This window comes from Hyla sarda, chromosome 1, assembly GCF_029499605.1.
Source record: "Hyla sarda isolate aHylSar1 chromosome 1, aHylSar1.hap1, whole genome shotgun sequence".
Lineage (NCBI taxonomy): Eukaryota > Metazoa > Chordata > Amphibia > Anura > Hylidae > Hyla > Hyla sarda.
Window position 1 is genome coordinate 235,957,645 of NC_079189.1, and position 144,179 is coordinate 236,101,823.

A 144,179-nucleotide genomic window follows, 5' to 3' on the forward strand; every position below is an offset into this window, starting at 1 on the left:
ACAAGCAGTGGCTTTATCAAGGGCTAAAGGGTCAATGGCCAAAGGGGGATCCCGAAGGGGCAGTACCTCCGCCTTAGGAGGAACTATTCTAGTCTGCAGGTCTTTTAACAATAAGCAATTGATCTGAGGAAAAGAGTCCACTTCACCAAGGAGGAAAACGGCACTAGTCCTCTACCCTTTTCAAACCATATAAACTTCTACCTTCAGAGTATTGTCTATAGGTGCATCTATTGCACCTGTGGTAGAAAGGTAACTCGGTAGGATCTGTGATGTCTGGGGGTGTTCACGTATGTATTACAATATTAACATCTGCAGCAAATTAAAAAAATTAAAGTAACGGAGCACTCACACTTCGACTTCTATCCGGAAGCTGTAGGCTGAAGATTATCATTCAGTCCCGATATTCCATGGCGGGGAGGCGAAGGTGTAACGAGGGGAGCCTTAGACGCCGGCCATGGACCGTATCACGCCCACTGACGCTTCGTCAGGCCGTTGGCCTTTCTTGATGTAAAAATCTATAAGAAGTGAGACTTGCAGACTACCATTTACAGAAAACAAACAGCCACCAACAACCTTCTGGGGTGGAGGAGCTGCCACCTGGGCCCCCTTAAAAGGGGGATCCCGAAGGGGCAGTACCTCCGCCTTAGGAGGAACTGTTATAGTCTGCAGGTCTTTTAACAAGAAGCAAATGATCCGAGGAAAAGATTCAGAAATAGGGGGTATCCTGACTATGTCCTAGGGCGTGCATATAAACATGCCCTATTGACTCTCCGGGAACAGCTTCTGAGACCAAGTGTGAGAGAGACTTTTAATAATTAACCACGTATCATTGGGACATATGATAATGCAGCAGAAGAGATCAGAAAGTCCCTAGATAAATACTGGGATGTACAAAAACTGGATAAAGATCTCAGTGATGCAGTAGGGGACAGACCACAAGTCACATATCGTAAGGGGCGGAGCATAAGGGATATCTTGGTGAGGAGTCATCTGGCACCAGATAGGAGATCAGCAACAACCTTGCTTGATAACTACATCCATCCATCTGACTGTTTTAAGTGCGGCCATTGTAAGTCCGGTGAGTTTGTGGTAAAAAACAAAGTGGTGACAAAAGATCTAGAACACTGTGATTCTAAAATTAAACAGTTCATTAATTGCAGTACCAGAGCGGTGATATATGTAGCCCGATGCCCTTGCCCTCGCCTAAATGTTGGAAAAACTGTGCGAGAATTGCGGAAACGCATTCTCGAGCATATCGGGGACATTCGGAATAAAAAGGATACACCTATTGCTATACATATGATGGAAAGTCATAGAGGAGAGGTATACAACATCAGATTTAGAGGTAATGAGAAGGTACAGCGATTACCGAAAGGAGGTGATCTGGATAGAGTGGTACTCAAGAGGGAGTGCAAATGGATACATAGGTTTTGAACCTATGCCCCCTATGGACTGACCGAGCAATATTTCTCGTGCTTTCTATAGGTTATATAGGGTCATCCCGGTGGAACAAGAATTGGAGGTAACACACTCATAGCCATAAAGCTGAAATTTTTCAAGACAAATAAGTATTTCTAACAGAAAAGGATTGCAGTAACACATGTTTTGCTATACACATGTTTATTCCCTTTGTGTGTATTGGAACTAAACCAAAAAAGGGAGGGGAAAAAAATCTAATTGGACATAATGTCAACCCAAACTCCAAAAATGGGCTGGACAAAATGATTGGCACCCTTTCAAAATTGTGGAAAAATAAGATTGTTTAAAGCATGTGATGCTCCTTTAAACTCATCTGGGGTAAGTAACAGGTGTGGGCAATCACACCTGAAAGCAGATAAAAAGGAGAGAAGTTCACTTAGTCTTTGCATTGTGTGTCTGTGTGTGCTACACTAAGCATGGACAACAGAAAGAGGAGAAGAGAACTGTCTGAGGACTTGAGAACAAAAATTGTGGAAAAATATCAACAATCTCAAGGTTACAATTCCATCTCCAGAGATCTAGATTTGCCTTTGTCCACAGTGCACAACATTATCAAGACGTTTGCAACCCATGGCTCTGTAGCTAATCTCCCTGGGCATGGAAGGAAGAGAAAAATTGTTGAAAGGTGTCATCGCAGGATAGTCCAGATGGTGGATAAGCAGCCCCAAACAAGTTCCAAAGATATTCAAGCTGTCCTGCAGGCTCAAGGAGCACCAGTGTCAGTGCGAACTATCCATCAACATTTAAATGAAATGAAACGTTATGGCAGGAGACCCAGGAGGACCCCACTACTGAGACAGAGACATAAAAAAGCAAGACTACATTTTGCCAAAATGAACTTGAGTAAGCCAAAATCCTTCTGGGAAAACGTCTTGTTGACAGATGAGACCAAGATAGAGCTTTTTGATAAAGCACATCATTCTACTGTTTACCGAAAATGGAATGAGGCTTACAAAGAAAAGAACACAGTACCTACAGTGAAATATGGTGGAGGTTCAATGATGTTTTAGGGTTGTTTTGCTGCCTCTGGCACTGGATGCCTTGAATGTGTGCAAGGCATCATGAAATCTGAGGATTACCAACGGATTTTGGGTTGCACTGTACAGCCCAGTGTCAGAAAGCTGGGTTTGCGTCAGAGATCTTGGGTCTTCCAGCAGGACAATGACCCCAAACGACAATGACCCCAAACATACATCAAAAAGCACTCAGAAATGGATGGCAACAAAGCGCTTTAGAGTTCTGAAGTGGCCAGCATTGAGTCCAGATCTAAATCCCATTGAACACCTGTGGAGAGATCTTAAAATGGCTGTTGGGAAAAGGCGCCCTTCCAATAAGAGAGACCTAAAGCAGTTTGCAAAGGAAGAGTGGTCCAACATTCCGGCTGAGAGGTGTGAGAAGCTTTTTGATGGTTATAAGATGCGATTGATTTCTGTTCTTTTTTCCAAAGGGTGTGCAACCAAATATTAAGTTAAGGGTGCCAATAATTTTGTCCAGCCCATTTTTGGAGTTTGGTGTGACATTATGTCCAATTAGATTTTTTTTCCTCCCTTTTTTGGTTTAGTTCCAATACACACAAAGGGAATAAACATGGGTATAGCAAAACATGTGTTACAGCAATCCTTTTCTCTGAGAAATACTTCATTTTCTTGAACGATTTCCGGGGTGCCAACATTTACGGCCATGACTGTAGGTAGTCAGGGGAGACCCTAGAGGGTCTTTGAGCTAGACCTCCAATAGCTAATCAATAGGAGTGGATACGGTATATAGGAGGTTCCAGAGTGGGGCCACCCGTGTGCCACTGTGGTTGCTACCTATGCATCTTATTCCATTAGTTATAATGGACTATGGCACATTGACCCCCTATAGTCTAAGTATCTCCTTGAAATTTCCTAGTACCTTTTATTCATTCCCCGTTATATCATATTTGGCCTCTTCCGAATCCGCTGTTATTACATGTTTCTAACTTTTTATGGCCATGTGCATTGTTTAGTTTCACACTTTATAATTACTATCATAGACCAGCACTTTGAGCAATAGGACCATTGTTTTCACAAACCTGACACTATTCACAGAACGTAATGAGTTAACATATCCGGCGAGTACATGTTACTATGCACCGCCCGTGGACGTGTCACCCAGGGAAGCAGGGTGGGCATGTCGGATATGACATAGCGCTTCTGGGTGGATATTACGTCAGATGCCGGCTTCTCCGGCAGCGCGCTGGGCTGGAAGTCAGCCGGTCCCTTCACCACTACAAGAGTGTGCGCCACCGGTTACTCTAGTTAGGAGTCACAGAACTGTAAGTACGCTCCAGAAGGAGTAGTTTCTTTTCCCTGCAGGTACATCTTACTCCATGAATGCTGCGTAGGGCTATTATTTTTATCTCGCAGGGTTACCAGCTGGAGGGCTTGAGTGAGTGAGCAGAGATGTGTTAATACATGGATACAAATTATCCAGATTGGGCATAATTTTGACGCTATATGCTTCTTTTTACAGGACGGATCCTCGCTGGGAGTTGATGTGGTGGCCCACGGTGTATGGCAGGATCGCGGGGTGTAGCGGTGTAGGTGGAGGGGCAAGATGGCATTAACCCCTGTCGAAAGTGTTGTTAACCCCTAATGTTCGTGACGCCAGAGTGGTTTTGGGGTACCAGAACCACATGAACAGTATCTCTGCTATTCCAATGGCTAGGTAGTGAGGAGAGTCAACAACCAGTTATGGTTTAATGGAGGCTTTACTGAGTTTAGATAGATGGTATTATCTTCACAGCTAGGCCAGATTCCCAGATAAGTGACCAGGAACACAGAAGGACATCGCAGCTTGCTGGGACCAATTGGCCTTGTAATAGACTTTAGACTTTAGGCTGGACTCCACTATGGGTAGTGACAGCAGACATAGACTTTTGACTTTTTGGAATGACTGTAGCTTTGCGGCCTTCAAGGTTCTGGACACTAGCACTGAGATCTCTGGTGTTTGCTGGTCTCAGTAAAGAAGAGTCTGAGAGAATTGTAATGGCCGCCCCTTTATATAGAGGGGGGGGGGGGGGGCTGAGCCAAAGCCCATTGGTCAAGCTGCGGGTCATAGGTTAAGCAGGTGCCCTCTGGGTAACATATGACAACATAGACATGTGATATTTCACAGGTCCTTTAGACAACTGCTAGAGTCCTCCAAAGGTCATTTATACTAATTATACATTAGGACACTGACTATCCATAAAATAAAATAGCTAACAGTACAGTAACAGCAGTGTAGACACTGCAGGAGAGCCCCCAGGTCTCAACCTTACAGGGCCTAAGGGTAGTACAGAGCCATGTTCTGTATTGGGACATTACATTGACTTTAAAGGGGTTCTCCCTTGTTTATACTGTTTTTTGTTATTATGTTTGTGTGTTATGTGTGTATAAGTATGTGTTTTTTTATGTGTGTTGTGATTATGTATATATGTATTTTCTTACCTTTTGTGAAGATCCGGAAGCTGGCCCCTTTTTCTTCCAGCGGCTTGCTGTGTACCTCGGCCTCCGCCATGTTGTGTTCGGTAAGTGGGATGTCGGGGGTGTGTTCGTGCTTCTGTCCTTCCTATCTTCTGACGTCCGAGGCGAATCTTTTCTTCCTGTTTATTCCGTGGCTCAGCGACGAATCTGCGGCCTCTTCCGGCGCATGCGCAGGTAGTTTTTTTTTGTTTTATTTTTTTACCAATAAAGTTTTTTTTGTCCAATTGACAAACTGTCTGCGCTTGCGCGAAGCTACGCTATTAGCGTAGACCTAACGTACGCTACGCTGTTACCGTAGCACTTGCGTACTCGCGCATGCGCAGACAGTTTGTCAATTGGACAAAAAAAACTTTATTGGTAAAAAAAAAAACTACCTGCGCATGCGCCGGAAGAGTCCGCAGATTCGTCGCTGAGCCACGGAAGAAACAGGAAGAAAAGATTCGCCTCGGACTTCAGAAGATAGAAGCAAGGACAGAAGCAAGAACACACACCCCAACATCCCACTTACCGAACACAACATGGCGGAGGCCGAGGTGCACAGCAAGCCGCTGGAAGAAAAAGGGGCCAGCTTCCGGATCTTCACAAAAGGTAAGAAAATACATATATACATAATCACAACACACATAAAAAAACACATACTTATACACACATAACACACAAACATAATAACAATAAACAGTATAAACAAGGGAGAACCCCTTTAAGAAATATACCCATATGGTTTATTTTTTCTTTACTTTGTCTATACCATAATTAAGAGCTAACTGGACATTAACGCATACCCTGTGATTCATAATATATGTCTGGTTTATATTCGTTTTAGGGGTTTAACTAGCAGACCCTGATAGCGCATTTGATACTCCTCATGCTTAAAAAACTCCCCTGATGATGTTGCAAAAAAAGGCGATATAGACACGTTGGGAGAAACAGTCAGCAGAATTGGATGACTGAGGGAGTGTTTTTGGAGATTTTCTTTATGAGACACTCTATGCTATCCTAGATGTTATTTTGTTGTAATACTAGCACTCCGGAGCAACATTATTATTTATTTCTTAACAGCTCTTATAAGTGGTACCATATACACAGCACTTGAAACACTGAGTTTGCTTTATATTTTAATATAACCAATAAAAAAGGTAAATTTTTGGCACCTCTTTACACTGGTATTGATCAGCTACATTTACTATTTAAGCAAAGAGGATTTGTTATCTCGGTCGTGTACAGGACCTTACTATTTGTGCAAATTGGTCAATACGACAGGGCTCCAAAGTGAGAGAGCGCCATGCGCATTTGAGGCTTAAATTGGGGATTTGCATCCGCCACCAAAATTCCCTACGGCAGTGTTGACCAAACAGGGTGTCTCCAGCTGTTGTAAAACTTTCAACATACCTTTAAAGGGGTACTCCGGTGGGCAACGTGTTTTTCAGTTTTTGACTTACCCTATTTGTTTTGTTTCATTTCTATTCTTGTTGTTTAGCCTACTCTATTTCCGTTCTTTGTTGTCTTTTCATCCCCCACTTTGTTTTCCTATCTTTGCTTCTATTTCCTGTTTCTTGCTGTGCTGAAAACTACAAATCCCAGCATGCCACATGCCTTGCTGGTTTAGATAGGCTCCTTTTTTTTTGTTTGTTTGTTCCGCCCTTTACCCATCCTACTATTTTCCCGGGTCTGCCCCCTTATACACAGCACACTAATATAATCAGTTTTCTTAGCGGCGTGTCTGAGGGTGTGGTTAGGGGGCGTGCCGTATGCGTAAATGTCCGATCTTGGAAAATATAATGTTTATTATCCCACGCGGTGAATGGAGTAAACTTAAAAAATTTCCAAAAGCCGAAATTTATGATTTATGATCACATCACATCAATCATTGCTCTTCCCAATTGATATTCTCAAAATTTAAAATGATCCCCTACCCACATGATAGGGGATAGCTAGGTCATCCGTGAGTTCTGCCTGCTGGGACACCCACTAATCACCAGAATGTCCCTGATAATGCATTTTCTTAGGGGTGTGTCTGAGGGCGTGGTTAGGGGGCGTAGCTGAGCTATGGGCTCTAGCCCTGGGTCTTCAAGACACCTAGCAATGCCCCTGCATTTCTCCATATTAAATGAAATTTGTTATTTATCTGCCCAAGCCTATAGCTTTTCTATGGTTTCTAGCATTGCAGAAATGAAGAACAATGCCAGACTGAACAGAAGTGGTGGGGTCATGTTCATCTGAAATTGTGACACATGGTTTTATAGGTGCATACCCTGCATTCATACCTGACCTGTGAATAAAGTAGTTATTTTAATGCTACATGCAGTAATTTTACACTTTCATTGCATGGGGTGGCATCACTGGACTAGTTACTTTTCTGGGGCATTATCCACAATCCCTGGGCTTTCTAGATACACTAAAGAAAATGACAAAAATACTGGATTCAGGTGTTTTAAACAGGAGTATAAAATCCTGCACCTACCAACACAGTCTGCCTCTACAAAATTTATGATAGAATGGCTTGTTTTTAAAGAGCTTAGTGTCCATCCCAGACATAGCAGAAGGCAACTATTATTTATTTTCCTTGTGGTGTTTAGTCATAGTACTCTATATACATATTTGGTTACTCTATAGGCCACATATGGTCCTAGTCTTTGTTTCACATGTTCCCAGCATCTGGATTACACAACCTCAGGCTTACCTGAGGCCTTACTAGCAATTGGTGGCACGGAAGGTTTGATAGTTTATTGTAGTTAGGGTGGTTTCCTTTGTCAGCCCCCATTGGACCAACTAGCTGCAATATCGGTTGCAATAAAGGCAATGTTGACTACTGATTTCTGTTACTGATTTATCCAAAAAATCAGGTACACAACCATTTATATATTTCATGCCTTGTATGATCTCCATTTTGTATTCACTTTTGGAAACTGTAATTCATATGTAGTGGAGATGTGCTCTATTTCTAATTTTTAGTGTAGGACCCGGCCATTTTCTGCACATCTGACCACTGTCACTTTAACCTCATAAGGACCCATGACGTACGCGTACATCATGAGTCCGCTCCCGATCTATAATAGCGGGGACATGCTGCATTATCTGCATAATGATAGCTTTTCCGAATGGCCTCGAACCGCTTCCGTGTCATGACCATACTGCAAAGCGGGGTCTTGTATAGGATGTCCCCACTCCAGTACTGTCTGACACTGGGCTTTTTGGCCAGGCCCATATGCAGCAAGAGGCCCCAAAACGTCCTCATTTCTGCTGCATCAATGGCTTACCGTTCATTGGACCTTGCCAAAAAAGAATCTGGGTGGTGGGCGAAAAACTGCTGGGTTTACAGATTCGTCTGCTCCACCATCAGATTGACCAAGCTGTCACTAAAAAAATTACTAAAATAGTCAATTTCAGTGAATCCAGCCGTGTCAATCCAGATTGCTAAGACAACAAGCCTCTGGGGGTCTCCAGACAGGTTCACCGGAAGGGGGCTTCGGTAAACTTGTCTGGGGGGTCAGACTCCTAGTACGAGCGGCATGGCCACTAGTACTAGTGCCAGCCACTGGGCCACTATCATGGGGGGTGCGTGGCCTCGCCTGGCTGCATCTCCGCCGTTGTACAGGGGACTCATTATCACTACTAGATGATGAGGAGGACGAGGAAGAACACAGGAATGTAGGGTCTTCCTTGTCCTCACTGACAGATTCGGAGTCGGAGGCAAGTAAAGCCTATGCCTCCGCTACCGAAAATGCCCGGCGAGCCATCGCTTTTTTTCTATGGTGGTGGAGGCGCTGGCGGGGGGGTGGGTGTGTGTGTGTGCGTGTGTGGGGGGAGTATGTAATGTGTGTGCTTGGTGTTAACTTTAGTGTGTGCTTGGTGTTAAAATCAGCGCCTGGGTCACGTTGAAAAAACTGCGGCAGACCCTTGAGGACCTATTAGGGGGTCAGGGGGGGGGGGATTTCTTTTTTTCACTCTTACCTTTCCCTTTTCTGTATTCTTTCCCTTACTAATGAAGGATTCTTCTTCTGTGAGGGGGCTCCGATCACAGCAGACAGAGGGTCCCTGGCTCCTTCTTGCAGCTCTGCCCGCTGACTGAACTCAGTAAGTCGGCAGAGTGGCAAGAAGAGGTCATTAACCCCTCCCCTGCCGGCTGCTATTGGCCAGACGATCGTCCGGCCAATAGCAACCATCCTGAGGGGGAGGTGACAAAATCGCCACCTCCCCATAGATACAGGAGGTGATCCTAGACCCCCGATCACCATCTATCTACAGGAGTATGATAAGCTAAAATGGCTTACCTGCCTTCTGCTGCCAATCGCTGGCTTAGCAATTTTTTAAAATTATTATTCTGGTACTTTCCTAGTGTTACACCTTGCATCTCCAATGCTCCCATAGAAGCTGACCCCAGCATGCTTTCCTCTCAGACAGCCGGGCCCATTCAGGAGATCACGGGGAAGTCCCAGTAGTGGGACCCCTCACGATCTGACACTGTGGATAGGGGATAAGTTACTTTTTGCTGCAGTACCCCATTAAAGAAGAAGTCCCATACCTATAAGTATAGAAAAAACGAATCCCCTATCCACAGGATAGGGGATAAGTTTTAGATCGCGGGGGGTCCGTTCGCTGTGGCCCCCATGTTCTGTTGCCGAAGCTAGCCGAACAGCTCTTCCATAGGGATACATGGAGTGGACGTGGCGGCTCCCTTTTAGGACAGGGGTCGCTACGCTCTGGGGGACAGCCGGGCTCCGTACAGGAGATCGCGGGCGGCAACAGCAGTCGGACCCCCCCATCTAAAACTTATTCCCTATCCTGTGCATAAGGGATAATTTTTTCTGTACTTCAAGGCAGCTTTCACTAATTTAAAGTGGCTGTGGCGGCGGCAGCAGCCTGTTCAAGATCTTCGGCATGGGCCGCATGCACTTTAAATCAGTGAGCAGTAGTGAATGATGTGGCACAGGCAGTGATCAAAGGGGGGTAATAAAGGGGGAATGAAATGACACAGGGGGATCAAGGTGGGGGAATGATGTGGCACATGGGGGGTGTCCTGTAGGGAGATATGAAGTAGCATTGGAGGGATCAAGAAGTAGCACTATAGGGGATGAAATGGTACAGGGGGTATCACATTGTATGTCGCAACTTAATATGTGCAACTGGCAGTACGTTGAGGGGTGTCACACCAAATTATGCATGTCTAAAAAGGGTTTGGAAAGCTCTGGCTTAGCTCTTAACTCATTGGCCGACAAGAACATCCATTGCTTGGTTGAACTTCTCCAGACTGTAACAGTAACAGCCCACTGCCACTTTAAATTAACAGAGGCTGCCGGAAAAAGAGGGCCCTATAACGGAGATACAGAGGCAGCCTACACATAAATATGGGGGCACAGAGGGGGCACTATGACTGTAGGGCAGTGGGGAGATTTATCAAGACCTGTGCAGAGAAAAATTTGCCCAGTTTCCCATACAACCAATCAGATCCCTTCTTTCATTTCTAACTGCCTCTGCAAAATAGAAGAAGCGATCTGATTGGTTGCTATGGGAAACTGGGCAAATTTTCCCGGGCATTGTGCAGGAGAAAGGAGCCTAGAAATGTTTGTCTGGTAGGTTCTGTGGAGATAAGTCATGGCCAGAAGAAGTCATATTGATGGTCTTGGCTGGAGAGAGAAGAAAAGGAAAAATAAAACGACTCAGATCAGAGAAGCCCCTGTAGTTTTTAAATGGTAAAAACATCTTTAGCGCTTTCCCCTTACTTGGCATATTCGTTATTGTTAAAAAATGTACACAATGCAGGAGTTTGTGATGCCAATTAGGAAACCTGTTAAAAATTTGACTGTCCCTTTAAACACCCCCCCCCAGCACTGCCTCAGCTTAGAGCAGATATTTGCCTTACCTAATATATCAATGCTACTGATGTAAAGCTCCTTATTGGTGCTTATGCATCAGCTGACAGCCAATAAGAATATCCCCCTACGTGCGGAGCAAACATTCATGCAGTGAGTGGTCCCAGTCCCACCCATATCTTTTGGAGACCTAGCAACCCCCCTGAGCTGCAGTACTACATACAACCTGTGGACAAGAGTGGTGCTTTTCATGTATAGCACAAAAGCCATACATGAACTTTATCACTTCTCAATGGAAGATATCAATAGAAAAGCATTTTATAGGCATCATGCACACCCTGCCAAGTTTGTGGACGAGTAGAAGCTGCCGAGTCACATGGTATGGACAGCAAAAGAAAAGCTAACATTTACTGAGGGGTCTGACTCGTCTCAGACAGATAGCAACCAATCACAACCCCACTTCTATTATACAGAGCAACTTAAAACAAAAGTTGAGCTGTGATTGGTTGCTATCTGTCCAAGGCATAAATCACTGTCTCAAATTGTTAAATCCGGCCCATAGTTCTGTGTGCCCTGATAGATGGAGCACCTGGTAGTAGTAACATTTAGAAGGGGTACTCCGTTAAAATTTTTTTATCCCCTATCCTTAGATCGCAGGGGTCCCCCACGATCTCTGGGCAGGCAGCGTCCGGAACATGGAAGCTTGCAGCTTCCACATTGGTGATGTCATGCCCCTTCCATTCAGGTCTATGGGAGATTGCTTGACAGCTAGTACATAGCCGTCACGCCTCTTCCCATAGACATGAATGGAGGGGGGAGTGGGGCTGGCTTCTCGTCATCGAGCAGAGCAGAGTTCGCTCCGTGCACCAAACAGTGGTGCCGCAGCGGAGATCGCAGGGGTCCCTCGCAATCTAACATCTTAGCCCCAATCCTTTGCATAGGGGATAAGATGTTTTCACTAGAGTACCCCTTTACTTCTGCCTCTAGACATACTCAGTGGAGCACCAACTATTGATCTATATATCCGTTTAAAACTGTTAGAAAATCCATTAGGAGTTCTTAACCACTCCGTATTTAGGAGATCTGACCCCATTGTTCACCCTCAAGATCAATAGAGATGGTGTAGGGGCAGCGTTTCCCCAAACCGGGTGCCTCCAGCTGTTGCAAAACTACAACTCCTGGAATGCCCAGACAGTCGAAGCATTCTGCAAGTTGTAGTTTTGCAACAGGCACCCTGGTTGGGAAACAGTGGCGTAGGGTAAATGACCACAGACAAATGCCCATAGGGTAGAGACGCCACTTTTAACAGTACCACCCTAATATGGCGCTATTTCTTTATCACGTATGAGATGTCAAAGACATAATGCAGTAACTAAAATCCTATTCAGCCCCCCCAATCCTCAGTCGTCTATAGCCTCTGGATCTGTCACCAGCCAAAGGCAGTTGCGCTCGTGGGTTACTCGGGTATATAATGGGTACCAGGCTAACATGGAATGAGTAACACTACAGGTTTATTGCACAAATTTTTTTATTCCATTCAAACATTGAACAAGAGGGAAGACAAGTTAACACAATATTCCCTTCCATTTTTTGGCATGTCTTGGCCGACACAGGTTTGGTTTTTTAACCCCTTCTTCACAGTGCATGTTAGTCTCTACCAGCAGAGAGACGTTTCTCCTTCAAGCCATTGTCAGGGCATCCAGGCTTTCAGATAAGTCATTAGTTCTGTTTCTCTTGCTCGATGGCTGTAGAAGAAAGATACTGACATTAATATCAGATCTGTGCCCACAGATATAGTACCCAAGACCTGGGAAGCAGGGCGTGTCTCCTAGAGCAGTGGTCTCCAACCTGCACACCTCCAGATGTTGCAAAACTACAACTCCCAGCATGCCCGGACAGCCGTTGGCTGTCCGGGCATGCTGGGAGTTGTAGTTTTGAAAAAGGTCCGCAGGTTGGAGACCACTGTCCTAGAGGTACCCAGCTCACAGGAGATGCCAGTCACTAACGGTTACTGGGCATCAGTCTAGCAGGGATCATGGGGCAGAGATTTCCCCCCCCCCCCCCCTCCATTCATCCTCACGGAGCTGATAACAGGGAACAATAGACCCCATCCCCCTCCAGATGGTGACTTACTCTCTTTTGTAGGCAGGGTGTTCTTCTCGTGCGTCTCCGTCTTCTTCAGTTTGGACTTGTCGAACCTGCCGATTTCCGCCAGATCTGGCTTGTCTGCCATGATGTGTTCTGCAAGAGACCAATACAGAGTGAAGACAAAGATCTGCTGCCCCCGCAATCGGAAAGGATCTGCCGCCCCCCGCAATCGGAAAGGATCTGCCGCCCCCCCCCCCCCCCCCAGCAATAGGAAAATAGGAAAGGATCTGCCGCCCCCCCCCCCCCCCGCAATCGGAAAGGAGCTGCCGCCCCCCGCAATCGGAAAGGAGCTGCCGCCCCCCGCAATCGGAAAGGAGCTGCCGCCCCCCGCAATCGGAAAGGAGCTGCCGCCCCCCGCAATCGGAAAGGATCTGCCGCCCCCCGCAATCGGAAAGGATCTGCCGCCCCCCGCAATCGGAAAGGATCTGCCGCCCCCCGCAATCGGAAAGGATCTGCCGCCCCCCGCAATCGGAAAGGATCTGCCGCCCCCCGCAATCGGAAAGGATCTGCCGCCCCCCGCAATATGAAAGAATCTGCCGCCCCCCGCAATAGGAAAGAATCTGCCGCCCCCCGCAATAGGAAATAATCTGCCGCCCCCCGCAATAGGAAATAATCTGCCGCCCCCCGCAATAGGAAATAATCTGCCGCCCCCCGCAATAGGAAAGGATCTGCTGCCCCCCGCAATAGGAAAGGATCTGCTGCCCCCGCCGTGCACTGCAGATAGCGGATCAATGGCAGGCAGCTGTAAAGCATCCCGTCATGCTCACCTATAGCACTGTCCACAAATCCTACTAACTGGTACCAGCAAGAGGAACAATGGGCACCAGGTCCCGGCCCCCAATTTATATACACGACCCTGCCCATAGATCACGTCATTGCCTCCTATCATTGGCCGAGACTGAGAGAAGTTGTCGGCAGAGCCGATCACGTGATCCAGCCCGGTCCCACGCCCAAGGATGGATCGGAACCGGGCTCACGTGTGCAGCAGAACAATGAATGGGCGGCAGACAGGTGCTGTTATCTGTCACAGACTGGCATCATACACCAGGGTATCACTTTACCCGGCAGAGGATGCTACAGCCGGGGAAGGGCATGGAAAGATGTCATTGTTCCATGGGATCAAGCTATCCAATCTGCAGAGGGTGTTCAGACATAGGGACTGGGTGCTCTCAGAGGGTGTTCAGATATAGGGACTGGGTACTCTCAGAGGGTGTTCAGACATAGGGACTGGGTGCTCTCAGAGGGTGTTCAGACATAGGGACTGGGTGCTCTCAGAGGGTGTTCAGACATAGGGACTGGGTGCTCTCAGAGGGTGTTCAGACAGGTACTGGGTGCTCTCAGAGGGTGTTCAGACATAGGGACTGGGTGCTCTCAGAGGGTGTTCAGACATAGGGACTGGGTGCTCTCAGAGGGTGTTCAGACATAGGGACTGGGTGCTCTCAGAGGGTGTTCAGACATAGGGACTGGGTGCTCTCAGAGGGTGTTCAGACATAGGGACTGGGTGCTCTCAGAGGGTGTTTAGACATAGGGACTGGGTGCTCTCAGAGGGTGTTTAGACATAGGGACTGGGTGCTCTCAGAGGGTGTTCAGACATAGGGACTGGGTGCTCTCAGAGGGTGTTCAGACATAGGGACTGGGTGCTCTCAGAGGGTGTTCAGACATAGGGACTGGGTGCTCTCAGAGGGTGTTCAGACATAGGGACTGGGTGCTCTCAGAGGGTGTTCAGACATAGGGACTGGGTGCTCTCAGAGGGTGTTCAGACATAGGGACTGGGTGCTCTCAGAGGGTGTTCAGACATAGGGACTGGGTGCTCTCAGAGGGTGTTCAGACATAGGGACTGGGTGCTCTCAGAGGGTGTTCAGACATAGGGACTGGGTGCTCTCAGAGGGTGTTCAGACATAGGGACTGGGTGCTCTCAGAGGGTGTTCAGACATAGGGACTGGGTGCTCTCAGAGGGTGTTCAGACATAGGGACTGGGTGCTCTCAGAGGGTGTTCAGACATAGGGACTGGGTGCTCTCAGAGGGTGTTCAGACATAGGGACTGGGTGCTCTCAGAGGGTGTTCAGACATAGGGACTGGGTGCTCTCAGAGGGTGTTCAGACATAGGGACTGGGTGCTCTCAGAGGGTGTTCAGACATAGGGACTGGGTGCTCTCAGAGGGTGTTCAGACATAGGGACTGGGTGCTCTCAGAGGGTGTTCAGACATAGGGACTGGGTGCTCTCAGAGGGTGTTCAGACATAGGGACTGGGTGCTCTCAGAGGGTGTTCAGACATAGGGACTGGGTGCTCTCAGAGGGTGTTCAGACATAGGGACTGGGTGCTCTCAGAGGGTGTTCAGACATAGGGACTGGGTGCTCTCAGAGGGTGTTCAGACATAGGGACTGGGTGCTCTCAGAGGGTGTTCAGACATAGGGACTGGGTGCTCTCAGAGGGTGTTCAGACATAGGGACTGGGTGCTCTCAGAGGGTGTTCAGACATAGGGACTGGGTGCTCTCAGAGGGTGTTCAGACATAGGGACTGGGTGCTCTCAGAGGGTGTTCAGACATAGGGACTGGGTGCTCTCAGAGGGTGTTCAGACATAGGGACTGGGTGCTCTCAGAGGGTGTTCAGACATAGGGACTGGGTGCTCTCAGAGGGTGTTCAGACATAGGGACTGGGTGCTCTCAGAGGGTGTTCAGACATAGGGACTGGGTGCTCTCAGAGGGTGTTCAGACATAGGGACTGGGTGCTCTCAGAGGGTGTTCAGACATAGGGACTGGGTGCTCTCAGAGGGTGTTCAGACATAGGGACTGGGTGCTCTCAGAGGGTGTTCAGACATAGGGACTGGGTGCTCTCAGAGGGTGTTCAGACATAGGGACTGGGTGCTCTCAGAGGGTGTTCAGACATAGGGACTGGGTGCTCTCAGAGGGTGTTCAGACATAGGGACTGGGTGCTCTCAGAGGGTGTTCAGACATAGGGACTGGGTGCTCTCAGAGGGTGTTCAGACATAGGGACTGGGTGCTCTCAGAGGGTGTTCAGACATAGGGACTGGGTGCTCTCAGAGGGTGTTCAGACATAGGGACTGGGTGCTCTCAGAGGGTGTTCAGACATAGGGACTGGGTGCTATCAGAGGGTGTTCAGACATAGGGACTGGGTGCTCTCAGAGGGTGTTCAGACATAGGGACTGGGTGCTCTCAGAGGGTGTTCAGACATAGGGACTGGGTGCTCTCAGAGGGTGTTCAGACATAGGGACTGGGTGCTCTCAGAAGGTGTTCAGACATAGGGACTGGGTGCTCTCAGAGGGTGTTCAGACATAGGGACTGGGTGCTTTCAGAGGGTATTCAGACATAGGGACTGGGTGCTCTCAGATGGGGTTCAGATATAGGGACTGGGTTCTCTGATGGGGTTTCAATATAGGGACTAAGTTCTCTCTGATGGGGTTCAGACATAGGGTCTGGGTTCCATGTCATGATGTTCAGATATAGGGACTGGGTGCTCTCAGAGGGTGTTCAGACATAGGGACTGGGTGCTCTCAGAGGGTGTTCAGACATAGGGACTGGGTTCTCTCAGAAGGTGTTCAGACATAGGGACTGGGTGCTCTCAGAGGGTGTTCAGACATAGGGACTGGGTGCTTTCAGAGGGTATTCAGACATAGGGACTGGGTGCTCTCAGATGGGGTTCAGATATAGGGACTGGGTTCTCTGATGGGGTTTCAATATAGGGACTAAGTTCTCTCTGATGGGGTTCAGACATAGGGTCTGGGTTCCATGTCATGATGTTCAGATATAGGGACTGGGTGCTCTCAGAGGGTGTTCAGACATAGGGACTGGGTGCTCTCAGAGGGTGTTCAGACATAGGGAATGGGTGCTCTCAGAGCGTGTTCAGACATAGGGACTGGGTGCTCTCTGGTTTTCAGACATAGGGACTGGGTGCTCTATGATGGTGTTCAGACATAGGGACTGGGTGCTCTCCAAATGATGTTTAAACACAGGAACTGGTTGCTCTCTGATGGTGTTCAGACATAGGGACTGGGTTCTCTATGATGGTGTTCAGATATACAGTAGGGATCAAAAGTTTGGGCACCCCAGGTAAAAATTTGGATTAATTTGCAAAAAGAAGCTAAGGAAAGATGGAAAAATCTCCAAAAGGCATCAAATTACAGATTAGACATTCTTATGTCAACAAAAGTTAGATTTTATTTCCATCGTTTACACTTTCAAAATAACAGAAAACAAAAAAATGGCGTCTGCAAAAGTTTGGGCACCCTGCAGAATTTATAGCATGCACTGCCCCCTTTGCAAAGCTGAGACCTGCCAGTGTCATGGATTGTTCTCAATCAACATCTGGGAAGACCAGGGGATGTCAATCTCAAAGGTTTTAAATGCCCAGACTCATCTGACCTTGCCCCAACAATCAGCACCATGGGTTCTTCTAAGCAGTTTTCTAGAATTCTGAAACTGAAAATAGTTGACGCTCACAAATCTGGAGAAGGCTATAAGAAGATAGCAAAACATTTTCAGATGTCAACATCCTCTGTTCGGAATGTAGTTAAGAAATGGCAGTCATCAGGAACAGTGGAAGTTAAAGCAAGACCAATAAAAATATCTGGAAGACCAAGAAAAATATCAGACAGAACAGCTCGCAGGATTGTGAGAAAAACTATTCAAAACCCACGTTTAACTCCACAATCCCTCCAGAAAGATCTGGCAGACACTGGAGTTGTGGTACACTATTCCACTATAACGAGATACTTGTACAAATATGGACTTCATGGAAGAGTAATCAGAAGAAAACCTCTTCTACGTCCTCGCCACAAAAATCAGTGTTTGAACTTTGCAAATGAACATATAGACAAGCCTTATGCATTTTGGAAACAAGTTCTGTGGACCGATGAGGTTAAAATTGAACTTTTTGGCCGGAATAAGCAAAGGTAAATTTGGAGAAGAAGGGGAACAGAATTTAATAAAAAGAACCTCTGTCCAACTGTTAAGCATGGGGTGGATCAATCATGCTTTGGGGTTGTATTGCAGCCAGTGGCACAGGGAACATCTCATGAGTAGAAGGAAAAATGTATTCAATAAAATTTCAGCAAATTTTGGATGCTAACCTGATGCCATCTGTGAAAAAGCTGAAGTTAAAGAGAGGATGGCTTCTACAAATGGATAATGATCCTAAACACACCTCGAAATCCACGGGGGATTACATCAAGAGGCGTAAACTGAAGGTTTTGCCATGGCCTTCACAATCTCCTGACCTCAACATAATTGAAAATCTATGGATAGACCTTAAAAGGGCAGTGCGTGACAGACAGCCCAGAAATCTCAACGAACTGGAAGACTTTTGTAAGGAACAATGGGCAAAGATACCTCAAACAAGAATTGAAAGACTCTTGGCTCTTGACAAAAAGCTTTTACAAGCTGTGATACTTGCCAAACGGGTCAGTACAAGATATTAACTCTGCAGGGTGCCCAAACTTTTGCAGACACCATTTTTTTGTTTTCTGTTATTTTGAAAGTGTAAATGATGGAAATAAAATCTAACTTTTGTTGACATATTATAAGAATGTCTAATCTGTAATTTGATGCATTTGGGAGATTTTTCCATCTTTCCTTGGATTCTTTATGCACATTAATAAATAGAAAAATTCCTGGGGTGCCCAAACTTTTGAACCCCACTGTATATAGTGGTCTCTAAACTTTAGCCCTCCAGATGTTGCAAAACTACAATTCCCAGCATTCCCAGACAGCTGTTTGCTGTGTGGGCATGCTTGGATTTGTAGTTTTGCAACAGCTGGAGGGCTACAGTTTGGAGATCACTGTGCAATGGTCTCTAAACTGTGGCTCTCTAGCTGTTTCAAAACTGCAAATCCCAGCATGCCCAAACAGCTGCCTCGGAATGCTGTGAGTTGTAGTTGCGTACCTCCAGCTGTTGCATAACTACATCTCCCAGCATGCCCTTCGGTGATCACTACATGCTGGGAGTTGTAGTTTTGCAACAGCTGGAGGCACACTGGTTGGAAAATACTGAGTTAGGTAACAGAACCTAACTGAAGGTTTTCCAACCAGTGTGCCTTTCAGCTGTTGCAAAAGTACAACTCCCAGCATGCACGGTCTGTCAGTGCATGCTGGGATTTGTAGTTTTGCAACATCTGGAGGGCCACAGTTTGGAGATCACTGTGCAGAGATTTCTAAACCGTGGCCTTTCAGATCTTGCAAAACTACAACTCCCAGCATGCCCAAACAGCTGTCTCAGCATGCTGGGAGTTGTAGTTGCGTACCTCCAGCTGTTGCATAACTACATCTCCCAGCATGCCCTTCGGCGATCAGTACATGCTGGGAGTTGTAGTTTTGCAACAGCTGGAGGCACACTGGTTGGAAAATACTGAGTTAGGTAACAGAACCTAACTGAACGTTTTCCAACCAGTGTGCCTCCAGCTGTTGCAAAAGTAAAACTCCCAGCAAGCACGGTCTGTCAGTGCATGCTGGGAGTTGTAGTTTTAAAACATACAGAGCCCTGACGTATTTCAAGGAAACAGTTTAGGGCCACATATGGGGTATTTCCGTACTCGGGAGAAATTGCACTACAAATCTTGGGGGGCTTTTTCTCCTTTTACCCCTTACAAAAAGGAAAAGTTGGGGTCAACACCAGCCTGGTGTTGCCCCATACTTTTTATTTTCACAAGAGGTAAAGGGAAAAAAGCCCCCCAAAATTTGTAACGCAATTTCTCTTGAGTACGGAAATACCCCATATGTGGGAGCAAAATGCTCTGCGGGCGCACAACAAGGCTCAGGAGTGAGAGCGCACTATGTACAGTTGAGGCCACCATGGACACTATGTAAAGTTGGACGGGAAAATTAAGAAAATATTTTTTTTCCACTAAAATGCTGGTGTTACCCTAAATTTTTCATTTTCACAAGGGAAAATAGGAAAAAAGCCCCCCAAAATTTGTAACCCCACTTCTTCTGACTAAGAACATACTCCATATGTGGGTGTAAAGTGCTCTGCAGGTGCACTACAATGCTCAGAAGAGAAGGAGGGCCATTGGGCTTTTGGAGAGAAAATTTGTTAGGAATTGAAGGCCACGTGTGTTACAAAGCCCCCATAGTGCCAGAACAATGGACCCCCCCCATGTGACCCCATTTTGGAAACTACACACCTCACGGAATGTTATCAGGGGTACAGTGAGCAGTTATGCCCTTCAAGTGTCTGACAGATTTTTGGAACAGTGGTACATGAAAATGAAAAATGTAATTTTTCATTTGCACAGCCCACTGTTCCAAAGATCTGTGAAACGCCAGTGGGGTGTAAATGCTCACTGCACCCCTTATTAAATTCTGTCAAGTGTGTAGTTTCCAAAATGGGGTCACATGTGGGGGGGGGGGGTTTCACTGTTCTGGCACCAAGGGGGGGGGGCTTTGTAAACGCACATATCCCCCGACTTCCATTCCAAACAAATTCTGTCTCCAAAAGCCCAACGGCAGTCCTTCTCTTGCGCATTGTAGTGTGCCAGCAGATCCCTTGACGTCCACACATGGGGTATTTCCATACTCAGAAGAGATGGGGTTACAAATTTTGGGGGGCATTTTCTCCTATTAACATTTGTAAAAATGTAACATTTGGGAAAAAAGCATAATTTTAGTGAAATTTTATTTTTTTTTAACAAAAAGTAATCAAACACCTGTGGAGTGTTAAGGCTCGCTGTACCCCTTGTTACGTTCCTTGAGGGGTGTTGTTTCCAAAATAGTAGGCCATGTGATTATTTTTTTGCTGTTCTGGCAAAATAGGGGCTTCCTAAATTCGACATGCCCCCCAAAAACCAGTTCAGCAAAATTTGCTTTCCAAAAGCCAAATGTGACTCCTTCTCTTCTGAGCATTGTAGTTAGCCCGCAGAGCATTTTACGTCCTAACATGGGGTATTTCCATACTCAGAAGAGATGGGGTTACACATTTTGGGGGGCATTTTCTCCCATTACCCTTTGTAAAAATTGTAAATTTGGGGGGGAAAAAACTGCACTTTAGTGAAAATGTTTTTTTTTCATTGACACATCCGACTTTAACGAAAAGTCGTCAAACACCTGTGGGGTTTTAAGGCTCACTGGATCCCTTGTTACATGCCTTGAGGGGTGTAGTTTCCAAAATAGTATGCCATGTGTTTTTTTTTTTTTTTGCTGTTCTGGCACCATAGGGGCTTCCTAAACGTGACATGCCCCTCAAAAACCATTTCAGAAAAGCTCACTCTCCAAAATCCCATTGTTGCTCCTTCCCTTCTGAGTCCTCCGAGCACATACCTCATACACATATGAGGTATTTCCTTACTCGAGAGAAATTGGGTTACAAATTTTTGAGGGCTTTTTCTCCTATTACCCCTTTTAAAAATTCAAAAACTGGGTTTACAAGAACATGCGAGTGTAAAAATGAAGATTTCGAATTTTCTCCTTCACTTTGCTGCTATTCCTGTGAAACACCTAAAATGTTAACAAACTTTTCTGAATGTCATTTTGAATACTTTGAGGGGTCCAGTTTTTATAATGGGGTCATATATGGGGTATTTCTAATATGAAGGCCCTTCAAATCGACTTCAAAACTGAACTGGTCCCTGAAAAATGCATTTTTTTTTTATTTTGTGAAAAATTAGAAAATTGCTGCTATACTTTGAAGCCCTATGATGTCTTCCAAACGTAAAATTTTTTTTACTTTATGATGCAAACATAAAGTAGACATATTGTATATGTGAATCAATATTTAATTTATTTGGAATGTCTATTTCCCTTATAAGCAGAGAGCTTCAAAATTAGAAAAATGCTAACTTTTCATTTTTTTCATCACATTTTGGAATTTTTCACCAAGAAATGATGCAAGTATCAACAAAAATTTACCACTAACATAATGTAGAATATGTCACAAAAAACAATCTCGGAATCAGAATGAAAGGTAAAAGCATCCCAGAGTTATTAATGCTTAAAGTGACAGTGATCAGAATTGTAAAAAATGCTCCCGTCCTTAGGGTTATAATGGGCTCCGTCCCTAAGGGGTTAAGGACTCTATCAACAGGATCTGTTCCACTGGACTGGCGCATATCAAATATTCAGAAATGGGTCAGAAAGTGAGTGTTCTAACAGATGCTATACTGGAATACTTAAATAGAAATGAATGTGTACTTTTGTATTAGCATGAGGGATGGGTCCTGTCAAATTAACCTGATCAGCGTTTACTGAAAGGTGAGCTCGGAACCTGACAAGAAGGAGTTGTTGGATGCCATATATCTTGATGTGTCCTAATAATTTAATACATTTGTACATAATAAAATTGTGTTGTACCTGTGTGCAAGCAACCAGCTCAGTGATAGAGAACAGAGGGTGGTTACAAATGGTACATACTCGGATTGGGTGACTGTTACTAGTGGGGTACCACAGGGGTCAGTTTTGAGCCATATTCTCTTTAATATATTTATTAATGACCTTGTAGAACAGTTTTTCTCAAGCGTGGTCCTCAAGACCCCCCTTCCCACTCAACAGGTCATATTATCAGGATTTCCTTGGTCTTTCACAGGTGATATAACATTGTTGATCCCTGATTCACTGACCATATTTATATCACATGTGAAAGGAAATCCAGAAAACATGACCTGTTGATGGGTCTTGAGGACCGCGCTTGAGAAACACTGTTATACAGGGATTATATAGTAAAGTATAATTGCCAAAAAAATTGAAATATATTATATCAGAATATCAGTGTGTGCAGTACATCTTGTGCCCCTGCACTAAGCTTAAATACAAGCTCATGAAACACTGGTCTTAATAAATTTGCTACATAATGGCCCTGATTTACTAAGTGTTGTGTAGTTTTCTTTGTGGGTTTTAATTCCCTACAATTTTTTTTCCATGGTATTTACTAGAGATGAGCGAATCATAGCTGATTAACCCAAATTCGTTATGAATTTCATGAAAAATGTGATTTGCAACAAATGCGAATATCGCCGCGAATCGCTTCATTAAACTCCATTTACTGTGGTCCATGCTCCAGGGCATCTAAAATGGTGGATCCACATGTCAGTACATGGGGCAAGGAACGCTTGGAATGCGGGAAGTGAAGTAGGCGGGATGACCCTAAATCACATGCAGGATGCAGCCGATCAGCAGCCAGTCACCCCTGTGATGTCACAGCCCTATATATTCGGCAGCCATTTTGCATCTCATCATTTCATTCATTACACTGCATAGAGATAGTACAGACATCGCTGTGTGTGAATGTTGCACAGAAAAGTTTTTTGCAGCAGCGTTTCACCTCATAGTCACCTCAGCCTTCCTGTAGGACAAGGAGCACAGCGTTTTTGCACAGATATGAATTCTTACTGCAGCGATTAACCCCCTCAGTCACTGTGAACAGCATTGTATTAAAAAGGGGCAGAGAGCTGTGTGTTGCCTCAGCTGCAGAAACATTTTCAGAGGAGGGAGAAATAATTTTTTAGGGAAAATCTGTGTCGTTGTTCCACAACAACTGGTCTGCTGGTTATACTAGTCTGTAGATGGTATAATCAGTCCATTCCTAATAGTATTTGAGAGAGAGTCTTTTTGCAATTTTTTGGTTTAGTACACAGTGACTGTGTGCTGCAGCATTGTTGTATACTGCTGGTGGTGTGGGCAATTTTTTTTAAACGTACTGTAGTGCATTTTTCTGCCCTCATAAATGCATACCACATACCTACATCAAAGTAGAGTACTATTTTGTACCTGTGGAACTCTCAAGGGCCTAGATACTGTGAAAGGACAGCCAATAGTGCACACCTGCTGCTGTTCTAGACAAATACTGTTTTAAGTGTAGTGAAGCGTATTGTACTCCCCTCATATACGCATGTCAGGCAGAGTAGTGCCAGGATGTGCACAGAGGAGTGGCAGAGGCCTAAATTCATCAGGCGGAGGTCGCAGCAGAGTAAGGGTGTGTGCCAACCGGAGTCGCAGCGAGAGGTCTTAGCTGCCGGTGTCAGCTAGCAGACCAGCGACCCAGCAGCCGTGATTGATCAGTTACATAGTTAGTACGGTCGAAAAAAGACATATGTCCATCAAGTTCAACCAGGGAATTGAAGGGTAGGGGTGTGGCGCGATATTGGGGAAGGGATGGGATTTTATATTTCTTCATAAGCATTAATGTTATTTTGTTCCAGGAATGTATCTAATCCTGTTTTAAAGCTGTAAATTTTTCCTGCTGTGACCAGTTCCTGAGGTGCACTGTTCCATAAGTTCACAGTTCTCATGGTAAAGAAGGCGTGTCACCCCTTGAGACTAAACTTTTTCTTCTCCAGACGGAGGGAGTGCCCCCTCATCCTTTGGGGGGGTTTAACCTGGAACCGTTTTTCTCCATATTTTTTGTATGGGCCATTAATATACTTGCCATTTGTATGGGCCATTAATAATATGGGTTTATCATATCCCCCCTTAAACGCCTCTTCTCAAGACTAAACAATTGTAACTCCTTTAATCGCTCCTCATAGCTAAGATGTTCCATGCCCCATATTAGTTTAGTCGCGCGTCTCTGCACCCTTTCCAGCTCCACAGTGTCCCTTTTATGGACAGGTGACCAAAACTGAACAGCATATTCCAGGTGAGGCTGTACCAATGCTTTATAAAGGGGGAGTATTATGTCCCTGTCCCTTGAGTCCATGCCTCTTTTGATACATGACAATATCCTGCTAGCTTTGGAAGCAGCAGCCTGACATTGCATGCTATTCTCTAGTCTGTGATCTACAAGTACACCCAGATCCTTCTCTACCAGTGACTCTGCCAGTTTAATCCCCCCCTAAGACATACGATGCATGCAGGTTATTAGTACCCAGATGCATAACTTTACATTTATCCACATTGAACCTCATTTGCCAAGTGGATGCCCAGACACTTAATCCATCCAAGTCATCTTGTAACCTATACACCTCCTCTATAGACTGTACCGTGCTACAAAGCTTGGTGTCATCTGCAAAGATAGAAACAGAGCTGTTAATGCCATCCTCTATATCATTGATAAATAAATTAAACAACAGCGGTCCCAGTACAGAACCTTGGGGTACACCACTAATAACCGGGGACCAATCAGAGTACGAATCACTCGGTCATTCACTTCATCCCAAGTGACATCCAACAGGCTCTGTTATTGTGCTGCTCTATGGTCTCCCTCATGCTACCACCTCCAAGCTCTGTCATTGTGCCGCCATATGGTCTCATGCTGATGCTGCCACCTCCTGGCTCTCTCATTCTGCTACTCGATGGTCTCCTCATGCTAATGCTACCACCTCCACGCTCTGTCATTGTGCCACCATATGGTCTCCTCATGCTGATGCTGCCACCTCCTGGCTCTCTCATTCTGCTGCTCGATGGTCTCCTCATGCTAATGCTACCATTTCCACGCTCTGTCATTGTGCCACCATATGGTCTCCTCATGCTCATGCTGCCACCTCCAGGCTCTCTAATTGTGCTGCTTTATGGTCTCCTCATGCTGATGCTACAACCTCCAGGCTCTCTCATTGTGCTGCCATGGATACTGCAAAACATAATTGCAGTGCTGGTCCCCAGTTTCAGAAATTCCTCTGCATTAGGGTCACTTTCAGGACTCCTGATCCTGCTGCTTCCACCTCCAGGCTGTCTCATTCAGCCACTATATGATCTCCTCATGACTCAGCCACCTCCAGGCTGTGCCATTCAGACACTATGTGGTATCCTCATGCTTCAGCCACCTCCAGGCTGTGCCATTTAGCCACTATATGGTATCCTCATGCCTCAGCCACCTCCAGGCTGTGCCATTCTGACACTATATGGCCTACACATGCAGCCACAAACTCCAGGCAGTCATTCAGCCACTATATGGTCTCCTAATACTGATGCCACCTCCAGGCTCTGTCATTGTGCTGCCATGTGACTCTTTGTTAGATTTGGTCCTTTGTACCCACACGCCATGGCCCAGGACACTAAAACTTGTGAGTTAAAATTTCAATTTATAAATCCTAAATTTCAATTTAAAAATCCTAAATTTAAAAATCTTAAATTTCAATGGTCTCCTCACGCATCTGCCAACTCCAGGCTGTACCATTCAGACACTATATGGTCTCCTCATGCTTCAACCAACTCCAGGCTGTGCCATTCAAACACTTTATGGTCTCCTCATGCTTCAGCCAACTCCAGGCAGTCATTCAGCCACAATATGGTGTCCTCATACTGATGCCACCTCCAGGCTCTGTCATTGTGCTGCTATGTGACTCCTTGTTAAATTTGGTCCTTTGTACCCACACACCGGGGCCCGGGACACTAAAACTTGGGAGTTAAAATTTTAAAATCCTCAATTTAAATTAAAAAATTCTAAAATTTCAATGGTCTCCTAATGCTTCTGCCAAATTCAGGTTGTGCCATTAAGCCACAATAATGGTCTCCTCATGCTTCAGCCACCTCCAGGCTGTGCAATTCAGCCACTATATGGTCTCCTCATGATTCAGCCACCTCCAGGCTGTGTCATTCAGCCAATATATGGTTTACTGATGCTGCTGGGCCTGGGCTTGGGCCTAAAACTTTTTTATGGTAGCACTAGCTACCATAAATCTTCAATTTAAATGTCAAAATTCATCTTTTAATCTTAGGGATTGTGAAGCCCTAGTGTCTACTATTGCTGCTGCCAGCTCCAGGCTGTGTCATTTAGCCACTATATGGTGTCCTCATGCTGCCAAAACCTCCACGCTGTGTCATTCAGCTTCTATATGGTCTCCTCATGCTTCAGCCACATCCAAGCTGTGTCATTCAGCCACTGTATGGTCTCCCCATGCTGCCAACTCCTCTATGCTGTGACATTCAGCCACTATATGGTCTCTTCATGCTGCCAACACCTCCACTCTGTCTCATTCAGCCACTATCTGGTCTCCCCATGATGCCAACACCTCCTCGCTGTGTCATTCAGCCACTGTGCGTTCTCCTCATGCTGCCAACACATCCACGCTGTCATTTAGCCACTATATGGTCTCCTCATACTGATGCCATCTCCAGGCTCGGTCATTGTGTCGCAGTGATTCTAATAGCGATGCCTGTAATTTGCATGTCATACTGAATAACAGTATTATTTCACTACCCCAGCTCACTCGATATGCATGTTAAAACAAAACAAAGTGTTTTACACCCTTATTGAGGCTCTCTGAAGACCAGAAATAGCCATTTTTTATAAACTCATCCCGAAACTAATTTTTGGGGAAAATTCGGCAAATTGGTCGAATCTAATTTTTCAATTCAAATTTTTTTCGCTCATCTTTAGTATTTACTAAGGTTTCCCTACATTTTGCACTTTTCCCTACATTTTGCTTTTGTTACACTACATTTTCTGTGGAAACCTTTAGTAAACATGTTGAGGTTTTTGTGAAAATATTAGGGAGACGCCCCTTTTTGGTGACCACACCCACTTTTCCCGATGTCCACGCTTGTTTTCTGGGTTTTCTCAGTCAAATGGAGAGTTAGGCATTTTTTTTCAATTCAGGCACAAAATCGGGCACAAATTCTGGTGCAGAATCTGGCGCACAAGCCCGACAAAACATGGGTTTACAATAGTAAATCAGGGCCAATATGTGTAATTTACAGACATGGACAAACTTGTTCATACTCTCATGTTACAGACAGAAAAACCCACAATGCTCCCTGAAATAACATGAAACTGACAAAAGTAATAATGAATAAAAATTTACTAAAAATGTGATACATACTTTATACTATTCTTTTTTCTTTTCCCACATCCTATAAGGGTCTATTCACACGGAAGAATTTCTGCTTGTGGAATTCCACCTCAAATCAAAGCCAATAGATTTCTATCGGGTTTTGCACTCCCATTCACACGTCTGAATTTCCGCTTGCGGAATTCTGCAAGTGGAAATTCAGAAGTGTGAATGGGATTGCAGAATCCCATAGAAGTCTATGTGCTTTGATTTGAGGCGGAATTCCGCAAGCAGAAATTCTGACGTGTGAATAGACCCTTACAGGATGTAGGAAAAGAAAAAAGAATAGTATAAAGTATGTATCACATTTTTAGTCCATAAGTCTGTTTTTTCTCTTTACTACGGGAGATTTGTTTCTATGCACTTTCTTTTTACTGCTGTGTGCAGCCATCTCAGATTCATCTGTTTAACACGGTTTCCAGCCTCTGCATTGCCTACTTTATCTTCGGTTCTCAGTTGTACCATTCTTTACTATGTGTTGTGCTGCATTTCCTCATCCTTCACCTCATGGGGAGGACAGTTACTGCGGTGTTGACCAGTTTTTGCTATCTGTTGTCTGGCTACTACTACACAGCCACCGATGACTATGACATCAAGTGGACCATGCCGCACTGCGTCCTTACACTCAAGCTGATTGGACTCTCCTTTTATTACTTTGATGGAGGGAAAGCCAAGACATCACTGATCCCGGAGCAGCAGCGCTACGCAGTGATGGGAGTGCCCTTCTTGCTGGAGGTTTGTGGCTTTTCCTACTACTATGGTGGGTTTTTAGTTGGACCCCAGTTTTCCATGCGCAAGTACCTCCAAATTGTGACGGTTGAGCTGACCAATGTGGAGGGAGAAAGGTCTAACAGCGTCCAGCCAGTGATGAAGTGGCTCGGCCTCTTCTTCCTGACCACATACACGTGTTCGGCCCCTATCTGCATGACAGCTACTTCCTTACGGAAGAATATGCAAACCAATCATTCTGGTACCGCTGTGTGTACATGACTATTTGGAGCAAAATTATGTTATTTAAGGAGGTCACCTGCTGGCTGGTTATGGAAGGCATCTGCATTCTTTCCAGCCTTGGTTATGATGACAAGGATGAAAAAGGTCAAGCGCGGTGGGATGCCTGTGCCAATATGAAAGTGTGGCTATTTGAGACCACTCCTCTATTCACAGGAACCATTGCCAGCTTCAATACCAATGACTGGGTGGCGAGATACGTTTTTAAGTGTCTCCATTTCTTTGGCAACAAGGCCGTGTCTCTGGGAGCCACCCTCTAAAAATTTTTTATAAAAAGCAATCAGAAAGTCCCATCAAAACAAAAATGGTACCAATAAAAACTAAAGATCACAGCACAAAAGATGAGCCCTCACACATCGCCATATCCAGAACAGTAAAAAGGTTATAGGGATCAGAAGAGGAAATGTTTAAACATGTACATTTTTGTACAAAAAGTTATACATTTTTAAAAGAAGTAAAACAAAACCTACCGTATATGCTGGCGTATAAGACGACCCCCAACTTTTACAGTTAAAATATAGAGTTTGGGATATACTCGCCGTATAAGACTACCCCTTCTACCACGATGTACAGTACCTTGTAGTTCCCCCCACATCAGGTAGGCAGTATAGTTCCCCCACATTAGGTAGGCAGCATGTTCCCCCACATTAGGTTGCAGTTCCCCCATATTAGTAGGCAGCTCCCCCACATTAGGTCAGCAGTTCCCCCACAATAGTAGGCAGCTCTGCCCACATTAGGTCAGCAGTTCCCCCCACATTAGGTCAGCAGTTCCCCCCCACATTAGGTCAGCAGTTCCCCCACAATAGTAGGCAGCTCCCCCCACATTAGGTCAGCAGTTCCCCCACATTAGGTCAACAGTTCCCCCACAATAGTAGGCAGCTTCCCCCACATTAGGTCGGGAGTTACCCCACATTAGGTCGGGAGTTACCCCACTTTAGTAGGCAGCTCCCCCACATTAGCAGACAGCCCCCCCCCCCCCCTCACAGACAAACAGCCTCCAGCCATATACAATGTATGGCTGGAGGCTGTATGTCTGTACTGCCCCCACAGTGTTCTGATTACCGCTCCTCCGGCCCGGGGTCACCATCTACTGCTATGGACCATAGCAGCAGTCCCGGGCCTGTAGGAGCGGTGACCGGATCACTTAAGAAGATGACGCGCCGCCGGTCACTCACCAGGCCCCGGCCGGCATGCGTCCTCCTGCGATGGTCCTGCGGTCCTCCTGCATCTCTATGGTCACAGGAGGACGTCACTGACGTCCCATGCGTACAACCACAGAGGCAGAGAAGCGGAGGAGGACCGCAGGAGGACGCGTGCCGGTCGGGGAATGGTGAGTGACCGGCAGACATCCCTATGTCCCGAAAAGATCTTTCGGGACACAGGCATGTCCGGCATAGGAAAAGCTATGATTATCTGCTCCCGTGATACTAAAAACCAGGGTGCCTCCAGCTGTTGTGTAACTACAACTACCAGCATGCCCGGACCGGCAAATGCTGTCCGGGCATGCTGGGAGTTGTAGTTTCACAACAGCTGGAGACACCCTGGTTTTTAGTATCAGTAATTCGTTTTTATCTGCTCTGGCCGGCCCCCGCACACTGGAGCCGGCCCAGGCAGATAGTCATAAGTTTTCCTATCCCGGACCCCAATACCCGGCGTATAAGACGACCCCCGACTTTTCCGGAAAAAAGTTGGGGTTAAAAAGTCGTCTTATACGCCGAAATATACGGTATATAATTTGGATGTAATTGTATGGACCTACAGAATAAAGATAATGTGTCATTTTAATCGAAAAGTGCACTGTATAGAATTGGAAGGAAGACCCCAAGCGTTACAAAATGGCTTTTTTGTTTTGTTTTTCCCACAAATAATTTTTTTTTTTTTATTTTGCTCTAGATTTTGTGGTGAAATGATTGATGTCAATACAAAGTAAAATTGGTGGCACAAAAAACAAGCCCTTATATGGGTCTGTTGGTGGAAAACTGAAAGCGTTATGATTTTTAGAAGGTGAGGTGGAAAAAACAAAACTGTAGCCAAACTTCCTGGATGTGGTCCCAAGAGGAAAATGGAAGATAAATCAAAGAGACAAATAACACAAATGGTAACCAAAGGGCCCAGGGAAACTTCTAAAGATAATGGCCCTGATTTCCTCTTGTAAACCCGACATGCTTCATTATTTTGTATTTCACAATGATTCTGTTGAACCATAATTCACAAGCAATGTCTGATTTCCATCAGTTAATTTTCAGTAAATATTTATTCATTATTACTTTTGTCAGCTTTAGGGTATGTTCACACTACGTAATTCCCGCGGAATCAGGGCTGTGGAGTCGGTAGATAAATACTCCGACTCCGCAATTTTTTGTACTTCCGACTCCCCGACTCCTCTGTATTAATATGTGAATGTATTAAAGTTTAAGCTAACAATCGGAGTTTACAAGTTTTTATAGCCTTAGCTGAATGACAGAAGTTTTTCCAATGGTTAACAGCTTCATTGACCCTCCATTCCCTTCACTTATACAAGTGTCTCTAGTCCTGCAAAAAACATATTCACTTAATCCCTTATCAGTGAGAGGCTAGGTTACCCATGAGTTCCCTGTAACAGCAGAACACAACACTATGGAAAGTATAAGTATTGCCGCTCCTAATTGTGCGTTGCGTGCCATATAGTGAAGCACATAAAAAGCATGCTTCTTTACGGTAACTTAACGTGTTCGTTTTGCGGTTAAGTGAGGCACTGCATGCATTGGTCATTAATTATAACTTTTTGTGAATTGGGACATTTAAACTTGCTTTTTTTTCATTCCAATCTAAATTTTGTAGGAGTCGAAGTCGGAGTTGGTGCATTGTTTGCCGACTCCGGCTCCAGGTACCCAAAATTTCATCCGACTCCTTGACTCCGACTCCACAGCACTACGCGGAATTCCGCAAACGGAATTACATGCTATGAACATAAACATCAGTGTGAATGGGTTTCTGCGAGACCTGTTTAAACTGGGGAATTTCCGCCATGGACAATTCCGCCGCTGAAATTGTTCCGCACAAAGAAAGAACATGTTCATTCTTTGCACCGAAGTCTGCGAACACTGAATAGCCGCCAATTGTGACGGCTCAGTGCCACGCGGTCCTACCACCGATGTATTGCGGCGGCCAGAATGTAATCTCCGTTTGCGGAATTCTGCGAGCGGAGGTTCCATTTATAATCCGTAGTGTGAACATACCCTTAAGTTATTTCAGGGAGCATTGTGTGTTTTTCTGTAGTCAATGGAAGGGTAACAACAATTTTGTTTGGGAGTTGTAATGAGAATATTGTATTATGATTTTTGTTTTTTATGTAGTGTATGTATGTTTTTGCCACATTCACTTGATAAATGGGGATGTATTTCAGGTTACAGATGACCTGCAGTTACCTCCAGTAACAAAAGGTCTTTTTGCTCCCTTATGCTCATAGCCAGTGTTCAACTGGCTATAATACATCATTACTATCGTAATCTGACTGAATCTGATGGTTGAGATTCTGTTGCTATGCCACTGCTCATGAATGTTTTATAGAAAATCCTATGTGGGCAAGATATAATGCACATACAAAACAGTAAAATAATGGGAACAGTGTTATGGTGCTCTATGTGTTAGAGACATTGGCCCTGATTTAATAAGAATGGAGTGTAGTTTTCTTTCCCATGGTATTTACTAATGTTTCCCTATATTTAGCTTTTTTTTTTTTTTACACATGCTCTGATCTGTAGGGTTTTCTTCAGCTCAAATCCACCACATTTTTCTGTGGAAACCTTAGTGAATATGTTGGGTTTTTGTGAAAATGTCGAGGACAGGCCCCTTTTGGTAGCCATTCCCCTTTCCCAACAGGCATGCCCCTTTTTCAAGGTTTCTCAGTAAAATGGAGAGTTGGTAATTTTTTTAAATTCTGCAGCAAATTCTGGCGCACACAGAATTTCTGGTGCACAACCCGACAAAACATGTCGGGTTTACAATAGTAAATCAGGGCCATTATTTGTGCACAATAAAATAATTCCTAATTATATCAGTTTTATAGCTTTGTATATACAGTGAAACCTCTCTAAAGACCACTCCCTTATCCAGACCAGATTTCCTGTAACAGATTTTCAGTTCCACCATATAATATTCATATCAGAGATCTTATACTACTATTCAGTGCAGTTTTGGTGGTCAGCTAAAATGGTTTTGTTGTATTTGTTGATGCTATGGATTTATCTTTTTCTTTAACATTTATTTTTAAACCGAGTTTTGCATGGTAAGCTTCTACTACTGTAGTGAAAGAAGAGCTGAAAAAATGGTTACCTTCAGAAAACGTAGAAGATGTTTTTACCCACTAAATGGAAGTAGGAAGGACAAAATTATCAAAATAATTATTCTCTAACTTGTTTTGCTTTAACCCCTTGGGGACGGAGCCCATTATGACCCTAAGGACGGGAGCATTTTTTGCAAATCTGACCACTGTCACTATAAGCATTAATAACTCTGGGATGCTCTTACTTATAAATTTGATTCCGAGATTGTTTTTTCGTGACATATTCTACTTTATGGTAGTGGTAAATTTTCGTTGATACTTGCATAATTTCTTGGTGAAAAATTCAAAAATTTGATGAAAAATTAGAAAATTTTGCATTTTTCTAACTTTGAAGCTCTCTGCTTGTAAGGAAAATAGACATTACAAATAAATTATATATTGATTCACATATACAATATGTCTACTTTATGTTTCCATCATAAAGTTGCAATGTTTTTACTTTTGGAAGACATCAGAGGGCTTCAAAGTTCAGCAGCAATTTTCCAATTTTTCACAAAATTTTCTAAATCAGAATTTTTCAGGGACCAGTTCAGTTTTGAAGTGGATTTGAAGGGTCTTCAAATTAGAAATACCCCACAAATGACCCCATTATAAAAACTGCACCCCTCAAAGTATCCAAAATGACATTCAGTAAGTGTGTTAACCCTTTAGGTGTTTCACAGGAATAGCAGCAAAGTGAAGGAGAAAATTCTAAATCGTCATTTTTTTCACTCGCATGTTCTTGTAGAAACAGTTTACAAGTGGTAATAGGAGAAAAAGCCCCCCAAAATGTGTAACCCAATTTCTCTCGATTAAGGAAATACCTCATATGTGTATGTCAAGTGTTCTGCGTCAAGAGGACTCCGAAGGGAAGGAGCAACAATGGGATTTTGGAGAGTGAATTTTGCAGAAATGGTTTTTGGGGGGTAAGTCGCATTTAGGAAGCCCCTATGGTGCCAGAACAGCAGAAAAAACCCCACATGGCATACCATTTTGGAAACTACACCCCTCAAGGCACGTAACAAGGGGTCCATTGAGCCTTAACACCTCACAGGTGTTTGACGACTTTTCGTTAAAATTGGATGTGTAAATGAAAAAAAATTTTATTTCATTAAAATGCAGTTTTTTCCCCAAATTTATCATTTTTACTAAAGGTAATGGGAGAAAATTTCCCCAAAAATTTGTAACCCCATCTCTTCTGAGTATGGAAATACCCCATGTTAGGACGTAAAATGCTCTGCTGGCGCACTACAATGCTCAGAAGGGAAGGAGCGCCATTGAGCTTTTGGAAAGCGAATTCGTTTGGAATGGTAGTCAGGGGCCATGTGCGTTTACAAAGCTCCCCATGGTGCCAGAACAGTGGACCCCCCCCACATGTGACCCCATTTTGGAAACTACACCCCTCACAGAATTTAATAAGGGGTGCAATGAGTATTTACACCCCACTGGCTTTGGGGGGGTTTTGTAAACACACGTGGCCTTCAATTCCGGACAAATTTTCTCTTCAAAAGCCCAATGGCGCTCCTTCTCTTCTGAGCATTGTAGTTCGCCCGCAGAGCACTTTACATCCACATATGGGGTATGTTCTTACTCAGAAGAAATTGGGTTACAAATTTTGGGGGGGCTTTTTTTTTCCTATTTTCCCTTGTGAAAATGAAAAATTTAGGCTAACACCAGCATTTAAGTGAAAACATTTATTTTTTCATTTTCCCATCCAACTTTAATGAAAATTTTTCAAACACCTGTGGGGTGTTAAAGCTCACTGTACCCATTGTTACATTCCGTGAGGGGTGTAGTTTCCAAAATGGGGTCACGTGGGTATTTTTATTTTTTTTGCATTTATGTCAGAACCACTGTAAAATCAGCCACCCCTGTGCAAATCACCAATTTAGGCCTCAAATGTACATAGTTTGCTCTCACTCCTCGTTGTGCGCCCGCAGAGCATTTTACGCCCACATATGGGGTATTTCCGTACTCAGGAGAAATTGCGTTACAAATTTTGGGGGTCTTTTTTTCCTTTTACCGCTTGTGAAAATAAAAAGTATGGGGCTACACCAGCATGTTAGTGTAAAAAAATAAATTTGTTTACCCTAACAGGCTGGTGTAGCCCCCAACTTTTCCTATTCATAAGGGGTGAAAGGAGAAAAATCCCCCCAAAATTTGTAGTGCAATTTCTCCCAAAATACCAGAAATACCCCATATGTGACCCTAAACTGTTTTCTTGAAATACGACAGGGCTCCGAAGTGAGAGAGCGCCATGCGCATTTGAGGACTAAATTAGGGATTACATAGGGGTGGACATAGGGGTATTCTACGCTAGTGATTCCCAAACAGGGTGCCTCCAGCTGTTGCTAAACTCCCAGCATTCCTGGACAGTCAGTGGCTGTCCAGAAATGCTGGGAGTTGTTGTTTTGCAACAGCTGGAGGATCCATTTTGGAAACACTGCCTGTCAGGCCCAAGGCCTGATTATGGAAACATACATGTGTTTTATAATTGTATCTGTGTATAAACTAAGACCTGGGGGTGAGGGTCATTCAGACTATGTGTGTTTGTGTATTGCAGTCAATTGGGGCCTGTCTGATGTCTGTGTCCTCTTTTCTCTTTTGAAGTCAAAGACCCCTTTGAATCAGCAAGATGTAAGGGGTCTCTGGTCCCATATATGAGATAAGAGATGCCCCCGCCTGGTGGGATCGTAGGAGAGAGGGGGGGGGGGGGGGGGGAGGATGAAGGTTTTCCCCTCCAGAAAGGCATTATAAGAACTGAGATACTGGTCAGGGATAGGCTGACAAGACCATCCTAAGAACAGCTGGAACCTCACTCTCATGGACGGCTATACCATCATGCTGTAAGGATACTTCATCTTTTGTTTTCTGAACTTGCCTTGCTAAACTCTTTCATATTTTTTTGCAACTGTATGTCATTTGTTTATTTTTATGCATAGCACTGTGATACCTTTTATCAGATTAAATGTTTAATTAATTAGCTCTGGTCTTTGATCTCTAAATATAGGAGCTCACCTTTCTGAAGGAAGCTCTGGTGAAACACATTTATCCAAGGGTTAATTTGGTGACTTGCTGGGACTAGTAGTGGATACCCAGAGGTCTGGCGGCTTTAACCCTTGCACCATCACACTCTCTCTAGCGTCTTAGCTGGACCGACAGGGTGTGATCGTGACACTGCCGTACGATATGTTTTTCATTCTTATTGGGGGACGACGACGACAGTGTAAGGGGGTGATTATGTTGTGTTTTACCCTTTATTATGTGTTAGTGTTGTGTAGTGTAGTGTTTTTAGGGTGCATTCGCACTGGTGGAGGTTTACAGTGAGTTTCCCGCTAGGAGTTTGTGCCGCAGCTCAAACTTCAAGCAGGAAACTTACTGTAAACCCACCAGTGTGAATGTACCCTGTATATTCACATGGGGGGGGCAAACCTCCAGCTGTTTCAAAACTACAACTCCCAGTATGTACTGAGACCATGCATGCTGGGAGTTGTACTTTTGCAACAGCTGGAGGCACTCTGGTTGGAAAACCTTCAGTTAGGTTCTGTTACCTAACTCAGTATTTTCCAACCAGTGTGCCTTCAGCTGTTGCAAAACAAAAACTCCAAGCATGTACTGATCTCCGAAGTGCATGCTGGGAGATGTAGTTAAGGAACAGCTGGAGGTACGCAACTACAACTCCCAGCATGCCGAGACAGCGTTTGCTGTTTGGGAATGCTAGGATTTGCAGATTTACAACATCTGGAGGGCTACAGTTTAGAGACTACTGCACAGTGATCTTCAAACTGTGGCCCTCCAGATGTTGCAAAACTACAAATCTCAGCATGCCCAGACAGAAAACTGCTGTGTTGGTATGCTAGGAGTTGTAGTTTTGCAAGGTCTAGAGGGCCACAGTTTAGAGATCACTGCACAGTGATCTCCAAACTGTAGCCCTCCAGCTGATGCAAAACTGCAAATCCCAGCATGCCCACACAGCAAATAGTTGTCTGGGCATGCTGGGATTTGTAGTTTTGCAACATCTGGAGGGCTACAGTTTAGAAACCACTGTATAGTCAACTCACCGGCTTCCGTAACATCCAGGGAGCCACCTGCACGACATTGCTGCCTGCCGATCCCCGTCGCCCGCTCCCGTTGGATGGGTAAGTGGATCTTCGGTGCCGGCCCTCTGTCGGTTTCCCCGTTCTGCCCCGCCTATTGTGGGTGGGCAGAACGGGGCAACCGAAAGTTAACCCCTCCGTACCCGATCTGCTATTGGTTGTCGCTTCTTGTCGACCATTAGCAGGGATGGGAGGGGTGGCACCCCTGCCACCTCTCTCCTATTCTTTCAGGGGGATCATGGGTGTCTTGGACAACCCCAATACCCTTATTTTCCGGGTCACCATAGACCCGTATCCAACACTAATGGTCCCATTGGGTTATGGGTTCAATAGTAAATTTTCCAATCCCCTTCTGGGAGGAGATCCTCCCTTCCGGGGAGCAATACCCTGTCTGTAACCCAATTAAAATATAACTTTTATTCCTATTACTTAAAAGGTCTAACTGTGATTGTGAAACTTATATATATTTAAAATTATCAGGAGAGACAGTGTGTCTTCTTGTATATGCCCACTTGGTGGTGCTATAGTACTGGTGTAGGAGTTATCTTGTTTCTCACTGTGTGTGGTGAGTGTATCACTCTGCTATCACACAGTAACTCCGCACCCTTAATACGCACTGTCCTCCTGTCTAAAATCTTGATAAATTGCTCTAACGTTTCGTTAGAAAACTAACTTCTTCAGAGAGCTGCCTAATATGGCGTTCAGCGTGCGGCACTGCCTTTTATAACCCTGTATCGGCGCATCACTTCCGATGCGCCGATACAGGGTTGGGGTCCAATCAGGACATGGTTGGCAATCCGTATGTTCCGGCCGCCATTCTCGCCTTAAAATCTTAACCTTAAAATCAACAACAAAAAATAATAAAATAAAAGGATAAAAAATAGACTTATAAAATATCAAGATCCAATAAACTCTAAAAAACGAAAATTAAGAATGATTAGATATGTTTAATCTAACAGAATCATAGTAATTAAGGAGCAAATGAGACATAATGGAAAAACATAAAATCGATAAAATCACTACAAAAATACAGAAGATCTATAAAAATAAAACTACTATAAGGAATGAATAAATGATGTATAATAAAATCTACAACGAGAATGAAAGTAATAAAAGAAAAAAGCCTCAAAAATTTAGATCACCTAGCATACGTATACAGAAAAAGAATAAGCATACAAGAAACAGTCAAGGAAGGCTTAAGCTTATGAAGGATATGAAGAATAGAATACTCCCTACGAGAAATGGGATCGATCAGGGACATATGCGCGCATAGAGAATAGAGATAGGGCTTGCGTGTCAGGAGACGGAGCTTGCGTTCCACTGAGAACGGGACAGAAAGTACTGCGCACGCGCGAGAGGATGCGCGTGCGCAATAGCGACAAGAAGATGCCCGGGATCATAAGATGACGGGGCATGCGCGAGAATGGCGGCCGGAACATACGGATTGCCAACCATGTCCTGATTGGACCCCAACCCTTCATTCGGCGCATCGGAAGTGATGCGCCGATACAGGGTTATAAAAGGCAGTGCCGCACGCTGAACGCCATATTAGGCAGCTCTCTGAAGAAGTTAGTTTTCTAACGAAACGTTAGAGCAATTTATCAAGATTTTAGACAGGAGGACAGTGCGTATTAAGGGTGCGGAGTTACTGTGTGATAGCAGAGTGATACACTCACCACACACAGTGAGAAACAAGATAACTCCTACACCAGTACTATAGCACCACCAAGTGGGCATATACAAGAAGACACACTGTCTCTCCTGATAATTTTAAATATATATAAGTTTCACAATCACAGTTAGACCTTTTAAGTAATAGGAATAAAAGTTATATTTTAATTGGGTTACAGACAGGGTATTGCTCCCCGGAAGGGAGGATCTCCTCCCAGAAGGGGATTGGAAAATTTACCATAGACCCGTATGACTCGAAATCACGCAAGTCGCAGGTGTGAATTCACCTGCGATTTGCGGCGATCGCTGACATATGGGGGGGGGGGGGGGTCTGATGACCCCCCTGGGTATTTGCAAGGGGTGCCTGCTGAATGATTTCAGAAGGCATCCCGGTCCGATCCCTGCTAGACGGGGACCGGAATTCCCCATGAGGTCCGCGTACGTCATAGGTCCTTAAGTACCAGGGTACCATGATGTACACATATGTCAAGGGTCCTTAAGGAGTTAAAGGGTTACTCCCATGGATTGATTTTGATTTTTTTTAAATCAACTGGTGCGAGAAAGTTAAACAGATTTGTAAATTACTACTATTAAAAAATCTTAATCCTTCCAGTACTTTTTAGGGGCTATATACTACAGAGGAAATGCTTTACTTTTTAGATTTCTCTGATATCATGACCACAGTGCTCTCTGCTGACCTCTGCTGTCCATTTTAGGAACTGTCCAGAGCAGCATATGTTGGCTAAAATGGACAGCAGAGGTCAGCAGAGAGCACTGTGGTCATGACATCAGAGAAATCTAAAAAGTAAAGCATTTCCTCTGTAGTATATAGCCCCTAAAAATTACTGGAAAGATTAAGATTTTTTAATAGAAGTAATTTACAAATCTGTTTAACTTTCTGGAACCAGTTGATTTAAAAAAAAAAAAAAAGTTTTCCATGGGAGTACCCCTTTAAATGGATATTCTGTCCCTAGACATCTTATCCCCTATCCAGAGGATAGGAGATAAGGTGTCTGATCGTGGGGGAGTCCGGTATTTATCTTCAGGATGCTGGCTGTGCTAGGCATTGGGTAACTGTGGTAGTCAAGCTCCCTTTATTAAAGGGGTTATCTACCATAAGGTGATTTTAGTACATACCTGGCAGACAGTAATGGACATGCTTAGGAAGGATCTGCGTTTGTCTTGGGGCTAAATGGCTATGTCATGAGATTACCATTACACTGTGGCTAGCTTTTTGTGAACTTGTATTTCCTGTTTGACTTTTTTCTTTTTTTTTACTACAAATCCCACAATTCGATTTTCTTCCCTCCCACACATCAGCCACCCCACACATTGAAACAAAAGACCTGTGGTTTTCAATCAGGGTGCCTACAGCTGTTGCATTAGTTGCAGATTGGTATCTCTCCCACCAAGCGATCCCTCCACCCATTGAAGCAGACAGGCTCCCTGTCATCAGCTGACTAGTGAGTCGAGTCTCGGCCGCATTGCAAGCTGGGGAAAATCCGAGACAACAGTCATTTTGTATGCTGTTAAAAATAAATAGTGGGTGAAAATCACAGAAGAATTGTGAGAAAACCATCACACACAGGTACAGACACTATATTATAAACTACACTAACTTTACAGCCCCTGTAGAATAGTCAAATAAAAAAAATTCCTGGAATACCCATTTAATGTCAATGGGATGGGGCGAGATGGCTGTGATCGCTCATAATCAAGCACGCCGGACCCCCGAAATCAGACATCTCATCCCCTATACTTTGGATAAGAGATAAGATGTCTAGTATACCTTTAAGCCACAAGGACAAGACCTTGCAGACTGGAGCTATCACTAGCATCTTGCAGACTAATTTATAAAGTAGTATAAACTATTCTCATGAGGACTGAGCAGAACAAATGTATTACTAGCCAGACTAAGTGCGGAAAATGACGAGAGCGAATTAGAACATTATCATGTGGTCTGATGAAAACAAAGGCTTCCACCTGAGAAAGTGTTGAAATTTCCACTTACTGCAGAAGCACTTTACATTGATGTGGTTACTAAGTTGTCCAAGTTCTGAACTTTGTATGGACACAAGTAAATAATATAGTATGAATTATACATAGCAAACCAAGTTTTAGACCTCATTCACTTAGAACTTGTTTTGTTACGCTTTTCATGTTTTCTTTTTTCATCCGTATGGAAAACTGTAATCTGCTTGTTACGCCGAGCGCTCCGGGTCCCTGCTCCTCCCCGGAGCGCTCACGGCGTCTCTCTCCCTGCAGCGCCCCGGTCAGTCCCGCTGACCGGGAGCGCTGCACTGACATGGCCGTCGGGGATGCGATTCGCACAGCGGGACGCGCCCGCTCGCGAATCGCATCCCAAGTCACTTACCCGTCCCGGTCCCCTGCTGTCATGTGCTGGCGCGCGCGGCTCCGCTCTCTAGGGCGCGCGCGCGCCAGCTCTCTAAGACTTAAAGGGCCAGTGCACCAATGATTGGTGCCTGGCCCAATTAGCTTAATTGGCTTCCACCTACTCCCTGGCTATATCACATCACTTCCCCTGCACTCCCTTGCCGGATCTTGTAGCCTTGTGCCAGTGAAAGCGTTTAGTGTTGTCCAAAGCCTGTGTTACCTGAACTCCTGCTATCCATCTTGACTACGAACCTTGCCGCCTGCCCCGACCTTCTGCTACGTCTGACCTTGCCTCTGCCTAGTCCTTCTGTCCCACGCCTTCTCAGCAGTCAGCGAGGTTGAGCCGTTGCTAGTGGATACGACCTGGTTGCTACTGCCGCAGCAAGACCATCCCGCTTTGCGGCGGGCTCTGGTGAACACCAGTAGCCTCTTAGAACCGGTCCACCAGCACGGTCCACGCCAATCCCTCGCTGACACAGTGGATCCACAACCTGTGAGCCGAATCGTGACAGTAGATCCGGCCATGGATCCCGCTGAGGTGCCGCTGCCAAGTCTCGCTGACCTTCCCACGGTGGTCGCTCAGCAATCGCAGCAGATTGCCCAACAAGGACAGCAGCTGTCGCAGTTGACCGCCATGTTACAGCAACTTCTGCCTCTGCTACAGCAGCAACCATCTCCTCCGCCAGCTCCTGCACCTCCTCCACAGCGAGTGGCCGCTCCTAGCCTCCGCTTGTCCCTGCCGGACAAATTTGATGGGGACTCTAGACTCTGCCGTGGATTTTTGTCTCAATGTTCCCTGCATATGGAGATGTTGTCGGACTTGTTTCCTACAGAACGGTCTAAGGTGGCGTTCGTAGTGAGCCTTCTTTCAGGAAAGGCCTTGTCTTGGGCAACACCGCTCTGAGACCGCAATGATCCTGCCACAGCCACAGTCCAGTCCTTCTTCGCTGAAGTCCGTAGTGTCTTCGAGGAACCAGGCCGAGCTTCTTCTGCCGAGACTGCCCTGCTGAACCTGGTCCAGGGAAATTCTTCAGTGGGCGAGTACGCCATCCAATTTCGTACTCTTGCTTCCGAATTATCATGGAATAACGAGGCTCTCTGCGCGACCTTTAAAAAAGGCCTATCCAGTAGCATCAAGGATGTGCTGGCCGCACGAGAGATTCCTGCCAACCTGCAAGAACTTATCCATTTGGCCACACGCATTGACATGCGTTTTTCTGAGAGACATCAGGAGCTCCGCCAGGAAAAAGACCTAGATCTCTGGGCACCTCTCCCACAGTATCCTTTGCAATCTACGCCTGGGCCTCCCGCCGAGGAGGCCATGCAAGTGGATCGGTCTCGCCTGACCCAGGAAGAGAGGAATCGCCGTAGGGAAGAAAATCTTTGTCTGTACTGTGCCAGTACCGAGCATTTCTTGGTGGATTGCCCTATTCGTCCTCCACGTCTAGGAAACGCACGCACGCACCCAGCTCACGTGGGTGTGGCGTCTCTTGGTTCAAAATCTGCTTCTCCACGTCTCACGGTGCCCGTGCGGATCTCTCCTTCTGCCAACTCCTCCCTCTCAGCCGTGGCCTGCTTGGACTCTGGTGCCTCTGGGAATTTTATTTTGGAGTCTTTGGTGAATAAATTCTGCATCCCGGTGACCCGTCTCGTCAAGCCGCTCTACATTTCTGCGGTCAACGGAGTCAGATTGGATTGCACTGTGCGTTACCGCACAAAACCCCTCTTAATGTGTATTGGACCCCATCACGAAATGATTGAATTCTTCGTCCTTCCCAACTGTACTTCTGAGGTCCTCCTCGGTCTGCCATGGCTCCAGCTTCATTCTCCCACCCTTGACTGGACCACCGGAGAGATCAAGAACTGGGACTCTGCTTGCCATAAGAAATGCCTCTCCCCCCCTCCCAGTCCCGTCAGGCAAGCCTCAGTGCCTCCTCATGGCCCCCGTCCTGGTGACACACTGCCCCGTGCCAAGCTTCACCCTCTGCCCTCCCTCCCCATTCCCACTCCTGCTGTACTGCCTGCCTTTGAGGAAACCCTCCATTCACTCCCAGTGTCCTCGTCCCAGGTAAAGCAGTTGTCGGACAAAAAAAGGGGGAGACCTAAGGGGGGGGTACTGTTACGCCGAGCGCTCCGGGTCCCTGCTCCTCCCCGGAGCGCTCACGGCGTCTCTCTCCCTGCAGCGCCCTGGTCAGTCCCGCTGACCGGGAGCGCTGCACTGACATGGCCGTCGGGGATGCGATTCGCACAGCGGGACGCGCCCGCTCGCGAATCGCATCCCAAGTCACTTACCCGTCCCGGTCCCCTGCTGTCATGTGCTGGCGCGCGCGGCTCCGCTCTCTAGGGCGCGCGCGCGCCAGCTCTCTGAGACTTAAAGGGCCAGTGCACCAATGATTGGTGCCTGGCCCAATTAGCTTAATTGGCTTCCACCTGCTCCCTGGCTATATCACATCACTTCCCCTGCACTCCCTTGCCGGATCTTGTTGCCTTGTGCCAGTGAAAGCGTTTAGTGTTGTCCAAAGCCTGTGTTACCTGAACTCCTGCTATCCATCTTGACTACGAACCTTGCCGCCTGCCCCGACCTTCTGCTACGTCTGACCTTGCCTCTGCCTAGTCCTTCTGTCCCACGCCTTCTCAGCAGTCAGCGAGGCTGAGCCGTTGCTAGTGGATACGACCTGGTTGCTACTGCCGCAGCAAGACCATCCCGCTTTGCGGCGGGCTCTGGTGAACACCAGTAGCCTCTTAGAACCGGTCCACCAGCACGGTCCACGCCAATCCCTCGCTGACACAGAGGATCCACAACCTGTGAGCCGAACCGTGACACTGCTGCACATTTCTATGTAGAGGAAGAACGTAAAAATATGTATACCATGTGGTATGCTTTTTTCATCATTGAAGTCAATGCCCGATGTGTGCTACTGTATTCCTTGACAGTGGCAGATATTAGAGACTTCTGCTAGAGGTATACATTGTGGACTATTCCCAAAATATACCTCTAACCAAAGCAAAAAAACAAGATGTGAACAAAGCTGTGTCACATATGGGTAGGGATAAGTGCTCTCTAGATCTTACCTAGAACCCCTGCCCATTGCTTAGTCGTACTAAGTGACGATTCCACAACCTGGAGATAAACCCTACTCTAAATAAGTGCAGGGTCGTAACAAGTCAAAATAACAAACTACAGAAAACACAGTAAGGTCAGGGAAACAGTAAGGATACGGAAGATAAATACGCACTAATACAATACTCCAGGGAGACAAACAAACAAAAAGGATTGTCATCCAGCCGAGTCAGGTAGCTAGCTTCTGGGACTAAGTCCTTTCACAGGCTAAGTGTATTAGCAAATTGCAGGCTAAAAGGATGTCACGATACTCCGGCATCAGACTCGGAGCCTCCAGTGCTGGCGTGCAGCTCACACAGGTGGTTGCTGAATGAGAGATTGTGGCGGCTGGACCCCCCGCGATCAGACATCTTATGCCCTCTCCTTTGGATGGGGTATAAGATGTCTTAGGGCTGGAGTACCCCTTTAAATAGGCAGCTGATCAGGTGGGGTTACCCAAGGCACCTAATTGGCCTAAGAGACAGAACCAAAAATAGGCCTGGACGTAACCATAGCAACATAAACTTAGTACACAACCAGGAAAATTTAAAGAGACGCACCTCTTAATTTAAGTTTGCCTTTCCTTCGGGACTACACATGGGTGCCACATGTGGCATCAATACTTTCATTTCCCTGTAACAGGTAATGTCTATGCATTACATAGCATATCAACCTGATATATAGAAACAAGCCCTGCAGGAAATAGGGCCTCCCGACCAAGCCAGATTCCCAACCCCAGATCTCTGCAGCATATCACAAGGTGCACTGCTCCTTGCCAGGCATAGTCATCTTTTTGTCTGGAATACAGCTACATTCTTACACTATGTAAATGTAACCGTACAATACAATAATAATCAACAAGTCTACTTCAAGGAAATGCAAGATCCAGGCATCTCATTCCTAAATATCTTTCCACCAAGACTAAAGCAGGCACAGTGCATTGCCCATGTTAAGAAGTACTACCTTAATGGAGTACTCCCATCTTATAATACTATGACATCTAACTAACACTACTGTAACATTATGGTCAATGGGAGTTGATATTGAGCCTGTGCGGCAGCTCCCATTACGTCTATTTGGCAGAATAGTACTGCATGAAAAACAACCAAAACCACAGCAGATCTTCACGGCGCTGGTGGTCAGGGCTGCATTTACAGCTCATGCTGTGCTGTTCATTATGTCTGAATATACCGTCATTAATGGCACATTTATACTCACCAATTATAGCCATCATTTTCTCATTTCTGACCAACTGTGAGGATAATTAGCCAGTGTTACCAAAGGACAACAACAATAAAACTATTATCAATAAACATCAATTGCAATGTTGTAATATTAATTGTTACCAGTGGCATGATTGAGAAATGCCATTTCTAGCCAGGATCTGGTGTTTAGTGGTGTGAACTGTGTTCCTTAACCCCTTATAGAGTACTTGTCATCAAACCATATTTTCTAAACTAACTCAGATTATATTCCTTAACTTCTCCTAACACCCCTTCTGTCCTTAAAATTTTTTCCGAGCTTTAAAAAGCTCTGTATCATACCTTTCCCGTTGCTCACATTGTGTGAGCTCCTGGCAGGAGAAAGTGGGTGTTCCCCAGCAGGCACGACATCTCTGAAGCCTGCGAGTTTGGTCACCTGCCAGGCCTCACCCCCCTTTTCCCATTTAACCTCTTAAGGACCCAGGACGTACTAGAACGTCCTGGCACCCTGGGCTTTAAGGACCCAGGACGTACTAGTACGTCCTGGTGTTTCTCCGGTCTCTGCCGCGCCCCGGGCAGAGATCGGAAGCGTATGCCTGCTGAAATGCTTCAGCAGGCATCCAGGGAAAACGCCGAGGGGGGCCATGTAGGCCCCCCATGTCGGCGATCGCTGCAAATCGCAAGGGAAATCGCCGGCGGCGATCTGCGGCGATACCGGACTGATCGGGTCTCTAGGACCCGACCGCCCGGTAATTTTGCATGATCCCGGCTGTCACAGACAGCCAGGACCATGCTAAAGTATAGGAGTGAGGTGGCAAGCCGGCCACCTCCTCCTATACCCTGCGATCCGTCGGTTAGTTAACCGACCAATCGCAAGGGGGGGGGGGGCGGTTACTTCCTCCCGCCCTGCCCGGCCCCTGGATGAGCACGGGAGGAAGACCGGAGATCGCCACGGGGGAGTGCTGGGGACCGGCCCCGGTACTTACCTCATCCCTAAAGGCCCGGATCCCGGCGATGAAGATGACAGCGGCGGCGACAGGTGAGTGGAACTTCAGCCGCGGTCGGGCCCTTTACAGCAATGCACGTCGCCGTAAAGCGACATGCATTGCTGTAATGGAACCCTGTAAACTACAACTCCCAGCATGCCCAGACAGCCCTTGGCGTCTGGGCATGCTGGGAGTTGCAGTTTTGCAACATCTGGAGGTCCACAGTTTGGAGACCACTGTGCCCTTCCAGATGTTGCAAAACTACACATCCTCAGCATGCCCTTACTGTCCAGGCATGCTGGGAGTTGTAGTTCTGTAACATCTGGCCCTTCAAATGTTGCAGAACTACAACTCCCAGCATGCCTGGACAGTTTTGGCATACTGGGAGTTGTAGTTTTGCAACATCTGGAGGGCTACAGCTTGGACACCACTACACAGTGGTCCCCAAACTGTTCTCCTCCAGCTGTTGTGTAACCACTACTCCCAATATGCCCTTCGACGGCCTGGGCATGCTGGGAGTTGTGGTTTTGCAACAACTGGAGGCACACTGGTTGGGAAACATTGTCTGTTTCCTAACTCAGTGTTTCCCAACCCGTGTGCCTCCAGCTGTTGCAAAACTATAACTACCAGCATGCACTGATAGACCGTGCATGCTGGGAGTTGTAGTTTTGCAACAGCTGGAGGTTCCCCCCCCCCCCCCTGTGAATGTACAGGGTACATTCACATGGGCAGGGGGCTTACAGTGAGTATCCGGCTGCAAGCTCAAACTCGCAGCGGGAAACTCGCTGTAATCCCCCGCCCGTGTGACTGTACCCTAAAAACACTACACTACCACAAAATAAAATAAGTAAAAAACACTACATATACACATACCCCTACACAGCCCCCCTCCCCAATAAAAATGAAAAACGTCTGGTACGCCACTGTTTCCAAAATGGAGCCTCCAGCTGTTGCAAAACAACAACTCCCAGTATTGCCGGACAGCCGTTAACTGTCCAAGCATGCTGGGAATTTTGCAAGCATGTTTGGGAATCGCTGGCGTAGAATACCCCTATGTCCACCCCTTTGTAAATCTCTAATTCAGGCCTCAAATGCACATGGCGCTCTCACTTCGGAGCCCTGTCGTATTTCAAGGCAACAGTTTAGGGCCACATATGGGGTATCGCCGTACTCGGGAGAAATTGCCTAACAAATTTTGGGGGACTTTTTCTCCTTTCACCCCTTATGAAAAGGGGAAGTTGGGGTCTACACCAGCATGTTAGTGTAAAAAAAAAAAAAATTTACACTAACATGCTGGTGTTGCCCTATACTTTTCATTTTGACAAGAGGTAAAAGGGAAAAAAGCTCCCCAAAATTTGTATTGCAGTTTCTCCCGATTACGGAGATACCCCATATGTGGGCGCAAAGTGCTCTGGGGGCGCACAACAAGGCCCAGAAGGGAGAGTGCACCATGTACATTTGAGGCGATTTACACAGGGGTGGCTGATTGTTACAGCGGTTTTGACAAACGCAAAAAAAAACAAAACCCCACATGTGACCCCATTTTGGAAACTACACCCCTCAAATGAGGAATGCAGTGAGAATTTACACCCCACTGGTGTCTGACAGATCTTTGGAACAGTGGGCTGTGCAAATAAAAAATTTTGTACAGCCCACTGTTCCAAAGATCTGACAAACACCAGTGGGGGTAAATGCTCACTGTACCACTTGTTACGTTCCTCAAGGGGTCTAGTTTCCAAAATGGTATGCCATGGGGGGTTATTTTGCTGTCCTGGCACCATAGGGCCTTCTTAAATGCGACATTCCACCCGAGCAAAATTTGCTCTCAAAAAGCCAAATATGACTCCTTCTCTTCTGAGCATTGTAGTTCGCCCGTAGTGCACTTCAGGTCAACTTATGGGGTACCTCCATACTCAGAAGAGATGGGGTTACAAATTTTGGGGGTATTTTCTGCTATTAACCCTTGCATAACTGTGAAATTTGGGGGGGAAACACATTTTAGTGAATTTTTTTTTTTTTATGTATGTAAAAGTCGTGAAACCCCTGTGGGGTATTAAGGCTCACTTAATTCCTTGTTACATTCCTCAAGGGGTCTAGTTTCCAAAATGGTATGCCATGTGTTTTTTTTTTTTTGCTGTCCTGGCACCATAGGGGCTTCCTAAATGCGACATGCCCCCGAGCAAAATTTGCTCTCAAAAAGCCAAATATGACTCCTTCTCTTCTAAGCATTAAGGTTCGCCCGTAGTGCACTTCAGGTCAACTTATGGGGTACCTCCATACTCAGAAGAGATGGGGTTACAAATTTTGGGGGGTATTTTCTGCTATTAACCCTTGCAAAAATGTGAAATTTGGGGGGAAACACACATTTTAGTGAATTTTTTTTTTTTTACATATGCAAAAGTCGTGAAACACCTGTGGGGTATTAAGGCTCACTTAATTCCTTGTTACGTTCCTCAAGGGGTCTAGTTTTCAAAATGGTATGCCATGTGTTTTTTTTTTTTTTGCTGTTCTGGCACCATAGGGGCTTCCTAAATGCAACATGCCCCCTTCGCTTCTGAGCCCTCTACTGCGCCCGCCGAACACTTTACATAGACATATGAGGTACTCGAGAGAAATTGGGCTACAAATACAAGTATAAATTTTCTCCTTTTACCCCTTGTAAAAATAAAAAAAATTGGGTCTACAAGAACATGCGAGTGTAAAAAATGAAGATTGTGAATTTTCTCCTTCACTTTGCTGCTATTCCTGTGAAACACCTAAAGGGTTAAAATGCTGACTGAATGTCATTTTGAATACTTTGGGGGGTGCAGTTTTTATAAAGGGGTCTTTTGTGGGGTATTTCTAATATAAAGACCCTTCAAATCCACTTCAAAATACAGTTGCTGTATGATACACAGGAATTTCTTTTCTTTTTGAATTTCCTTCCTGCCTGACCACAGTGCTCTCCGCTGACACACCCCTGTCCATTTTAGGAACTGTCCATAGTAGGACCAAATCCCCATAGAAAACTTATCCTGCTCTGGACAGTTCCTAAAATGGACAGAGGTGTCAGCAGAGAGCACTGTGGTCAGACAGAAAGAAAAGAACTTCCTGTGGATCATAACAGCAGCTGATAAGTACAGGAAGGATTAAGATTTTTTTAATGGAAGTAATTTACAAATCTGATTAACTTTCTGGCACCATTTGATTTAAAAAAAGAATGTTTTCCAGTGGAGTACCCCTTTAATAGTATGATGGTAATATGTATGGTGCTAATATTTTTCCTCGTATACTTGCATTATTGGTCAGCATACAGGATTTGGTCAGTAACATTATGATGGTAATATGTTAGTAAGGTGATTAGTAAGGTAAGTACAGTGATCCCTCAACTTACAATGGCCTCAACATACAATAGTTTCAACATTTTCGTCTTTTCTGGACCATTGTAACTTGAAACCAGACTCAACATACAATGCTACAGACAGTCCAGATCTGCAAAATGTGTCAATGGCTGGAAGAACCGACCAATCAGAATGGACATTTACACCTGTAGTACTGAAGTGCATGCACTGACCGTCTGGTAGCGCCTCCCTACAATACAGGGAAGTACAAGTTCTGTATTACTGTTTATCTGTGCCAGAGTTAGCTGCTCATTTGAACACAGGTAAAGGCGGCTACATGTTGCATGTACTGTATGGGACCCTGAAGAAGCTCCTGACCTCTATATAGACCAGTCTTTCCCAACCAGGGTGCCTCCAGCTGTTGCAAAACTACAACTCACAGCATGTCTGGACAGCCTTTGGCTGTCCAGGCATGCTGGGAGTTGTAGTTTTGCAACAGCTGGAGGCACCCTGGATGGGAAACACTGACATAGACAGTGATTTACAGCTTCCAGCAGATCTTTCTTTTATATGTAAGCATTTGCTTTATCTGTATTAGTTATCTACTTATTTCTATTTAATCCTCACTTTTTCCTATTTTTGGATGACATTTTGGGGCTTCAGAACCATTTACCAGGTTTCCATAGAGTTATGATCTCAACATACAATGGTTTGACCATACAATGGTCGTCCTGGAACCAATTAATATTGTAACTTGAGGGACCACTGTATTGGTATATGCCTCCTTGTATACTGGTATTATTGGTCTCAGTATACAGGATTTGGTAACAGTATGATGGTAATATACTGGTGTTATTTGATAACTAAATAAAGTATATGTTGTATATGTTGTTATCGTGGTATATGGTGTCAAAATTGTGTATAAATATATATATATATATATATATAAAATGCATGTATAAACACACCTATACACACACAAAAATAGTATTTAATGTTATACTCTATTAGTGCTGTGGCGGGATTTTATGCAAGTGGTTTGGGACTTTTTTGGGGCGCAAAATAGTATCCCCAGGCTGTTAAGGTCTGATACAATTAGTTCTGGTTGTTTGTGTACATATATATGTGAATACACCCCACTGAGTGAAAACTGAGGCTCTGTATCTTCACAGAACTAATAAATAACCAGAAATTTCTTAAAATGATGAAAAAGGGAATAACCAAGCAGGATCTCAGATATAAAAGGAATGACCAAGCAGGATCTCAGATATAAAGGGAATGACCAAGCAGGATCTCAAGATAGAAAGGGAATAACCAAGCAGGATTTCAGATATAAAGGGAATGACCAAGCAGGATCTCAGATAGAAAGGGAATAACCAAGCAGGATCTCAGATAGAAAGGGAATAACCAAGCAGGATCTCAGATAGAAAGGGAATAACCAAGCAGGATCTCAGATAGAAAGGGAATGACCAAGCAGGATCTCAGATATAAAGGGAATGACCAAGTAGGATCTCAGATATAAAAGGAATAACCAAGCAGGATCTCAGATATAAAGGGAATGACCAAGCAGGATCTCAGATATAAAGGGAATAACCATGCAGGATCTCAGATATAAAGGGAATAACCAAGCAGGATCTCAGATAGAAAGGGAATGACCAAGCAGGATCTCAGATAGAAAGGGAATAACCAAGCAGGATCTCAGATAGAAAGGGAATAACCAAGCAGGATCTCAGATAGAAAGGGAATAACCAAGCAGGATCTCAGATAGAAAGGGAATGACCAAGCAGGATCTCAGATATAAAGGGAATGACCAAGTAGGATCTCAGATATAAAAGGAATAACCAAGCAGGATCTCAGATATAAAGGGAATGACCAAGCAGGATCTCAGATATAAAGGGAATAACCATGCAGGATCTCAGATATAAAGGGAATAACCAAGCAGGATCTCAGATAGAAAGGGAATGACCAAGCAGGATCTCAGATATAAAGGGAATAACCATGCAGGATCTCAGATATAAAGGGAATAACCAAGCAGGATCTCAGATAGAAAGTGAATGACCAAGCAGGATCTCAGATATAAAGGGAATAACCAAGCAGGATCTCAGATATAAAGGGAATGACCAAGCAGGATCTCAGATATAAAGGGAATGACCAAGTAGGATCTCAGATATAAAAAGGAATAACCAAGCAGGATCTCAGATATAAAGGGAATGACCGAGCAGGATTTCAGATATAAAGGGAATGACCGAGCAGGATCTCAGATAGAAAGGGAATAACCAAGCAGGATCTCAGATAGAAAGGGAATAACCAAGCAGGATCTCAGATATAAAGGGAATGACCAAGCAGGATCTCAGATATAAAGGGAATGACCAAGCAGGATCTCAGATAGAAAGGGAATGACCAAGCAGGATCTCAGATAGAAAGGGAATGACCAAGCAGGATCTCAGATAGAAAGGGAATGACCAAGCAGGATCTCAGATAGAAAGGGAATAACCAAGCAGGATCTCAGATAGAAAGGGAATGACCAAGCAGGATTTCAGATATAAAGGGAATGACCAAGTAGGATCTCAGATATAAAAGGAATAACCAAGCAGGATCTCAGATATAAAAGGAATAACCAGGCAGGATCTCAGATATAAAGGGAATGACCAAGCAGGATCTCAGATATAAAGGGAATAACCATGCAGGATCTCAGATATAAAGGGAATGACCAAGCAGGATCTCAGATAGAAAGGGAATAACCAAGCAGGATCTCAGATATAAAGGGAATAACCAAGCAGGATCTCAGATATAAAGGGAATAACCAAGCAGGATCTCAGATATAAAGGGAATGACCAAGCAGGATCTCAGATATAAAGGGAATGACCGAGCAGGATCTCAGATAGAAAGGGAATAACCAAGCAGGATCTCAGATATAAAGGGAATGACCGAGCAGGATCTCAGATAGAAAGGGAATGACCGAGCAGGATCTCAGATATAAAGGGAATGACCAAGCAGGATCTCAGATATAAAGGGAATGAGTGAGCAGGATCTCAGATATAAAGGGAATGACCGAGCAGGATCTCAGATATAAAGGGAATGACCAAGCAGGATCTCAGATATAAAGGGAATGAGCGAGCAGGATCTCAGATATAAAGGGAATGACCAAGCAGGATCTCAGATATAAAGGTAATGACCAAGCAGGATCTCAGATATAAAGGGAATGTGGTCGCTTACCAGCTCTTCCAGTTTTTAGTACCAGTTTTGACCCCTCCCATCATCTGCCCTACATATTTACCTCATCTATCACTGTATAAAGAGAATGAAATCACATCAGCTGACTTTATAAAGCTTCATCCAGAACAGAACTTTAAATAAAAATTCTAGCCTTCAGAAGTCACAGGTCTGAACAGTGTCACATCGACTACAAGTGATCTGCTATGAGGTCTTCGAGAAAATGGCTGCGGCTCCAGGCCACACAGGAGAGTGTAGGTTTCCCCCTGGTGACCAGTATGTAACAGCGCACCCGGAAGACAGGACAGGGGCAGCTCCCGGGCCAGGCTCAGAGCGCAGCTTCCTCTTCCAGAGCAGCCTTTCCTTTGGCTGGCGGCAGAAGATGCAGGCACCGGGGGAAGAGGATGGAGAGCTGGCCGGGCAGATGGTGGGAGAACCGGAAGAGCTGGACTACAAGGACATGGACGGAGCGGGTGACTGTGACATGGATTATGAGCGGGGGTTTGCCCGCTACATCCCCTACAGGTAGCCGTCCGCTCGCCTGGAGAGGGCATGCACTTGTGTTCTCCGTGCAGCTGCTTTCCATTGCCCCTCGTGATAATGATACGGACGCGCACATGTTTTTGGGCTACCATTTCAGCCAGTGTAGGTGCACTATCCTGCCACTGGGGGGCACCAGTAACTTTTCTTACTCTCTGCTCTATCCACAGGGAACGGAAAGAATGGGCAGATGTGACACCAGTTCCCCAGGATGATGGACCCAACCCCGTGGTGCAGATCGTCTATAGTGACAAGTGTAAGGTGGCGCTGGTAGGGGTGGGATTAGGAAGACGTGTTAGGCTGGGTTCACACCACGTTTTTGCAATACAGTTCCTGTATCAGGTTTTTGATGGATGGGGGGGGGGGGGGGGAGGAACGGATTCCTCAAAACGTGTGTACAAATTTTTAACTGTATACGGTTGAAAACTGTATATGGCTTGAAAAATATTTGGTTGCATCTGTTTTTTTACGAAAAAAACTGTATACGTTTTGAACTTATCATTCCATTATGAATAAAGTTGCACTTGCTTGATTGAAATTCCAGGAAAAAAAACTGTGGAAAGTCAAAAACCATATGGTGAAAACCTGATGGAACTATACTCCCATGTTTAAAAAATAAATGTACAATATATGATACAGTTTTTCACCCGGGCCAAAAACCGTGGTAGGCTATGGTTTTCTGTCCGGAAAAAAAAAAGTAAAAAACCGTATGGTTTGAAAAAACGGAGACAACCGTATACAATATGGTGCATACAGTTTTGAATGGGAAGTCTATGGGCACGGTTTTCTTTGCAGTTGCATACGTGTTTTTTTTTTTTTTTTTTATGAATCCATCTGCCGAAACTGTATAGTAAAATCGTGGTGTGAAATAGTCGCACTCACCATAAATGTAGAGCTTCAGGCTTTATTCAAAGTAGCGCTGAGACAAACAGGTACAAGTCCGACATCGGGAGGAGCGGGGAGGGTGCCCGATGTCGGACTTGTACCTGTTTGTCTCAGCGCTACTTTGAATAAAGCCTGAAGATCTACATTTATGGTGAGTGCGACTCTATTCCTTTCTTCACTATTGACTTGTAAACATACCATTAGGGGTACCTTCACGTGTACATTGGCGCTGCAGAATACGCATCAGATATGATACATTCTCATGTATTAGCATTATCCAGCAAAAATAAATGTGCCCATGATGTGTATTAAATAACTAAAGCCTCAATTTACCTCTCTCAGGTTACCTCTGAAGAAGACTTCAGCGGCAACCTGTGAAGATCTGGTGCACTAATGAATAAACATATTTGGTGTCGCCGCATGCGTAAATCTCCAAACTAGAGATGAGCGAAGTTACAGTAATTTGATTCTGCACGAACCTTGCGGCTCGGTGGTTGCTGACTTTAGCCTGCATAAATGAGTTCAGCACCTGAAAGCTGAACCAATTTATGCTGGCTAAAGTCACCAACCGCTGAGCCGCGAAGTTTGTGATGAATCAAATCACTGTAACTTCGCTCATCTCTACTCTGCAGTGATCGTTGTTACTGTGATGCTTTGTCTGTGGGGTGGCTCGGAGCCAGGGGCTTGGTCGGGCAGCAGTGGGGTTGCCTGGCCACTGGGTCATTCCCCTTGTGGGCATGGTTTCTCGGGGGCGGTGGTCGCCACCCGGCACTATGCCAGTGTCAGGTTAGGGACCCACTCTGAATAGGTGGCCTTGACGTGGCGAGTGGGCTTGTACTTTTTGATCAAAATGTATACCAACAACCTGTTAGTTATTGAATTTATGCTGAGAAGCAAGTAGATCAAAATACAAATTGTGGATGTGCGGCTGTGTTTCTTTTTTCTCTTTGTGTTTTATCATTACAAAGTACAATTGGTCCCGCAATAAAAGTATCCCTCATATGGGTCTGTGGGTGGAAGTATGAAAAAAGTTATGATTTTTAGAAGGCGAGGAAGAAAAAATGAAAATGCAAAAATCGGGCCTGGTCCTTAAAAGAGAACTGCGGCGTAATTTTTTTTTTAAGTCCCCCTGTGCCCGGGCAGCGAAAACATAAAAAAAACAAACATTAACTCGCCTTCCTACGTTTCCTTGTTGCGGAGATGTCGACATCCTGTTTCTCCGGTGCTGCTGGCTTCTTATGCTCAAAAAGTTAAAGGCAGCGTATCGCCGGCCGCAGCGATGTCCCACCTCGGCCGGTGATAGGCTGAGCGCACTGTCATGTAAGGAGCAGGGAGAAGACGAGGCCTGAGCTCCTTACATGACAGTGCGCTCAGCCTATCACTGGCCGAGGCGGGACATCACTGCGGATGGCAATGCGCTGCCTGCACTGTGACGTTTCAAGCCTAAGAAGCCAGCAGCGCTGGAGGAACGGGATGCCGACATCTCCGCAACAGGGGAATGTAGGAAGGTGAGTTAAAGTTTGTATTTTATATTTGTGCAGCCCGGGCACAGGGGGAGTTAAAAAATTGACGCCGCAGTTCTCCTTTAAGGCCAAAATGGGATTGGTCCTTAAGGGGTTAAATAGACACCATCTTTTCAACAAACTTTGTATAAATAATGCAAATGTATATAAGAAACACATTTTACAGAAAAAGGGGCTTCTTTCTCTCCACATAAATGTCTTTTCCTGCCCACCTACATTTTCAGTCACTGAATATAAAAAACACTCAATTCCTTCTTGTCTTTACAAGACAGACTAGTGGCTCATTGAGGGATTAGTTTAATGCTACCAATAAAAGTCTATGGAGGTCAGTGATTAGAGAGCTAGATGCAAGGATATTAAACAGGACCATAGTGCAAGTACCGTATTTATCGGCGTATAACACGCACTTTTTAGGCTAAAGTCTACCTGCGTGTTATACGCCGATAAGCCACTGCAGTTCAATGATTTAAAGCGGGCGCTTTAAATCAATGAACTGCAGCGGCTTTGCAGGTGCAGAGACAGCCAGCGCTGCCGGCTTCTCTGCCCCTGCCTGTCCTGTGGTCTAGAGCCCTGCTGCCGGCCCTTCTCTCCCCCTGGCTATCGGTGCCGCTGCCCGTTCTCTCCCCCTGGCTATCGGTGCCGCTGCCCGTTCTCTCCCCCTGGCTATCTGTGCCGCTGCCCCATTGTCGACGCCAATAGCTAGGGGGAGAGAAGCGGCGCCGGCAATCGGGCAGCGGCGCCGACAGACGGGGAGAGAAGGGGCAGCGTTACCCATTGCCGACGCCGCTGCCCCGTTGCCTCCCCCATCCCCGGTTGTATAATTACCTGTTGCCAGGGTCGGGTCCGCGCTGCTTCATGCCTCCGGTGTGCGTCCCCTGCGTCGTTGCTATGCGCTGCGAGACACAATGACGTCACTCGTCATTGCGCCGTGCATATACAACCGGGGATGGGGGAGGCAACGGTGCAGCGGCGCCGGCAATGGGTGCTGCTGCCCCTTCTCTCCCCCTGTCTGTCGGCGCCGCTGCCCCATTGCCGGCGCCGCTTCTCTCCCCCTGGCTATCGGCGCCGGCAGGGGGCAGCGGCACGGATAGCCAGGGGGAGAGAACGGGCAGCGGCACAGATAGCCAGCGGGAGAGAAGCGACGGCAGCAGGGCTCTAGACCCCAGGAAAGGCAGGGGGAGAGAAGCGGGCAGCGATGGCCTCTCTCCCCCCCTGCCTTTCCTGGGGGCCTCTGCGGGGTCAGAAAAAGTGTATCGGGGTATACGCATGCACACACACGCACCCTCATTTTACCAAGGATATTTGCCTAAAAAACTTTTTTTTACCCAAATATCCTTGGTAAAATAAGGGTGCGTGTTATAGGCCGGTGCGTGGTATACCCCGATAAATACGGTATTTGGTATGACCCCAGTGCCTAACTCACAGCCTATACTATTCACTACTGCTCTATAATGTGCTCCATTCAGCTGCTTTTATTTTGTGTACTTTAACCTTTTAAGGACTAAGGGCATACCTGTACTCCCTAAATCCTTAAGCAACTTTGAAGCAAGCGCAGGAGCTCTTTGCAGTTTTGTTATAAATTTCTGCTGACAAAAATTATTTTTGTTTCATGGTATATCTTATGGTAAAATGAAAGATGGAATTACAAAGTACAATTGGTTGTGTAAGAAATAAGGCCTTATATGGGTCTGGAGGAGGTAAAGATTTACGCAAAAATGAAAATTATGGGTACGCCCTTGTGTCCTGGTACAGGGGTATTCCAGGAAAAACCCCTTATATTCAACTGGCTATAGAAAGTCACAGATTTGTAAATTACTTCTATTAAAAAATCTTAATCTTTTCAGTACTTATGATCTGCTGAAGTTGAGTTGTTCTTTTCTGTCCAAGTGCTCTCTGACACATGTCTCGGGAACTGTCCAGAGTAGAAGCAAATCCCCATAGCAAGTCTCTTCTACTCTGTGCAGTTCCCGAGACAAGCAGAGATGTCAGCAGAGAAGCACTGTTGCCAGACAGAAAAGAACAACTCAACTTCAACAGCTGATATTTATTGGAAGGATTAAGATTTTTTTTTTTTTTAATCAGCTGCTGAAGTTGAGTTGTTCAACTGGCTGATTGACAAGGCTTCAGGAGGAACACAGCTTGCAGCAACACTACTGTAACACAAAGCCTCCAGCTTTTGCAAAACTACAACACCAAGCATGCATGGACATTCAAAGGATGTCTGGGCATGCTGGGAGTTGTAGTTTTGCAAAAGCTGTAGGAACACAGTTGACTGCAACACTTTTGTAAAAGAGTTATCCAAACACTGTACCTCCAACTATTCCAAAACTACAAGTCCCAGCATTACAGGACTGCCTAAGGATGATACACATGAATGACAGGAAGATGTAAGTTATACACCCACCATATTGTCTTTGGTGGTAGAGTACAGGCAATCTCCAATAATCTTTTTTTTTTTTTGTCTATTTTTTAACGCAATTTTTTTTTTTTGCGCAAAATATGATAGAATTCTTCATAGCCATGTCTACTATTAAGTTTACCATAGAGCACTTTCTACTGTAGAATCGAAATGATGCACTTTTCTTGCGCAAATATACACCACCTCGGAGGACACGTACCAAAGTGTTCTAAAGCATCTGAAAATTATATTAACTATTTTGGGACAGTTAGGACTACTACTCCCATCATTAACAGACTCTGCCCATGATGGGAGTTAGTCACACCGGGTCATTCACCAGAGACCCGCTGCGATCCGCATTTATTAACTGTAAATGCCGGCGGCACATGCGACTACACTGCGCTGCCCGCCGGCTCCTTTATACAGCTGTCACATTTCAAAATCCCCGCCCGGGAGACAGGAGCTCTGATTGGTGAATAGCTATTCACCAATCAGAGCTCTCATCTCCCGGCAGCGGGGATTATGAAATGCGTCCCTCTGGTGAATAGCAATTCACCAATCAGAGCTCCTGTCTCCCGGCGGCAATTATGAATTGAGAGCTGTATACAGGAGCCAGTGGGCAGTGCAGTGTAGCCACATGTTCTGGTGGCTTTTACAGTTAATAAATGCGGATCTCAGCGGGTCTCTGGAGAATGACCCGGTGCGATCTGCACCTCAGTCCCTGGACTATAAATCCCACCATGGGCAGAGTCTATCCCATGATGGGAGTAGTTGTAGTACCGCAGCGCTGAGGGATGGCACATCTCTCCCCCCCAGCTGTGGGACTTTTAGGACTACTACTCCCATCATGGACAGACTCTGTCCATAATGGGAGTTATAGGCCAGGGGCTGAGGTGCAGATCGCAGCAGGTCATTCTCCAGAGACCCACTGTGATCCGCATTTCTTAAGTTAACAAGCCGGCGGCACATGCGGCTACACTGCGCTGCCCGCCGCCTCCAGGCTCCTGTATACATCTCGCACAATTCATAATCGCCACCGCCGGGAGCTCTGATTGGTGAAAAGCTATTCACCAATCAGAGCTCCTGGCGGTGGCGATTATGAATTATGATATATACAGGAGCCGGCGGGCAGTGCAGTGTAGCCGCAAGTTCCGCCTGCTTCTTAACTTAATAAATGCAGATTTAAATGTGGAGAATGACCTGCTGTGATCTGCACCTCAGCCCCTGGACTATAACTCCCATCATGGACAGTGCCTGTCCATGATGGGAATAGTAGTCCTAAAAGTCCTGCAGGTGGGGGATGTGCAAGTGCCATCCCTCAGCACTGCGGTACTACAACTACTCCCATCATGGGACAGACTCTGCCATGATGGGAGTTATAGTCCAGGGGCTGAAGGGCATCCGCATTTATTAACTGTACAAGCCGGCAGAACATGTGGCTACACTGCGCTCCCTGCTGGCTCCTGTATGCACCGCTCATAATTCATAATCGCCACCGGGAGACAGGAGCTCTGATTGGTGAATAGCTATTCACAAATCAGAGCTCCTGTCTCCCGGGCGGGGATTATGAAATGTGACAGCTGTATACAGGAGCCGGAGGGCAGTGCAGTGTAGCCACATGTTCTGCTGGCTTTTACAGTTAATAAATGTGGATCGCAGCGGGTCTCTGGAGAATGACCCGATGCGATCTGCCCCTCAGCCCCTGGACTATAGCTGCCATCATGGACGGAGTCTGTCCATGATGGGAATAGTAGTCCCAAAAGTCCTGCAGCCAAGGGCAGAGGGACAGATCGAGCTATACAGTCCAGGCCTTACTGTTCGTTTGCGTAATGGGAACAGAGCCTTTCTGGCAGTGTGTTCCCAAACATGGAGATTCCAGCTTTTGCTTAACTACAGCCCTCGTGATTGGAGATGTAGTTTAGCAACAATTGGAGGCTCCCTGTTTATGAACACGCTGCATTGTGTGCTCTTCCCAGGTGAGAGCGCAAAAAATGTACTAACCCATGTTTCTTTTTTTTTTTCTTCTCCTTTCAGATACCTGAATGCAGAGGGCTACGACGATTGTCAGCGTCTTTTTAATTTCAATAAAATGGTTAACAAGGGCTGTGGGGGAGTGTTTTTTTAAATAAAATTTTTTCTTCAATGTGTTTTATTATAATTGAATTTTCAGGCTTAGTAGTGGAAGCCGTCTTATAGATGGAATCCATTACTATGCCAGGGCTTAGCGTCAGCCCCAAAATCTGCTAACCTCTAATTATTACCCCGGTACCCACCGCCGGGAAGAGCTGGTACCAACAGGCCTGGAGTGTCAAAAATTGTGCTCCTGGGCCTAGGCGGTAACAGGCTGGCATTTATGTAGGCTGGGGAGGGCTAGTAACATTGGTCCTCGCCCACCCTGGTAATGTCAGGCTGTTGCTGCTTGGTTGGTATCTGGCTGATAATGAAAATAGGGGAACCCTATGCGTGTTTTTTTTTTTCAATTATTTTAAATAAATAAAAAGTGTGTGGTTCCCCCAATTTTTCATTATCAGCAAGATACCAACCAAACAGCAACAGCCTGACATTACCAGGGTGGGCGAGGACTATTGATACTGGCCCTTCCCAGCTTAAATAAAGCCAACCTGTTACCGCCTAGGCCCAGGAGCACCATTTTTGACGATCCAGGCCTGTTGGTACCGGCTCTTCCCGACACCTCTGTGGTGGTGGGTACCGGGTAGCAATAATTGGGGGTTAGCGCAAGCTGATTTTGGGGATAACTCTAAGCCCTGGCTTAGTAATGGATTCTGTCTACAAGATATCTTTCACTACTAAGCCTGAAAACACAACACATTGAAAAAAAAAATTTATAAAAAAAAAAAACAAACACTCCCCCACAGCCCTCGTTAACCCTTTTATTGACATTTAAAAAAAACTCTGTTCATCTTCGTAATCCGCTGAATCTGATGTAGTCCTCTGCATTCACGTATCTTAAATGAGAAGAGAACAAAAACAATAAAACTACAACCATTTGTGTGTTTCTTCACTATTAAAAAGCTGGTGTGAAATTTTTGATGTAAACTGGACTCTCACCCCCTCGAAAATATCATGTAAAGCAGACAATATATGTGGACACGCCCACTTTTACATAACTCACGTGAACAGTGTAAAACGCGGCACAAAGGTCTTTGAAAATGTGGCCGATACTTTTCGCACCAATTTTTTTTTTCTTTGGCGCAAAATTCTTTGAGAATCTCCCCCTCTGTGTACTTTATAAAGATTTATGATTTCACTATTGTGCAGAATTTTGTTGGGCACACACTGCTGCTTCGATACTTCTAGCTATGTGAGCAGTGTACGGTAGAGCGAGGGGAGGCGTTTCTATATTTGCAGAAAATGTATCAAAGGAGTGCACAGCCTTAGCAAATCTTGAGCAACAGTGTAAATTAGACAAGCAGTGCAAAGGGGTAGATCTGTGTCTACTATAGATACATAATGATAAATCTCCCCCTGTGTTTGTAAAGGTTACAGGTTGAGGAAAGGGTTACAGAGCAGGGCTGCCAGGCTCCCGAGCGCAGTGAGGGAGGGGGAGCAGTTATGACAGTGCAGGCAAGAGAAGGACACATCCCCTTTGACAAGAAGGAAAAGACATTGAGCAGCTATAATATATTTGTGAAATATGGGTGATGGATACATAAAAATTGCATGTACATGATCAGGATGAGGTACTGAGTAACATATAACAGTTTTTTTTTGGGGGGGGGGGGGGGGGGAGAATCTGACAGGTACATTTTAAGGACCAGGGGCGTACCTGTAAGCCCTGTTCCCGCTACCGGTGTTTAAAGCATGCTCAGGGTGAGCGTGCTTTAAGCCTGGTTGGTCCTGACTGCCGACAGCAGCCAGGACCCAGGGTTAATCTAAAATGAAAGTAAGTCCCGAGAAGCTGAGAGGACTGCAGAAGAGCCCTTACCTGCCTCCTAGCTGTTCTGTCGGTGAGCCTCTGCCTCCAGCCTCTGCCACCGATAACACTGATCAATGCTGAGCCAAAGCTCAGGATTGAACAGTGTATGCAATCGAAAGATTGCATGGTCGAGCCCCCCTATAGGGTCTAAAATAAAAGTAAAATATAGTTTAAAAAAAAACGGTGATGTGAATAAGCCCCTCGACTAATAAAAGTTTGAATCACCTCCCTTTTCCCATTTTCTAAATAAAATGTAATAAAAAATAAACCTTAACATATGTGGTATCACCGCTTGTGTAAATGTCAGAACTAATAAAATATAAGGTTAGTTAAACCACATGGTTGATGGCATACTTGTAAAAAAAAAGCGCCAAATTGTGCACTTTTGGTCACTTCATATACCATAAAAAAAATATACAGAACAGTGAAAAAGTCCCATGAAAACTCAAATGGTATCGAAAAAACTACAGACCGCGGCACAAAAAAATGAGCCCTCATACATCCCCCGTATGCAGAAAAATAAGTTTTATAGGGTCAGAAGGAGATTTTAACATACTAAATTTGGTGCATGTAGTTTATTTATTTTGATATAGTAAAATAAAATATAACCTACATAAATTGGGTATCTTTGTAATCGTATGGACTAGAGATGAGCGAACTTCCAGTAAATTCGATCCGTCACGAACTTCTCGGCTCGGCAGTTGATGACTTATCCTGCGTAAATTAGTTCAGCCTTCAGGTGCTCCGGTGGGCTGGAAAAGGTGGATACAGTCCTAGGAAAGAGTCTCCTAGGAATGTATCCACCTTTTCCAGCCCACCGGAGCACCTGAAAGCTGAACTAATAAATGCAGGAAAAGTCATCAACTGCCGAGCCGATTGGTTTGTGACGAATCGAATTACTGGAAGTTCGCTCATCTCTAGTATGGACCTACAGAATAAAGATAAGGTGTCATTTTTACCAAAAAGTGCACTGTGTAGAAAGAGGCCCTCAAAATTTACAAGATGGCGTGTGTTTTTTTAAAAATTTATTTTCACCCAATTTTTTTATTTTTTATTTAGCTGCAGATTTTGTTATTAAATAAGTGATGTCATTACAAAGGACAATTGGTGATGCAAGAAACAAGCCCTCATATGGGTCTGTAGGTGAAAAATTGAAAGTGTTATAATTCTTAGAAGGGGAGGAGGAAAAAACGTAAGTGCAAAAATGAAAAATCGCCTGGTCCTTAAAGGACATCTGCAGCATTACAAACACTTAACCCCTATCTTGAGGATAGGGGATAAGTGTTTGATCGCGGGGGGTCCGAACGCTGGGGCCCCCTGTGATCTCCTGTAATGGGCCCCGGCTGTCCCGTGCAGGGGGCGTGCCAGCCGCAGCATGACGTTGCAGCCGGCACACGTCCTCCATACATCTCTATGGGAGAGGCGGGGAGGCAGCGTTCGTGCCTCCCCGCATCCCCCATAGAACTGTATGGGGACGGGGAGGAGACGGGGTGTCACTGTCGACCTCTAGGTCGACGCTACGCGCCTTAGCGCTCACCATGAGCGCTTATGGCGGCGCACCGTTAGGGAGATCGGGGGGCCCCAGCTGTCGGACCCCCCGTGATCAAACACTTATTCCCTATCCTGTGGATAGGGGATAAGTGTAATGCCGCTGCAGTTGTCCTTTTAAGGCCAAAATGGGCTTTGTCCTTAAGGCCAAAATGAGTCATGTCCTTACATGGAGTATCAGATACAAAAACTTTATATGTTGTACATTTTGGCAAAACATTAACCTTTCTAATATACTTCATAGGAAAATGTTATTTCCTTTTTATAGAAATCATGGCTTTGTCCAAGCTGAAGCACAGGAATGGACAATGTCCAGTAAGTGAGGGTGGCCTAGCTCTCCTCTGTCTGATAATAAAAGAGAGAGCGCAGAGGAGCCCTATCGGACAGGAGAGAGCGCAGAGGAGCCCTATCGGACAGGAGAGAGCGCAGAGTAGCCCTATCGGACAGGAGAGAGCGCAGATGAGCGCTATCGGACAGGAGAGAGCGTAGAGGAGCCCTATCGGACAGGAGAGAGCGCAGATGAGCGCTATCGGACAGGAGAGAGCGTAGAGGAGCGCTATCGGACGGGAGAGAGCGCAGGGGAGCCCTATCGGACGGGAGAGAGCGCAGGGGAGCCCTATCGGACGGGAGAGAGCGCAGGGGAGCCCTATCGGACGGGAGAGAGCGCAGGGGAGCCCTATCGGACGGGAGAGAGCGCAGGGGAGCCCTATCGGACGGGAGAGAGCGCAGGGGAGCCCTATCGGACGGGAGAGAGCGCAGGGGAGCCCTATCGGACGGGAGAGAGCGCAGGGGAGCCCTATCGGACGGGAGAGAGCGCAGGGGAGCCCTATCGGACGGGAGAGAGCGCAGGGGAGCCCTATCGGACGGGAGAGAGCGCAGGGGAGCCCTATCGGACGGGAGAGAGCGCAGGGGAGCCCTATCGGACGGGAGAGAGCGCAGGGGAGTGCTAACTCACCCACACTTATTGGACTTTTGGCACTGGACTTTCTGAATTAATATTTTCACGTTTTTGTACTTGCATTTTATATATAATTTTGTTCTCCAGTATTTCAGTACAGGCATAGTAACTATACCTCTTACCATTACAGTCCGCGATGTATATGACTACTTTCGTGCTGTTCTACATCGAGATGAGAGAAGTGAAAGAGCTTTTAAACTGACAGGTGATGCCATTGAATTGAATGCTGCAAACTACACAGTTTGGTGAGTAAGGTGAAGTTTTTAGCCAGTCAGCACCCATAGGCTGAAAGGGGAACTCTGGTACTTAACGGGACAGGGGATAAGTGTCTGATTGGGGGGGGGGGGTCCCAGCGGTCAGATCTCCAGGTGCATGGAATGCTGGTCGACACTCCCCCTCCATACATCTATATGGGAGAGTCGGAGAGACAGTGTTTATGTATCTCTGGCTCTCCCATAGAGATGCATGGAGGGGGTATGGTTCCAAGATAATGCCATTCCAAAACATTGAGATATTCCCCTTAAACCACTCCATTACATTTAGGGTCATTGCAGGAGATCTATACAAACCTGTGCAGAGGAAAGGAGGAGCAGTTGCTTCAGATTGCTTGTAAAAAAAAAAAAAAAAAAAAAAAATATATATATTTTTTCAAGGCCTCTGAAACATAAAAGAAGCAAGCAGGTTGCACTACACTTTCCTCTTCACAGGTTTTGAGAAATCTTCCCTCATTGTCTTATTGGAAAGTGAACATTCCCCCCAGTCTTAAATCTCCAGCAGACTGAAACAGGTTTCCCTCCAGAATTGCCTTGTACTTGCTGCCATCAATCTGTCCTTTTAATTGTGACCAGTTCTCCATGCAATAAAACCATCCCCACAGCATGGTACTGCCACCCACATGCTTTTCTCTGTGGATAGGGTAATGGTAAGTGTTGGGTTTGCACCACACAGTTTCTCTTAAGATTGCCAAAAAGGGGACCACATTCAAATCATTTTGTCACTTCTCGAGGGAATCTGTTTGACCAAACCTTATTTATTAGCCCCTTAAGGACCGAGGTCATTTTGGCCTTAAAGACCAGAGCATTTTTTGAACATGTGAAAATTGTCACTTTAAGCATTAATAACTCTGGGATGCTTTTACTTATGAAGTTGATTCCGAGATTGTTTTTTTTGTGACATATTCTACTTTATCGTAGTGGTAAATTTTAGTTGATAGTTGCATAATTTCTTGGTGAAAAATTCAAAATTTTCATGAAAAATTTGAAAATTTTGCATTTTTCTGAATTTGAAGCACTCTGCTTTTGAGGAAAATAGACATGCCAAATAAATGATGTACTGATTCACATATACAATATGTCTACTTTATGTTTGCATCATAAAGTTTACATTTTTTTTACTTTTGGAAGACACCAGAGGGCTTCAAAGTTCAGCAGCAATTTTCCAATTTTTCACAACATTTTCAAAATCTGAATTTTTCAGGGACCAGTTCAGTTTTGAAGTGGATTTGAGGGGTCTTCATATTAGAAATACCCCATAAATGACACCATTATAAAAACTGCACCCATCAAAGTATACAAAATGATATTCAGAATGTTTAGCCCTTTAGGTGTTTCACAGGAATGGCAGCAAAGTGAAGGAGAAAATTCAAAATCTCTCCCAGTTTTTGAATTTTTGCAGGGGGTAGAAGGAGAAAATGCCCCCAAAATGTGTAACCCAATTTCTCTCGAGTAAGGAAATACCTCATATGTGAATGTAAAGTGCTCTGTGGGTGCACTAGAGGGCTCAGAAGTGAAGGAGCAACAATGGGATTTTGGAGAGTGAATTTTGCTGAAATGGTTTTAGGGGGGTATGTCGCATTTAGGAAGCCCCTATGGTTCCATAACAGCAAAAAAAAAAAAAACACATGGCATACTATTTTGGAATCTACACCCCTTAAGGCACGTAAGAAGGGGTACAGTTAGCCTTAACACCCCACAGGTGTTTGACAACTTTTCGTTAAATTCGGATGTGTAAATGAAGAAACCTTTTTTTTTTTTTTTTTCCCACTAAAATGCAGTTTTCCCCTAAAAAATTTACGATTTTTTTTACAGGAGGTAATAGGAGAAATGCCCCCCAACATTTGTAACCCCATTTCTTCTGAGTATGGAAATACCCCATATTCAGACGTCAAGTGTTCTGCTGGCGCACTACAATGCTCAGAAGAGAAGGAGCCACATTTGGCTTTTTGAAAGCAAATTTTGAGGAAATAGTTTTTGGGGGGCATGTCGCATTTAGGAAGCTCCTGTGGTGCCATAACAGCAAAAAAATACCAACATGGCATACTATTTTGGAAACTACACCCCTCAAGAAACGTAACAAGGGGTACAGTGGGCCTAAACACCCCACAGGTGTTTGACGACTTTTCGTTAAAGTCAGATGTGTAAATTAAAGAAAAAAATTAACTATTTTTATAATAGGAGAAAATGCCCCCCAAAATATGTAACCCCGTTTCTTCTGAGTATGGAAATACCCCATGTGTGGATGTAAAGTGCTCTGCGGGCAAACTACAATGCTCAGAAGAAAAGGAGCTTTTGGAGAGAGAATTTTGAATGGAAGGGCCATGTGCGTTTACAAAGCCCCCATGTTGCCAGAACAGTGGACCCCCCACATGTGACCCCATTTTGGAAACTACACCCCTCACAGAATTTAATAAGGGGTGCAGTGAGCATTTACACCCCACTGGTGTTTGTCAGACTTTTGGAACAGTGGGCTGTGCAAATGAAAAATTAAATTTTTCATTAGCCTGGACCACTGTTCCAAAAATCTGTGGGCCGTAAATGCTCACTGCACCCCTTATTAAATTCTGTGATGGGTGTAGTTCCAAAATGGGGTCACGTGGGGGGGTTCCACCGTTCTGGCACCATGGGGGCTTTGTAAACGCACATGGCCTTCAATTCCAGCCAAATTCTTCCAAAAGCCAAATGGCGCTCCTTCTCTTCTGAGCCCTGTAGTTTGCCCGCAGAGCACTTTACATCCACATGTGGGGTATTTATATACTCAGAAGAAATGGGGTTACAAATTTTGGGGGGCTTTTTACCTATTACCCCTTGTGAAAATGAAAAATGTGGGATAACGCCAGCATTTTAGTGAAAAAATACAAATTTTTCATTTTCAACGGAAATTCTTCAAACACCCGTGGGTAGTTATTGCTCACTATACCCCTTGTTACATTCCTTAAGGGTTGTAGGTTCCAAAATGGGGTCACATGTGGTTTTTTTTGGCGGTCTTTTTTTCCCTTTTACCTTTTGTGAAAATAAAAAGTATGGGGCAACACCAGCAAGTTACTGTAAAAAATAAAAACATTTTTACAATAACATGCTGGAGTAGACCCTAACTTTACCTTTTCATAAGGGGTTAAAAAATGAAAAAGACCCCAAAATTTGTTAGACAATTTCCTCAGAGTACAGAAATACCCCATATGTGGCACTAAACTGTTGCCTTGAAATACAACAGGGCTACGAAGGGGGAGAGCGCCATGTGTATTTGAGGCCTAAATTAGGGATTTGCATAAGGATGGACATAGGGGTATTCTACACCAGTGATTCACAAACAGGGTGCCTCCAGCTGTTTTAAAACTCCTAGCATGCCTGGACAGTCAATGGCTGTCCGGCAATACTGGGAGTTGTTGTTTTGCAACACCTGGATGCTCTGTTTTGGAAACCGTGCCGTACCTGATGATTTTTATTTTTATTGGGGGGGGGGGGGGGGGGAGGGAGGGAGGGAGGGAGGGAGACTGTGTAGGGGTATGTGTATATGGAGTGTTTTACTCTCTATTTTGTTAGTGTAGCGTTCACAGTGAGTTTCCTGCTGGGAGTTTGAGCTGCAGCGGAAAATTTGCTGCATCTCAAACTTGCACCGTGAAACTAGCTGTAAACCCGCCCGTGTGAATGTACCCTGTACATTCACATGGGGGGGGTGCGGGGCAAATCTCGAGCTGTTGCAAAACTACAACTCCCAGCATGCCCTTTGACTGTCCGTGCATGCTGGGAGTTGTAGTTTTGCAACATCTGGAGGGCCACAGTTTGGACACCACTACTTAGTGGTCTCCCAGCTGTTTTCCTCCAGGAGTTGCAAAACTACAACTCCCAGCATGCCCTTCAGGTGGGTAGAGCGGGGGGATCTGAACTTTAACCCCCCAGTCAGGGATCACTGTTCAGGACCATCCACAGATGGTCCTGGGGGGGCTTGCAGAAGTTGTCCCCCGCTGGTAATAGTGGGACTTCTGCCAGTTGACCTGTGCGAGCATCGCCGGGTTAACTGAATGACTTATATAAACGTCATGATGTGCTGGTAGTTCGCGCATCACGACTTTTATATAAGTCATTCTGCGGGAAGGGGTTAAAAAGTTATTAATACATTTTGCAAATACTTTTTAGATTAGTTTTATATTCAGATGAGTGGCAATTTTCTCTTGCCCCAATATTGTGTTATAACAGTTTCATTGCTTTGTATCTTAGGCATTACAGAAGAATACTTTTACAATCACTGAAGAAAGACCTACAAGAGGAAATGAACTATATAACAGCAATAATTGAGGACCAGCCAAAAAATTATCAAGTCTGGTAAGAGTATATTGCGAAATTTCTTGTTACAGTGAATGTTTGTTTTTGTTCTGTGATGTTAAGATCATAGGGGGAGATTTAGCAAAACCTTTGTAGAGGAAGAGTTGACCAGTTACCCACAGCAACCAATGAGATTGCTTCTTAAATTTTTCAGAAGCCCTTTTAAAAATGAAAGAATAATTCTGGTTTACAAAAAAAAAATGTGTACCGTATATCCCGGCGTATAAGACGACTTTTAAACCCGAATTTTCTTCTGAAAAGTCGGGGGTCGTCTTATACGCCGGGTATAGGGGTCCGGCATAGGAATGCTTATGATTATCGTGCCGGCTCTTGTGTGCGGCTGCAGGCGGGGGCCGGCCAGAGCATGTACAAACTAATAACTGTATACTTAAAAACCAGGGTGCCTCCAGCTGTTGTGAAACTACAACTCCCAGCATGCCTGGACCGGCAAAGGCTGTCCGGGCATGCTGGTAGTTGTAGTTTCACAACAGCTGGAGGCACCCTGGTTTTTAGTATACATGAATTAGTTTTTACATGCTCTGGCCGGCCCCCGCCTGCAGCCGCACACAGGAGCCGGCACGATAATCATAAGCATTCCTATGCCGGACATCCCTGTGTCCCGAAAAATCTTTTCGGGACATAAAGATGTCCGCAGGTCACTTACCATTCCCCGCCCGCCGCGCGTCCTCCTCCGGTCCTTCTCCACCTCTCTATGGTTGTACGCACGTGACGTCAGTGACGTCCCGTGCGTATAACCATAGAGGCGCAGGAGGACCGGAGGAGGACGAGCGCGGCCAGGGCCTGGTGAGTGACCGGCGGCGCGTCCTCTACAGTGTTCCATAGGCCATAGCAGTAGATTGTGACCCCGGGCCGGAGAAGCGCTGACCGGAACACTGTAGATGACGCGCCGCCGGTCACTCACCAGGCCCCGGCTGCGCTCGTCCTCCTCCGCTCCAGTACACAGACATACAGCCTCCAGCCATACACTCTATATGGCTGGAAGTTGTATGTCTGTGGGGGAGGGAGCTGCCTACTATTGTGGGGGAGGGAGCTGCCTACTATTGTGGGGGAGGGAGCTGCCTACTATTGTGGGGGAGGGAGCTGCCTACTATTGTGGGGGAGGGAGCTGCCTACTATTGTGGGGGAGGGAGCTGCCTACTATTGTGGGGGAGGGAGCTGCCTACTATTGTGGGGGAGGGAGCTGCCTACTATTGTGGGGGGGGGAGCTGCCTGCTATTGTGGGGGGGGGGAGCTGCCTGCTATTGTGGGGGAGGGAGCTGCCTACTATTGTGGGGGAGGGAGCTGCCTACTATTGTGGGGGAGGGAGCTGCCTACTATTGTGGGGGAGGGAGCTGCCTACTATTGTGGGGGAGGGAGCTGCCTACTATTGTGGGGGAGGGAGCTGCCTACTATTGTGGGGGAGGGAGCTGCCTACTATTGTGGGGGAGGGAGCTGCCTACTATTGTGGGGGAGGGAGCTGCCTACTATTGTGGGGGAGGGAGCTGCCTACTATTGTGGGGGAGGGAGCTGCCTACTATTGTGGGGGAGGGAGCTGCCTACTATTGTGGGGGAGGGAGCTGCCTGCTATTGTGGGGGAGGGAGCTGCCTGCTATTGTGGGGGAGGGAGCTGCCTGCTATTGTGGGGGAGGGAGCTGCCTGCTATTGTGGGGGGGGAGCTGCCTGCTATTGTGGGGGGGGGGAGCTGCCGACCTAATGTGGGGGAACTGCCGACCTAATGTGGGGGAACATGCTGCCTACCTAATGTGGGGGAACTATAAGGTACTGTACATAGCGGTAGGAGGGGTAGTCTTATACGGCAAGTATATCACAAACTATATTTTAACTGTAAAAGTTGGGGGTCGTCTTATACGCCCAGTCGTCTTATACGCCGGCATATACGGTACACGAAAAAACTGGTGTACCAGAATAGTTCATTATTACCCCACAGTTTGTAAGACAAATACTGTTTTTTTCCTGGGTATGAGACAACTGGGCGTATAAGACGACCTGCACCTTTTTACAGTTAAAATATAGAGTTTGGGATATACTCGCCGTAGAAGACTACATCTCTACTGCGATGTACGGTACCTTACCAGTGATTGGCTGGTTGTTGTATACAAAGCCTGCTTGGATTGGTCAGCTCTCCCTGTCTGCCCAGTCCTCCCTGTCTCCAAGACTATCAAAGCGGTACATGCCTCTTTTACCCATCTGGCCCGCCCTTGTATCCTATTGCCGTACCTCCTTTTCTGCCTCTCAGATCTCGCACATGCGCCACCCTTGTATCCCATTAACGTACCTCCTTCTCCACCTCTCTGATCTCGCAAATGAACACCAGTGCCGCCGGTCAGATTTTGCACATGCGCACCTGCGCCACCTCTCAGATCTTGCACATTCACGCCTGTGCCACCTCAGATCTCGCACATGCGCACCGCTTCACTGCAGTCCTCAGGAGCGAGATCTGAGAGGCAGAGAAAGAGGTACGGTAATAGGATACATACAAGGGCGGGCCGGACGGTTGAAAGATGTGTGTTTTTCTGGGCACAGCGCCACTCTCTCTCTATCCATACCCCGGGTGCCCCGCTCTATCTCTATCCATATCCCGGCCGTCCCAGCCGACTGCAGCACCCGCCCTATAAGAAGACACCCAGCGTGTAAGACTACCCCCGACTTCTGAAAACATTTTCCTTGGTCTGGACAGTTCCTGATACGGGCATCAGGTATCAGCAGAGAGCACTGTGGACAACACAAAAAAGAAATTCAAAAAATAAAGATTTTCCTCTGTAGCAAACAGCTGCTAAAAAGTACTGAAAGGATTAAGATTTTTTTAATAGAAGCAATTTACAAATCTGTTTAACTTTCTGGCACCAGTTCATTAAAAAAAAAAAAAAAATCCACCAGAGTACCCCTGTAAGGCTAATGTTCCTAACTTTAAGAAAAAATTCCTTCTGAACTTCAGATCTGGCAAATAAATCCTTTTCTTTTTAGTCTATTAACTATAACCTGTAATATTTACACACCAGAAATACATTCAGGCTCCTCTTGAACTGAGTTAAGGAGTTTACTATGACAGCTTTCTCTAAGGGAGTGTTCCTTGGTCTTTCATAATAAAGATCTTCTATGTTTGGTGTAATGGTCGGACACCCATCGATCAATGTGTTATCCCCTATCCTGTGTGGACAGGTGAAAACTATTTGAAATGTGAATTACCCTTTGGTCTTCATGAGGGAAATCATCCATTGCAATTGTTACATTGCTTAATCAGTGTGCAGCCTGGGGCACTGCTGTTCATCATAGTTACTGTAGAGTTAGCAGAAGTATTGGTGACTTGTGAGGTGTCACCGGTCTTTCTACGGCAGTGACATAGCTGGGAATCCCCAAGCATATTGGTGCATATATTGGTGCTCTGTGTGATAATAAAATACATCTAGTAAGCTTAGTTCACGCAGTGCAATTTTTTTACATGTTAAGCAGCCTTAAGCTGCACTGGCATTCAGAGGTGCCCACTGGCTATGCCAGCAGACCCATTTGTACCTGGACTGTGTTGATACTCCTTTCCAGCTGTGTTGTGTAAGACAGAGCGCTGGGAGGAAGAGATCATCATAATCACATCCTAGCCCTTCCTCCCAACACTCAGTGTCACAGCTGCATGCAAAGGAAGGAGAAAAGCTTCACAGCCCGGGTAAGGGGGATCTGATGTGACGTGATGGGCTTAGGGGGCTGATCCTGATGAACTGGGGAAGTGATGAAATGGCTCACATGTTGCGGGAGGGGGCGGGATTAGACACACATGTTGCAGGAGTGGTCGGGAGTGAAGCATGCGCTGCAGGATGAAATAATCAGAAATCCAGCGGGAGCCAGATTAAGAAAACAGTCTCACGCAGGGCTCTATTTTGAAGATTAGGGGGACAAAAGGCAATGCAAAACCCTTTTTTATCGTGAATCACAAAGATCTTCAAGAGCAGTTATCTATAAACACAGTTTTAACATGTGAAACAGTTCAAAATGTTTCACCTGTTAAAGCCGCACTGTCATTGCATTTTTTTAGAGTGTGTGTTATGTCACCATCAAAATCAAAGAATAAAAAAAAAAACTGCACCATGTGACCCCCCCCCCCTAACTAAAGAGCTTTGTGATGAAGAATTACGACAATAAATTTGTGTTTGTGTTGGCCGTGACTAATGGGTATAAGTTTGAAGCAGTTATTTTTTCAACCTTTAGGCATCACAGAAGAGTTCTGGTCGAGTTGCTGAAAGATCCATCAGAAGAACTTGATTTTGTTGCAGATATCTTAAACCAGGACTCAAAAAACTATCATGCCTGGCAGCACAGGCAGTGGGTCATTCAGGTATTGTACCAATCATAACTGGAGCATAGCATATCATATATTGACTTTACTCTTTGAGGCCCACATAATGATGTCTTATAACCCTTGTAATCTCCCCACTAGACATAATTCAATTTTAGTAATGAATCTTCATTTTATGCCATCAAAAAAGGATTTATTTTACTCTTTATCTAATTGTCTTTAATAGGAATTCAATTTATGGGATGGTGAATTGCAGTATGTTGACCTGTTGTTAGCAAGAGATCTCCGAAACAACTCTGCATGGAACCAAAGATACTTTATTATTTCTAATACATCTGGGTACAGCAATCCTCAGATCCTAGAAAGAGAAGTCCAGTAAGTGATATACATAGAATGTTATGTTTAGGCTTAAACCTCTAAATATATTTACAGAACTGTAATCATAGCTCGTATCTTATAAATATCTGTTATCCAAAGTGTTCCCTTAACCAGTTAAGGATGCAGGGGTATGTAGTTAAGGAAACAGGACGTACCGGTAAGCCCTGGTCCCGTTACCGCTGTTTGAAGCACGCTCATGAGCTTGTACGTGGTCAGCAGCCAGGACTCAGGGTTAATGCCGGACATCGGCGATTGGGCCAATGCCCGGCATTAACCCTTTAGATCAAAAACGAACAGGTTGTTATGCTGAGAAGCTGGTAGATCAAAATACAAATGGTGGATGTGCGGCTATGTTTCTCTGTTTATGTTTTACAATTATAGTCTCTCCCCTCTTTCATAGCCAGCCCTCCTCTCCACCTATTCGGCCCAGGTGTTTTTAATTAGCAGGAGACTGCATAAGGGTTTCCTCCTAACATTCTCCCAGCCCTCTGGCAGGGAGCACATGGTAGGTTTTTGCACTGGTGGTGGTGATCTGTGGCGGCCATTGTTACTGTGATGGTTTGTCTGTGGGGGTGTGTGGCCGGGGGCTTGGACGGGCGGCAGTCGGGCTACCTGGCCACTGGGTCATTCCCCCTGTATGCTTGGTATCGTGGAGGCAGTGGCTGGCGCTACGCCAGTGTCAAGTTAGGGACCCACTCTGAATAGGTGGCCTTGTACTTATTGATCAAAATATATCCTAACAACCTGTTATGCACACTGCAAAATTTTTGCCACAAAAATGTAAATTCTGGCCTCCGCAGCAAGAATGAACTTGCTCAGGAATGCATTGCAGCCAATCTAGATACTGCATGTCCGAGCGGTCTGACTGCAAACTGATTCAGGCGCCACATGTTGCTTAGAGGAATACTCCGGGGAACTAAACCCATAGCCCATCCTTTCCCTCTCACCAACCTATTTGTCTAAATATCATGCATTAGCTATATACAGCAGTTCCCCTCTTTCAGCTGTCACTTACATGCTGGGAGTGAGAGAAATACATCATATTCAGATCCTGCTTGTCTTGCAGGAGGGGGAAGGCTAGGTCTCAGTGAGGGGTTTACACAAAGACAAATATCACATGATTTCTGGCTTCACAGCCACAGCTCCCCTTCCAAGTGTGAGGAGCTTGCCGTTGAAAGCAGCTTAGAAAGATTTTCAGTCACAACTCAGCACAATGCTGCTCTTTGCCTACTGTAGATCTAATCACTGCTGCCATTCAGAACACAGCATGATGTATTGCTTGGGGAAGGGGGGGGGGATAGTTTAAAAGAAAAGACATGTAGTGTGTGAGGCTGACTGTTTACAACAACACAGCATGCACGCAGATAGTGAAAGCCATTGGCTGGCAGTCATGACACAGAGCTGCACAGACTGGTGGGAGTTGTAGTCTGAGCTGCAAGCATGGATAAAGAATATTAAGGAGACAATAGGGGCCAAAAGAGCTTCCGAAACCACATGGGTAACTACAGGGGACACAGAACAGGTATTATGGTTGCTTTGGGGCATTTCTATTTTTCTTAACTTCACCGAAGCACCCCTTTTAAGGTTTGTCAGCCCAGAATTCTGCGGTCAGATATTCTCTAGTGTGCATGGGCCCTAATAGATTTATATAGATTTAGAACATTTAAAATCTGTTCAGAATCAATTTATAGCTCATAGTCTGTCAGAAGAATATTTGTTTTAATGTATTTTTAACCATTGGTCTACTCCTGTTCTAACAGGTATGCTTTAGCCATGGTCAAGGTTGCTCCTCATAATGAGAGTGCTTGGAACTATTTGCGAGGGTAAGACCCATACTGTTCTTGGAAATGTTATATGTGGCATGATGAATACTTTATTTAGAAGCATTTATTATTGCTCTTATAGTCGCCTCTTGCAGTCTTACTAATCCACCTCCATGGGCTACACTACTACAATTAAAGCTTGGAGCATTCATTGAAATAATGTTTTTTTTCCCAGATAATGTTTGTAAAATCTGTAATATTGCTTAATGTTATAAAATGTGTAATGTAAGCTAATCGTGGAAGATCTGACTGCTGTGACCCCCACAGATTCCAAGAACGGAGGAAATTTTGCCCCCGAATCAATGGAGCACAGCATGCATGCACTCCCTGAAAAAAATTTATTGAGCGCTGGCCACGCATGCTTGTTATGCTCCATTTATTCAGGGGACAATTTTCCTCAGTTGTCGATGCCTAAGCATTAAATAGGACTGTATTTCAGCCAAAATAGGCACCCATCTGGCTAATATCCGTAGTTATATCTCAAGGCTCTTATGAGTGCTACATTAAAGTATTACTGTCACTTAAAAAATACTCTTGACATGCCACACTAAAGTTTTGATCAGGCAGAGTTTCTGTGCTGAGACCCCCACCAATCGGTAGATATAGCCGGGAAAAGCATGCAGCTGTGCGCTTCGTTCTCTGGCTTGTCGTTTGATTTTACTTGTTGCAGGAGACTGACTCCAGTTCTATGGAGCTAGTCTCCTCCAACAAGCTGGATCAAATTGTGAGCCAGGGAGTAAAATGCACAGCCGTACACTAAATGTTTCTGTGACATGTCAAGGATATTTAAAAAAAAATAAAAAATGTATACATTTTTTTTAAGGTGACAATATTGCTTTAACTTGTGGAGTAGCGAAGTGTAGATGGCACTAGAGAGACTAGTTTTTTATTTGAATCCATAATTATTATTGAAGCCTTACATGTAATCACTATTGTTTTGTTTTTAATTAGAATATTACAAGACCGAGGCATGTCAGATTATCCAAACCTGTTGGATCAAATCCAGACTTTGCAGCAAACACACAACTCCCCCTATCTTTTGGCATTTCTTATAGATTTATATGATGACATGTTAGAAAAGAAATGTGACAATATTGAGGACATCTTGAAACGAGCACTAGAGGTTTGTACTACTTATTTAGATATTTTTTTTTTTGGGTCAAATTGGGAATTCAGATACTAACTGACATATATATATATATATATATATATATATATATATATATATATATATATATATATATATATATATATATATATATATAATCGTCTTGCTCCATTTACCTGATCGCTCATGACAGCACCCCTGGATAGGACCTCTCACCGCAGTACAGGAAACCTGGGAACATAAAAAGGGACATGCCTCTTCACGGCTCAGTTCATGTTTCCTGGTAGGAGTCCTGGGAGCTGTCTCCATACCTCTCCAAGGGGCTGCAGGTCCTCCGGTAGTGAGGCTCCCTGTTCGGCAGAAGTCTCCTCTGGGGAGCAGCTGTAAATCTGCCTGTGGGTCCTGCGGGGGATCCGGTGGGGTCCCGATAGCCCTGCATCTCTGTCAGTTTCCCCGGGTCAGTGGCGTTAAGGAGGTGGGGGCTGTGGAATAGCGTGGTTTCCGTCATCTCTGGAGCTGGCACGTCGCCTGCACAGAACGCCGACGGATGTGACGTCAGCCCAGCAGCGTAGAGTCACTTCTGGCTCCATTTAAAAGGGGCGCGGGAATTCTCCATTTTGGATCCCCTGTCGGCGTCTTACAGCGTCTGGAGCCCGGGTACAGCAGCCAGCCCACAGCAATGTCCACAGTGGTTATCCAGCAGCAAGCCTGCAGCAGCCCAGCAACCAGCAGTACCAACAGCCTGCAATAATACAAGCCCGCAGCAGCTGAGCAGATAATTCCTGGTTGCCCTGCAGTATTTTTTGCTGAAAAACATCCTCCAACATGTCGGGGCATTCGACAGAGGGAGGTGGACGCTCCAAGAAGAGTAGTTCCAGCTCGGTTACGGAGGTGTGGATCTACTTCTGGGTGAGATCATTTCAATTTCATTCCATATTCTGCTAGCTAAGTCAGGCTATTGTTTTGTTTTGTAGGTTAGCAAGAAGTCTTCTAAATCCAATAATAAGGAATGTGCAGAATGTAGGAAGCCGTTAGATCCTACCTATAAAAAGTCTATATGTGCGGCCTGTATTGAAGTTATCGTGGCCCAGGAGTCCTCTGCAATTGCTAGCACCTGAGAGTAATGATCCGGGAGGAGATAGATTCATCCCTTTAAAGGACTAGGATTTGTCGGGAATATGGGTGCTTCAGCCTCCTCTGTGGACACCCCTGCTATTTCCAGTCCCCCTAGTGTTCAAGAGTAAAATCTTACTCTATATTCCTCCTCTGATGAAAAGCAAGAAGAGTTTAAATCCAAATTGCTCTTTTCTCCAGATGATACTGATCAGCTCCCTAAAGCAATCCGCCTAACGGCTAATCTTAAGGGCAGAGAGACATTCATGGCTGAAGATGCCCTTTATGAAGGCTTAGGCCTCAAGAAGTCACGTACATTTAATTTGCATGAAAGTATCAAGCAAATAATTGAAAAGGAATGGGAAAATCCTGAAAATAAATCTTTTTTCCTAAACTTCTTAAAAGGAAGTACCCCTTTGAGGAGTCAGTCACTAAGTCATGGGATAGAGCCCCGTTAATTGATGCCCCGGTGGCTAGAAATCCGCCTTGCCTTTTGAGGATGTTGGAACTCCGTGATCCAATGGACAAAAAAGCCGAGTTCTTTGACTAAAAAACCTGGGAGGCGGCCACAACTTCTATCACAAACAATGTAGCTGCTACATGTGTTGCTTGCTCCCTAACAGTCTGGGTTTCACAATTACAATCCCATCTTGTTAACCAGACCCTTAGAGAAGAGATCTTAGAATCCTTACCCATAATTTCCAAGGCAGTAGATTTTTTGGCAGACTCCTTGGTAAATTCTGTAAGATTGGGTGCCAGAGCAGCCGCTTTATCTTATTCTTCTAGGAGAGCCACATGACTTAGGCAGTGGAAGGGTGATGTGGGGTTTAAAAGGCAAACTATGTTCCATCCCTTGCATTGGAGATCGCCTTTTTGGTCCCACCTTAGACAAAGTACTAGAGAAGGCTTCTGACCGGAAGAAAGGATTTCCCACTCAGGGTCGTGCCCCCGATTCCTTTCCTAGCAAAATAACAATTCAGAAAGCCTAATCAGAAGTTTCAGGGGAATAGGAAATTTAACCCCTTAAGGACCGGGGTTTTTTCCGTTTTTGCATTTTCGTTTTTTGCTCCTTGCCTTTAAAAAATCATAACTCTTTCAATTTTGCACCTAAAAATCCATATGATGGCTTATTTTTTGCGCCACCAATTCTACTTTGTAATGACGTCAGTTATTTTGCCCAAAAATCTACGGTGAAATGGAAAAAAAAATCATTGTGCGACAAAATTGAAAAAAACAACAGTTTTTTAAATTTTGGGGGCTTCCGTTTCAACGTAGTACATTTTTCGGTAAAAATGACACCTTATCTTTATTCTGTAGGTCCATACGATTAAAATGATACCCTACTTATATAGGTTTGATTTTGTCGTACTTCTGGAAAAAATCATAACTACATGCAGGAAAATTAATACATTTAAAATTGTCATCTTCTGACCCCTATAACTTTTTTTATTTTTCCGTGTATGGGGCGGTATGAGGGCTAATTTTTTGCGCCGTGATCTGAAGTTTCTAACGGTACCATTTTTGCATTGATAGGACTTATTGATATAAAAAGTGACCAAAAATGCACTATTTTGGACTTTGGAATTTTTTTCCGCGTACGCCATTCACCGAGCGGTTTAATTAATGATATATTTTTATAATTCGGACATTTCCGCACGCGGTGATACCACATATGTTTATTTTTATTTACACTGTTTTTTTTTTTTATGGGAAAAGGGGGGTGATTCAAACTTTTAATAGGGGAGGGGTTAAATGATATTCATTCACTTTTTTTTTTCCACTTTTTTTTTGCAGTGTTATAGGTCCCATAGGGACCTAGAACACTGCACACACTGATCTTCATTATTGATCACTGGTTTCCCATAAGAAACCAGTGATCAACGATTCTGCCGCATGACTGCTCAGGCCTGGATCTCAGGCACTGAGCAGTCATTCAGCGATCGGACAGCGAGGAGGCAGGTAGGGGCCCTCCCGCTGTACTGTAAGCTGTTCGGGATGCCGCGATTTTGCCACGGCTATCCCGAACAGCCCACTGAGTTAACCGGCAGCTTTCACTTTCGGTTTTAGCCTCGCGGCTCAGCTCTAAGCGCGGCTAAAGGGTTAATAGCGCGCGGCGCCGCGATCGGCACTGCGCGCTATTAGCGGTGGGTCCCGGCTTCACTATGACGCCGGGCCTGCCATGATATGATGCGGGGTTACCGTGTAACCCCGTGTTATATCAGGGGAGCAGGACCAAGGACGTACCAGTACGTCCTTGGTCCTTAAGGGGTTAAAATCCCTACTAAAGGTAGAGGTTTCCTCTTCAATCCCAACAAAGAATCTAGTTCCAAAGATCCCAAACAATGATGGCTTTCTCCCAGTGGGGGGCGTCTGTCCAGGTTTGCCGGGGCCTGGGAAAAAATTTCTTCCAGACCCTGGGTTCTATCCACCCTGAGATCGGGTCTCCTTCTGGAGTCCCGGTCTTTTCCTCTGGACAGATTCTTTCACACTGAGATAGTGAAAGATTCCCTGAAACAAGGGGCCAAGATAAAATAAATAAAATCTCTTTTGCTCAGAGTCCCGGTTCCAGTCCCCCAGGCGGAGGAGGGGATTCTATTCCCCTCTCTTCTTAGTTAAAAAAAAAAAAAAAAAACGGTTCTTTCAGAGTTAAAATAAATCTGAAAAAGTTAAGCAACATTCTGTCATACAAAAAATTCAGGATGGAGTCCCACAAATCCACAATCCCTCTGTTATTTCCTAATTGCATGCATATCCTGCACTATATGAATTTTTCCCTATACCGCAATACCAGTTGGGCCCCTCCCCTCGAATTAAGGAATTATCACCTGCAGCGTCTGTCCCCACATCAGGGAACTAATCATATGTGACCCGCGGGTGCTGTTCTGCTTCTCTTCCCCACCCAATTATCAGCCCAGCGTTGCACTGTCCCCCACATCGGGGAGCTCATCATATGTCACCTCGTCCTCCTGCGAGTTGCGGGCCGCCGGCGCTGGAAATCTGTATTGTACTACATATTCCTGTTCCCGGGCTGCAAAAATAAACAAAGTAAACTTTTAACTTACCTTCCTACGTTCCCCCGTTGCTCCGGTAACGGCCTCACGCTGGGGATGAGAACATCACAGAGCTGTCAGCCTATCACTGGCCGCGCGATGTCCCGCCTCGGACGGTGATAGGCTGAGTCATGTAAGGAGCCGACAGGAGGACGAGGAGACATATGATTAGTTCCCCGATGTGGGGGACAGCGCAGCACTGGGCTGATAAACTGGGGGGGGGGGGGGGGGGAGAGGCAATACCATGGAACCACCATAACTTGAAAAAAATACCATGATACACATTTTTGGTCATACTACCTAGCTCTACCTACTACCATATTCCCATCCACAACTCTCATCAAAAGTTTCTAAGAGTAGCGGTGTTTATGGAGGGAGCATGGGTCCATTTACAGTACCAAGCCCTTCCCTTTGGGGGTCTCTCAAGCCCCAACGGTATTCACCAAAGTGATGGTGGAGGTGGCAGCTTTCATAAGAACCCAAAACATTCTGTTAGTTCCATATCTGGACGATTTACTGATTGTATGAGACTCCTCAGAAACCCTTCAATTGCACATTCAAGTAGTTTGCTCCATACTGAAAGATCTAGGTTGGAATCTGAATCTAAAAAAAAAGTCAAAATTTACCCATTCTTAGGCATCCTTCTGGATTCAATGTCTCAGCTTTCTCTCCTGCCGTCACGCCCCCTCCCATAGACATGAATGGAGGGGGCGTGGCGTGACATCACGTCCCCAGTCCTGGAAACCCGGAGGTTTCCGAAACTGGAGATTCAGCACCAGCATAGAATGCAAAGAGCAGCGGGCCCCCCGCGATCAGACATCTTATCCCCTATCCTTTGGAGATCAGACTCCCTGTTAAGTCTCTCCTTCCAGATTTTTTTCCTTAGCAGAAGCCAAACGGTTCACCTGAGAGGGGAAGACAACAAGGTGGTAGACTTCCTGAGCAGAGTTCATCTCCTTCAGTCCAAATGTTGTCTAAACAAGGAGGTATTTGCAATGATAGAGGAAAGGTTTTGAAAATTCTCTATAGATCTCTTTGCTTCCAGAAACAACAGGTTCTATTCTCTCAACCCTCTGGATTTTCCGACAGCAGTAGACGCCTTCTCTCAGGACTGGGAAAGAGAAAGAGGGTACGCTTTCCCACCTCTTCACCTTATCCCTCAGGTCTTGAAAAAGATAAGACAGGACACAGCCTTATTGCTATTGAAATCGTCCTTCTGGCCTTGAAGGCCCTGGTTTACCTTTCTAAGGACAATGTCAGTCTCACAACTATGGGTTCTTCCAGACAGGGAGGATCTACTATACCATGACCAGTTCATCATCCTCAGTCGGCTCACCTTCATCTAACAGCCTGGATGCTGAGAGGTCAATTTTAAAAACTAGAGGCCTATCTGACCAAGTAATAAATACCTTACTTGCAAGTAGGAAAGCCGTAACATCTGCCATATAACTAAGAACATGGAGAGCCTTCTTAAGAGTAGTAGGACCTGCAGTTGATCCATTGGGAGATCCTAATATCCCTCATTTCCTCTAGTTAGGCCTGGATAAGAAGCAAAGTCCTAGTACCATTAAAGTACAAATTTCAGAACTTAGTTCCTTTTTTAACTGCAAGTTAGCAGCTATCTTAGTTAAAGAATACCTGTCATAGTGCAAAAAAAAGAAAAAAAAGTGATATGTTACTCAGGACCCAATCCTGATCATGCGCATAAAATTTTTATGTGTCTTGGACCTATATATCCAGAGATATAAGCATTTATCTGCTGGTGAGCTACTTTTTCATTGTGCAGGCTGGAGGGGGCGTGTCAGTCTGTCTCCCTCACAGGAGCAAGCCTGTGCAGTCAGCCAATCAGTACTCTCTACTCTGTAACCCTTTCCTCTCTGGTTTTATGCTGTGTCATGTGTCAGAGGAAGATACTTGGAGCTTGCCTGCAGTAATTAGAAGACATTATGGTGAATTCATATCAGGATAACATTTATAAATATAAGAAAGCTGGATGCTAATCAGCATGTGTCATTCATCTTTCACAGACTCCTGAATGTCTGATCAACTTCTTTGTCATTCAGGAGTCCGAGAAAGCTTTGACTATTTCAGCATGCTGGGAGTTTAGTAACAACTGAAGCTGCAATGTTTGTAAATAACTGTGTTAGAGCAGTGTTGCCTCCAGCTGTTGTAAAACTACAGCTCCCAGCATGTCCACACATCCTTTATCTGTAGTTTTGCATACACTCAATAGAAATCTCCTATACTAGATACCGGTATGCTTTACGGCCAGTATCCAGTATGCTGTAAAGTCTAGACTAGTCGTTCTGGCTAAAAGATAGGCGACCCCTAGTGGCGGCTATTTTGAGCTTGAATTTCAGGTGAAAATAAATAAATAAAAATTAACAGGTGTGTATTGTGAAATGTCATATTATAATGAGTCCTGCAATATATGAAAAGTTTTTAACAATGACAGTGCCTCTTTAAATATTTTATTTCTGGGGCTACAAGATTAAATCCTCTATCAAGACCTTCTGTTCCCCCTTGGAACTTGGATCTGGTGTTAGATGCCTTATTAGGACCAACATTTGAACCTCTGGATTCTAATTCCATCAAGTTGCTCACCCTCAAGATGTGCTTCCTCCAGGCAATAACAACTGCTAGGAGGGTAGGAGAATTACAAGCGCTCTCTGCCTTTCCTCCTTATACCAAGATAATAGACGACAGAGTAGTAATGAGAACTTTACCCTCTTTTCTGCCGAAAGTGGTCTCAGAGTTTCATAAATCTCAGGAGATTATTCTTCCCACTTTTTACGATGTGCCGAGACATGAAGGTGAAGTCAAGTTCCATTACCTTGATGTCAGAAGATGGCTCCTAAAGTATCTGGACCCTACTAAGGACTTTTTCTACAGAAAATATTTTAGTTCAATTTTCTGGCCCTAATAAAGGCAAGACTGCTTCTAAACCATCTATTAGTAGATGGATCAGGGCATCAATTACATTAGCCTACACTACAAAGAATCGGGATCCACCTTCCTTTTTTCCAGCTCACTCTACCAGAGCAGTGGCTTCTTCCTGGGCAGAGAAGGCTGAAGCCTCTTTGGACCAGATCTGTAGGGTAGCTACATAGTCCTCAAAACACACTAAAGGTTTCAATTAAATCCTGTTTCTGATCTTTCCTTTGGACCTAAAGTCCTTCAGGCAGTAGTCCCGCCCTGATTGGCTAATATTCTAAGTCTCCTGGGGTGTTGTCATAAGCGATCAGATAAAGATAGATTACTTACCGGTTTATCTGTTTTTCATTAGCTCATGACAGCACCCCTCATTTATCCCGCCCTAAAAAAAAAAATAAAAAAAAAGTGCTCTCTGATGACACGTGTCTCGGGAACCACCCAGTTTAGAAGCAAATCCCCATAGCAAACCTCTTCTACTCTGTGCAGTTCCCGAGACAAGCAGAAATGTCAGCAGAGAGCACTGTTGCCAGACAGAAAAGAACAACTCAACTTCAGCAACTGATAATTATTGAAAGGATTAAGAGTTTTTAATAGAAGTCATTTACAAATCTGTTTACCTTTCTGGAGCCAGTTGATATAAAAAGTTTTTTTCCTGGAATACCCCTTTAACCCCTTAAGGACTCAGCCCATTTAGGCCTTAAGGACCGTTTTATTTTTACGTTTTCATTTTTTCCTCCTCGCCTTCTAAAAATCCAAACTTTTATATTTTCATCCACAGGCTAGTTGTGAGGGTTTGTTTTTTGCCAACCAGTTGTCCTCTGTAATGGCATCACTCATTTTACCATACAATGTATAGCGCAACCAAAAAAATACTATTTGTGTGGGGAAAGTCATAAGAAAACCACGATCTAACAAATTTTGGAAGGTTTCATTTTCATGCTGTACACTTTATGGTAAAAATATGTTTTCTCCATTCTCTGGGTCAACACGATTAAAATGATACCTATGATTACATACTTTTCTATTATTGTACCGCTTAAAAAAAATCACAACCTTTTTAACCAAATTAGTGCGTTTAAAATCTCTCTAGTTTACTGACCTATAACTTTTTCATTTTTCCAATTAAGCGGCGGTATGAGGGCTCATTATTTGCACCATGATCTGTTCTTTTATTTATTTTTTTATACCACATTTGCATATATAAAACTTTTAATAATTTTTTTAATAATTTTTTTGGGAAATAAAATGTTATAAAAATAAAAAAGCAGAATTTATAAAAATTTTAGATCATTTTAATAAAATTTTTTTTTTTTTATAAAATGTGACAAAAAAGCTGCAGTTGTGGACTTTTTTTTTATTTTTTACGTTTACGCCATTCACCGTACGGGATAATTAACATATTTTGATAGTACGGACATTTACGCACGCGGCCATACCAAATATGTTTATATAAAATAAATTACGTTTTTTGGGGGGGTAAAATAGGAAAAACGGACCATTTTCATTTTTATTGGGGGAGGGGATTTTTCACTTTTTATTTTTACATTTTTCAACTTTTATTTTACACTTTTTATGTCCCCATTGGGGACTATCTATAGAAATCCTTTGATTGCTAATACTGTTCAGTTCTATGTATAGGACACAGCACTGATCAGTATTATCGGTCATCTTCTGCTCTGGTCTGCTCGATCGCAGACCAGAGCAGAAGACCCGGGGGACATCCGGAGCCAGGTGAGGGGACCTCCGGCCGCCATGCTGGATGATCGGATCGCCGCGGCAGCACTGCGGGCAATCCGATCATCCATTCAAAGTACCGCACTGCAGCAGATGCCGTGATCTGTATTGACCACGGCATCTGAGGCGTTAATGGCGGACATCCACGCAATCGCGGATGTCTGTCATTACGGGCGGGTCCCCGGCTGCTACTTGCGATGCTTGCGGTCATACACAGGACATAAATGTACGTCCTGGTGCGGGAAGTCCCGCCAAACCAGGACGTACATTTATGTCCGTGGTCGTTAAGGGGTTAAGCTTATATCCCCACTTCTGTTCCCATCCATTGCCCCCTTTTTATGTCCATGCAACTAAGGCTGGGTTCACACCATGTTTTTGCAGTACAGTTCCCGTATACGTTTTCAACTTGAAAACCGTATGGAACCGTATTGAAAGCCGTATGCATTGACTGTCCATTGAAAACTGTATACCAAACGATGCATCCGGTTGGGTCCATTTTGCATCCAGTACGGTTTTGTCAGTTTTTTACCTGTACCCAAAACCGTAGCCTACCATAGTTTTTTGTCCGAGTGAAAACTCATATTTAAACGTACACATTTTTAATTTAACATGGGAGTCAATGGGAACTGTACAGGACCGTATGTGCGCAGGGTTCCATCCAGTTTTCACCATATGGTTTTTGACTTTGAAATTCCAAGAAAAAAGCTGTGCAATCAAACAAGTGAAACTTTATTCATAATGGACTGTAAAGTTAAAAACTTATAAAAATGTTTTTATTTTTTTAAACTGATTCAACCAGACATCATTTTTCAAGCCGTATACATATTAAAATTTGTACACGTTTTGATACAGTTTAGTCAGGTTTTGAGAAATCCGTTTTTCTAACAGAAACCTGATATGGGAACTGTATTGCAAAAACGTAGTGTGAACCCAGCCTAAGTCTATTCCTATCCCTAGCCACTGCCATCCCTTTTATTTTCATGTCCATGCATTTAAATATGTAACATTGAAGTATATATTATAAAAAAAAAAAAATCCGGTATAAGAACTGAGGACAATTGAAGTGGTATAGTCGCCGTTTTATTCTGATACTCCGGTCATAGGTACGGATATCAGTCTAGCCGACACTCAGAAGCAAGCAGTGTCAGATCACAATCACTGACATCACAGTAGGCGCATATGGTTCCGAATTGTATACTATCACGCCAGCCAAACCATTAGAAAAGAATACTGGAGATACATTGGCCGGTCCCTACAGGCAAAATATGACAGTGACGCTGCTATTTAGTATATCAAACTGACAGCTGTCATATCCACTAGTGTCTCCGCTAACCATGACAATCACACTCGTGAACATATCACTTCCGTCCCAGTGACGTCATTAATCTTTTCCGTGCCGATTTGAAAACTTTCCCCATATATACCAGAGGTGCAGCTTTCATTTAGATCAGCCTGACGAGGCGGGGCTCACCCCGCGAAACGCGTTGCTTCCATTCCATTTTATCTTTTTATTTTGTTACTATCTCCAATAAAACAAGTATCCTTTACTTATTGGACACTTGTCTCTGTTGAACGGAACCCGATCCTCAGGCGCCACCTTCCTTTTTTCCCTGGTTACCGCAGGAGCTGCCAAACCCAGGACCCTCAGTTCCTTTTTACAATTGTATCTTATAAATGATTGTTAATGTTGCTGCAGATTTAATTGTGCAATGAAGTGTGTGTGTGTGTGTGTATATGTGTATATGTGTATGTGTGTGTGTGTATATATATATATATATATATATATATATATATATATATATATATATATATATATATATATATATATATATATATAAATATAAAATATTATTGTTATTATAATTTTTTTTTTTTCAGCTTTGTGAGATCCAGGCAAAAGAAAAGGACACCATTAGAAAAGAATACTGGAGATACATTGGTCGGTCCCTACAGGCAAAATATGGCACAAACTCAACACCGAAAGAAGAGTGCAATTCTGTTGAAAATGAAATGCAATGAAATAGATTTGGTTAATGTTTACTCCTGTATTTAACATAGTTTAATATTTTTACAAGTACATAAAACTAGTGTCACCAGTTTGTCATCTTAACTCTCTTACATGTCACCTGTAACATTATGTTAAAGGCTGACAAAGTTCCATTAACTGTCTGGGCTCCTTCAGCAGTACACGTTGCTCTATGACCGTGTTTCCCAACCAGGGTGCCTCCAGCTGTTGCAAAACTACATCTCCCAGCATGCCCGGACAGCCTACGGCTGTCCGGGCATGTTGGGAGTTGTAGTTTTGCAACAGCTGGAGGCACCCTGGTTGGGAAACAGTGCTCTATGAGAATAGTATTTTGATGTTTATCCTTTACCATCAGCTTTGCAGTGCACTGTGGCCTCAGGCTTCTATATCCCTCTGAAAAGCTGCCACATAAGAGCCTATAATATTTTATAGTTATTATATACTATATTATGATATTACTAGTGAACTAGTGCATGCAAATAACAGGTACCTGATCAAAAAAGTTTAAAAAAACAGGGTCACAATTTTTGATGATCTGTGATTTCCCCCCCCCCCCCCCCACACCCATCTAACAGTTATCACCGGTGAATAGGTGACTGGTGATTATTTCTTTAAACCAGAATTAAATGGGTTTTCCAGAAATAGAAAAACTGAGCTAATTTCTTTCAAAAACAGCTCCACTTCTGTCCCCAGGTTTTGTGTGGAATTACAACTTGGCTCCATTCACTTCAATGGAACTGAGCTGCAGAACCACACCCAACCTGGAGACAGACGGGAGTGGTTTTTTTAAAGAAATTAGATCAGATTTTTCTATTCCTGGACAACCCCTTTACGTTAAGGTATTTTTTTTTTTATTTTTTTTTTACTGTCAAGAGCACATGAGCATTGTCATTAAGACTGGGGGGGATTTATCATTTGCTTAGTTTCTTGTGCTAAGTCTGTATGCTGCTAAAGCTATCAGAATGGTTTTCCCTGTATGTAATTTATTTTAGCTGGATGTCTCATCCATTTTATGGCCTGTGCACTGATAGTATATAAACCATATAATAGTTAAAGGGGTACTCCGGTGTAGTTTAAAAATAAAAAAAAATTATAGATCACCTGGTGCCAGAAAATTCTATTAAAAAATCTTAATCCTTCCAGTACTTATCAGCTGCTGTATAATACAGACGAAGTTCATTTCTTTTTTAATTTCTTTTCTGTCTGACCACAGTGCTCTCTGCTGACACCTCTGTCCATTTTAGGAACTGTCCAGAGCAGGAGAGGTTTGCTATGGGGAATTGTTCCTGCTCCGGACAGTTCCTGACATGGACAGAGGTGTCGGCATAGAGCAATGTGGACAGACTGGAAAGAAATGAAAAAAGAAATGAACTTCCTTTTGTATTATACAGCAGCTCATGCTACTGAAAGGATTAAGATTTTTTAATAAAAGTAATTTACAAATCTGTTTAACTTTCTGGCACCAGTTGATTTAAAAAAAAAATGTCTTCCACCGGAGTACCCCTTTTAAGCTTGAAAATAACCCACCCCCTATGTGGCCTCGGAATGCGTTTTTTGTGGTAAAACTTGAAAGGGGTACTCCAGTGGAAAACTTTTTTTTATTTTTTTTATTTTATTTTTTTTTTAAATCAACTGGTGCCAGAAAGTGAAACAGATTTGTAAATTACTTCTATTAAAAAATCTTAATCCTTCCAGTACGTATCAGCTGCTGTATACTACAGAGGAAATTATTTTCTTTTTAGACCACAGAGCTCTCTGCTGACATCACGAGCACAGTGCTCTCTGCTGACACCTCTGTCCATTTTAGGAACTGACCAGAGCAGCATATGTTTGCTATGAGCATTTTCTCCTGCTCTGGACAGTTCCTAAAATGGACAGAGATGTCAGCAGAGAGCACTGTGTTCATGATGTCAGCAGAGAGCTCTGTGTTCCAAAAAGAAAATAATTTATTCAGTAGTATTCAGCAGCTAATAAGTACTGGAAGGATTAAGATTTTTTAATAGACGTAATTTACAAATCTGTTTAACTTTCGAATTAAAAAACAAACAAAAAAAACAATTGTTCCACCGGAGTACCTCTTTAAAAAGTCATATGTAATGAATTCAACACAAATACAGACCCTGTCAAAAAGCAAACAAGCATGAGCAGTGTACATTTCTAAACAGTTGCAAAGTTTTGCATTCAGTGCAAAATACACACTATATATCAAAGTTACATTTCCCCCAAGATGATCATAGGCAAGGGATTATTCCTCCTGACAGAACTAAGAAAAACAAGTCTACCTTTAAATGACTGGACATTAATCTGTAAAAACAATAACTGATTGTAGCCTTTTACTTGAAATAAACTAAAAGAAATGTTGTGCACTGTATTCTTGTCTGTCTTGTATCTAGATTCATGTGCAGCAAATTGGAGTAGATTGAAAAGGTTTCTTTTATGCAGCATTGCACATACAGTGCTAATGTATAAGGCAGTGTTTCCCAACCTCCAGCTGCTGCAAAACTACAACTCCCAGCATGCCTGGACAGCCGAAGGCTGTCCATGCATGCTGGGAGTTGTAGTTTTGCAACAGCTGGAGGCACCCTGGTTGGGAAACACTGGTATAGGGTAATGGTAGAAACATTTTGTGAAGAACAAACACGTTAAGTCTTATTGATATAATCTCCCGCTTCTGAGGTGTAGGAAAGAGTTAAAAAAAAAATAAAATCTGGAAGAATGAAGGAAACATGGGAGTATGTAATCCTAATTCAGACATATCAGTCAATGGGGTCCATGAGGTAGGCAGGGTTCACATCACGTTTTTGCCATATAGTTTTCAATCCATTATTCTAAAGAAAACCGTATGGCAAAAAATGGATGGAACCGTATGGGAAAAAGTAAACCGTATGCATTTTTAAATCGTATACTATATATAAAAATGCATACAGTTCTGTCCATTTAAAAAAATATGTTTTTGATTATTTTGTCCATTTTTAATGGGAAGGGTGTTGGGTGGGGACTTTAGGATGCAAATGTGCATGTGCAAAGTAAAAACCGTATACGGTTTCCCGTATGGAACTGTATACATGTGCGTTTCTTATTGATGTTCCATGTTAAAAAAATAAAAAATAAAAAGTCGGTTGCAATACGGTTTCTAAACCGGAGACAAAAACGTGGTCAACTTCGGTTTTGACTCCGGTTTAAAAACCGTACTGCAACTGCATACGTTTATACAGTTCCATACGGGAAACCATATACGTTTTTTACTTTTGCACATGCACATTTGCATCCTAAAGTCCCCACCCAACACCCCTCCCATTAAAAATGGACAAAATTATCAAAAACTTATGTATTTTTTATTTTTTTTTATAAAAATGGAAAGAACTGTATGCACTTTTAAAAACAGTATACGGTTTAAAGATGCATACTGTTTACTTTTTCCCCATACTGTTCCATCCGTTTTTTTGCCATACGTTTTTCTTTAGAAAAGCGGATTGAAAACAGTATGGCAAAAACGTGATGTGAACCCAGCCGTACTGTTGGTGGAGCGGTGACTGTTTTTAAATTTGTTTTGCATTGTAGCAGAACTATGGAAATACCGTATTTCAGGTGGAAAGAGATAATCTAGTCTTGGTTTATGCCGTCTAGCCACTGAAAGGCTTTGATAACTCTTGGCCATATATTTCCACATTTCGTAGAACACCAGCAGGCCAGGACTGAGTTATGAAGCACTCCAGTCTCCACATTTTAGCCGCTTCACGTTATAAAATTTCAAAGAACGTTGTAACTGGATAGAAAAGGGGTAATAGCTGGGTAAGTAAAAAATAAAGTTTAAGGTTTTTTTCCTATAATGCCAGGGCTGCCTGAAAATAAAACAATAAACGTGACTCACCTGCCTTGGCTCCCTTGGTGTCCTGGTATCTCGTTCTGCTTCTTCGCTGCCATCTTCTTCCTGGTCTGGCCGTGGTCTGTGCGTCACAGAACTGGTCAAGAAATTGCCGGCCGCAGCAATGTCCAGCCTCGAGCAGTAATGGGCCGAGCGACAGTGTGATGCATCGAGCCGTGGCACAGTGCATCACCCTGCCGCGCAGCCTTTCACCGGCAGAGGCGGGACATCGCTGGAGCAGGCCATTTGCTGACCAGGACGCGGAGGAAGGAGAGTCCTGTATGTTTTATTTTCAGTTAGCCTTGGCATTATAGAATTATTTAAAGGGACTTCTTTAAAGGGGTACTCTTCTGCCCCAGCATTTGAAACAGTTTTTTCAGAACGCTGGGTGCGGGCATCGTCACGCCCCCTCCCATAGACTTGAATTGAGGGGGTGTGGTGTGGTGTGATGTCATAACCCCAGCCGCCTGCACCTAGCGCTCTAAACGAACGCCGGGTGCTGCACTGAGATCACGGGGGTTCCAGCTTTGGGACCCTCACAATCACACATATTATCCCCTAAGATATCTACGGGTGGAGTATTCCTTTAACATTTTAACCTTTATAATTTACAAGATATGCAATATAGTAAGCTAGTACTTTTACCTAATAGCACCTTTATATCACTCACGTATAATACCTCCGTTATAAAACCCTGGAAATCGGCCGTTAGAAAATCCCATTATGGTCTATGGGACTTTTCCAATAGCCGTTTTAACCAGTTATCGCCCGTCATTAATAACGGCCGTTATTTTGTGACGGGCAGTAGTAACGGGAGAAATAGTGCATGCGCTATTTCTTCCGTTCATTCGCCCGCCTGTGAAAAATGAAAGTGTTCTTATTGGTTGCTATGGGCAACTGTTCCACTCTTCCTCTACACAGGTTTTGATAAATCTCCCCCAAAATCTTCCGGTTGGGAATTCCCATTTCATGTGCATACCCCCGGAAATATGGTCCCTGTGTAGTCTCCTGAGACTGGAAGCAGTTAGGGATTCTCTCTCATTGTCCTGCTAGGGGCAGAGACAACTGCTAGTAGTTCCCTGAGGGAACATTTTAGGTGCTGAATGTCCCCTTCCTGTGCTCGATACAGGGATGTGATAAGATGTGGGCTTCCATTCATCTGTGACAGGTAAGAGAATGTCTCTTCTCTCTCATCTGTTCTATCAGTCTAATATCTATATATCTGTTCTATCATATCTGTTTATCTCATATCAATCTATCCATCTATACACTGTCTATGGGAGGGGGAGCACCAGAGATACCAGAGTATTGCGCTCCCATAGAGAATACATGGAGCACATGCTGTCACACTGCTCCGTTTACAGGAAGAGACGGGACCCGTTCTGGAGATGTTGGGAGTCTCAGGGGTCGGACCTTAGCGACACCACCAGGCCAACTCCCTCAAAAAAATTTCTATGTACACCCATGGCTCCTTCATAGTGTCAGATTCACTTTCGATGATAGAGTACATACTCAGGCTATCACCTAACTGCATAGAAAGTGCTGAGGATGATGTCTACCACAAGCTCTCTCCATGAGGAGCTGGGCCGCACGCTTCTCATCTGTCAGGCAGGGATTGTGAAGCTTAACCCCTTAAGGACCGGGTTTTTTTCGTTTTTTGCTCCTTGCCTTTAAAAAATCATAATTCTTTCAATTTTGCACCTAAAAATCCATATGATGGCTTATTTTTTGCACCACCAATTCTACTTTGTAATGACGTCAGTCATTTTGCCCAAAAATCTACGGTGAAACGGAAAAAAAAATCATTGTGCGACAAAATTGAAAAAAAAACGCAGTTTTGTAACTTTTGGGGGCTTCCGTTTCTACGCAGTGCATATTTTGGTAAAAATGACATCTTATCTTTATTCTGTAGGTCCATACAATTAAAATGATTCCCTACTTATATAGGTTTGATTTTGTCGGACTTCTGGAAAAAATCATAACTACATGCAGGAAAATTAATACGTTTAAAATTGTCATCTTCTGACCCCTATAACTTTTTTATTTTTCCTTGTATGGGGCGGTAAGTTTTTAACGGTACCATTTTTGCATTGATAGGACTTATTGATCGCTTTTTATTCATTTTTAAATGATATAAAAAGTGACCAAAAATTCACTATTTTGTACTTTGGAATTTTTTTGCGTGCACGCCATTGACCGAGCGGTTTAATTAATGATATATTTTTATAATTCGGACATTTCCGCACGCGGTGATACCACATATGTTTATTTTTATTTACACTGTGTTTTTTTTTTATTGGAAAAGGGGGGTGATTTAAACTTTTAATAGGGGAGGAGTTAAATGATGTTTATTCACTTTTTTTTTTGCAGTGTTATAGGTCCCATAGGGACCTATAACACTGCACACACTGATCTTCATCATTGATCACTGGTTTCTCATAAGAAACCAGTGATCAACGATTCTGCCGCATGACTGCTCATGCCTGGATCTCAGGCACTGAGCAGTCATTCGGCGATCGGACAGCGAGGAGGCAGGTAGGGGCCCTCCCGCTGTCCTGTAAGCTGTTCGGGATGCCGCGATTAGCCGCGGCTATCCCGAACAGCCCGACTGAGCTAGCCGGCCACTTTCGGTTTCACTTTTAGCTGCGCGGCTCAGCTCTGAGTGCGCGGCTAAAGGGTTAATAGCACGCGGCGCCGCGCGCTATTAGAGGCGGGTCCCGGCTTCACTATGACGCCGGGCCCGCCGCGATATGACGCGGGGTTACTGTGTAACCCCGCGTTATATCAGGAGAGCAGGACCAAGGGTGTACCTGTACGCCCTTGGTCCTTAAGGGGTTAAGGACAGCCTGTCTTAGGTTTCTTTCACACTACCGTCATGTTCCTCCATTTTGCCTTTTGTCAGAATAGCGGACATGTTCCATCCGTTGTCACCCATTATTTCATCTGTCATGTACCGTTATAGTTTAAACCCCCTTTGGTTGTGATGCTGTACTGAGCATGCTCAATAGCAATAACGGAAGGTGAAAATAACGGGTGCTTACAGATGTTCTTTGTGAACATCCATCAGCCATAGACTTCAATGTTCATATTTTTTCGTCTATTATTCCACCGTTATTTTTGATGGGACAAAAATTAGTGCATGCACCATTATTTGCACTGTCAAAAATAATACATTAGTCGTAACAGGACATAATCGATGCTAAAGGATGGTTAAAGAATCCCATTGACATGAATGGGATTTTTTGACACCCATTTTATGGCCTTTCTGACAGGACTTTTTACAGGAGTATAACGGGTACGGTGTCCATTTTAGGACATCGTCATTCATCGGAAGTAACTCCGTCCTCCGTCAGGTGAAACGGCGTCCCGCCTCCTCCCTCGGACCAATCGCCATAAGCCACAACTCTGTCCTCTGGCAGATGAAACGGAGTCCCGCCTCCTCCCTCGGACCAATCGCCGTCAGCCGCAACGCCGTCCTCCATCAGGTGAAATGGCGTCCCGCCTCCTCCCTCACACCAATCGCCGTCCTCCTTCAGCCACAACTCCATGCTCCCTCATCCGAAACTCCATTGTCCAAAATGCTGTCATGCCTCAGACGATTCTCCCTCAGACGCAACTTCCTGCCGCGTAGCAGAGCTGAAACTGAGATATGCACGTGTATACTACAGACAGTACATGTGCTAAAGAGTCTGTATAGCAGAGCTGACACTGAATAGCGTGTACAGCAGAACCCCTATAGCAGAGAGCCGACACTGACTCAGCTCTGCTACACGCCAGGAAAGTTTTTCGTCTGATGGATGACGGAGTTTCGGATGAGAGACTTTAGGATGACAAAGGAGGGAGATGCGTCTGACGCCTGACGGAGATTGGCCCGAGGGAGGAGGCGGGACATCGTTTCACCTGACAGAGGACGGAGTTACGTTTGACGATGTCCTAAAATGGACACTGTAAGCGTGTACAGCAGAACCCGTATAGCAGAGAGCCAACACTGACTCGGCTCTGCTACACGGCGAGAACGTTTTTTGTCTGAGGGATGACGGAGTTTCGGGTGAGAGACTTTAGGAGTACAAAGGAGGGAGATGTGTCTGACGCCTGATGGAGATTGGCTCGGGGGAGGAGGCGGGACATCGTTTCACCTGACGGAGGACGGAGTTACGTTTGACGATGTCCTAAAATGGACACCGTAAGCGTGTACAGCAGAATCTGTATAGCAGAGAGCCAACACTGACTCGGCTCTGCTACATAGGGACCTATAACACTGCACACACTGATCTTCATCATTGATCACTGGTTTCTCATAAGAAACCAGTGATCAACGATTCTGCCGCATGACTGCTCATGCCTGGATCTCAGGCACTGAGCAGTCATTCGGCGATCGGACAGCGAGGAGGCAGGTAGGGGCCCTCCCGCTGTCCTGTAAGCTGTTCGGGATGCCGCGATTAGCCGCGGCTATCCCGAACAGCCCGACTGAGCTAGCCGGCCACTTTCGGTTTCACTTTTAGCTGCGCGGCTCAGCTCTGAGTGCGCGGCTAAAGGGTTAATAGCACGCGGCGCCGCGCGCTATTAGAGGCGGGTCCCGGCTTCACTATGACGCCGGGCCCGCCGCGATATGACGCGGGGTTACTGTGTAACCCCGCGTTATATCAGGAGAGCAGGACCAAGGGTGTACCTGTACGCCCTTGGTCCTTAAGGGGTTAAGGACAGCCTGTCTTAGGTTTCTTTCACACTACCGTCATGTTCCTCCATTTTGCCTTTTGTCAGAATAGCGGACATGTTCCATCCGAGCTGAAACTGAGATATGCACGTGTATACTACAGACAGTACATGTGCTAAAGAGTCTGTATAGCAGAGCTGACACTGAATAGCGTGTACAGCAGAACCCCTATAGCAGAGAGCCGACACTGACTCAGCTCTGCTACACGCCAGGAAAGTTTTTCGTCTGATGGATGACGGAGTTTCGGATGAGAGACTTTAGGATGACAAAGGAGGGAGATGCGTCTGACGCCTGACGGAGATTGGCCCGAGGGAGGAGGCGGGACATCGTTTCACCTGACAGAGGACGGAGTTACGTTTGACGATGTCCTAAAATGGACACTGTAAGCGTGTACAGCAGAACCCGTATAGCAGAGAGCCAACACTGACTCGGCTCTGCTACACGGCGAGAACGTTTTTTGTCTGAGGGATGACGGAGTTTCGGGTGAGAGACTTTAGGAGTACAAAGGAGGGAGATGTGTCTGACGCCTGATGGAGATTGGCTCGGGGGAGGAGGCGGGACATCGTTTCACCTGACGGAGGACGGAGTTACGTTTGACGATGTCCTAAAATGGACACCGTAAGCGTGTACAGCAGAATCTGTATAGCAGAGAGCCAACACTGACTAGGCTCAGCTACACGGCGAGAACGTTTTTTGTCTGAGGGATGACAGAGTTTTGGATGAGAGACTTTAGGATGACAAAGGAGGGAAGAGGGAGTTGCGGCTGACCCCTGACGGAGATTGGCCCGAGGGAGGAGGCAGGACGCCGTTTCACTTAACGGAGGACGGAGTTACGGCTGACGATGTCCTAAAATGGACACCGTACTGGAGCCTTACGTCTGAGTTGCCAGCACACTGAGGGAGATTTATCAAAACCTGTGTAGAGGAAAAGTGGTGCAGTCATCCATTGCAATTCAGTTTCTTCATTTTTCAGAGACCTTTTAAAAAATAAAACAAAATCTGATTAGTTGCTACGGGCCACTGCACCACTTTTCCTCTACACTTTTATTTTTATTAACTTTCCCTCAATTTCTCCAGACGTGGAAGCTCAGGTAGGGACTAAAGGACCACGCATCCTGGCGAGGATAAGTCTAGTTTACATGTACAGCCAGTGCTGTAGAGGGGTCCTGTCGCAGTGTGGGGGACTTGGGTCATGGGTTTGTATTGTTCCCATGTGTTTCTGCTGAGCAGAAGGTCAGTGTAGTAATAGCTAACAGGTATGGTTCATTGCATACAGTCATACACGGGACAACAGCCCCCTCCAGAGGCCAAACACATCATACGAGTAAACTGCGGCATCACTCAACAACAACAACCAGGTCACGTGAACAACAGAATGTCATGTGATCATGATGTCATCCAGGTCCTTGGAAAGTCTAGGAAGCTACTGCTCCTTTACCGTATAGGTGCGAATAGCTGCGCCCTGTCACCTGTGTGACACATGACAAAGAACCGGTACGGGAGCCCTGTAGGGTCAGCTCCTAGCAATGTGCGCATGTGTATTATGACTGGAGACTGACTGCTTAACCGCTGCATACAAATCTATCCGTACAAACCCCGATCTATGAACCTGTGTAATGGCTCTGTATACATAGTGCGCTTCTTGTGATTGATCTGAAGCGGATCCTGTCAATGCCATCTCATAAGCCGGATCCCCGGGCACCATATATCTATATCACAGTCTCACTCTGCAGCTGTTACTACTTGGTTAGTGATTTATGTATTATTCTATAGTGGGCATAGAGTCATTGTTTTTGGGGGTGCTGGGCTAATGCTTTAGGGTAGTGGTCTCCAACCTGCGGACCTCCAGATGTTGCAAAACTACAACTCCCAGCATGCCCGGACAGCCAACGGCTGTCCGGGCATGCTGGGAGTTGTAGTTTTGCAACATCTGGAGGTCCGCAGGTTGGAGACCACTGCTTTAGGGTATGTTCACATGTACGCAGATTTGATGCGCAGGATTTTCTGCTGCAGATTTCAAGGTAAACTAAATGACTGAGCACAGCTTCTAACCTGCAGTTACTAATCCTGCGCATCAAATCTGCTCAGGATCCTAATAGTGTGAACGTACCCTTACGGGGTACTCTAGCTGATGATGGAGCAGTAATCTCAGTGCTTATAGGTTGGATGGCTTAGGCTGGGTTCACACTACGGTTTGTAACTACGGTTCCCGTATACGGCTGGGAGGAGGGGTGGGCGGGGCTTAATCGCGGCGCCCGCACTCAGCCATATTCGGGATCCGTAGTTAATGTATGTCTATGAGCCGACCGGAGTGAACCGCAGCCTCCGGTCGGCTGTGTTTTCGGCCGTATGCGGTTTCCCGACCGAAGGCAAAAACGTCGTCGACCACGTTTTTGCCTGCGGTCGGGAAACCGCATACGGCGGAAAACGCAGCCGACCAGGCTGCGGTTCACTCTGGTCGGCTCATAGACATACATTAACTACGGATCCCGAATATGGCTGAGTGCGGGCGCCGCGATTAAGCCCCGCCCACCCCTCCTCCCAGCCGTATACGGGAACCGGAGTTACAAACTGTAGTGTGAACCCAGCCTAAGACATGTTTTCCCTTCTTTTCCCAGTGGCAAAGGAGTGGCACTGGGTACTAGTACTGGGTGATATACCGGTTCATCGCGGCTCACAGGAGGAAAAGGAGATCAGCGCCTGCGGGTAACATGATTAGTCCCCCGATGTGGGGACAGTGCTGCAGCTGATAGTTCAATCATTCGAGGGGGGGGGGGGGGAGCAGGACAGCGCACGCGGGCCATATATGATTAGTTCCCCATCGCATTGTGGCTGATAGTTCATTCATTCGGTGGTGATGGGGGGGGGGGGAGGAAAAGCAGGACAGCGCCCGCGGGTCATATATGATTAGTTCCCCATCGCAGTGTGGCTGATAGTTCATTCATTCGGTGGTGGGGGGGGGGAGGAAAAGCAGGACAGCGCCCGCGGGTCATATATGATTAGTTCCCCATCGCAGTGTGGCTGATAGTTCATTCATTCGGTGGTGGGGGGGGAGGAAAAGCAGGACAGCGCCCGCGGGTCATATATGATTAGTTCCCCAGCGCACTGCGGCTGATAATTCATTCAAGCGGGGGGGGGGGTGGGTGGGGTGGTAAGTATGGTGGTAAACGGGAAATGGGTGGAAAAAAAATACTGTGAAACCGCCATAAGTTTGGAAAATACTGTGATACACATTTTTGGTCATACCACCAAGCACTACTGGGTACACTTTAGGGCAGTGGTCTGCAAACAGGGCATGCAGGGAGTTGTAGTTTTGCAACAGTTGGGGGTCCACAGTTTGGAGACTGCTGCTGTCGGGTATGCATCACCATTCATTGTGTTCAATGAGCTGGGCACTCTCATAAGCAAAAAGGAACATACTATGTGTATCACCGCTCACGTGTATCTCATCCCCAGGCTCAGATATCACTTTGATACTTTCTTATTGTGTTTTTTAACATTTTCTTTTCTTTCTTTTTTCCCCTCCATTTTAGGATGTAACAAGATCTTCTAATACAGAGTAGAATGGAGAAAAAATATCATGGTAGTAAAAAGAACAGCAACTGGAATTGTCTTCTGCTGCTTATAATCCTGCTGCTATTCACAGTGGTGTCCATAAATGTCCTGCTCTACGTATACCTTGAGCACGTCTATGTGTCAACTAGTTACCCATATGCAGATCCCACTACTTGTCCTCAAGGTTACTTCAAGATTGGCAACATGAAGAATTGCTCCGCATGGCTGACCTGCGATGGTATAAATAAGGAAGTCCGAAGACTAAAGCTTGTGGGGGAAGGTGCTGTCAAAAAGGTGATTGTTTTAACATTTTTGAGAATTTTGGGGGAGATTTATCATTGGATTCCCGGCTGTTTTGTGGAAGTTATTTAGTGCAAATTTTTTGTACATTGATTCTTTTTTTTTTTTTTGCACTGTTGAGCAGTCTGAAGTAGCTTATTAACATTTTAGATGATTGCGGCGTCTTAAGAGTTAATTCTGGGCATCACCGTGATCAATGATGTCCGGCATTAGCTATGGGTCCATCTCTCTGACACATCCCTGTCGTCAGGCCAAAACTATTGGAACTGTTCTATTAAAGTTTAAGTCCAAAGTTGTGAGCCTGCATGATCTTCAGTCCCAGGGTGTAGAGACATATGGGGGAGATTTATTAAAACCTGTGTAGAGGAAAAGTTGACCAGTTGCTGATAGCAACCAATCAGATTGCTTCTTTCATTTATCAGAGGCCTTTTTAAAAATGAAAGAAGCGATCTGATTGGTTGCTATGGGCAACTGCACCACTTTTCCTCTGCACAGGTTTTGATAAATCTTCCCCGTAAGCTCTACACCATACCACGCTTTGCAAAGTTTCTTGCACAAGTGTTTTTCGGATGAAGAGGACTCATGCACAGAACTTGGTTGCCTTGGCAACTGTACTGCCCAGAATGGCCTGCATTTTTCCACGCTGGAACTAATAATCTAGCCGGATCACATCTTTGACCTTAACTCCTTTAAAGGAGAACTCCAGAATAAAAAAATTGTCCCCCATACTGCCGGCAGTAAAAAAAAAAAAAAAAAGATACATACCTTCCTTCACTCCCCCGGTGCCTCCGGTAACCCGCTCCGGTCTCTGTCGCGAACCTCTTCCTGGTTGCCGGTGGTCAGCGAGTCATACTGCACTCAGCCAATCACCGGCCGAAGCGAAGTGCCGACTCGGCCGGCGATAGGCTGAGTGGCAGTGTGACGTTTTCGGCCCTGGCAGCAGGTGCCGGGGCCGAAAACGTCACACTGCCGCTCAGCCTATCTCCGGCCGAGTCGGCACTTCGCTGTTAGCCAAAGGATTCTCCAGAGGAAGTTCTTTTCTTTTTGGATGTCCACAGTGCTCTCTGCTGACACCTCTGTCCGTGTCAGGAACTGTCCAGAGCAGCATAGGTTTGCTATGGCGATTTTCTCCTGTTCTGGACAGTTCCTGACATGGACAGAGGTGTCAGCAGAGAGCACTGTGGTCAGACAAAAAAGAAATCCAAAAAGAAAATAATTTCCTCTGTAGTATACAGCCACTAATAAGTACTGGAAAGATTAAGATTTTTTAATAAAGTAATTTACACATCTGTTTAACTTCCTGGCATCAGTTGATTAAAAAAAAAAAAAAAAAAGTTTTCCACCGGAGTACCTAAGCTTCAAAGATCTCTGTGATAGACTATTAAAGAGGAGGTTTATCAAAACCCGTGTTGAGGAAGAGTGGCGCAGTTGCCCATAGCAACCAATCAGTTTACAGTTAAAATTAAAAACCAATGGGTTTGGCTGTAACTTTATATTAGCAAGTAAGGAAATTCCCCCCGTATGGTTGAAGCAACAACAGTATTGACTTTTATAATGAGTAATAGTATTTAATTTATTTCTGTTTTAGGTGTATTTATCAGAGTGGAAAGAAATGAAAGTGGCTCTGTCCCATCTTACAGTACCTGATCTACAAGAGGATTTTCTACATGGATTACGAATGTTGCAGTCCCTACAGAGTAGGCATGTAGTTACTCTTGTGGGTTATTGTGAGGAAAATTACAGTATATTAACTGAGTATCACCCTTTGGGATCTTTGAAAAATTTGGACGACACATTTAACCTTCCTAAATACAAAAACTTTAACACGTGGCAAAATCGCCTAGAACTGGCCATAGACTATGTCAGTATTATCCGCTACCTGCACAACAGTCCCCTTGGTGTACTGGTGATGTGCGACTCCAATGATTTGGACAAAGTACTATCTCAGTACCTGCTAACAAGTGACTTCCACTTGGTGGCAAATGATTTGGATGCCCTACCTCTGGTCGAAAAAGAAAAAGGAGTTTTTGTCAAATGTGGTCCACGAGAAATTACTGGAAGTTTTGTTGCTCCAGAACAATTGTGGCCATATGGGCCCGAAAAGGAGTTTAGTAATGATCTAATGCCGCCATATGATGAGAAGACTGACATATGGAAGATCCCCGCAGTGACTGATTATCTCCTGGGTCATGTGGAGGGCAGTGACATTGTTCGCTTTCACTTGTTTCTTATCCATAGAGAGTGTAAAAAGGAGAACCCAGTGGAGAGACCGTCAGCACAGACCATTTTGGACACATACAAGAGAATTATGACATTACTCATGAAGGAGTTATCTGTGTCAGATGCTAGAGACATGCTGTAGTGTGCAAATGCGACTGTTCTACTTCAGTGTTGTTCTATTGTTTTAACTGTTTGTTATTTTTTGTACTACACGTTCCAGCCAGCAATCTATTCAATGGGTTTATGCACAATAAATAAGACTGAAAACACAAGCTAGAAAAGTCAGCATTCTGTTCAGTGCAGTGTTTATTGGTGACATTGTTCCAAACTAGGCTTTTTTATTTTTTTATTTATTTTTTAACATGGTTTTTTAAAGCTGAGCATGTCAGAAACACAACTGTTCAGATGATAGCTGTCAATAAATTCAAGTTACTTAAGAGTATAAAAAGTTCAGGTCATGTTTTCTAGTTTAGGCTCAGAAATAGGTGATATATACTGTACAAGGGGGGATAAAAGGAACAAAGCAAAGACTGAAATAAAAAAAATCAGGACAGGAAATGTGTCATCAGTATCACACGCACTAACCTGTTTGTACAGGGTTAAAGTGTGGGTGACACTGACAAAAATCGTACTCACCGATCTGTCCTTGGCTCTGTTCTTCTGTAATCCCAAGTCTTCTGGATATGGTAATGAGGAGCTTGGAGGGTTCTTGGGAGTTCTGAAGATCTGTGCACGCTGGCTTCATTGTCACACCTTCTCCCTCTTGAACCTGCCATGCTTCAGAATGGAACTTCACTCTGCAGCATAACTACTCTCTTCTGCATGCGCAGTAGCTGCGACCACAGCTGTCATGCTGTAGCTTCATTCCGCAGCATAGTAAACTCAGAACAGACAGAGGAGGCATGGCAATAAAGAAGGCAGATCTTCAGAACAGCGGACGTCACCTTGCACAGGGGGCTTGGGAATGCCCCCCATGCGGCAAGCTTTTCTTTACCATATCCAGAAGTCTGAAGATTACAGCAGAACAGAGACATGTAAGTATGATTTCTCATTCCTTTTTTTATTTACTTCTGGCTTTGGCTTAAAAATTTCAATGGGAGTTTTCTAAAACAAAACAAAAAATAAAATAAAACTGCCAAGTGGAAATGCAGCCTAACCCTGTATCAACAGATTTGTGCAGGTGATACTGACGACAGATTCCCTTTTAAGGGTACGTTCCCACACGGCGTATTTTGCTGCGTATTTGCTGCGTATTTGGTGCTGCGTATTTTCCTACCCATTGACTTCAACAGAGAAAATAAAATACGCAGCAGCAAATACGCAGCAAATACGCCGTGTGGGAATGTACCCTAAAGGTAGGGTCATACTCAGCAACATGACTGAGATGCCCACACAGGGCTGCTGCAGTCCTAGGGCCTATTTATCATAGTGGCGTATGGAGATTTAGGCCGGGTTCACACAATTTCCAACCAGAATTCTGCTCAGGATTTCCGCTGCATTAAGCTTAACATGCAGGTGAATGGGTTTTCTGTGAACCCATACACACTGCAGTATTTTATGGTCAGAATTTCCGATCACAAAATTCCGCCAGAACATTAAACTGGCTCCAAGGTTTGGCAGAATCTGCTCCGCAGACATTGCCAACTATGCGCGGTCGGATTTAAGTAGTAATGCACTGACAGCTTTTACTTTCCAAACTGCTACACCTGCGCCTGGACCTGCTAACAGCGTTCCTGGCCACGTGGTGCAAACATGGCTTCTCCACCTTTAGGGGAATGGCAGCTGTGTGCTCTGATTTCAGTAGGTCTTCAATGATTGTCCGCCACAGTCACCCTCCCATGGTGTGTCTGTTCTGTGATTGGCTGCTGGCCGTTCCCCGGCTGCGGCAGCTCTGGGTAGATCATGTGACTTTTAAGGTGGAGCGGGAATGACAGCCGCGGTGGAGCGCAGGAATGTACCAATAGAAGCAGGCTGGGAATAGACACAAACAGACAGCAGTGTGCTCGGTGCTGATGGCCGGTTGTGTGTACGGCTTTAAGGATCTGTTCTAGTGGATGATACAATCATACGAAGCAGTGTTCTCAGCTCGGGTGCAGGGATCCTCACGCCGAGAAAACCCTGGAAAAGAGAGAGGAAGTGAGAAAACGGAGGGGGAGGCGGAAGAAGAGGTGGAAAAAGCCGAAAAGCGAGGAGAGCGCCGGTGACAGCGGGAGAAGGATGGAGCTGGCATGGCCCACCTGTGCCCCTGCCCACTGCTTGTGCCTGGTGTCCACCCTGAGCCTAATCCTGCTGGTCAGCTGTACCAGCTCCTCCATCAGCAGCCAGCAGGCAAACAGTAAGTGCTCTCCCCTCATACTAGGTATGTCCTTTCCTCCAAAGAGAAGTTCTACATTATGTATCATTGGAATACATTATGGAATATGATGCCAGGGTGCACTCGGGGGGTTTATCAAAACCTAAGTAGAGGAAAAGTTGACCAGTTGCCCATAGCAACCAATCAGATGGCTTTTATTTTTCAGATGTCTTAAAAAAATAAATTAGTGCCCGGATTGGTGGCTACGGGCAACTGGTTAACTTTTCCACAGCAGCGGTATTGATAGATTTGCCCCTTTGTCCAGTCACGATACATGAAGATGTTTGTTTACGGATTGTTGTCACACAGGCATGTAAACATTGTATCTGGGGTTATAATGCAATGGCAATAATGGCGGGAACACTTTCCATAGAATGGGAGTTTATAGAAGGTATTACTCATGTTTTTCCTATTCTGAAGAATACATTTGTTTTCTAGTAAAAGAAGAAGTTGGCAGATCCTGAAATTTCAATAATATTTGAAAAGAGAAAAACCTGATACATTTGGTTACATTGTTGGGGCATGGAGATGATGTATACATAGGGGGGCTCAAAACATCACTTACTGATGCTGAAGTAGCATAGTATGTAGGGTACAGGATGGACATCATCCTATGAAGCTAGGGCTGGGGGGTATACCAGTTCATACTGAATACCGACATTTTTGTGCTGCACTATATGAATTTTAACCCCTACCGCAATACCGGTTGGGCCCCTCCCCCTCAGGAATTAATGAATTATCAGCCCAGCACTGTGCTGTCCCCACATCGGAGAACTAATCATATGTGACCTGCGAGCGCTGTTCTGCCCCCCCCAATTAATAGCCCAGTGCTGCGCTGTCCCCATCAGGGTACTACTCACATGTCACCCGCATGCGCTGCCCTCCTCATCCTGTCTGTTGTGCTGACACTCTATACCAGTGGTCTCCAACCTGCAGACCTCCAGATGTTGCAAAACTACAACTCCCAGCATGCCCAGACAGCCATTGGCTGTCCGGGCATGCTGGGAGTTGTAGTTATGCAACATCTGGAGGTCCGCAGGTTGGAGACCACTGCTCTATACTGTGCGGTATCCCTATGCCCGGGCTGCAAAAAATAAACAAAATAAACTTTAACTCACCTCCCATTGGTCCGGTACCGGCCTCCCTTGTTTCCTGGGGACAGGAACGTCGGAGAGCCTTCAGCCTATCACCGTCCGCAGTGATGTTCCGCCTCGGCTGGTGATAGGCTAAGCGCACTGTCATGTAAGAAGCCGTCCAGAGCTCCTGACATGACAGTGGGCTCATCCTATCACCGGCTGAGGTGGAACATCGCTGCGGCCGGTGATAGGCTGACGGCTCTCCGACGTTCCTGTCCCCAGCGTAAGTCTGACGTAGGTGCGTTAAAGTTTATTTTGTTTACCTTGTGCAGCCCGGGCATAGGGATGCCGCACAGTATAGATAGAGTGCCAGTGCCGGCGGCCGCAACAAGCAGGACGAAGAGGGTAGCGCTTGCGGGTGATATGTGAGTACGGTATTTTCCCCTGATGGGGATGTGGGCTGATAATTAATATGGGGGGGGCTAGGAAATACTGTTTATATACCTTTCAACCGCCAAAAGTTTAAAAAATACTGTGATTCACACATTTGGTCATACCAGCCCTATATGTAACCATTAGAGATGAGCGAACTTACAGTAAATTCGATTAGTCACAAACTTCTCGGCTCAGCAGTTGATGACTTTTCCTGCGTAAATTAGTTCTGCTTTTATGTGCTCCGGTGGGCTGGAAAAGGTGGATACAGTCCTAGGAAAGAGTCTCCAGCCCACCGGAGCACCTGAAAGCTGAACTAATTTATGCAGGAAAAGCATCAACTGCCGAGCCGAGAAGTTCGTGACGAATCGAATTTACTGTAAGTTCGCTCATCTCTTGTAACCATCATGAGCCTGTGTTCACAATTGGAATTATGGGATACAAAGCCAGGACTGGATTCGAACATAGATGTCTCCTTCTTTCCTTCATGTTTCCTCCAATTCGGTTATTGGCTTTGTATACCATCATTTCAATAACAAACCTTAAAGGAGTAGTCCGGCATAAAATGACTTTTTCCCTATTCACAGGATAGGGGATAAATGTTTGATCAGGGGGTTCGGACCATGATCCTCAGCGATCTCCTAACTGGCGCCCTGGCTTTCTGAAAGGAGTGCATGCTACAGAAAGCACATACTCCAGTCATTTCTATTGACGCAACAAAGAGACCTGAGTGGTCGGACCCCTCATGATCAAACACTTATCCTGTGGATAGGAGATAAGTTGTTTTTTCATGGACTACCCCTTTAAGGTGTAAACACTCCCATACACTTGATAGGGACCATTAACAAACGTCAATAAACCATAAAGATCCCTGTGTGTCTTCTACAGTACTTAGCTTTTCAGAGCACCACTTATGGGCAGTAGGTTATTCAGAATGACCTCTGTGTCTAGATCTCCTTGCCATCAGCTAAAAGGTTAAAAAGCTCCTGCGTCATTGTACTTTTTATGGTCTGGACAAAGACCTCCCTTTAAAATATAACATTTATGATATGCGTTAAAAATGACCCCTATTAAAACATAGAAGCAACAGGCTATAGGCCACCCAATTATGCCTATATAGTACTCCGCACTGGATTAAACACCACGTCCATATAATTAAAAAGAAACTACTTTACAGTAATTCTGTTTATTCTGTTCCGACGCGTTCCCCTCCCCTTTGTTGCTGGGGTTTCTCAAGGAACTAATTAACATTGATGGTAATGCCCCTCAGTCCGGGCTATAGTCCAATGACGGCCATATGTATTGTGCCTGACCACTCAAAGTTGATGCCTCACAATAAAGGCATGTCTGATACAGTCTCTTGGGGCGCCCGTCACTGCGGTCTGCCACGCTGCGGTCCGACTGCCACCTTAGGATGGACAACTGCTTCTAAATCAATCCACTATTTTTGGAAACATGCATTCTATGATCTGTCAAGCATAATTGTCGTAAGAACATTCTTACATTTTAAAACAGGATCCATTAAAAGGGTATTCCATGAATAAACATATGTATTTTTTTTTCATATAAACTGGCTCCAGAAAGTGAAACAGATTTGTAAATGACTTCTATTAAAAAAATCTTAATCCTTCCAGTACTTATCAGCTACTGAAGTTGAGTTGTTCTTTTGTCTGACCACAGTGCTCACTGCGGTCTCCTCTGTCCATGTCAGAACTGTCCAGAGTAGCAGCAAATCCCAATAGCAAACCTATCCTGCTCTGGACAGTTCCTGAGACAGACAGAGGTGTCAGGAAAGAGCACTGTTGTCAGACAGAAAAGAACTCAAATTCAGCAGCTGATAAGTACGGGAAGGATTAAGATTTTTTAATGTAAGTAATTTACAAATCTGTTTAACTTTCTGGAGCCAGTTGATATGAAAAAATTTTTTTTTCATGGAATACCCCTTTAATATCAGTCATGCAACAGAGATCTAGCACCTGGAGGCAACAGTGACATATGTGAACAGAGCTTAGACCAAGCATAAAATCTATGCCTTTGGCTGTCCACAAGCATAAACCTCTATTTTTCATTGTTTCTCCATTGCCATGCCCATTTTAAGCTGACAGTCACCTCTGACAACCAGATGAGACAGGTAAAATGCCACTCAGTAGATAGTCAGTCGGTATGTCTTCATGGACATTAGAATCTGACCAACAGTCTGTACTTTAATACCATCTACAGTATTTTCCAGTGTGGAGGGGGTTAATATATATTTTTTTTAGTACTGTCGGTTCTGAAACCTGTTTCGCATCGGGTTCCATCCCTGAAAAGAAAGCAAATAAATACACTGCTCAAAAAAAATAAAGGGAACACTAAGATAACTAATCGTATGAAATACTTTCATCTTTACATAGTTGAATGTGCTGACAACAAAATCACTCAAAAATTATCAATGGAAATCAAATTTATCAACCCATGGAGGTCTGGATATGGAGTCAAATGAGCTGCACTACCTCAGCCACTTGTGTGGGTTGTAGACTCCGTCTCATGCTACCACTAGAGTGAAAGCACCGCCAGCATTCAAAAGTGACCTAAACATCAGCCAGGAAGCATAGGAACTGAGAAGTGGTCTGTGGCCACCACCTGCAGAACCACTCCTTTATTGGGGGTGTCTTGCTAATTGCCTATAACTTCCACCTGTGTTCTGTTTCATTTGCACAACAGCATGTGAATTTGATTATCAATCAGTGTTTCTTCCTGAGTGGACATTGACTTGGAGTTACATTGTGTTGTTTGTGTTCCCTTTAGTTGTTTTGAGCTGTGTAGTTCCCACTGCCATTCCTTCTCCTTTAACCAGTTCAAAACACATGAAAGTCCCTTTTATTGAATTATTCTGCATGATGAAACTCCTTTCACATGAGTGACACGCATTCATCGAGAAATAAGGAACACATAATTCATTTTGGAGTGTCCTAGAAATGATTTCCTCTTTGAAATATGTTTTATGCACAATGGCCATGCCTGTCCATAATCCATATAAAAATTTTATTATTGTGGAACACATATGGTTATTGACTTCACAATATGGTACTTTGTTTTTTGCATTTGTAGCATTGACTTAATGACCCATTTTTTAAGTTGCATTCAACACCCTCGCCCCCCTCCCTTATTAAGGTAACATTGTTTTGTTAGTCTCATAGATCCTTAGTATAATTATGTTCAAAGGTACCTCTAATCATGCTCCCAGCGGCAGGATATGTCCGAAAATCTCGGGGCCACTTCTGATCCTGTGACTTGCTTGCAGACTATATGGTGATCTGGATACGGAGTAGCCAGACATCATTTACATGTCTATGGGACTTCCAACAACTGCAAGAAAGTCACGGTATCGTAAGCGGCCATATCACTCAGTACCTAATCCTGACCATGTACATCTATTTTTATGTGTCTATCACCTTTTATTTTTTTATTACACTTTTAATTTAACTCACTAGTCTTAATTCCTCTCAAAGGGAGGGGGTGTGGCCTCACTGTGCAGGTCTCCGCCCCCTCCCCCAGTATGCTGTCTGCTCACATCTCCCCTAGCATTAGCAAAACTACAACTCCCAGCTTTTCCTCACTGACAATAGAGGGACACAAGCTGAGTGGGAGCATTTTTCCTCCAGCTGTGACCCCTGCACGGTTGTCAATCAAGGAAGTGTGTCCATGACATAGGTGATGACACATGGACACAGCAGGACTAGTATGTGTCCAAGCAGGCGGGGGGGGGGCAGCTCTGACTGGATTTATCAGTATGAAATACTGGAAGTTTTCTAATGAAAGCAAATGCAAAACATATTGGTTATACATGATTTACAACATATCAAAAGTTTTTGTATCTGACAGTGCCCATTTAAACTTTTCAAAATAGACTTTGCCGCTGTGCACACACACATCAACTGTAATAAGACCACTAACCAGTGACGTGAACATGTATTGTCTTGTAACAGTGGCTCCATACAAGTAGTTGGCTATAGTAGACAACAAATCAACCTTCGATTCTTGAAATTGATGCATTGGAAGCAGGAAAAGAGGGCAAGTTAATTACAAGAATACACCCTGAATATACTATACAGCTTATTCTGACTTTTTTATTTATATTACTTCAAAACTAGCATGCAAAATATTTTGTCCACATCACACGAACAAACCATAATAATAATCGCCCAAGAGTGCCCAGGTATGCTGCTTTTTATAAACCACAACTCCCAAAGGCAATGGCAGTTTTGTCTTCAACCCCTTTGAGGCTTGACAAAGAAGGCAGATCCCAAAACATTGTGCGTAGCTGAACAATAGTCTCCATTCCTAGTGGAGGCCTCATCGCCACACTGCAAATGATCAAATGATCAGACGCCTGCCAAAGGGAGGAGGGCACTACCTTGTAGTTGGACACACCACTGCCATTGCCTTTATGGTTTGCTCATATGTGAGGTGGACACATAATATTTTGTATACTGGATTGAAAGTAGTATACAGAAAAGTTAAAATAAAGAATATAGTTTCTTCAGCGTGTGATTTGCTTGTGAAAATATAGAAGATAGAAAACTTGAGCTTACCTGCTGTCACCCAGAGTTGCTATATAAGGGTCATGGTTTATTCTACGTAAGGCTCTGGGCAACACTGGCTAGGCCTGAATTGTGATGGCTTGACTACTGGATCATAGCATTGTGGCAATGGTAGGTCTTTACCATTTGTTATATACACACATATATAGTGCCTTTGACATTTTTGTATGTTTTTGTTTCTGAATGTAGGCCTTACCAAAAGGCCAGCTCATCTAAAAATGGACCAAGCTCTTCTGCTGATAAACAATGAGTTGTCCACTGAGAAGTTTGATGTTTATTGGCGTTCTGACCAGTGTTACCAGGTATGACTTTCTTTTTTTTTTTTCCTTTTGCTTGTACTTAACCCTTAAGGGAAAAACAGATTTTGACCATGTGGACTCAACCAATTTGGATTTTTTGCATTACATTTTTATAGGACCACCTGTACTTTAAAATGACACATTTTATTTGAACATATGGTAAAACAAAAAAAATGGGAAAAGGCAGGTGATTTTGATATACTGTGTGTGTATGTATATATAATATAATATAATTTTTTCTTTTTTTTTTTCCTTGATTGACATTTGTTTAAAGAAGATCTGCAGCCAAGTGTCTGATCGTGGGAAGTCCTAACACGGAGACCACCCATAATCTCCTGTACTGGGCCACTGCGGCAGACACGCCCCCTCTATGTATGTCTATGAGAGAGGCAGAGATGCATCGTTCATGCATTCCCGCTTCTCCCATAGAGCTGTATGGAGGGGGCACGTTATCAACCTCATTGATGTCAATGACCCGCGCATTGGCCGCACAGAGCCAAGGTAATGCTGGGTCCCCGTACTAGAGATTGCAGGGTTCTCCTGGTGGTGGGACCCCTGCTATCATACACTAATCCTGTGGATAGGGGATAAGTGTTTATGGCTGCAGTACTCCTTTCTAATCCAATAAGCTGGCATACTTGGTGATTGCATGTAGAAAGATCACAAGCTATTACTTAGTCCTATTACACAATCCCCTCCATATGTTTTTTTTTTTTATCTGATACATTGCATTTCACATGCAATCTGATCTGCCAGCATCACAATATAGACCTGAAGGAGTTTGGCAGATTGATATATATCTTTATCGGAAACATTCAATATACCTGGAATTTTGTTCATGTAAATCTCTGTTTTATTCTGGGCTTAGGAGTCCAGTGGGTGGTCCTAAGAGTGAGTGACGGCTATCTCTGCATGCATGCTCATACAGGAAAGGATGTCAGTCATTCAGAAGGACTACCCACTGGACTCCTATGTAGAAAATTTTGTAAAAAAGTTACAAGTTATACAAATTTTTCCACCACAAAACTATATGTAAATCTATTTTGTAATATATGTAAATCTGCTCTGTAATATGCTGCCTGTAAATTAAACAGCATTTTCAGACCTTTAAGGGTAGGGTCACACTTGGAGTATATGTTGCGTATTTGATGATGATTTGACGCTGCAGTTAACTATCCCTTCTATTCTCCACAGAGAATGCTAGAGACATGTTAGGTGTCTGGAAGTGGCTTACCTACAAAAGCATTGTCAACAAAACATTAAAAATCAACTGCCTATTCCTTTTCTCCCACTCACATAGTCTGTCTGTCGAGAATCGGCGCACACCCATACACATAGGATAAGCATCTGGTCCGCTGACATTTACTATGTGTCCATGGGTCCCCTAAGTGGGCACTGTCAGATATAAAAACTTTTTATATGTATTACATCTTTGAAAAACAATAGTTTTTCTAATATCCTTCTTAAAAAATGTTTTGGCTTAGCCAGGCTAGATCAGTGGATCGCCGATCACACTTTATGATGCTATTCAATATGCATAGCATTATACAGTAAATGCAATCTAATGATTTGACTTAGAGTGTAAAAATAAATAAATAAAAAAAAGGTTCTAAAATTATAGAAAACTCCATCCCCTAACAAAAAATGAAATCCCCCTTATTTCCCCAGTTTACAAAAAAAGGGGAAAAAGTTGACATATTTGGTATCACCGCGTCCAAACGATTAAAATATAATGTTTATAATCACACATGCTAAACGGTGTAAATGTAGAAAAATCAAACACCAAAAATACAGATTTTTAATCACATCGTGTATCAGAAAAAACTACAGATGAAAACTACAGATCATGGCACAACAAACGAGCCCTCATACATCCTCATATATGGGAAAAATAAAAAAGTTATAGGGGTCAGAAAAGGACAATTTTATGCATATAAATTTTGTTAAACCAAACCCTCCAAAAGTTGCAAAATTGCAGTTTTCTCATAAATTTTTGCCCGCAAATGTACATTTTTTGGTTTCATGGTACATCTTATGGTAAAATGAAAGAGATCATTACAAAGTACAATTGCTCTTGTGAAAAACTTCGCTTAAATGGGTCTGTAGGTGAAAAAATAAGAGAGTTATGGATTTAAAAAGGAGATGAGGAAATCCCCATAGCAAACCTATCCTGCTCTGGACAGGGGTGTCAGCTGAGAGCACTGTAGTCAGACAGAAAAGAAATTCAAAAAGAAAAGAACTTCCTCTTTTAGTAGGGATCGACTGATATCGTTTTTTTTAGGGCCGATACCGATAATCGGTGGAGGTTAGGGCCGATAGCCGATAACTTATACCGATATTCGGGTATAAGTTATCGGCTATTTATCCCCCCCGACACCGCTGCAGGTCATTGATTTAAAGCTGGCGCTTTAAATCAATGCACTGCAGTGGCTTTTGTGGTGCCATAGGCCACCGCCGCCACCACCCGCTTCTCTCCCCCTACCTGTCAGGGTGGTCCGGGCCATCCATTCTTCCTTCCTGTAGTGTCCGGCGCCATTCCGGGTGGAGGGTGCACCGGTACGGGCTGTCCTTCTCCGGCGGTCCTCTTTTCCACTCCGGGCAGGCTCCGGCCTAGTACGCTGCATAGACGCCGCTACGCAGTGACGCCTGTGCGCAGCGACGCACCTGACGTCACGGCGTAGCGGCGTCTATGCAGCGTACTAGGCCGGAGCCTGCCCGGAGTGGAGAAGAGGACCCCCGGAGAAGGACAGCCCGGACCGGTTCACCCTCCACCCGGAATGGCGCCGGACACTACAGGAAGGAAGGAAGGAAGGATGGATGGCCCGGACCACCCCCATTACGGGTAAGTTCATTTTTTATTTTTTTTATTGACTCGGAGGGTGGGGGAGGGGCCCGACCGGTATAGCGATATGGGCAAAAATCCATACCAGTATACCGCCCAGCACTACGGTGGGGGGTGCGACGCGGTGGGTCGGGGGGTGCGGTGCGGCGGGTCAAGGGGGGCGGGGCGGGGCATTATCGGCTTATCGACAAGGTAATTGCCGATACCGATTATGCCCAAAATCGTGATTATCGGCCGATAATATCGGCCATACCGATAATCGGTCGATCCCTACTCTTTAGTATACAGCAGCTGATAAGTACTGGAAGGATTAAGATTTTTTAATAGAAGTAGTTTACAAATCTGTGTAACTTGGCACCAGTTGATTAAAAAAAAAAAAAAAAAATTTCAACCGGAGTACCCCTTTAAGGGGTTAAGGTTGGGTCTGTTTACCTTTGGCTATACTGCAGTCCCTTACTGATTATGGACTATGGTCCATGTGTCTTTACACTTGAGTTGTTCAAACTTAGTTTTCCAATTTTATTGTATTTATTGTATTGTATTAAAAATGACAGTAATATTTCCCTTCTCCTGTCAGTGTCTGTATCAAACGTTAGCTATAGCAGACCATCGGATGGAACATCCTAGTGATGTAGCTGTAATAGATACACGGCACCCAATTACTCTGCAAATCAATACTACCTCAGAGAAAACAGAACTCTGTCGGTGAGTTTTTAATATGACTTTTCCTAATTTCTATATGCATATGTCAATTATTGGAGCTACATTTCGCTAGAATGGAGGGCTGCGGTGTTGTCCTGTTTTCTAATTGTTACCCAATTAAAAAGTTATGTCTACGGGATGGGAGAGAATTAGCTGATCCTGAAAACCATGATAAGTTGTCCTCCGAATGTATGGTGTAGCCAGTGCTCTATTCATTCTCTATGGGGCTTTCAAATAATACTGAGCTCGCCGTCACTCCATTAATTCTGGGGATAATTATATTCTTTTTTTTTTTTTTTCTTTTTTTTTCCAAGATTGAGTCCCAGCAGTCGGACTCCATTTATGATCTGGTTATTCTGTATCCTGTGCAATAGGGATAACTCTTCATTTTTGGATGTCAATGCCAATCATTCTCAGATTTCCATATTTCCCGGATAGGTTGATGCCACTTCCATTAAAAGTTATCCAGGAAAAGAAAAACGGAGATAATTTATTTAATAAACCGCTCCCTGTCTGTCTCCAGATTGGGTGTGGTTCTGCAGTTCAGTTCCAATGAATTGAATGAAGCCAAGTTGTAATACCAGATCCAACCTGGGGACAGACATGGAGCGGTTTTTAAAGAAAATAGCTCTGTTTTTCGATTCCCGGATAAGCCCTTTAATGTCAGTCATATTAATTTCAATAATTATCATTGTTGTCTTTTGAAAAGTGTGTTTTTGAAGTCATTTTATTTTTGCTTTACTCTTTTTTTCTCGTGCAAAATATTTATCATACTATTAAAGGGGGGTTGACCAATTTTTAAAATTCAGAACACCATTTTGTAGGATTCCTCTTCTTCTCTGCAAATTTTCTGCACAAAAAGTTGCAGTTATGGCTGTTTAAAAATGCTTCCCAAAGGCAGTTTTATAAGCCAGGTCTGAGCTGGTGTATATTTACGGTGTTTTGGAGGGGTTTGTGGTTTATGTGCGACATTTGTACTTGAATCCTTTACCACTGCAAAGTGAAAACTGAAATTGACTTTTGTAAGATCGTAGCTTTTTGCTTACAACCAAAAGTAAAAAAAAAATAAATGCTTTGGTGCTCGTATGACATTTAATGTCCCAAGTATAAGCAAAAAAGACTCTAAAAACAATGATAACACTTCCCCATAATCAGCGTAAGGCTGGATTTGCGTCATGTTTTCTTAGTACGGGAACCGGATTTGGCTGGGTGGAGTGAAAACCAGGTGCTCCCGTATCCCAGACGGACCCGGCCCCCTTCTCATTCATTCTAATGAGCCATCTGGAGTCAAACAGTGACTCTGGTCGGCTCATTTTTTGCCCCGTATACAGTTTTCTGACTGAACTGTATACAAACTGTTGTATGCTAGGGTTTTCAGTCCCGTTTTTACTCAATCCCCCCCCCCCCCCCAACTATTTCTTCTGTTCTACAATGGCAGAATTTCTTCAAAATACACTAAGCATCACAGTTGTCATGTATCTTTATATCTTTCCTCTACAGCATTAATTACAGGTTTAGAGAATTTGGAAACTACTCCTTGTGGGTAAAGAGCAACCATTCCGCTACCAAAGATGTAACGTGTGAAATAATTATTAATCAGAACCCAGGTTACACTAATCTTCGTGAGTACTTTTACGTTGCAAATGCAACACTTGTATTTTATATAATACTTGAATATGATCAAAATAAAATACCTACATTTTATTAGTTCTACCTAAAATCACCATTTTTTTTCTTTGCAGCAATCATCATCGCTTTTTTTATATATATTGCCATCTTTATATGTCTGTCCCTAGGATCGTTCTTGTTACGGTAAGAATATACTTACTATGTTTTAGCCTTTATAATCTTTTCATAATGTACGATACTTGTTGTGTCTTGATACTTTATGGAATCAGTCTTAACTTAAAATCAAACCTGGAAAAGATGCCAAAAGAGGCATAGATGTCCAAAAAATGCTTTTATGGTATTTTCATATGCCTCTCAGATCATTGCTCATAACAGGATCCTGAAAAGCAGTAGGGTGGAAATCTACCTGTGCGTGAAAAAACTAAATTTTTATCCCATGGGGTTGAAGTCCCCCCAAGTAAATTATAGGGATATTACATTTAAAAAGCTTATAGGAAATAACATGTTGAACAACAGAGCTCTGGAAGGGGGAGGTATGTAGAAGGTGTTATCTGGTGAAATGTTAAGATTTCTCAAGTGTTTTGGTGCCTAAGCAGAGGGGCTGAGATCTTTTTAGATGGTTACTGTTTTTTTCCTGAGGTTGTCTTGATGACAGAAAGCATCTTTCTACTGTCAGGTGTGGAGGTAGGCAACAATAAGAGTATAGAACTCAGGAAAAACAGTATTTGTAGCCTAAATTAGGGCTTGTAAGGGTACATCCACACAAGCAGATTAACCTATGCAGATTTTTAACGGTGAAATCTCTGTAGTCAAAAATCAGCAGCAGATTGCGTTGATCTCAATGGGGTCTATAACATATTCGAGGAAATTCCGCCATGGAAACCCCGCCGGGGGGAAATTCTTGGATGACCAGTACGTATGAACCTACCCTTACTGTCACACGGACGGATTACCTGCGAAATTTGCGCAGCGTATGTGAATTTTTGCTACCATTGACTTAAATGGGTCGGCAGAAAATCCGTAATAGAGGCAGATTTGCAGATTTTCCTTTGGACCTATTGAAGTCAATGGTAGCAAAATCCACTGTGGATTTTCTGCAGCAAAAATTATGCAGATAATCCGCCCATGTGAACGTACCTTTAGGGTACGTTCCCACAAGCGGATCACCAGCACGTATAACGCTGCAGATCCGCCGCTGAACGACTGCTGTATGCTGCCTTTACAGGTGCCTGCTCAGAGCGCTACGCCACTACAAGCAGACACACTGCGATGTGCGAGTTGCCATGCACATGCGCTGTATACTTGCTCATCGCGGCAGCTCTCGGCCTAGCTCATAGAGCAGGGAGAGCGTCCGCGATGTGTCAGCGACTCGCACATCGCTTCAGTGTGTCTGGTTGTAGCGGTGTATTGCCGCTCCGAGCAGGAACCTGTAAAGGCAGCATACAGCGGTCCTTCGGTGGCGGATCTGCAGCGTAATACGCAATGGGGATCCGCTTGTGTGAACGTACCCTTATACAGGTCAGCAGCTCCCTGTAGTCTGGAGTCCCTGCATCTGCTCACTTCATTAGGCCGGCCATGACCCAACAGTTCTAGTGTATGTTCACATGAACACAGTGTTTTATGTATTTTTAATTTATTTTTGTTATGTGAAAACATGCCAATTTCCACCTCCAAAAACCATTCAGATTAACCAATAAAATGAATTTCCCATTGACTTCAATGGTACCACGTGGAAAAAGAAGTGATATAGCACTTTTTTTTTCCACACAATCCAGCTCTGAAGCTCCCATTGAAATAAAAGGGAGCTTCAGGACAGGACCCTGATGCTCTGACCGCTCTGAGACAAACGATGGCGCTGCACACAGGTGAGTATTATTGCCCCTGTACACATACGCTTAGGCCAGGTTCACACTGCTGAATCTCCGTCTGGAATTTCGAGAGATCCTCACTCTATGCTTGAACCGTGTGGACTGCATTGCAGCCCCCATAGATGACAATGCATTTCTGAGCGGCTCTTCTGGCTGATCCACTCAGAGATTCATTGCTGTCGACGGCAATGCAGTCCTAGCGTCCACCTCAGGATCTCCGGTGGAGATTCTACATTGTGAACCCAGCCTTATTGTTTCATGTAATGCAGTCAGTCTTTCTACATTCAAGAAAAAATAAAACTATACTTTATAGGTCCTTTATGCTAGTTATAGAAGACATATAAGATAGTTATAAAAGAAGTCTATGCGCTCTGGAAATTTTACAGTTGAAGGATAAAAGGAAAATGTTTATTGTAATTAACATTGCGTTGAATATATTGTAATGTAGTGTTCTAATACTTATAGCGTTAGATGATCAAAATGTGCAATAAAACAGGAACTTTTTTTTGCATCTTTTTTTTTTTAATGAAATCAGCATTTATTCTTCCCTTTTTATGCAGCTGTGCCAACAATTAGAGTTGTTGTTATGCAAAACACAGCTTTCCTCCTAACATTTTTTTTTTGTTGTCTTGTTTTTGTGTTTTTTTTTTTTTTTTAAATACATTTTTAACTAATTTAGTTGTACGGCTGGTATGCATAGTACAGCATGCATAAACTGAGCTTTAGATAAGTGCAGAGTATGTAAATGTCACACTTTGTAAATCTTCCCCCTGTGTCGGTAATACCATGAGGTGCTCAAAAAAAATGGTGTCATGAGCTATTAAATTAACCGAATGATAAAACTGTATTACCAGTTGTGCTGCCAAATGTGTTTGATTCTGATCAATAAAAGCAGGAGGATATCGCCATGCCCTAACTCTGGTCATGTGCAGCAATAGCATTTTAACTTTCACCGTTCTCCATTGCCCTATTCACTTGGCCACAGGTTAGAAATAATACTCTGGTCATATGTAATATTTTTGATATATGTATGGATTTATCATGTAATTGTCTGTCTGGGTTATAGTCAATAGTACACAACAAAACAGGGCAGAGTGGCATTCGGCCAAATACTTACAATCAATCTTGATGCCTGATGACAGTACAGTTCAATGCCACAGGAGCTTTTTTAGAACTTGTACTTTCTTGGACTAAGTAAAGCATCAAGATTGTATTAAGTACAGTGGACCCACCCGACCTACGATGGCCCCAACATACGATCATTTCAACATATGATGGCCTCTCAGAGGCCATCGCATGTTGAAGGCAGCATCAACATATGATGCTTTTGTATGTCGGGGCCATCGCATAAACGGCTATCCGGCAGCGCAGACTGCTTCAGCTGCCAACGGATAGCCGTTTACGGTGCCCCGTGTGGTCCGCTGATGATCACTTACCTGTCCTCGGGGCTCCGGCGCGTCCTCTTAGGATCCTCTGCATCGTCGGGGCTCTCCATCGTCGTCATCACGTCGCTGCGCACGCCGTCCCGTCATCCAATAGGAGCGGCGTGCGTAACAACATGATGGCGGCGACGGAGAGCAAGGATGCCGGGGAAGCAGAAGCCTTACCGGAGCGTCGGGGACACCCCCGGGACACAGCGACAGCAATGGAAGGCGACATCCAGGACAGCGGTGACGGTCTGGAGCGGCGGGGACAGGTGAGTATAACCTCCAATACCAGTGGTCTTCAACCTGCGGACATCCAGATGTTGCAAAACTACAACTCCCAGCATGCCCGGACAGCCGTTGGCTGTCCGGGCATGCTGAGTGTTGTAGTTTTGCAACATCTGGAGGTTCGCAGGTTGTAGACCACTGTCCTATACTTTTACATTGCACGGATCCCTCAACATACGATGGTTTTAACAAGCGATGGTCCATTTGGAACGGATTTGGGTGAGCGCCATTTTGCCTGTTTTTGTTGTGGACATTTGAATTGCTCTTCCTATGGTGAATAAAGCACTGCCCTGCTGTTCCTGAGTCTGGTGGCATTCCTGTAGATTTTTTTGTATTGCTGTGCCAGCTATATGTTTCTACTGTTTTGAACTCCTATAATCAATATGTTGTATGCCTATCGGAAGTATTTTGCTTTTCATAGGAGGTCCTATCTAATATCCGTTATATTATTAAATACTTCTTTATTACAATTTTTCACAAATATACAAAATTAGGAAACATGATTACAAAAAAGAAAACATTATGCACATACTCTCATGATACATAAATTACGAATGTCAAACAATCCACATTGTATATATCAGAGTACAACCCATGATACAAAAATTGTAAACATCACATACACAATATTATAAACATCGAGATGACAAAACCTGTGTAGAGGAATAGTGGTGCAGTAGCCCCTGGCCACCAATCAGATGGCTTCTTTCATTTTTCCCAGGTCCCTTTAAAAATGAAAGAAGGAATCTGATTGGTTGCCATGGGCAACTGCACCACTATTCCTCTACACAGGTTTTGTTAAATCTCCCTCATGGTCTATACACTTCTAATATCAAGATTAAATTATTATTTGTGACCATAGTTCTTATCAAAGAAATTTACACTTACCCAACCCATCCCTCGGGCAGACTAAGGGGAGGGGAACAAAAAAAGCACCAAACCATATCCCTACCATTTATTCCAAACTTGATGAAAAGTTTTTTTTTTTTTTTTTTTTACCCTTCTCTTATTATTTGAGAATTTTGAGGTTAAATTTGCTTCTTCTTTTTATGTTTGTATAGACTGAACACCGTACAGAATTGGTTATGCAAGCGGATTAACCCTGTTGAAACAGATCGACTCATTAATTCTGTAAGTGATTTAATACCCAAGCTTTTTCTTTTTTTACTTCATAGCAAATACACAAACCACAGATATGACTCAATGTTTGTACATAAAGGATAAAAATGGAGAGCGGGCAACGTTGCATAAATGCCACTTGTAGAACCATTTACTTCTATGCTCCACCCTGTGTGTTGAGATACTGGCATTTGACCATTTGTACAATCAAGAAACAACTTCAAGAATTTTTCCCTCCAATTTTGCACCATGTAAATATAAAAAAAAACCCTGTATGAAATAAACATAGATGCACAATAACATTATCATGCATCAGGATTTGTACCCCCTTCTGAGAAAAAAATGCACAACACTATTGGCCATTTGTGTGTGTGTGTGTGTGTGTGTGTGTGTGTGTGTGTATATATATATATATATATATATATATATATATATATATATATATATATATATATATATATATACTATCCTATCACCCTCATTAACCCTTAGACCAAAAATGACATAAAGCTATTCTGGCAGCACCAAATTTAAACCTTCTAACCTTTCACACCTCTATAACTTCTTTGCTTTGACGTAAAGTTCTCATACACGTTCCAGCGTTTTGTTAAGGTATTTACATAAAAAGTCTAAAAGCTCTTCTCTCTGTGTTCAGTGTAAACTCTGTGACGGAGTTGACTGATTTGTACTACGGGAGTTATTTAAAAAAAATTCAGATCCAAGAATGTTTTTTAGAAGACAAAAAATTGTTACGCCAGTTGATGGCTCCATTTTTATCTTTGTCTGACTAAAAGTAAAAACAAAAAACAATCTTACATATCACTTCGTAAGAAAAAAGGTGTTTTTAAATGTTGCCAAACGAGATGTTAAACTTGCACACATATTAATCATGGGGTCAGAGGTAAAGAAAAATAAATATTCTTGTGCCAGTGATTTCTTCATATACATACTGGAGTGTCCTTGGGGCCCTCCAGTATGTGAAAAGTACTACACAAATGATGAGGGAAAGGTTAAAGGAATTGTCCGGTATGGATTATTCGTCTATCCTGCCTGGTCTGCAAAAAAGTGCAAATAAGCTTTCACTTACCTTCCTATGTTCCCCTGGAGCTTCGCTTCAGCTGATCGGTCGGCTGGGCTGTCTGCTACCTACAGGAATGTCACACTGCACTTCAGCCTATCACCGGCTGAGGCGGGACATCACTGCGGCCCGTGATAGGCTGAAGCGCCGTGTGACGTACCGGACTAAAGGAAGGAAGTAGGTAGCAGACAGCCCAGCCGACCGATCAGCTGTAGTGGAGTGGGGAATGTAGGAAGGTAAGTGAGAGTTTATTTTGCAGCCCAGGCAGGATAGAATAAGAATAGTCCGTACCGGACAATTCCTTCAAACTTGTGTTTTTCTGGTAAAATGTAATTTTTTGATAAAGTGTACTGTACAAGGCTTGCTTTATCTGTATTAGTTATCTACTCCTTTTTCTATAATCGTTCATTATTTCCTATTTTGGGTTGACATTTTGAGTGTTTCAGAACCAATGACCAATTTTTCTATAGGTTTATAGTTAATAGGCACAAAATGTTCACATTACAATGGAACCAATTCATGTTGTAACTTTAAGAAACAAGCTAACCAATGACTTATGAGTACCACACAACATATTGAGAAATAGAACTCTTCCTGCAAAAGAACAATATATTACATTTATGTCAATACTAGATCTAGGGCATTTTTTTTCGAGTAAACTTTATTTATTCTTTACAATGGCAGCCCTTAAGGTTGTGCCCCCCCCTTCAAACATTGATGACCTATCTCATATCTATGATTTGTGTATTTGCTCTGACGTAAAGTCTCTACATTTCATTAAAAGAACCTTCTCTTTGTGCCTTTGTGTCAGTATTATAAATTCTACAGGGTTTACAAGAAGTAATTGGCATGGTGCATATTTAGTTTATTTCATGTATTGACAGCAAAAGATTGTCTGATGTGTTTTGTCTTATAGGAGCTTGGTTCCCCTAATAGGGCTGACCTGTGCAGCCAGGATGCACATTACGTTTCCTGGAATACTGTTCCCCAAAGACTCAGGTCACTGGACACATTTAGAGGGTAACTATTTGCTGTATAGATGTTTTTCTTATTCAAGAAAGTTTATTGGAGTAAAATAGGTAAATTGGAGAGGGAGGGAACAAAAAGGAAGAGGGGGAAGAGGGGTGGGAAACTGAAAAAAATAAACATTCACCAGGAAACCTACAACAATCAGAAGACAAACAATAATGGCTCAGAATACAGTCAGCCTGACAGTAATCGATGGGATGAGTAGAAAACTAAGGCCCCAGCCACTTCACTGTGGGGTACAGAATAATATAGGCATGTGTACCACAGGGAAATAAGGGTTCAGTAAGTACAACAATAAACGGGAAGGATACAGGTGAAAGAAATCAACATATAGAGGCATCATTTCTTACACCTTCACATTCAGATGTCTAAACATTTAGTATTGTAGAGGTTAGAAATGGTTTGAGTTTTTTTATGTTTTTTTTAGAAATGGTTTGAGTTTTTTTTTTTTAAATGTTGTCAAATTTGAGGAATGTAGCACTGTCTATCCTGTCAGAATGACAAATAACATGACTGAACCCAGATGGACCCTTATTATTAGTTTAGCATTGTGCTAGTATGAACCCATCCTTAGATATAGATATATTTAGTCCTGTAGTTTTTTTTTTTCCACGGGCAAAAACTATACAAAACAAAAAAATAAAAGTGATGACAAAACTGATCCTATAGTTTCCTAGAGTCAGTTTTATGTCCATGTATTGTATAGCCCTCTGGTGATCACGCTCAGTGATATCTAAATTAACCCTTTATGGACCTCTTGTAGTTGCCTTTATTTAAGGCAGGGTTCACATATGTCTGGCTCTGTAAACCCAGCCTCAAACTCTCCGCAGCTGATGCCACAACTGAAGATATAAGTGCATTAGTTGGCATCAGTTGTTAAGGATTCAGTGTTGCCTAGTTGGGCTTGCTGGACAGGAAAATACAGCAAGATGCATCCCCTGTCCGGCGCCCATACTACATGTCCCACCGCCCGTCGTCCAACTTGAGAAATGAAGGGGATCAGTTCTACAATCAGTTTCCCTCAGGTGCCTTTTCCACAGCGCCAAAGGGAAACTCTGCCAGACATATGTAATTGAGGCCTTAAAGATGGTAGCATAGAATTACTAAACCTGTCTAATTATTAGACAGACTGAGAACATAGATGGATAGTCTTCACATGCATGAGATATAGCAGTGTATCAGGTGGATTGATAAAATTGGCATATCTGTAGTGTAATGTCTAATGTATATTTAAACCAATAATTAGTTGGCGTACCTGTTGCACCAAACCTTTCTAAAATTATTATTATATAATATATAAAATAATGTGACAAATTTGTGGTGCATTTGCAGCTGTTAATCTTGGTCAGTGTGTCTGAAGGACAGATGCAATAAGAAAACCAGCAGGTGTTAATTCTATCCCTAAATAGTGCACCCAGTGTGTCAGATAAATGTCTCCTTTGGCTAAGTGGCTACAAAGCTGCATACACTGGATTTTGGGCCCAGTCAGCCATGCAGGACGCTCAGTTACAATACAAGGTGCACCTTTTAGTAGCACATGCTGGTTTGGTTTTGTATGGGCATCTAAAAGAGGACATTACTTTATGTGGAACTGTACAAATGTGTGTTTTAGAGATGCATTTTATGTGTTTTTTATTTTTTTATAAATTGGGGGGGGGGGGGGGGGGGGGGGAGTTTTGACCCAAATAATTGTGTTTTTCTGGTCCCAGGCTCTCTCTTATAATCATGGTGTTTGTGAATTATGGAGGAGGAGGCTACTGGTTCTTCAAGCATCAGAGCTGGAATGGTTAGTTTTCTTGGGCTATTAAACAATGTCATTTTTACAAAACTAATTCCTGTTCCCTCCCAGAAATTTCACATAAAAGGTGGATGCATGAGGTATATTAATGTGATCACATAGAAACCTACAGACCAAATGCTCTAATACAATTCAATGGGCTGTTTTGATTATAACATATGTGCAGGAGAAGCATTATTTCTTTCTGTATGAGCATCCATATAGTCCACTATACTGCAGTAAGCAATAAATGCATAAAACTGGTGCACTTACTTTACTTTATAAGAACTTTCTGTCCTTCTTTTATTTAATTATAGGTCTCACAATAGCAGATCTGGTTTTTCCTTGGTAAGCATTTTATATATAGATCCTATTTACTATAATTAGGCTATGTACAGCCAGTAATGCTCCTTAGTGCACAGGCAGTTGTCTACATCATGGATCATGGACTTGGACTGCACCACGTCTTGTAAAAAGGCACTTAGTACTTCTAAAGCCTGACTACCTAAAGCCTTTATTCGCTTTAGGCTCCTTTCACACTATGAGTATTCATCCGTTATTAAACATCCATAAAAACACATGTATAATAACGTATGAAATAATGGATGCTAACAGCTGAATAATGTCCATCAAAATACGGGGCATATTAATCCGTTAAGAACCTTTTTATAAACATCCATCATGTACAGCCGTTTTAACACCTCTGCCTACAGACTCCCACAGCTGGGACTACTATTACTCCCGTCATGGAACAGACTAGTTTCCATGATGGGGGTAGTAGTTCCCTGGCTGCGGGTGGCTGGTGAGGCTACATTAGTGTTTGTACTACTACCCCCTTCATGGAACAGTCTGTTCCATGATGGGGGTTGTAGTACAGGGGCTGAGGGATTGATCGCACTGGGTCTCACTTCTGGGTCTCGATGCAATTAAAGTTATCAGACAGGGGAGCTGGCGGCATGCTCCACAACCCTGCAATGTATAGTGTGTTTTTACTTTCATTTTTAAATCCCCCGCGGGGAGCCCTGAATGGCCTGCACCGAGGAGCTATTCAGGGCTCCCAGCGGGGTTTTTAAAATGAACATTGTGAGTGGCAGTGGGGGCCATATGTAGAGTAAAAGCACTGTGGGGGGGGCAAGATATATAGTGCTGCAGGGGGGCAGACATATAGCCTATATATCTAGCCCCCCAGCACATTTATAATATGCCCCCCGCAGCGCATTAATAAAGATATGACCCCTGCCGGCGCATTTATAAATATATACCCCCACCGGTGCATTTATAATGTGCCCCCCGTAGCACATTTGTCATATTATGCCACCGCAGCGCTATATGTGAAAAGTATATCTATCAGCAGCTGGCCTGCCCAATGATGCTGATACAATTCGTTTCATACATTACGCTGCTGGGGCATATGTATATAGAAGCGCTGGGGCAGACATATAGCATTATCTGCCCACCACAGCACTTCTATATACATATGCCACCGCAGTACTATGTATGAAAAGTATTTCTATCAGCATCACCGGGCCGACCGGCTGCTCAGAGATATACTCTTCACATATAGCGCTGCGGTGGCATATGTATATAGAAGTGCTGTGCGGGGCAGATAACGCTATATGTCTGCCCCAGCGCTTCTATATACATATGCCCCTGCAGCGCAATGTATGAAACGTATTGTATCAGCATCATCGGGCCGGCCAGCTGCTGATAGATATACTTTTCACATATAGCGCTGGGTTGGCATAATATGACCAATGTGCTGCGGGGGGGGGGGGGGGCACATTAGAAATGCGCCTGCGGGGGTCATATCTTTTATTAATGCGCTGCGGTGGGCATATTATAAATGCGCTGGGGGGGCTAGATATATAGGCCGACATTTATCATTGTGTTTTAGACAGTTTTTTGTGTCTACAAAAGGCGCAAGCAGGGTTTATTTGCGCCTTTTGGTTTACACATTTCTGCTGATTTTGAGGTGCAATCCACTGATTTTGGAAATACACATGATATGGAAGGGTTTTATGAACTGCGCCTTTTTGTGAAAAGGCGCAAAAAAGGCGCAAAGCCACTGAAAAGTCTCTAAAACTACACCAGCCCAGACCTGGCGTAGCTTTTTGGTGTATGTGAGAGAAATTTCAGAAAATGTGACCTGCACAAAATGTATCAAATGCTCTGCGACCCTTTAATAAATTTGGTGCTTCTACACATTACCAGCATACAAAAAAGGTGTAGAAAAATGCTTCACTTCTACCTACAAGGATAAATGCCGGCCATAGGTATTTGTCTGACCCCCCAGCAGTGCTATATATTTTGCGCCCCCACAGCACTTTTAATATAAATATGGCCCCCCCGCTGCCACTCACAATGTTCATTTTAAAAACCCTGCTGGGAGTCCTGAATGGCTCCTCAGTTCCAGACATTCAGGGCTCCCCGGGGGGGGAGATTTAAAAAATAAAAGTAAAAACACACAATACATCGCAGGGTTGCGGACTATGCCGCCCGCTCCCTTGCTTAATAACTTCTAATCGCCTGGGGACTCACAAGTGAGACCCAGTGCGATCAATCCCTCAGCCAGTGTGCTACAACCCCCATCATGGAACAGAGTCTGTTCCATGATGGGGGTAGTAGTACAAACACTAATGTAACACTTACATTGATGTGATCTAAGGTGATACAAGGGGCTCAACTCCAAGTGCAGTTGTGCACCTACGTTGGAGTGGAGGACCTGCACCTACGGATCACAATATGGTTTCACAGCTGTGGTTAATGTAAACAATGACATTAGCTAACCCTCAAAACTGATGTAAAATTGAGATATTAGCCAGTATATCCTTATATGAAGGACACACTTGAGCCCGCACACAATGCCAAGTTTTCTCAAATGGTGCGGGTCCTATGAACTAACCTACCTGGCCAGATAAATAAAACCAGGAACCAAATTACGGCAGCCATAGGCCCGACTTGCAGATTGCTCCTCAGTCCCCTCCAGTGTGAATCTAAGCACACTAATGTAGCCTCCCCAGCCACCGGCAGACTCCCGCAGCCGGGGAATTACTACTGCCATCATGGAAACAAGTCTGTTCTATGATGGGAGTAGTAGTAGTAGTGCCTCAGCACTGCAGGAGTCTGCTGATGTCACCTCTTCTGAGCATGCTAAGAAGTAATAACAGATATTATAAACCAGGTGCAAACGGATGACATAAAGGCTCATTCGTTTGCCATAGACTTCAATGTTAAAAATAACGGCCGTTAATTTACCCGTTTCTTGTGACGGAAGAAAAATTTGTGCATGTGCCGTTTTTTCTTCCGTCACAAATAATGTCCGTTATTCATGAGGGGCTATAATGGGTCATAACGGATAATCAAAAAATCACATAGACTTGAATGGGATTTTGTAATGGACGTTTAACATCCGTTTTTAAGGCTTTTCTAACAGATGTTTATAACGGATCTTTTAACAGAAAAACTTTATAGTGTGAAAGGGGCCTTACCCAAAATCATATCGCATTTTGCAATGACAGTTTTTTTCTTTTTGTTTGTTTGTTTTTTATAATTTAAAAAGGTTGTCTGGATAATTCTTTTTATAGCTAAAATAGCTGAGGGTCAAGGAATAAATACAAAAAATAAGAGCATGTAGTACCTTCGGCTGGTTCCGATCGTGTCAGTCCTTCTTACATTTTTTCCCCCACATTTTATGAAAGAAAACTGCCTTTTGAAAATCCCACCACTAGAGATCCCCATACCTCCTGGGACACTGAGTCCCACAGCAGCATGAGGGTGTCCAAGGGTCATGGACACGAGATGGCTGATTGACAAGGCTGCAGGAGGAACCCAGTTTGCAGCAACACTGCTGTAACTCAGTTTTACCAATCATGTGCCTCCAGCTGTTGCAAAACTACAACTCCAAGCATGCCTGGACAGTTGACGGATATCTGGGCATGCTGGGAGTTGTAGTTTTGCAAAAGCTGTACGCACATAACTGAAGGCAACACTGCTGTAAAAAGAGTTATCCAAACACTGTACCTCCAACTATTCCAAAACTACAACTGAAGATCTAAGTAAGACATTCACCATATTTACTTTGGTGGTAGAGTACAGGAAATCTCCATTAATCATTGTGTGTGTACAGCATAAATCCACAAAGGAAAGGGTTACAAAGCAGGGCTGCCAGGCTCACTCCCCAGAACAGTGAGTCAGCAGAGTGAGAGAGGAGGAGTCATCACGGTGCAGGCAAGGGAAGGACACACCACCTCCCTTTTGACAAGATGGAAAAAAAACATTGAGCAGCTGTAATATGCAATGTTTTACTGAAATATGGGTGATAGAGACATATATAAAATTTTTTTTTTTTTTTTTTTTTGTGGGATCGGACAGGTACACTTTAATGTCTAAAACTTGGGAACTAAAGTGTCCAAATTTGTCCCAAAGTGTCAGTGTTATGTGTGGCCACGATTATTTTCCAGCACTGCCTTAACTCATTAAGGACGCAGTCCACTACCTTTCTATAAAAGTCGGGCCTGGCACCTAGTAATGGCCGGGACCCATGGCTAATGGTGTGCGACACTGATCGCGGTGCCGCGTGCTATTAACCCTTTAGACAAAGTTGATCACCGTGTCTAAAGTGAAACTAAACTGCTCCTGCCTAGCTCAGTGGGCTGTTCGGGACCCTCGCGGTGAAATCACGGCGTCCCGAACAGCTGTAGGACACGAGGGGGGGTCCCCCTACCTTCCTCCTGGTGTCCGATCGCCGAATAACTGCTCAGTGCCTGAGATCCAGGCATGAGCAGTCAAGCGGCAGAATCATTGATCTATGTTATCCTATGGGATAACAAAGATCAATGTAACAGATCAGTGTGTGCAGTGTTATAGCCCCCTATAGGGGCTTTAACATTGCAAAAAAAAAAAAAGTGGGAAAAAAAAGGTTACCGTATTTATCGGGGTATACCACGCACCGGCCTATAACACGCACCCTCATTTTACCAAGGATATTTGGGTAAAAAAAGTTTTTTACCCAAATATCCATGGTAAAATGAGGGTGCGTGTGTGCGCGTGTATACCCCGATACACCCCCAGGAAGGGCAGGGGGAGAGAGGCCGTCGCTGCCCTTGGGTCTAGAGCCCTGCTGCCGGCCCTTCTCTCCCCCTGGCTATCGGCGCTGCTGCCCATTCTCTCCCCCTGACTATCGGTGCCGGCGCCCCATTGCCGGCGCCGATAGCCAGGGGGAGAGAAGCGGCGCCGGCAATGGGGCAGCGGCGCCGACAGCCAGGGGGAGAGAAGGGCCAGCAGCAGGGCTCTAGACCCCAGGGCAGGCAGGGGCAGAGAAGTCGGCAGCGCTGGCTGCCTCTGCACCTGCAAAGCTGCTGCAGTTCATTGATTTAAAGAAGAAGTATCATGGACCAAGTCACAATTTTTTTTATATCATGTGAAAGTGCATCAGCTCACCATTCTGACAATCTGCTCCTCATGTATCTCACCCTCTCACTTCTCCTGCAATCCCCTCTGAAAGATCGGTACTTCCTGGTCCATGGAGGTCCCTGACTTCCTGTCTCCCATAATGCCCTTCAGTTCATCATAGAAGTAGCCCAGCCTAGACCAGTGCTTCCTAACCAGGGTGCCTCCAGCTGTTGTGAAACTACAACTCCCAGCATGCCTGGGAGTTTTAGTTTTGCAACAGCTGAAGGCACCCTGGTTGGGATACACTGACCTAGACACTGATCACTTTCCTAACAGCAGGCTCAGTGTTTCCCTCCCCCTGCTTCTATTCTTAGGACATCGTTCTTTCAGACTGACCTGCTGTCAGATTGTGATCAGTGCAGGGCAAAGCAGGGATCTCCCCCTCCCCCTCTGCTTCTTCTCGGGACATTGGGACACTGTTCTTGCTGTTATAAACACTGAGCTGGCTGTCAGATGCTTCCCTGCCGAGGAGATGAAGATGCTTGCTCAGCTCACTGGGGCTTCTATGATTGGCTGAAGCTGCACATGGGAGGTTCCCTTGCCGTGCACAGAGCTGGCTAAGCTGCAGGCAGCACACAGAACTATGGGAAATTGTGACATCACGGCCCCCAGCATAATGCAGCTCAATGGGGGGTCGCAAGTCATCAGAACAGGGAGCTGCTGAACTTCCTCTCTGAACAAAGAAGCTAAAAAACAGGTTTTACTTACAAGATGGGTAAAGTCAGTGATTTACAAAGGGATATAACTTTTGCTTCTGCATTTAAAACACAATACTTTTTCTACATGGGACTTCTCCTTTAAAGCGCCCGCTTTAAATCATTGAACTGCAGCGGCTTATCGGCGTATAACACGCACATAGACTTTAGGCTAAAAATTTTAGCCTAAAAAGTGCGTGTTATACGCCGATAAATACGGTAATAAAGATCATTTAACCCCTTCCCTAACAAAAGTTTGCATTGCCACCCTTTTCCCATTTAAAAAAAAAAAAAAAACTGTGTAAATAAAAGTGACCATATGTGGTATCGCCGCGTGCGAAAATGTCCGAATTATAAAAATATATCGTTAATATAACGGTCAATGGCGTATGTGAAAAAAAAATTACAAAGTCCAAAATAGCTTATTTTTGGTCACTTTTTATCCAGAAAAAATGAAAAAGCAATCAAAAAGTCCGAACAATACAAAAATGGTACCGCTAAAAACTTCAGATCACAGCGCAAAAAATGAGCCCTCATACCGCCCCATAAGTTATAGGGGTCAAAAGAGGACAATTTAAAACATATACATTTTCCTGCATGTAGTTATTTTTTCCAGAAGTACGACAAAATCAAACCTATATAAGTAGGGTATCATTTTAATCATATGGACCTACTGAATAAACATAAGGTGTAATTTTTACCAAAAAATTTACTGAGTAGAAATGGAAGCCCCCAAAAGTTACAAAATGGCGTTTTTTCTTCAATTTTGTCACACAATGATTTTTTTTCGTTTTTTCATAGATTTTAGGGTAAAATGACTGATGTCATTACAAAGAAGATTTGGGGGTTCAAAAAATAAGCCATCATATGGATTTTCAGGTGCAAAATTGAAAGAGTAATGATTTTTAAAAGGAGGAAAAAACGAAAGTGCAAAAACGGAAAAAACGCTCAGTCCTTAAGGGGTTAAAGAGAATCTGACAGTTAGTTTACCCTCACTAAACCCAGTATACTAGGTTATATTTCAGATGAAGAGCTGTAAAATGAAGGGTCACTTACCTAAATCCGTTGTTTATTCGCAGACTCCCTGTTGGGCCTGCCCCCTTCATTATTATGCTAATCAAGGGTGCGGGTGAGCACACAGAACACTCACCTACGGCCTCCATTAGCATAATGATGAAGGGGGCAATCTAAAGACATGCGTGGCCAGTCCATCACCTGTACCCTCAGCTTCTTTAGCAAGGCAGTGTTGGTCTTGGAGGTGTGTTTGGGGTCGTTGTAATGTTGGAATATTGCCCTGCAGACCAGTTTCTAAAGGAAGTGGATCATGCTCTTCTTCAGTATGTAACAGTACATGTTGCCATTCATGGTTTCCTCAATGAACTGTAGCTCCCCAGTGCCAGCAGCAGCCATGCAACCCCAGACCATGACACTCCCACCATCATACTTGACTGTAGGCAAGAAGACACACTTGTCTTTGTGCTCCTCACCTGGTTATTGCCACATACTCTTGACTTTATTGTACCAAATAAGTTTATATTGGTCTCATCGGATCACAGGACACGGTTCCAGTAATCCACGTCCTTAGTCTGCTTGTCTTCAGCAAACTGCTAGTGGGCTTTCCTGTGAATCATCCTTAGAAGAGGCTTACTTCTAAGATGACATGGAGACCAGTTTGCAGCAATGTGTCGCATATGCTGTGTGCACTGACAGGCTGACCCCCCCCCCCCCCCCTTCGTTTCTCCTTCAATCTCTGCAGCAATGCTGACAGCACTCATATGTCTATTTCCCAAAGACAACCTCTGGATATGGCACTGAGCATGTGCACTCAACTTCTTTGGTCGACCATGGCGAGGCCTGTTTTGAGTGGAACCTGTACAGCGAAAACGCTGTATGGTCTTGCCTCCTCAGTTGCAGCATCTGAGCAAAGTTCTTTATAGCCTAGGCCAACTTTATATAGAGCAGCAAATTTTTTTTTCAGATTCTCGGAGTTCTTTGCTCCACGACCACGACCGGGCGCTGTATTAATACAGCGCAGCTGTGCACGGGTGTATGAAGCGAGCTCAGGAGCTGAGCTCGCTTCATATTGGTTAATGCCGGACATCACCGATCCTGGTGATGTCTGACATAAACCCTAAATTGGCTTAAATGGTCTTCGGAAGCTCAGTGGAGCTGATTGGGACACCCGCGAGGTCCCGATCAGCTGGCTTATGCCGATCTGGGTGATGTCCGCCATTAATCCTTTAGACGCCGCGATCAACGTTGATTGCAGCGTCTAAAATGGCTAACGCACTCTTCGGTAGCTCAGTGGAGCTGATCGGGACACCTGCGGCAAAACCCGCAGGTCCTAATCAGCAGAGAGGAACGGAGGTTCCCTACCCGCCTCCGGCTTGTCCGATCGGCGCTCCAATTTGCAGGCAGCCTTAGCAGCCTGTAGGAATGGAGCGCCGATAACACTGATCAGTGCTGTGCTTATAGGCTTCTATGGCACAGCAATGATCAGTGTTTGCAAACACGAGTGCATCTGTGTGTCTCCAGCTGTTACAAAACTACAACTCCCAGCATGGCCTACAGCCTTTGGCTGCTTAGGGCATGCTGTGAGTTGTAGTTCTGAAACAACTGGAGACACCCTGTGGAATGCACTGCCCTATGAGGAGAAAGTGTGAAAAAAAATATAAGGCGATCAATGTAAAAAAGCCCCTCAACTAAACAAGTTTGAATTCTCCCCCCCCCCCCCCCCCCTCTCCTCTTTTTTTCAAATATTTGGTAACGCTGTGTGCATAAATATCCGAACTATTAAAATATAATTATAAAGGGAAACAATTATCAGATTTTACTCTATATAACTCTTGGCAAAGTGTTTTACAGGGTAAAATCCTCATTAACCCCAGGGGACGCTCCTGCCCCCAGGGATGGTGAGGATATGAACTTAGAAGACGCTCCCCGCCAGCCCCATAAGTAGTCCCCTGGGCGGGGAGCTCCTCTCACCTAGTCCTGTCTGCGGCCGGCAGCGACTCCCCCTCGGCTTGATAGAAGGGCCGCGTCATCGCTCTGCCCACTGAACAGACTGAGGGAGAGGGCGGTCAGGGACAGTTTGTTCTTACCCCCCAGGTAATAGCACTGCAGCCAGGTGAACTGTAGGGGGCGATAGAACTGAGAGATCAGTGTGTCCCAACCAGGGTGCCTCCAGCTGTTGCAAAACTACAACTCCCCGTTTTGCAACAGCAAAACTGGGAGTGGTAGTTTTGCAACAGCTGGAGGCACCATGGTTGGGAAACACTGCACTACAAAATCAGGGTCCAGTCTGATAGGCCATTCAGGAGTCTAGGAGAGCTGGGTAGTAGCCTTCAGCTGTCCAAGCATGCTGGGAGTTGTAGTCTTACCAATAAAAACTACAGATCACTGCGCAAAAATTAAGCCCCCATACATCCCCGTATACGGAAAAATAAAAAAGTAATATAAAAACTATATATATATATATATATATATATATATATATATATATATATATATATATATATATAAAATTAAATAAATAAAAAATTTTAGCGGGCGGAGCAATGCATTTTCGGTTTTGGTTTTCGGTGCATCCCTATATTTTATATTTAAAATTACATTCATCTTTATTTTATTTTGATTTCTGATCTTTTTTTTTATTTTTTTTATTCTAGGTTTGTCTTTATTATGGGAACCTCCATCCACCTGTCCTTGAGCTCAATGCTGCGTAAAGGAAACTCCAGATGGAAACTGTTTTGGAAAGTTCTTTGGAGAAGCATTCAGCTTTTCCTCATTGGATTGTTTGTGATAAATCAAAATTACTGCCGTGGACCATGTGAGTGATGCATTGTATGTCTTCCACATGAACGTAGCATATACACTACCATGAGTCTACTATTGTAATTTGTGTCATTTGTTTGCAGTCTACACGGTGCTGCATTAAATTAGCCACTTACCAAGTGGAGATGCATTTCTATGTAGTTTCTGTCTTGAGAGTCTGATGCTCTGTTTAAAGGGGTTATCCAAGAAAAAACTTTTTTTTATATATATCAACTGGCTCTAGAAAGTTAAACAGATTTGTAAATTACTTCTATTAAAAAATCTTAATCCTTTCAGTACTTATGAGCTGCTGAAGTTGAGTTGTTATTTTCTGTCTAAGTGCTCTCTGATGACACGTGTCTCGGGAACTGCCCAGTTTAGAAGCAAATCCCCATAGCAAACCTCTTCTACTCTGTGCAGTTCCCGAGACAAGCAGAGATGTCAGCAGAGAGCACTGTTGCCAGACAGAAAAGAACAACTCAACTTCAGCAGCTGATAATTATTGAATTAGGCTAGGGGGAATTTATTAAAGACCAGGATTTTACATGCCGCCCTAAACTGAAAACACATTATATTAGCTTCACAATAATTTTCATGGACAGGGTTTAGAAACTAGACTAGATTTTAGCTATAATTCATGGCTGTTTTGTGGTGTGAATTGTTGCTAGTGTCTTGGGCTTTGTGAGGCTGATCCTGTTATTGTACCCCAGTTTACTGACGTGCATGGTTTAATAAGTTCCCTAAAAACTTGTAAATGAATATAATGTGTTTTTGTTTTTAGTATCCTGGAGTGATATCCGAATTATGGGAGTTCTGCAGCGGCTCAGCCTTACTTACCTTGTGGTTTCAGTCTTGGAATTATTGTTTACAAAGCCCTTACCAGATCCCGTGCCCCAGGTGATGAACTTGCATGGACACATATATATTTTCCATGTCAAAAGTAACATTTAAATGACAGTAACTCTTTAATTTATATTCGCTATATATCTTTAATATAAAAGGAAAATGTTTCTGTTCCCTACAAGCTTCTTGGGTTTTGCCCTATAGTAACTATATCCATGTTATCCTATGTCATCTTCATTGATGCTTACAAATGCTATTTTGATGTTTCAGACCCAAACCTGTTTCCTTTTGCAAGATGTCGTCCCTTTCTGGCCTCAGTGGTTGATAATATTAGTTTTGGAAACAGGTTGGCTGTGTTTGACTTTCTTGCTTTCTGTCCCCGGATGCCCCAAGTGAGTTTTTTTTTATTTCTTTTGTTATTTATGCATCTTTTATACTGTGCCTATAATAAATGTATGCTAAGTCCTAAGGTGCATGCACTTTATATTGGGATTTTGCTAATGGAAATAAAAACATTACAAAGAAAAGGTAAAATTGTTTCCAGTATCAGCCAGTCAGATTTCAGCTCTTATTTTCCATTAGCCCTGTTTAAAATGAACGCTGCAACGTGATTTGTTGTAGGAAACTGCTCCACTTTGTCTCCAGCTACTTTATTACAGTTTTCTCTTTTGTGTGTGTATATGGCCATTTGTTCTTTAGATGGGCAGAATAAAATAAGAACAAGGACTGTTTCTCCCTCAGCCTGCTCCCATCTGCATTCACTAGCTAAATGACAGGATCCCTAGAGCCCAGTTGTAGCTAATATAACACAATCGGATAAAATATTGTTATTATTAGGATTGAATACAATTATGAGCCCACACATGTTGTGGTATAGGGCCAAATACTTGATAGCAAAAATATAGCAGATTATTTCATTTTTGTTGAATGTTGACTTTGTTAAATTCTTAAAATTTATCTTCCAGAATTCTCTATTTTGCAGGGGTTATCTTGGACCTGGAGGTATTGGGGATTTTGGAAAATATCCGAATTGTACAGGAGGGGCAGCTGGATACATCGATCGCTTAGTTCTTGGTGAAGACCATGTGTATCAACATCCATCTTCTAATGTAAGTTCAAGCGTGCTAATCCAGCCATTGTGACTTTACTTGCTCAGACTTTGCTGTAATAAGTTTTTTTTTAGGGCTGTGCAGTGATCCCTCAACTTACAATGGCCTCAACATACAATGGCATTTTCTGGAGCATTGTAAGTTGAAACCAGACTCAACATAAAATGTTACGGACAGTCTAGATCTGTGAAAAGTGTCAATGGCCGGAAGAACCGACCAATCAGAATGGGCAATTTACTGGTAAAACACCTGTATTACTGAAGCGTATGCACTGACTGATATCTGGTAGCGCCCCCTACAGTACAGGGAGGTATTACATGTTCTGTACACTTTACCTGTGTCAGGGTTACCTGCTCCTTTGGACACCAGGTAAGGGCGACTCCATGTTACTTTTTTACATGTACTGTACAGGACCCCGAAGAAGCTCCTGTCCTCTACATAGACCAGTGTTTCCCAAGCAGGGTGCCCCCAACTGTTGCAAAACTACAACTCCCAGCATGCCCGGACAGCCTTTGGCTGTCCGGGCATGCTGGGAGTTGTAGTTTTGCAACAGCTGGAGGCTCCCTGCTTGGGAAACACTGACACAGTGATTTACAGCTCCCAGCAGATCTTTCTTACTTTTATATGTAAGGACTTGCTTTATCTATATTAGTTTATCTACTTATTTTTCTTTAATCCTCACTTTTCCTATTTTTGATGACATTTTTGTGCCTTTAGAACCGATTACCAGGTTTCCATAGAGTTATGGTCTCAACATACAATGGTTTCCACATACAATGGTCGCCCTGGAACCAATTAATATTGTAACTTGATGGACCACTGTATTTTATACGATATCAAATACTCATTGTATGTATATAAAACGATAGCAGTGAGTTGTAGGTTACTTTGTTTCATCTTTCTTTCATGTCTTTTATTGGATTTACAGTGCATTCAGAATGTCTTCAAAACCTTTTTTCCCATTTTGTCATGTTTTGGCCTCGAAAAACAATGGAGGTAGCAATAAGGTAGCATAATGCTCAGTATTGATGCCAGAGCTAAGACAGGAAGCCCTACGAGTGACACTATGTGGGGGTTTGTGGAACTATAGAGGGGAGAAGCTGGGTTTACACTGCATTTTATTTCTTTACAATTCAAGTATACACTCAAAAAGGATAAAAATGCTTTCTGCTGTATATCATACAGCTTTATTAGTTTGCCACTGGCCTATATGTTGCAATGCATTTTATTGTCGAGTAAAGTTGACCAGTTTTAGTAAACTACAGTGGATTGTGTTATCTTTGTAGTACCATTTCCTCCTGTATGGTGGTCACTGCCCAACACCCTAAGGGTACATTCACACGAGTGGACCCACAGCGTATTTTACACTGCAGATCCGCCGCGGAAGGACTTCTGCATGGTGGGCTTTACATATGCAATACGCCGCTACGAGCAGACACACTGCTATGTGCGAGTCGCAACGTGTATGCGCAGTATTCTCGCACATTGCAGCTGCTCACTGCCTAGCTCATGGAGCAGGGGGAGTGGCCGCGATGTTTGTGAGTACACCGCATATGCGTGCCGACTTGCACTTCACTTTAGTGTGTCTGCTCATAGCGGCGTATTGTCACTCTGAGCAGGCTCATGTAAAGCCACCATGCAGCGGTCCTTCAGCGGCAGATCTGCAGCATGAAATACGCTGTGGGTTCGCTCGTGTGAACGTACCCTTAGGGTACGTTCACATGGTGGAATGTCCGTGCGGAATTCCACTGGAATATTCCACTGCAGCAGAGTCCCATTGATTTAAATAGGATTTGGTCACACTGTGCATATGGTGGAAATTCTGCAGCATGTTCGTGCCATGGAAATCCCATTCCGGCATCCGCAGAAAGAATAGACATGTCTATTTTCTGCTGATTTCGCTTGGAACTGCATTGCTGTCTATGAGACTGCACACTTCAGAGCAGTTCAAACGCCTTCCGAAATGTGCAGCATGTCGGCTTGGGTTTTCTGGGTAGACATTCTGCACATTTTACTAGCATGTAAACATATCCTTAGATTTAGAGGGCTACTACACTGGAAAACCTTTTTTGTTCAAATCAACTGGTGCCAAGTTAAACAGATTTGTAAATTACTTCTATTAAAATATCTTAATTTTTCCAGTACTTATCAGCTGCTGTATACTCCACAGGAAGTTCTTTTCTTCTTGAATTTCCTTTCTGCTGACACTTCTGTCCATTTTAGGAACTGTCTGAAGCAGGAGAGGTTTGCTATGGGGATTTGCCCATTTCCTAAAATGGACGAGGTGTCAGCAGAGAGCACTGTGGTCAGGCAGAAAGGAAATTCAAGAATAAAAGAACTTCTCTGGAACATACAACAGCTGATAAGTACTGGAAGGGTTAAGATTTTTAAATAGAAGTAATTTACAAATCTGTTTAACTTTAGAACACCTGTTCATTTAAAGAAAAAAAAAAGTTTTCCAATAGAATATCCCTTTTAGTGCAGAAAGTTCAGTCTTGGTTTCATCAGACCAGAGAGTCCTTTTTTCATTAATTCAAGGCTGCTTTCATTTGTCTTTTACTGAGAAGAAACCAAACAATCCCCAGGAGGTCCCAGGGCAAATTAGTAATCAATGAACAAACTGATTATGGAACAGTACATCCTCATCCACACTAGCAAAATATACTTACCGTCTCTTAATGCAGTAATGTTCATTTCCAGACATTACTTATTATAGTTTAGCATTTACCAATGTTAGTTTTTGAGTATAAGGTAGATGTGAAACCTAAGGTATTACTAAATTATGACATTTGCAATGTTATGACTGCAATATCATCAGCGTTCGGTTAGGAAGTCCTATCTGTGATATTCACAATGAGAAAATAGAAATACTAAGAGTGCTTTATCCAGAGACTTATCAAAACTAGAGATGAGCGAACTTACAGTAAATTCGATTCGTCACGAACTTCTCGGCTCGACAGTTGATGACTTTTCCTGCATAAATTAGTTCAGCCTTCAGGTGCTCCGGTGGGCTGGTAAAGGTGGATACAGTCCTAGTAGACTCTTTCCTAGGACTGTATCCACCTTTTCCAGCCCACCGGAGCACCTGAAGGCTGAACTCATTTACGCAGGATAAGTCATCAACTGCCGAGCCGAGAAGTTTGTGATGAATCGAATTTACTGTAAGTTCGCTCATCTCTAATCAAAACCTGTGCAGAGGAAAAGTTGACCAGTTGCCCATAGCAACCAATCAGATTGCATCTTTAATTTTTAAAAGTACCTCTCAAAAATGAAAAGAGAAATTTGATTGGTTGCTATGGGCTACTGGTCAACATTTGCCTCTACACAGGTTTTGATAAGTCTCCCCTTAAGTCTGCAGAATTATATGCAATAAGAAGAAACGAATGCAAAGAGATCTTTACCTGCGGACTCAGTCCAGGGACTTGCGCAATGAAAACATTGCATCCACTTTTGCTCAAGTCGGCTGCCATGTGCAGAGACTGTGCATGACTTGTTTTCTATGATCATGTGACTCGGGAGAGATTTCCTACTATAGGTTAACTGAATTGCTATATGATGATGTCATCCATGACTGTCATTATCCTCGAGCCCTCTACAAAGCCGGTCATCCGGTAAAACGTTGGGGAGGGTAGTGGGTATTGAAATCATTGGGACTCAGCGGAATGTCCTTGCAGAATTCTTCTGCGGAATTCCGCACAGAAATTCTGCTGTGTGAACATGGCTTACAGTAGTTGATTCTTTTCTCTCAGATCGGCCTATTAGGCTATGTTCACACTACGGAATGTCAGCACGGAAAATCTCAGTGTGGACATTCCGGAGACTGCGGTTTCCTCACTACACCGGTATAACATGTAAGCGCTTGGACTGCATAGGAATGCACTTTCTCATAGAGTCTCAAGTCTCAAGACTGCAATGCATTCTGTGCGAAGTCCCCAGAAAGAACGAATAGTTTAATTCTTTTTGCTGACACAGAAATCTGAATTTCCATGCCAGAAAGATCTGGCACAGAAATTCTGCCGTGTGCACAGTGCAGCAGAATCCCGTTGCATCAACAGGACTCTGCTGCAGTAGAATCTCCCTAAGGTGTGCCTTAATGTTCTCCCCCATCACAGCTAATATTTTGCTATTTTCAGGCTGACTAGTAAATTGTTTTATCTTTTCATCTTCTCAGTAAAGTGGTGACACCAACATCCAGCATTGAAATTATTTTTCAATTTTGTACAACTACTGCACTCTGCATTTTTTTTTTTCTATAAACATTTTTGGAATTGTTACTCTAGTCAGCTATGAGACCTTATATAGACAGGATTGTGTCTTTCCAAATCATGTCCAGTCCTCTAAACTTGTTAACCCTATTACGGCTAAATGGGAGGCCCTCACAGCTGATTTTCAAGTGACATAGTAAACTGTTTGAATGCTTGTCCAAGCTAAATTTTTGTTTTTTTCTTTTAGAAACATTTGCACAAAATTCTATAATTCTGTTTTCACATTTTCCTTATGGGGTGCAGATTGATGGTGGGAAAGTTGATTTTTATTTTAGCTCAAGGCAATAACATAACAAAATGTAAAAAAAAAAAAGTGAACTGGTCTGAAGTCTTTACGAACCTATTGTATAGGTCTGGAAAATGTTCCTTCCTATATCTCCATTAGAAAGCTGAGATGTATGGCAATCTAAAGGCATAAACACCTTTTATTGTATTTATTTATTGTCTATGCATTGCCTCTCACATTATATTTGCTGGGCTGGGTGCTATAACAATCTGGCCTGGTTGATTTTACAGTGTACAGTTGTGAATGGTGATGCACTGTACACTGGGCCAGCTTAAAGGTCACAATACTTGCCTTGCCCTGGTGCTGTGGTCAATGCAACACATTACCACTCAGCCAATCACGTGAGTTTGACGGGATATCGCTACAGCCAGTGATTGGCTGATCGGCAACATGTCATGCTGACCCCAGCACCAGGACGTGAAGTTCAACAGAGATCTTGTACTGGGTTCGGCACAAGACATTGCTGCTTAGACAACCATAGTGATAGGCTGGGCAGCAATGTCAGGTATTGACCCACAGCAGAATGATGTGCAGCATGGCGGACACTGGGAGCTGCAATAACAGAGGCTATGGTAGCGGTAAGTACCTTTTGCCGGACGACCCCTTTAACAGAAAATAGGTTACATTGTAACTTCCAGAATGCTCTACAACCAGCCTGATAACATGGAGTTTTCTACAGGTGGTCTATAAAACAACAATGCCTTATGATCCTGAAGGAATATTAGGAACTATCAACTCGGTGGTGATGGCATTCCTTGGACTTCAGGTAATTATAAATAATTTTCCTATGTAATTTTACTATAATGACCCAGTGTTTTATAAGCCTATATTATCTGCTGTGCTTTACATGTGCAACTCAGCATTAAAGGAGGTGCAATGGATGCCCCCTTTACCTATATGAGAGCCCTATTCTGACTCCATACCAAGAAAGCTTTAAAGTGTACCTGTCGTTAACAAAAACTTTCAAAATAATGTAGATAATACTATATGTACAATGGGGCAAAAAAGTCTTTAGTCAGCCACCAATTGTGAAAGTTATCCCACTTAAAAAGATGAGAGTCCTGTAATTTTCATCATAGGTATACCTCAACTATGAGAGACATAATGAGGGAAAAAATCCATTAGATCACATTGTCTGATTTTTAAAGAATTTATTTGCAAATTATGATGGAAAATTTAGTATTTGGTCACCTACAAACAAGCAAGATTTCTGGTTCCCACAGACCTGTAACTTCCTCTTTAAGAGTCTTCTCTGTCCTCCACTCGTTACCTGTATTAATGGCACCTGTTTGAACTTATCAGTATAAAAGACACCTGTCCACAACCTCAAACAGTCACACTCCAAACTCCACTATGGCCAAGACCAAAGAGCTGTCCAAGGACACCAGAAACAAAATTGTAGATCTGCACCAGGCTGGGAAGACGTAATCTGCAACATGCAAGCAGCTTGGTGTGAAGAAATCAACTGTGTGAGCAATTACTAGGAAATGGAAGACTTAAAAGACCACTGATAATCTCCCTCAATCTGGGTCTCCACGCAAGATCTCACCCCCATGGTGTCAAAATGATCACAAGAACGATGAGCAAAAATCCCAGAGACCTGCAGAGAGCTGGGACCAAATTAACAAAGGCTACCATCAGTAACACACTACGCCGCCAGGACCTCAAATCATGCAGTTCCAGACGTGTCCCCCTGCTTAAAGAGTTCTTCCAGGCCAAAACTTTTTTTTTTATATATCAACTGGCTCTGGAAAGTTAAACAGATTTGTAAATTACTTCTATTAAAAAATCTTAATCCTTCCAATAGTAAAAACAAAAGGAAAAATAGCCAGCACAACAACCTAATACACAGGTGCCCGCTGCTGTGGCAAATACAAAATGTACAAAAAAGAAAGTTGCAACAGCACTCTTGGTCAAAAAATGGAGGCTCTTAGCGCACTTTTTGATCAAAATGTGTCCCCCCATCCACCATGTGGAGGTGGCCTCATATCAGATGGGACCCTAACATGATAACTCACCTCTGCTGTGCATATAGCCTCTGACTGTGTGACATGTTGGATCAGCCATTGACTAAACCACATCCAGTCTGAGAGGGGTGGGGTGCACAGCTAAAGAGGGTGCCACACCCCCCAACTTACAAAGTAAAAACAAAAGGAAAAATAGCCAGCACAGCAACCTAATACACAGGTGCCCGCTGCTGTGGCAAATACAAAATTTACAAAAGTGCTGTTGCAACTTTCTTTTTTGTACATTTTGTATTTGCCACAGCAGCGGGCACCTGTGTATTAGGTTGATGTGCTGGCTATTTTTCCTTTTGTTTTTACTTCGTAAGTTGGGGGGGGGGGGGGGTGGCACCCTCTTTAGCCGTGCACCCCACCCCTCTCAGACTGGAGGTGGTTTAGTCAATGGCTGATCCAACATGTCACACAGTCGGAGGCTATATGCACAGCAGAGGTGAGTTATCATGTTAGGGTCCCATCCGATATGAGGCCACCTCCGCGTGGTGGATGGGGACACACATTTTGATCAAAAAGTACGCTAAGAGCCTCCATTTTTTTGACCAAGAGTGCTGTTGCAACTTTCTTTTTTTGTACATTTAATCCTTCCAATAGTTATTAGCTTCTGAAGTTGAGTTGTTGATTTCTGTCTAACTGCTCTCTGATTACTCACGTCCCGGGAGCTGTGCAGTTCCTATGGGGATATTCTCCCATCATGCACAGCTCCCGGGACGTGACATCATCATTGAGCAGTTAGACAGAAAACTTCAGAAGCTAAT

At 44.1% G+C, this 144,179-nt stretch overlaps 4 protein-coding genes and 1 pseudogene across 8 annotated transcripts in view; 4 read left to right on the forward strand and 1 right to left on the reverse strand.

Annotated features, from left to right (window-relative positions):
- Positions 1 to 12,290: 12,290 nt before the first annotated feature.
- TMSB10 (thymosin beta 10) lies at positions 12,291 to 53,105 on the reverse strand. 2 transcript variants are annotated; one of them, XM_056569028.1, is made up of 3 exons: positions 52,994 to 53,105; positions 12,914 to 13,021; positions 12,291 to 12,525 (listed from the first exon to the last, which is right to left on the reverse strand). In XM_056569028.1, exons 2-3 carry the CDS (start codon positions 13,011 to 13,013, stop codon positions 12,500 to 12,502), a joined length of 126 nt encoding a protein of 41 aa, XP_056425003.1. In that variant the 5' UTR covers positions 13,014 to 13,021; positions 52,994 to 53,105; the 3' UTR covers positions 12,291 to 12,499. The 2 variants fall into 2 exon arrangements, with proteins under 2 accessions (XP_056425003.1, XP_056424997.1); XM_056569022.1 differs by lacking the exon at positions 52,994 to 53,105 and adding an exon at positions 13,696 to 13,735.
- Positions 13,885 to 28,917, forward strand: LOC130357346 (lysophospholipid acyltransferase 5-like; annotated as a pseudogene).
- On the forward strand, positions 53,011 to 89,456 carry FNTA (farnesyltransferase, CAAX box, alpha). The gene is made up of 9 exons (XM_056569011.1): positions 53,011 to 53,454; positions 53,640 to 53,725; positions 64,849 to 64,963; positions 69,212 to 69,316; positions 73,535 to 73,661; positions 73,849 to 73,997; positions 75,761 to 75,823; positions 76,775 to 76,946; positions 87,641 to 89,456. Exons 1-9 carry the CDS (start codon positions 53,153 to 53,155, stop codon positions 87,779 to 87,781), a joined length of 1,260 nt encoding a protein of 419 aa, XP_056424986.1. The 5' UTR covers positions 53,011 to 53,152; the 3' UTR covers positions 87,782 to 89,456.
- An 8,305-nt stretch (positions 89,457 to 97,761) lies between these two features.
- POMK (protein O-mannose kinase) lies at positions 97,762 to 103,341 on the forward strand. Of its 3 annotated transcripts, none has more exons than XM_056569051.1 (3): positions 97,762 to 97,861; positions 99,901 to 100,216; positions 101,811 to 103,341. In XM_056569051.1, the coding sequence occupies exons 2-3, from the start codon at positions 99,932 to 99,934 to the stop codon at positions 102,582 to 102,584; spliced, it is 1,059 nt and encodes a 352-aa protein (XP_056425026.1). In that variant the 5' UTR covers positions 97,762 to 97,861; positions 99,901 to 99,931; the 3' UTR covers positions 102,585 to 103,341. The 3 variants fall into 3 exon arrangements, with proteins under 3 accessions (XP_056425026.1, XP_056425022.1, XP_056425014.1); XM_056569047.1 differs by lacking the exon at positions 97,762 to 97,861 and adding an exon at positions 97,871 to 98,096 and having other exon boundaries at positions 101,811 to 103,340; XM_056569039.1 differs by lacking the exon at positions 97,762 to 97,861 and adding an exon at positions 97,871 to 98,113 and having other exon boundaries at positions 101,811 to 103,335.
- Positions 103,342 to 104,246: 905 nt separating this feature from the next.
- Positions 104,247 to 144,179, forward strand: part of HGSNAT (heparan-alpha-glucosaminide N-acetyltransferase) — a 55,918-nt gene continuing 15,985 nt past the window's right edge. The window contains exons 1-14 of one of the 2 annotated variants that reach the window (XM_056569064.1): positions 104,247 to 104,777; positions 111,076 to 111,188; positions 114,605 to 114,732; positions 116,230 to 116,351; positions 116,472 to 116,541; positions 121,000 to 121,069; positions 123,052 to 123,155; positions 124,874 to 124,950; positions 125,259 to 125,289; positions 134,756 to 134,916; positions 135,682 to 135,797; positions 136,014 to 136,135; positions 136,726 to 136,852; positions 142,083 to 142,169. In XM_056569064.1, coding sequence (XP_056425039.1) covers positions 104,660 to 104,777; positions 111,076 to 111,188; positions 114,605 to 114,732; positions 116,230 to 116,351; positions 116,472 to 116,541; positions 121,000 to 121,069; positions 123,052 to 123,155; positions 124,874 to 124,950; positions 125,259 to 125,289; positions 134,756 to 134,916; positions 135,682 to 135,797; positions 136,014 to 136,135; positions 136,726 to 136,852; positions 142,083 to 142,169 — 1,446 coding nt within the window. In that variant the 5' untranslated portion in view covers positions 104,247 to 104,659. The remainder of the gene's footprint in view (positions 104,778 to 111,075; positions 111,189 to 114,604; positions 114,733 to 116,229; positions 116,352 to 116,471; positions 116,542 to 120,999; positions 121,070 to 123,051; positions 123,156 to 124,873; positions 124,951 to 125,258; positions 125,290 to 134,755; positions 134,917 to 135,681; positions 135,798 to 136,013; positions 136,136 to 136,725; positions 136,853 to 142,082; positions 142,170 to 144,179) is intronic. The other variant, XM_056569058.1, reaches the window with a different exon arrangement.

Bases quoted from the DNA above. Each gene is read 5' to 3' on its own strand.
- TMSB10 (XM_056569028.1), bottom strand. From the start codon at position 13,013: ATGGCAGACAAGCCAGATCTGGCGGAAATCGGCAGGTTCGACAAGTCC. The intron at 12,526-12,913 runs GTAAGTCACCAT...TTTCTTCTACAG, and splicing joins CACCCTGCCTACAAAAGAGA to CCATCGAGCAAGAGAAACAG.
- FNTA (XM_056569011.1), top strand. From the start codon at position 53,153: ATGGCTGCGGCTCCAGGCCACACAGGAGAGTGTAGGTTTCCCCCTGGT. The intron at 73,662-73,848 runs GTATTGTACCAA...TGTCTTTAATAG, and splicing joins ACAGGCAGTGGGTCATTCAG to GAATTCAATTTATGGGATGG. The intron at 76,947-87,640 runs GTTTGTACTACT...TTTTTTTTTCAG, and splicing joins TCTTGAAACGAGCACTAGAG to CTTTGTGAGATCCAGGCAAA.
- POMK (XM_056569051.1), top strand. From the start codon at position 99,932: ATGGAGAAAAAATATCATGGTAGTAAAAAGAACAGCAACTGGAATTGT. The intron at 100,217-101,810 runs GTGATTGTTTTA...TTTCTGTTTTAG, and splicing joins GGGAAGGTGCTGTCAAAAAG to GTGTATTTATCAGAGTGGAA.